We start from the raw sequence: 144179 nt of genomic DNA on the forward strand, positions 1-144179 counted from the left end.
AAACTACTGCTTGGAAACTATGCCAGACTGCTTCCCTATACAGATTAATACAAGGATGCATAATACAATCCTCCACTTTCTTTGTCACTCCTATTCTCTCTCCAGGTCCTTGTTTGTGCTCAATGTGTGTGTACACATAACAATATGAGGGAGGAATAGCCCAGTGTATCTTCTAACATGGAAAGTAATGTCCAGATGCGCACATGATTTCCAAGAATATGTAAAGCTCTGCATGAGTTTTCAGTATGCCTTTCCCAAAGAACAGGAAAGATTTCTCTCTGCTCCCTACATTGGTCAGAAAGATGGCTATTATTCAACATAAGGGCTGTCAGAATCTTTAAAGGAATAAGCAACTCTTAGGTTTCCCTAAATAGTTGATGTAATTAAGCTAAAAGGGAGGGAAGGAAGGCCTCAAAAATAAAATATAATAAGGGAAGCTGAGACTCTCAGGAATGAGCAAATGCCTAAAAGAAACAAGACAGACGGATTTCAAGACATTAAACTTCTAAATGTGAGAATTTCCATTATTTCACTTGGAAAGCGTGATTAGCTAATTTTATTTAGCAAATGGATACCCAGCACCGGAATGACTGGCCAATCTTTATTCTCTCCCAAATTTCCGTAAGCTAGACTCGTGAAGTGGCCTCTGGTCTGCGGAAACTGAGGCCAAAAAACGCTGGCGTCCCAAGACGACTCGTTTTGGGCTGCGGCAGGCCCGCTCCTTTGGACTTCGCGCTCTCCGCTCTTTCCAGAGGAAAAAAGCGCCATCCTAGCGATGGCAACAGGCTCTCCGACCTTCCCTGCTACCCACGCACAACTCACCCAGCGCACCTTTTAAACTTGCAGCAACTTTCCCTTTGCTCCGAGTCTCGACCCCCATCCTCCTCTGACTCCCTGTGATTGGTCCAAAGTCAAGCGCTCCTGGCTCCGCCTACCTCGCTTCGCTTGCGCTTCCAAGCTTTCCGCGCGCCTTCAGAGTGTACCGACGAGAAGTTGGCAAGGTGCTGCTGGGCTCCCTCACGCATTTTTCCTTCTGCGGGATACAGAGTGAGTGACGGCGCCGTGAGGTGGGGAAAGGAGGCCCTGTGCGGCTGGCCCACGGGGGCGGGGGGAAGGAGTAGGAATGCGTTATGTTTGTCTAATGATAGAAGGGGACATGGGGCGCGCGGGGCAAGCGTCTGCCCGGGGAGCCCCCTTTCTTCTGAGTGTGAGGGGGAGCGACTGGATGTCTTCCACTTCAGCGGCGTTGCTTCCTTCTCCGCGTGATTTAGGGCTCGAACTTCGGTTTTGTACCCCTCTAGAGCTGGCTGCTTCTCCTCCGGCGAACCAAGTGTTGGGGGGGGGCGCACGCCACACAATGGGGAGGGGTTCCGTTCGCCGCCAGCCATCGAGGGCGCGCGAGGAAGTCATGGCTGCACCTTGCTGGGGTTGGCAAATCCCTTGAAGGGTAAGGGCAATCGGGTCTAGTGGACAACGAGATTTCTAGGGTGTGAACTTTCAAGAGTCAGAACTCCCTTCTTCGGATACCCAGGAAATCTCGTGGGTCGAATCTTGCTCTTCTAGTGCAGACCAACAGGGCTACCCACCTGAAACTACCTTCAAGGGTATGTAGCGGTCTCGTTTGTGATGGGAGGTGTCCGAGGGGGTGCCAGAGGCAAATGTGACACTCCCAGGCAAGTCATGCCAGGGTTGATCCTGGCGCTTCTTGCAAAAATGTCTTGGTTAACGATAAACTTAAACTGTAGTACATATATGAATATTGTATTGGTCTAAAATCAGTAAGATTTAAGTAAATATTTGTTTTTCTTTACAATGCCCCCAATGATATGTGAGTTGATTTTGTTGTCCCAAAAGGGTATTGCTTTAAGTTGTTAAAAATATAAACAATATAGTTGAGCTAAAAGCAGGAAATGGTACCCACCAGTTCTGGGAGTTGGACAAAAAATCAGTGAATTATTAATGAATTTCCTGAGAGGAGTGAGGATTCCAAGTGAATTGCTGCTATTTAAGTACATAGGATAAAACATAGTTGTGATGTTTGGTGACTCTTGATAGTACTTAACAATAACAGTGTATCTATCATTCAATTGACTTTGAAATTGGGAATATGATGAGGTAATCATGGTGAAGATTTCATGAGCTGTTTCTGAGGTTGAATGAGAAAAATATGGTTTCTGTTATACCAATATCGCATAGAACATTGTTAGCTATTTTGAAAATGCAATATATCTCACTGAAGTTCTTTTGTAATACTTAATCATTAAAACTCATAGACTTTGTAGTTGTTTTGGGATAGGCGACAGAGCAAGTCTAAGCAGTCTATTCTGAAGTTCTGTTTTATAATAATAATAACAACAACATTCGATTTATATATGCAGCACAACTTAACACCCACTCAGAGTGGTTTACAAAGTCTGTTATTATTATCCCCCCAACAATCACCCTGTGAGGTGGGTGAGGCTGGGAGAGCTCTGGAAGAGCTGTGACTGTCCCAAGGTCACCCAGCTGGAGGAGTGGGGAATCAAACCTGGTTCTCCAGATTAGAGTCCCCCTGCTCCTAATCACTACACCAAACTGACTGTGGGACTTACTCCTAGGAAAATGTTCTTAGGACTGCAGCCAGTGTATGCTTAGTAGGTTTGTCCGTCCAATGTTCACCATGTTAAAATAAGACTTGATTTATAAGTCAACAGGAATAACTAGTCATTTTCTCCCCCCCCCCCCCGGTCACTTACAGCAAACATTTGTTTAGTAAACAAACCAAATATGTGTTTGATTGATCTATTTCATGCATATATTTTACAGTGGGGTAGGCATAGTGCATGAAACATAGGACATGTATTGTGATCCTTGCAGTGCATCAGAGTGTCCCATTATGTATGTTCTGGTGCTGAGCTGTCTTTCCTGACATCCTGTATCAAATTCCTGCTCCAGCTTGGATTAAACAAAAATGAAACACACTACATCAGCCTGTTTCCAAAATCATAACTATTCCCTGTATTCAAGGACTCTAAGCAAGGAAGAGGGCACAGTAACTTGGTGTCTACATGTCCGCTATCAGTAGGTCCTCTAAAAAGCAGCCAAAAAAGGTGCTTGTTGCCTACTAGGTGGTCATTTATTATTGGGAGCTAGAAGCATGAATATTACTCCCATTCTGTAGCCACTCCACTGGCTGCCTATCAGCTACTGGGCTTAATTGACTATCCCATACAAAGCTCTTCATGGCCTTAGTCCAGCCTATGGGACCACCTATATTCCCTATATTCCACCATGGCAGCTTTGCTCATCTGAACGGGGCTTTCTGCAGGTGCCACCTTCTACATGGGCAAAATCAGCAGCTGCCCGTTCATGTGCATACTCTATGGAATGGCCTACCTGAAGAGGTCAGGAAAGCTCCTACTCTCCTGACTTTCCACAATGTAAATCTGAATGATTCAAGTGGGGCTTTTTTTACTCAGGAGGGCTGTTCTGTAAGGAAGTGGTCTCAGATGCATCAGTAACAGTATAGGAACTCTGGACTTCTATGTATTGTCTGTTGCTTTAAGTATGAGACTTCAGGATAATTTATATGTTTAATATGTTAGTCTTAGGATTGCTTTTGCTCTGTTTAGCATTTCTTTAACTCTGTTAGATTTTTGCTAGTTTTAAAGCTTTGCAAATTTGCATTTATATTTATATACATTGTATATTTATATACATTGTTTCAGGGTGGATTTGATTTAAATCAAACTGATTTAAATCACGATTTAAATCACTAGTCAGTAAGGCTTGATTTAAATCATAGTTTTCTACATAAAGACTAATTCTTGCTGGTATAACTTTAATATGCAAGTAGATGCCTGCCTTACCGATAGGTAAAGGAACTTCATTAAAGTATTCCCAAACTGGGTCTCTTTTACGGCCTGCTGCCATTATAGGTTTTTTCCTCCAAGGAAAGAATGTGATAAACCTCAGGTCATACACACAAAAGATCCAAAGACTTGTGCAGTATTGTGCTCAAAAAGTTTCACTTTCATTTTGTACTGCTTGCCCCTTCCTCCTCACACTTAGTTTCTTCTTGTGCAGATCTATTCCACTCCAAACAATCAGAAAAATATTGTTTCTATTCGCTGAACTTCTTGAAACTTAGCACTGAAGGGGTTGATTCTGTCTTCATACTTTTGTAGAACAATAGGATTAAGGTCTTTTTCTCAACTCTGTTCATGTTATAACATTTTTGCTGTGAAGAAGAGGCATGTGATCTCTGCTGAGCTGACACAAATTCAGTTTTGAGAACTGCAAAACCAAGCATCTGTGATAATATCTTGTAGGCAGAGAAACTGCCCAATAATCTTACAAAAACCTCTGGAAGAGCATGACATTGTGAATGGATTAATGGAATTTATTTACCAAAAAAATTAAACATATACAGCCTTATTCTACATAATTAAAAACTAATCTTTATTTCATGATGGAATAACCTTTGGATGGTAATATATTTTCCTCAAAAAGCATTTTATTTAAAAAAATCCGATTTAAATAAAAAAAATCTGATTTAAATAAAAAAAATCCGATTTAAATTAAAAAAAATCTGATTTTTTTGATTTTTTAAAAAAAAATCATTGATTTTTATCCACCCTGCATTGTTTATTGAAATGTTTTTGAAACAGACTGTACTAACTGTCATTGTGTAATCCACTTTGAGTCTGAGTGAGAAAGGCGGACTATAAATAACAAATATGTAAATAAAAATTCGCACCTAAAAAAACCTGAATCTTTTGGTTTAGAGAAGGGTATCATTGCTGGTATTCTGGATTATTTGGGTCCTATATGCCATTTCAAAATTTGAGGGTTTTTGTTTTGTTTTTTTGCTGAATTCCAATATTTTTCAGATCCATAGTTCCCTACTGGGGATTCTTTCTGGGAGGGATGAAGCGACTGTTTTTCAATAAAATGACACCAAAATTGCAGGGGAGTTAATGCTGGCTTTTCACCAAAGGCCTCCAAGTTTCCAGTAAATTGTATCAAAGGGGTCCATGCCCCAGCCATCTTACTTGTATCCATTGTTTCCTATACGGGAAAAATATCCCTTGCTTCCTCTAGGACAAAGAAGCCAATAGCCAAATACAAAAGAGCAACCACTTGCCAAAAGTCTCCAAATGCAAACAGAACCAACAAACACAATAGAACCATGGGCTGATGCAGCAAGCCCAACACAACCAATGTCGGACTAGAGATTCCAAGCCGTACCAAGCAATAGTGTATGTCACTGTGTATGTCACTGCTGTGTGTATGTCACTGCTTTAAACCATATGTTTTAACGTTGAACATTTCATTGTAGTTTAAGAGGATGTATGAACATATGGTGTAATATTATATAGCAGCTACAGCAGGAAGGCAGCTATGTTAAACTTATGGGAGCTTTAAGAATTTTGAGAAAGCATACCGGGTGCTGTTACAAAATGGCTGCCCTGAGGGAATTCGAACAGTTCTTTGTTTTTGGAAAGAAACATTTTGTTTCAGTTTCCAAAGGAAAGGTAGTGTTTTCTCTCCACAGGAAGTGACTACCAAGTCCAGAGGCATAAGTGGATTTGGTTGTAACATGCTTCCTACTGTTCAGTTTACTACTAGGAGTGACCTGAATCCCTCTGTTCTTTCTTTACTTAATTCAGCACCCCAATACTCAAGTTGCAAATGGGTGCCAATAAACATTTTGATGAGCTCCTAATTGAAGATCACTTGGTTAGAATTTCATATTACAACTGGGGAGTCCTGGATTCATATCCTTATCAGGACGTGAAGCTCACTGGAAGACCTTGGGCAAGTGATTCTTTCTCCCTCTGAGGCGGAGGACATCTTGGGTGATTCCCACCATCCAATCAGGGAGGCAGGAACTAACTTTCTTCCTCTTCCTGTCTAGCCTGTGGGACCACCCTCTCTTCAGTTCTGTTCCTGCCTCCAGGGAGAGCAGTTCTGCAGCAGACGAGCTCTGCTGCCCTTTTTCTCTCTATCTCTTATTTATCTTTCGTCTTCCTCAACCATTCTTTACCTTACTCCTTACTTACTTCATTACCTTACTCTCCTCCCATTTCCTCTTCTTTTACTCCTCTTGCCAAAGAAAGAAAAGAAGAGGAAGAGATGGTCTCTAGAGAGTCATCGGACTGAGGAAAGCTTCATGGAGAAGAATTTGGGCTGTTCCCACGGAGAGCCATCCTTCCGGTGGCGGGAACAGGCCCAGACAGCACCAGCATGCCTCTGAGGCTGTATGGGTTCCCTGGCAAGGAGAATATGGGCTGTTCCCACGGAGTGCCGTCCTACCGATGGCGGGAACAGGCCCAGCCGGCACCAGCATGCCTCTGAGGCTGTATGGGTCCCCCGGCAAGGAAATGGCCTTGGAAGAGACGCAGGCCTCTCAACAGCTCCGTCTTCCACAGAGGGAGCTTGTTAAAACAGCGTGCCTCAGCCAGCCAGCTGAGAATAGCGCCACCTGCTGGAGCTCAATTTTGGCAGGAAACAACGCAATGCGCTTGCCAATCTCCTGGCAGGAGAAACATGGGTGAAACATAATCCAGACACCCAGAGCTCCAGCCGACAAGCCCAGGAAGGCCACGTAAGTGTTCCCCCGAGCGTGTTATACCTCCAGAATCCCTGTCAGCAATTAGACTGACTGTGAGGGAGGAAATCCTGTTACTTTACTAGTCAGAAGCACCTTGGCCCTATAAAGATTCCAGGAATCTCCTCAGCCCTGGTTCCATGTGAATGTGCCCATGCCAATCTCCTGGCTGGAGATTTTACAGCAGCCCTTTCCCCTTTGGATTTAGCCCTGCTTTTACAACAGGATCTAGCCCTGCCTTTCCCTGTCAGATGGGTAATGTATAAAGGGCGCAATTTTGCCGGTGTCTTTGAACCTTTTAACTCTTAAGACTAACCAGGAGAGAGGAAATAGTGGTATGGTGTCTACCTCCTCCTCCCTCCATGAGTAAGGCTGTAGCTCTGTGGAAGAGCTTCTGCTTTGTATGCAAAAGATCCAGGTTTGTTCCCCATTAACTCCAGTTTAAGAGATTAGGTAGATGAGGAGAAAAACCTCTTTCTGAGACCCTGGTGACCTGCTGCCAGTCTGAGGAGATAACACTGACCGATGGTCTGAGTCAGAATAAGGCAGTTTGTAACGTTTATCAGTCAGGGATCCCCACGGAGCAGGGGGATCGCCCTCAGATAGAGTTTGTAATGACAGGGAGAAGGATGAATTCCTTCAGATGTGGAAAAGGAAGAAATATCCCTACCAGAACAGTCAGTCCAGCTGTCAGAATCTGAGGTCTACCAGAATTTACACCTAAGACATTCTCAGCCTTAGAGCTGTAAAAATTAGCCTTGGGGGAGTAGGACCCTTAGACTGGGAATACCAAATCCAGCCCAGGGAAAAGAGTCACTTCCTTGTGAAGGTTCCTCAGAAAAGGTCCTCCCATTTCCAGAATATTTGTGGAGAAGGTTCAAGGCTGAGTGTTCTACACCATAAGCCAATTACTAATCCCCAAACTTGGTCCCCAAAAAACTGTACTTACTACCTTTCTTTGCTATGAGTTGTTGCAGGTACCTGCGATGGAACCTCCAGTGGCTACTCTTCAGTCATCTGGGCTCTGGTCAGAAGATGGGTAAGGATCAGTCAGAGACCACTTAGAAAAGAAGAGAGAGGCCATGCTAACAAGAATTCACGAGGCCGTGACCATGGCTATTAAGGCTACAGGTATTGTCTCTATTGCCTCAAGAGTGTCAGGAGTATGAATCTGGAAACTGATCCAACTCCTCCTGTACAACAATAGCTGCCCCCATTGTAGGGGCAAACAGAAATGTAAGGGCCAATACCTTCAAGACAGACATCATCCTGGATACATTTACCTTTTTCTTCTAGGATTATGGTCTTGACAGCAGTGACAAGCTGGCACGCTTGAGTAAGAGCATGGCCAGCAGATTTACACTCTAAAAATATCATCTTGGCTTACCTCTTTCAGAGAGACAAGCTATTTGGGGGTACCCTGGGAAAGATCTAGATTGAGACCTAGGACAGAAGAATGTGTTGCCAAAAACACTCAAACAATCTGAGAGGAGATCCATTGGACCTCAGCCTTTTATTCATAACACACACTACTAAGGTCCAGACAAGATTCCAAATGGCCATCCTGAGGTTAATCTAGGCAACCCTTTAATAAGGGGGTCTTTTTAAGACCACACTTGTAGTATAGCGGTTAAATAACTGAACAGTGATGCAGTACTCTGCAGGTTTAATTCTCACTGCTGCCATGAACTTGCCACATGGTCTTGGATAAACCAGTCCTCTCAGTCCCAGCTCTCCAGCTGTATTGTGGGGATAATGCTTACCTTTTCTCAAGATCAAACAGCCTGTTCTCCACACGGGGAAAGAGATCAACCTTAATACCCAGATCTCTAAGACAGAACTTGCTAGCTGTTCCGTGATAGGCCAACTACTCTTTACCATCAAGCTTAGGTTGACAAGCAGGCAGGCCTTACACATAGTCTCACAAGGCTATTCCATACAATTTGAAAGCTGCCCTCCAGAAAGGGGTCTACTCAATCTTCTTCTCAGTCCCTAAAAAGAATAGGGACTGGAGGGCGTTATTAGACCTCAAGTTTTTTGAACAAGTTTATCAAATTATATCACTTCTGGATGGAGACTCTGTGCTCAGTCGCAGTGACTAATCGGTCAGAAGAACACATGACATCTACAGATCTCACAGAGACATACCTCCATGTACCAATTCTGACAGCCCATCAAAATTATCTAAGATTTTATGTTTAAAAAAAAAATTAAATTAAAAATCGGCAGTTCTGAGCCATCCTGTTTTGGCCTGTCTGTCACACCAAGAGTATTTACAAAATTCATGATAAAACCCATCATACGTTTCAGAGACAGGGGGTATTCATGTTCACTTGTACCCAGATGATCTCCTGATCGGTTCAAGAGAAAATCTCACCACAACACTCAATTCACCATTCAGTTCCTACAAGCTTGAACACCTGGGTTAGATCACAGTCACCAAAAGGGGTTTTTCTATCCCTCACCAAAGAAAAGGTCAGGAAGACCAAACTGCTGACTGAGACTGTCATCAGAGTGCAAAATCACTTCTCACAACACTGCTGAAACTGATGGGTTTGCTAGTTGCTACCTACATTGCAATACCTTTGGGGTCGTCTATAGGCAAGACCTCTTCAGACCTTCCTTAGATCTCATTAACAACAGATCATGGAGAAGACAGATCTTCCCATTCAGATACCACTTCAGATCAAAACCCATCTGAGCTAAGGTTACCAACCCAATGCAAAGCAAAAGATTCATGATCCCTCGAGAACAACAAATATTTACAGGTGTAAGAATCAGGTTAGGCATGTTTTCCTATCAATGACGTAGAAAGGGGAGCAATTTGTCTGGCCCTGTTCCAGTTCAGAGCTCTGTATGGACAAGGTTGCAGACAAAATATATATAAACAAGCAGGGGGGATTCAAGACCTTGAAGTGACACAGGTGGCAGCAAGGATACTTACCTGGGAGGATGGTCACCTAGCTTCAATCAGAACTGTACACATCAAAGGCATATCCAATGCCCAGGCAGACTGGCTGAGGGGACAACGGGAATAGTCCCTTAAGAAACATCTCATAACATTGCACTTCACAATACCTCATGAACCTGTGTGCGCCCCAACACAGCCATCAACTACCAGGGTACATGACAAGATTTGTTCTATTCACAAGCAGATGCCCTGACATTGCAGTGGCCATTAGGCCTCCTCTATGTATTACTACCCTTACCAGTAACAGACCATGCCTTTCCACTTTCCAACAGATGGTGATATTTCCACCTTTCACCCTACTGACCTCTTCGGTCAAGTTACAGCAGGGACCAATTTGGCTCCCTCATTTAGATTTACTCTGCTTAACCGTGTGGAAATAGAAAGGAACGCCTTCCTAAGATGGGGATATTTCTGAGAGTGGCCAGCACTCTCCTAGCATTCAGAAAACAGTTTATGCTCAGAATTTACAACTCTTATTGGGAAGCCCTCACTCAGTAGACATTTTACACAGCCCTGACCAAACATCCATTTGAACCGGTCAAGGACGTTCCCCTGAGAAGGCTTAGAATGAAGACTATCTTCTTTATTATGTTCGCGTCTGCCAGAAGATTTAGTCAGACCTGAACTCTGTATCTTTCCCAATGGTAAGGTGATGCCTCGTACTGTCTTCCAAAACCGTATTCCAAACTGCATAGTTTGCAAAGAGATAAGGCTACCATATTTATACCTGTACCCTAAATAGACGAGGGAGAGGCTCTGACACAACCTAGATGTCAGAAGGAGGATTAAGGCCTCTGCTCCGAATTCAAATTAGAAAGTCAGTCTTACTGTTTTTAAATATATCTCATCTCAGTTTAGGGGGAAAAAAATGTCTTCAGCAGCAGTAGGTGCCAATAGCAAAACATACACTATCGAAACTCCTAAAAACTCTTTTCGCACAGGTTCCTTGTGAAATACCAGCTCACTCTTTGAGGAATGTCACTACCAGTACAGCGTTACACAGGAACACTTTTGTAGAAGAAGGCTGCAAGTTTGTCAGTCTTGACCTTATTAAGATGCTACAAATCGAATCTATATGATTCAGCGGACACCGACTGTAGTGGAAAAGTACTGCAGTGCATGATCATGGACGAAGACCACATCCCACCCAGAAACTGGAAACTGCTTTGGGAGCACCCAAGATGTCCTCCGCCTCAGAGGGAGAACGGACCTTTGGACACTTACCGTGAAGGGTCCTTCTCCTCTGAGGAAAGGAGGACATCTTGCCCTCCCCGGGTCTCCGTCCTACTCTACCCTGCTGCCTCATTCTTATACCTCCTCCGGGTTATGCTTTATTTACAGTACATGTTAATGCAACAGGTGTTTTTTCTCTCAGTATTAACAGTTGCTGAATGATAAATTCAATGTTACTGCTTTGTGGAGTCACCTGAACTGAAGAGAGGGTGGTCCCACAGGCTAGACAGGAAGAGGAAGAAAGTTAGTTCCTGCCTCCCTGATTGGATGGTGGGAATCACCCAAGATGTCCTCCTTTCCTCAGAGGAGAAGGACCCTTCACGGTAAGTGTCCAAAGGTCCGTTCTCATCTTCTTTCATTGGAAGCAGTGATCTGAGTACTGAATACCTAGGTTTTGTGTTGAAATTCAGGCAGTAGGGGATTTTGCTAAAGAGTACTTATCTTTGATCAGCAATGGGGAAGGAGTTCAGAGAAGTGTATAGTGTGTCTGAAGTGTATAGTGTGTCTGATGGGGTATTGTTTCTTCCCTACCCCAGTACAACAATCTGTAGTTGGCTTTGATTTTCTTTTATCATTGCTGGTTTGTATCATTGCTGGCTTGTATATGAAATTTTAAAGTTCTAAATATCACTGTTGTAAACTTTTGTTTGTTGGCTTGCAAGCCAATGTTTTGTTTTTACAGGCAAAAGGAATTAGATTTGACATGGCATCTAAATGCAGAAAGGGAGTAATAGTGTAATTTGCATTATAGAAACAGGTGGCAGGCGTTTTGTTTTTGGTATCTGTTTTTCGTATTTCTCCAAGGATAAACAGCTGATTAGATGACAATGCAAATAAGGTTTTCCTTTTATAGCTACCTGTGTAGGTTTGCATAGCAAGTTTTGGAACTAGTTTGGTGGAGTAACTATACTTGTTGGTTAGAATATTGTGAAGACTATTAACTGATCTGCTTACAAGGTAAAATAGTGTAGACGCTTGGTACATAAGGCCACTGTCTAGACTGAAAATCTTGTGACAGTAGCAAAAGCAAATCAAGAAATGAGAAGTTACTGAGATTTTAAGGTTTATTTTTAAGACAATTGACTACACTTTTCAGGAAGAACTAAATTATGGAGAACAATCTCAATATAACTGTGCTTCATCATTAGAAAGAAAGAAGGATCTTCTACAGTAGAGAACACTATAGGCTGCAACAACTTTTCTTTGAATCTAGGAGCCAGCACAAACATTTAGGAGCCAAACTCATTTTTTTCCTCATGCGAAGGAAATTTCTGCCTACCAGCTGAGAATGAAGCATTGCCGTAGCACTCACAGCACCTCACCCAGCTCCAGTTGATATTCCATGTTGGAAGAGGGCTTCTCCTGCAAATTATTCAGGCCTCCCACTGGAGCTGACAGAGACAGGATGGTTGCTGGTGATTGCAGTGCCTAGGCCTCACACCAGCAAGGCAACAATTTTAAGGTGAATTGTCCTCCTACCTCAGTGTCATGGAAAGGAGGCAGGCTCACTAGGTATCACAGTGAAATTTCTAGTCACTATGGTGATCTGGAATCTAGGAGAAAATAAATGCATATATTGATAAATATTCTTAAGACAAAACATTAGCTATGTAACTTCTCCTGTTTTCATTTGGCTGACTGCTGGAGATTCTGGAAAGTAGTTTCTATAGGATTCTAATCTTGCAAATTCAAAAAGTTTTCTAGGAATAATATTACTTAAGAAAACTAACTTGTATGGTGTCGTAGAGTATACGCTATGATGAGTGGTACAGCTGACATAGCTAACTGCCATAACTAGTCACATAAAATGTGTAGCAGGATTAATATCATTTTACTACATTCATTATGTATGAAAGTCTGCACATAAAGGATAGCATATCAAAGCAAACTGGGTCCAAATTAATGTTTCAACAAAAGTGGTTGTAAAAGAAAAACAATTCTGAGTTTCATATATGAAACTTACTTAACCCATGTGTCACACCAACATAAAAATCTTCAATGATTTTGCACATGCACTTCTGTGAGGAGGAAAAGAACAGCAACAGGAAATCTGTAGGCCTCTTGATAGGACAGTTCCCTGTAAAGTATACTCTGCTCCTTGAAGGTGCTACAATTACCTGTTTTAGGCAAAAACAGACACTCCTTAAGATGCATGCTTTGACATGTCCTATATAAAGCAGTGGATCTCTGCCAAGAAACTAAATGGGTAACATGGAATTATGTTTTCACATCTCAGTTCATTTTGAATTTTTCTATAATTTGTACTGCTCTGTTTAGCTTCCTGAAGGTATCAACTCTCTAGTAAACTCTGGTATTTGTGGACCATGGCAATAAACTTGCAGACTCCTGTATTGTCGAAGGCTTTCACGGCCGGAGAACGATGGTTGTTGTGGGTTTTCCGGGCTGTATTGCCGTGGTCTTGGCATTGTAGTTCCTGACGTTTCGCCAGCAGCTGTGGCTGGCATCTTCAGAGGTGTAGCACCAAAAGACAGAGATCTCTCAGTGTCACAGTGTGGAAAAGATGTAGGTCATTTGTATCTACTCAGGAGGGGTGGGGTTGAGCTGAGTCATCCTGTAAGAGTTTCCCAGGGTGTGGAATGCTAATGGCGGGAGGCTTCACTGTATCCTGAGGAAGTTCTTTTGCATATGGATTGGTACTTGATGTGCTAATCTTCTCTGCAGGGCTATTGTCAAGGATAGAATGTTTTGTTAGCCTGGTGTTTTTCAGAACTGGCAACCATGCTCGGTTCATTCTTAAGGTTTCTTCTTTCCTGTTGAAGTTTTGCTTGTGCTTGTGAATTTCAATGGCTTCCCTGTGCAGTCTGACAAAGTAGTTGGAAGTGTTGTCCAGTATTTTGGTGTCCTGGAATAAGATACTGTGCCCTGTTTGAGTTAGGCTATGTTCAGCCACTGCTGATTTTTCAGGTTGTCCAAGTCTGCAGTGTCTTTCATGTTCTTTTATTCTTGTCTGGATGCTACGCTTTGTGGTCCCGATGTAAACTTGTCCACAGCTGCAGGGTATACGGTATACTCCTGCAGAGGTTAGGGGGTCTCTGCTGTCTTTTGCTGATCGTAGCATCTGTTGTATTTTTCGGGTGGGTCTGAATACTGCTTGAAGGTTATGCTTTTTCATAAGCTTTCCCATCTGATCAGTAATTCCTTTGATATATGGCAAAAACACTTTTCCTGTGGGAGACTGTTTTTCTTTGGTTGTTTGCTTCATCCTGGGTTTGATTGCTCTTCGGATTTCATTTCTGGAGTAGCCATTTGCCTGAAGTGCGTGGTTTAAATGATTCATTTCCTCATTGAGAAAGTGCGGCTCACATATCCGTCTTGCACGATCCACTAATGTTTTCATTATGCCTCTTTTCTGTCGGGGATGGTGATTGGAGTTTTTGTGTAGGTACCGATCAGTGTGAGTTGGTTTCCTGTAGACCTTGTGACCTAACTGAAAGTTTGCTTTGCGGATGACCCAGGTATCCAGGAATGGGAGTTTTCCCTCGATTTCTTTCTCCATGGTGAATTGTATGTTCAGGTGGATGTTGTTGAGATGGGGTTTTTGAATCATCTCAACAACATCCACCTGAACATACAATTCACCATGGAGAAAGAAATCGAGGGAAAACTCCCATTCCTGGATACCTGGGTCATCCGCAAAGCAAACTTTCAGTTAGGTCACAAGGTCTACAGGAAACCAACTCACACTGATCGGTACCTACACAAAAACTCCAATCACCATCCCCGACAGAAAAGAGGCATAATGAAAACATTAGTGGATCGTGCAAGACGGATATGTGAGCCGCACTTTCTCAATGAGGAAATGAATCATCTAAACCACGCACTTCAGGCAAATGGCTACTCCAGAAATGAAATCCGAAGAGCAATCAAACCCAGGATGAAGCAAACAACCAAAGAAAAACAGTCTCCCACAGGAAAAGTGTTTTTGCCATATATCAAAGGAATTACTGATCAGATGGGAAAGCTTATGAAAAAGCATAACCTTCAAGCAGTATTCAGACCCACCCGAAAAATACAACAGATGCTACGATCAGCAAAAGACAGCAGAGACCCCCTAACCTCTGCAGGAGTATACCGTATACCCTGCAGCTGTGGACAAGTTTACATCGGGACCACAAAGCGTAGCATCCAGACAAGAATAAAAGAACATGAAAGACACTGCAGACTTGGACAACCTGAAAAATCAGCAGTGGCTGAACATAGCCTAACTCAAACAGGGCACAGTATCTTATTCCAGGACACCAAAATACTGGACAACACTTCCAACTACTTTGTCAGACTGCACAGGGAAGCCATTGAAATTCACAAGCACAAGCAAAACTTCAACAGGAAAGAAGAAACCTTAAGAATGAACCGAGCATGGTTGCCAGTTCTGAAAAACACCAGGCTAACAAAACATTCTATCCTTGACAATAGCCCTGCAGAGAAGATTAGCACATCAAGTACCAATCCATATGCAAAAGAACTTCCTCAGGATACAGTGAAGCCTCCCGCCATTAGCATTCCACACCCTGGGAAACTCTTACAGGATGACTCAGCTCAACCCCACCCCTCCTGAGTAGATACAAATGACCTACATCTTTTCCACACTGTGACACTGAGAGATCTCTGTCTTTTGGTGCTACACCTCTGAAGATGCCAGCCACAGCTGCTGGCGAAACGTCAGGAACTACAATGCCAAGACCACGGCAATACAGCCCGGAAAACCCACAACAACCATTGCAGACTCCTGTTTGTCTGTGGACCTCTGTTTCTATGTCTGGTGAACCCTTGGAGGCTTGGTCCAGAGCCCAATAGTGCTGCTTACTCCCTCCTCCTAACACATCCAACATATACTGTTGCCTTTCTTTGTTTTTCCATTGAGATCAGGGAGAGCAGAAGGCCAGAGGGAGAAAATTAGGGTAACTGATACAGATCTTGTGTGTGTGTGTGTGTGTGTGTGTGAACGAATTGTCATTCTGTCTTTCATTGTGACTACTTGTGGTTTGTTGCTTGTTGACTTTTTTTTAAGGACAGTAGATGGTTCCCTGAGTGGGTTTTTTTTTTGTCCACATTTGTGGAATCTGCAGGAAGTGATTTCAAGAGTTGTGTGAGAGAATGAAAGCTTTAACAGGCAGACGTGGGCTCCTAATGTTTTCTAGCTGGAGTTTCTAAAACAGGGATCCATCCTGTGGGAGAGGGTACACATTGCTTTGTAGGGATTTGATGGTTGTTCAAAATACTTGTAATATCTGCTTTGTTTACAAATATACAAAAAAATGAGTTTCCAGTCCTTTTTTTTTTTAATTCATTTTTTTATTGAATGGGTTAACATACATTCCATTATACTTATACAATTACATTTACCCCTCAAATTGGTATGTATGCCCCCATCCCTTCCCCCTCCCCCTGTTCCCCTTTTTGACTCCCAACAGCACTAGAACCCCTTTATTTCTTATCATTGTCTCTATTCAAAATAACGTCCCTATTACCAAAGGTAAAGTTCATACATATTCTCTGTACTTCTTAATAGTTATCTAAAGTCCACAGTTGTCCTCTCACGTCCCACTTATTTTCAAGATAGTTCTTAAATTTCTCCCAATCGGTTAAGAATTCATTTGGATTTTGTTATTTCAACTTTCTTGTCATTTTGTCCATCTCCGCCATGTACAACAGTTTTTGGATCCACTCTTCAACTTCTGGTATGTCTTCTTGTTTCCAGCATTGTGCATACAGTATTCTTGCTGCCACAGTCATATAAAATAACAGTGTCCTGTCTCCCACATTGACTTTTTGCATATTTAATCCTAACAAGAACATTTCAGGGCTCTTCAACAAATTACATTTCATAATTAACAACATTTCCGCATAAATCTTAGACCAAAATTTTTTGGCCTTATCACAGTTCCACCACATATGATAGAAAGAACCCTCTTGTCTTTTACATTTCCAACATTTGTTTGACATATCACTGTTCGCATTTGCTAATTTTTTAGGCGTTAAATACCATCTGTACATCATCTTATATCCATTCTCTTTCAGATTATTACATGTAGATATCTTCAGTATATTCTTCCATAAGAATTCCCATGTCTCCATTGTAACTTCTTTGTTGAAATTTATTGCCCATTTCACCATTTGTGTTTTAACAACCTCAGTACTCTTTCACCAAAAGGCATTTGGTAGCATTACCTCATCTGGGCGGAAAAGGTAATGTTGGAAGTAACCATGCATTTCTGTCCAGTGTACACTAATACCTTCTGCAACCTCAGACTTAAGAGTTTTTAAGACAAGACACTATGTCCGTAACAGTGAAATATTAAGCATAATTACTTCAGTTTAAGTCCATTTACTTCAGTGGGCTTAGACTGCAGTAACTCTGCTAGGATTTCACTGTAAGACTAGGTACTATTTGCTTAAATATGGGAATTTTGAGGGCAATGCATTCCATATATTCTTGCAGACTATTAGTTAAAAGTCTAAAAGGCAAGTTGAAATTTACAAATAATTATTTTGATAGGAAATGGGCACAAAAAACATTTTTTTAAAAAAACTGCCCCACTAAGCTTTCTGCTGCAATGAATTGATTAAATTGGGGGTGTAGACTCAGAGGAACTGAGCGTGTTCTCCCACTTCCCATGAATGTTTTCACTCTGGTAATGTGTATCTTTATATTTTTATATTTAAAGACAGCCACATGTGTATCAGATTTCTATCTTTAAATAGTTGGCAATTTATGATGTTACCCAGATAGGTCTCCTTAATTGGTTGGGGGAATTAGCATCAGCGAGATGGGGGGACTGAGAATCTCCACCTACGTATATGATTGTTCCCTTAGAGAACTCTGAAATAAATAGACAATGGTTAACAGGAAGGGGTTTTTTTAATTAAAAGAGAAACAAAAGGGAAGCATACTGAAATCACGCACAGTATACACGCAGAGCTAACTAAAGACAGTGACGAAACAGGAAAGCAATTTCAGGGGAAGGGTGATAATTATCAGTCTTGAAGAAGAGGCGGAGGTCTGTAGAGGAGCAGCAAAATGACCAGCATTTCACAGAGTGAAGAGGCTCAAACAAATTGGGGGTGCATGGACAGGGAGCAAGATGTGCTCTCTCTGCGTTTGTGCACATGGTATAGGGCAAAACATACCTGGGGGGAAAATGGATGTCTTTGTCCCAAAACAATGGCTTAATGGCTTGTCCGGAGGTAGGACAATAACTTGGGAGAAGTTTGATATGACTATCTTGGATGGACTATAGGTAAAAATAGTGCTTGATGACCTGGTAAGTACTGGATAGGAAGGCTATCAAATGTGCTGGATAGCTCTGATTAGGTAAGTGGGAGAGGGGGGATGGAGAAAAGCATTGATGGGATTAGGCAGGGAGTTTTTTGAGGAAGCATTGTTATCTCTATTGCTCTCCGGGGCATGGAGGGCCGTCAGTCAGTCATTCTCTCCTATGACTCCTGGCTTGGTAACTTTCCAGTCTCCAGGCCAGTCAGGCAGTGTCTAGGACACAGCAAGGGGTTTATGATATTCCATATTCATAAACTGCCCTTTTAGCATGGGGAAGGGGTCTGACTGCTAATACTTACTGTAGATGGAAATAAAACTAATAGAAAATTCAATTTAAAAATGACAAAGCAAAACATTTTACTTCAGTAACTAAAATGGTAATTTGTGCAATAAGTAACAATACACACAGTTCTAGTTGTTGAGACAAGAGATGTGAATTGAGTGTTAAATGTCTTTTTTTAATGACTACAGAATACAAAATTAAAGGGTAAAATATAAGCTCTTATTTTTGAAAGCAGGAATCTTTGCCTTAAAGTATTGTTAATTTTTTATAAACCAAAGTTATGTTAAACAAGAACTAATTCAACTACTTTACATCCATCACCTCCCCACCCCACACACTTAAAATATATTCACCCCGTTTCAAGGCCTATTATCCAGGCCTAGATTATTAATTTATTTCTGTTGTTGATAGTGTTTTTCCACCACAAGGAGCAGCTGACATAGTGCTGGATAATAGTTTCTATAGAGTGCTAAACTAGGAAATGCAAACAATATAGAGCTTACTTCAGTCTATCTGTGGCTGACGGATGAGCATTATCCATTGATACCAATAGAAATGCAGTAGTTGCATACTTTCCAAATGAGGTCAGAGTGGTAAATCATACTTTCTCTTTTGGATTTTAGTGCTCTATGCACTAAAGCTGTGCTTTGCTGTCTTTGTATAACTGCCAGCTTTTCTCTCCATGCCAGTGACACCCTTTATGTTTAATACAGGGCATTCCCCTTTCTGGCCATATAGTAGTTTTGTTTCTCAGGATGAAATTTCATATAGAGCAAGAGCCACAAAGTGTTTTTTAAAGTTACAGGCAGTTTTAACTTATAAAGTCTGCCTTACTTTGACAGCAGAAAAGTCAAACAGCATCTTTAAAGTGTATTTGGTATGCACTTGAATCCTTAGGATGGGTGTTACTCAGTTTTTGAAATTCATAGTATGGAAATAGAGACTCAACTCTTATAGAATTGCTATGGGCTTGTGAGGCCTGACTGCTGGGTTTGGCAGCATGTTTCCTGGGGGATCAAGTGTCCCAGTACAGCCGGAGAGGTTTAGCCACTCACCCTCAACTGGTTTAGGCTAAAGCACTGGCTATTTGTGACGGACTAAATTTCAAATGCTGGGATTGCCAGGCAGTAAAGAGGGGAGGATGATTGACATGTCCCGTCCCCCCCCCACTTCGTGGCTAGCCTGAAATGGCAGTTGATGATGGAATGTTGAGGTGACAGTTGGTGCTGCCAGAGGGAGTGGTGGACAGTGGGAGTAAACTGAAATGAGAGGAGTTGGAGTCTGGCTTCTGACCAGAGAGGGTCAGCCAGAGAGTCCTCGGTGTGAGGAAGTAAAGGGAAGGCGTACCCTTACAAGAGAAACTATAACGTTTGTGAAGCACTTTTAGTCATTGGACTGTAGTGGGACAGACAGCACTAACTTCTGTGTAGATACAACAGATGTGGGAATTATAGTGGGCCAAAGAAGTGGGTAGAAAGGAGTCTCCCCTTTGGCACCAGGAACAGGGTTATAGCTCGTGCACAACTATAACTCCTGCCCAGTATCTTAAAAAGTTTTGACTCAGTGGAGTACCCTGCCGTCTGCAGAAAAGGGGAAGCCATGCTGTGTAGGTGTTAAACTTGGAGCACCTAACTTGTAAATCTGATAACACCAACAACTCTCATATAAGCCAGCGACTTAAGAACCACACCAAGTGTTTTGTGCCTCACACCAGTGAAGTATTCAGTACAAAAACCTCTATAAATTATTTCAGTTTCAAACACCTGCCTACCTGCCTACTTATTCTACCTACTTGTAAATAAACCTTCTGTTTCATTTTGAACTTTCATAAACCTCGTGTGCAAATTTCTTTATAAGGGAAGTGCAAAGCCCTGATCTTTCCTCTACTTAAACTTGGCTGGTCAACCATACCATTTATATGTTCCTTAAAGGTGGGACAAGAAAGAAAGTTGAAGCTAAACCTCAACCACGCTAGTAAAGGCTTCCCAGCCCAGTATTCAGCTTCATGCTCTTAGTGAGGAGAATTGTTATCTCAGAGTAGAGGAAGGTCAGCCCAAGCCTGAGTTAGATGAGGGTTTGTAACACCATCTTATTCTCCAGTCACAACACAGTTGTGATGAGGGGAGGGGAAGAGATAGGGCCATGAGTTCCTGTCAGTGCTGCATTCCACAGATGCCTCTGGCTCATCTGGGATTTAGGACCTTGGTTGCTTTATGGCAGATATACCAGCTTCCAGGGGGTGAGGGTTAATTCTGTCTGCATTTGGCCAAGGGAGGTAGAAGAAATTGGAAAGGGTTGAAGGCCAGAAGGAGTGGGGGTGATGGTAGTGGAGCAGGAGGACGAATCTGACATAAGATATTCTTTGGCCCTGGATTCTTGTCTGGGAGCAGAGTCAGGCTTCATAGCCTCAAGGAGGAAGCAATGAAACCAATTCTATTCCAGATACAGTAACAAAAAATTATTGCTTTAATTCCATGATCTTCCGACTGGAAGCATAACTAATGGTGCATAACTCATACAATATCCTTCCAAGGGTGATTACAGAGGGAAAAACTTAAATAAAATGAGAGCTTACAGTGAGAAATACATGGAAAATAAATCTTGTTGAGGGTTTGGTTTTTTTTAATGATAGATGGGTTTCCTTCCTGATTTAAATATACACACATAGTCTGGAGGCTGCTTTCTGAGAATGTGATGAACTCTCAAATACGACTGGGCATTTCACAACATCTATCAAATAATTAAGATCTTATTTTGTATTTCTGAAAGCTTGGTATTCAAAACATTTTATTCTCAAAATCAAATAGATCAGTTTAAAGCGTCTGCTTCCCCAACTCAAAAGTCAAGTGAATTTTTGTTCTAATTTATATTTTAGCCAATAATTTTGTCTTCGCTTGACAACCTAAGGAAATACAGTTCAGTTCAGAATACCTTTATTGGCATAACAACGTGAATATGCACAGTCAGCAAGAAGACAATATCACCATTACTTAAGGAAATACATTACCTGAATATTTAAACCAATCTTCTCCTCTTGGATGCACAACAGAGACATTTAGCCACGGACTCAATGGCCTCATGGTTTTGGGCCATAGGAGAAAAGTCTTACTAACATCCGATTGTCCTTCATGATTTTGCAGAAGAGGTTCTAAATACACAGCATGGATGTCACAATAAAATAAACAATACAGAAGAACATGTTCAGTACTTTCTACCTCCCTCAGACCACAGGCACAAAGCCTAGAGGAGTATGGGATTTTCTTAAATCTCCCGTACAATACAGGAGAAGGAAGAACGTTAAACTGAGCTAACATGAATGCTCTCCGAAGGTAAGGGGAAGTCAGACACGAGAAATACTCTGCCAAGGAACCATTGGGAAAGGTTCTCCATCTCAAAGGGGAGCATCTGCCAGAAGCAAGGCTTCTCAGGTCTTGTGTCTCAATATCTATGTTTGATAGAAGCAAATGCGGACCTCTCCGTAAGGTAAACTAGTTCATCCAGACTAAGCCTGATTAGAGTGATTCCCGCCCCCCCCATATCAGCTAGCCAAGTAGATGACTGGTTAGCATGTGTGCAATGAGACTATTGGGGCTGCTCCTAAAGTGCAGCCGCAACCAAAATTTAATTGTTAAGATCCATGCTTTTGTCTCCAAACGTCTTTGGTTGGTCTCCAAGCTTATAGTCACGTAGGGCACACACACTGGCAGCCCTAAAATGAAAATAATAAACTAATAGTATATTACAAATGGGGTACTGCACTTTTCCCTGTATTCCCTACTCCACACTATTTTCTCTTTCCCTCCTCCTGGCAGCCTTCATGTGCTTATTTTTCCTTACAACCTTCTCTCCTTCAAACTCATAAAGCAACTTACCTTTTATCTGCCCCCCCCCCATCTTCATTTATTTACTTCATTTATGTATTGCCTTCCTCCCGACTCGGCCCCAGATGCCCTGGAACATGCATTTGCAGTCATGACTGGTTGGTTGAGACAGAGTTGGCTGAAGCTGAACCCAACAAAGATGGAGGTCCTGTACTTGAGCCAGGGCGGACTAGGTTCGAGATTCCGGCTCCCAGCCCTCGATGGGGCACAGCTTGTGCCAGTTCTATGGGTCAAAAGCCTGGGGGTGATCCTGGATTTTTCCTTAAAAATGGAGGCACAGGTGGCAGGCAGCATTTGTTAGGTCTTCTTTTTTCCATCTGTGGCAGACCAAGCACCTTGTCCCTTACCTGTCAACCTGTGACTTAACTACAGTGATCCAGGCAACTATCATCTCGAGATTGGACTACTGTAACTTGCTTTATGCGGGACTGCCCTTGAGCCTGACCCGGAGATTACAGCTGGTGCAAAATGCAGTGGTGCGTGTTATTATGAGAACGCCAAGTAGAGCGCATATAACACCAATACTATGTGAGCTGCATTGGTTGCCAGTGGAGTACCGGATCAGATTCAAGGTTCTGGTATTGACCTATAAGGCCCTATGTGAACTGGGGCCCGCGTATCTGCAGGACTGTCTCTCCCCATATATTCTCCGGAGGACTCTCTGATCGAGAGAAAAACAGCTATTAGTGGTCCCTGGTCCCAAGGAGGCCCACCTGGCCACGATGAGATCCAGGGCTTTTGTGGTCCTGGCTTCTACCTGGTGGAATGCTCTGTCTATTGAGACCAGGGCCTGGCGGGATTTATTGTCTTTCCACTGGGCCTGCAAGACAGAGTTGTTCCGCCAGGCTCATGACTAAGGTTGGGCCTCTGCTGGCCTGGGGGGGGGAAGGAAATTTAACCCCCCCCCGTGAAAAACTGGCCACCACCACAGTATGCATGCAAAATATTATAAGTCTTCCTGATGCTGCCACTACACAATACAAAATGTCGCTGTTTAAATGGTGTTTTAATATTTATACAGATGTAATGTTTTAAATTGTTTTTAAATATTGTTAGCTGCCCTGAGTCCACTTGCGGGGAGGGTGAGATATAAATATGAAATAATAATAAATAATGGGGACTCAAAGCAGCTTCCATCATTCTCCTTGCCTCCTTAGTATCCTCACAACAACCCTGAGAGGTAGGTAAAGCTGAGAGTGTGTAACTGGATAAAAGTCACTCAGTAATCTTTGACTACAAACTAGTGATTCAAAATTCTAACCAGTACACTACACTGGCTTTGGGGGAGGGCTGCTGTTGAGTAGTAGTATCAAGCAGCTGGGCCTAGGTGAGTCATGCAAGTCATGTGGTATCAGGTTGTCCAGTGGATGCTTCTTCCATTGGTTGCTGAACTGGGCAACTGCACTAGGAATCTACCATACTTTTTCTGGAGATTTCTAGAAAGCCATGATGTTACTTCCAGGTTTTCTCCAGAGGTGACATCATGCTGTCACTGATGCCCCCCCCCCCCCTTCCAATGTTCTTGCCACTCCCAAACTTCCATCATCTGAGCCTGGCAACCCTACCAGATCCATTTCAGAACCGTCAGATTATGAAGGTGTCTGGATTAGGAGGGAGATGGGATCTAGTATATATTTGGCTTTTACTGCTTGTTCACATGGTGCTCTTATGCATTTAAACAGAACGTTTTATATTATTTGGCTGATTTATTTTGTGAACATTGTGACTCGATTACATAATTGAAAAGCAATCCTAAAATACAAACTGTAGGGCTGCTTCCGCTTTGTGGACTTACAAAACTAAATGTCTGAAACTAAATGTCTAAAAGAAAAGGCAAGTGACACCTTTATTCCTCTGTTGACCAAATGTATTCTGTTTGCTGTTGAGGCTTATATTGTCTTTGTTTGCGCTATGAATAAGCTTTGCTACATGAGTGCTGGAATAATCTGGTTTGTTTGAGAGAAAAGTGGACTCCTGAGATATAATGCCTGAAAAATAGCTCTGCTTTTTTGCTGCTGAGACCGTTAAAATTTATGATCTGAGGAATGCATCAAGTCGGGCATTTGGGATGGGGTGTTGTTACTCCTGAGGCACAATTAATTATATAACTATCCTTTTAAAAGTTTGCAAAGTTTGCGAACTACTGGAAGGGCAGTGGTCAGGCTGTGTGACAGGCCTAATGTCAGCCAGTGAGCTTCCATGGCACAGTGGGGATTTGAACCTGGTTCTCCTGAATTGTAGTCTAATACAGAGTGAGTATCACACCAATGTAGGCATTTCAGAATTGGAAACTTTCAAAGACCAAGAGGCGAATCAGGGCTTCCTGGGTTTGGTGATCTTCTGCCAAAGGGTTGTCCCAGATCTAGGGACTTTATGTATGTATGTATGTTTGTCTCATTTATATCTGACTCCCTTCCCTCACTCACCAAGATGTCTCTACCAGACAAAAATAGCCTGGAGTCCTGAATGTCAGACTGCTTGTAATAATAGTGTTCAAAAACAGTTAAACAGAGCTTTCATGTCCCTGCCTGTTCTTAAAGCTCCTGACTTTGAAAAGAGACTCTTTGTTGCAACTGACACTTCAGACCACAGTACTGGGACAGTTCTTCTGCAAGAATGGGAAGAATGGGACATATCAGAGCAGGAAACTTACCCCTGAGGAAAGAAACCTGTCTTCGATGCAAAACGAGTGTTTGGTAGTTGTCTGGGCACTTTACAAACTGAGACCTTAATTGTGAGGACAAGAGTTCACTTAACAGACCACTCATCTTTATAGTGTCTGCAAACCATGAAAATTCAACATCAAACTTAAAAGGTGGTCCTGGAAAATTCAGGAGTTTGGAATGAAAATGGGACACATTGCTAGGCGCAACAATGTGGTTGAAGACTTTTGTCCAGGACTCTTAAAGGGTACTGACTCCTATATGTGATCAAGCTCAGGACAAATTGCATGTCTTCTCTGGTGTATGCTACGTATCTTGTAAATTTCTTGTGAATATTTTGTTTGGATTCATTTCAGAGCCAACTTCTGTAAAAGGGCACTCTTCTGCTTGAATCTTGGGAGGGAGTGATATGGAGAAATATGTTTTACTTTGGAGTTCTCCCTCTGAGGCGGAAGACATCTTGGGTGATTCCCAACGTCCAATCAGGGAGGCAGGAACTAATTTTCTTCCCGTCTAGCATGTGGGACACCCTCTCTTCAGTTCTGTTCCTGCCTCCAGGGGGAGCAGTTCAGCAACTAACTCTGCTACCTTTTTTCTCTCATTTATCTTTCTTCCTCAAACTATTCTTTACCTTACTCCTTAGTCCTTCTCCCATTTCCTCTTCTTTTACTCCTCTTGCCAAAGAAATAAAAGAAGAAGACGATATGGTCTCTAGAGAGTCATCAGACTCTGAGGAAAGCTTCATGGAGGAGAAGATGGGCTGTTCCCACGGAGCCATTCTACCGGCGGCGGGAACAAGCCCAGCCGGCACCAGCATGCCTCTTAGGCTGCACAGTTCCCCAGCGAGGAAATGGCCTTGGAAGAGACGCAGGCCTCTAAACAATCCTATGTTTCACAGAGGGAGCTTGTTATAACAGTGTGCCTCAGCCAGCCAGCTGAGAACAGCTCCACCTGGTGGAGCTCAATTTTGGTGGGAAACAACGCGATGAGTGGCTTCCCGCCTAATCTCAAAGACGTGCTTGCCAATCTCCTGGCAGGAGAGACATGGCTGAAACAATCCAGACACCCAGAGCTCCAGCCGACAAGCCCAGGAGGGCCACGTAAGTGTTCCCCCAAGCGTGTTACCTCCAGAATTCCTGTCAGCAATTAGACTGACTATGAGGGAGGAAATCCTGTCACTTTGCCAGTCAGAAGCACCTTGGCCCTTTAAAGATTCCAGGAATCTCCTCACCTCTGGCACCATGTGAATGTGCCCATGCCAATCTCCTGGCTGGAGATTTTACAGCAGGCTTTTCCCCTTTGGATCTAGCCCTGCCTTTACAACAGGATCTAGCCCTGCCTTTCCCTGTCAGATGGGTAATGTATAAGGGGTGCAAACTTGCCAGTGTCTTTGAACCTTTTAACTTCTTAAGACTTACCAGGAGGAAGGCAATATAAACTCTGCCGGGCTGAAACCTCTGTTAATGGTGGTGTGGTGTCTACCTCCTCCTCCTCCCTCCATGAGTAAGGCTGTAGCTCTGTGGAAGAGCTTCTGCTTTGTATGCAAGGATCCAGGTTTATTCCCCATTAACTCCAGTTAAAAAGATCAGGTAGATGCTGGGAAAAACCTCTTCCTGAGACCCTGGTGACCTGCTGCCAGTCTGAGGAGATAACACTGACCGATGGTCTGAGTCAGAATAAGGCCATTTGTAATGTTTTATCAGTCAGGGATCCCCACGGATCAGGGGGATCGCCCTCAGATAGAGTCTGTAATGATAAGGAGAAGGATGAATTCCTTCAGATGTGGAGGAGGAAGAAATATCCCTACCAGAACAAGTCAGCCCAGCGGTCTGAATCTGAGGTCTACCAGTATTTACTGGGAATACCAAATCCAACCCAGGGAAACGAGTCACTTCCTCGTGAAGGTTCCTCAGAAAAGGTCCTCCCATTTCCAGAATATTTGGGGAGAAGGTTCAAGGCTGAGCGGTCTAAACCATAAGCCAATTAACAATCCCCAAACTTGGTCCCAAAACAAAACAAAACACTGTACTCACTACCTTTCTTTGCTATGAGTTGTTGCAGGTACCTGCGATGGAAACTCCAGTGGCTACACTTCAGTCATCTGGGCTTTTGGTCAGAAGATGAGTAAGGATCAGTCAGAGACCACTTAGACAAGAGGAGAGAGGCCATGCTAACAAGAGCTCATGAGGCCATGGCCATGGCTATTAAGGCTACAGCTATTGCCTCAATTGCCTCCAGAGTGTCAGGAGTATGGATCTGAAAACTGATCCAACTCCTCCTGTACAACAATAGCTGCCCCCATTGAAGGGGCAAACAGAAATGTAAGGGCCAATACCTTCAAGACAGACGGCATCCTGCATACGTTTACCTTTTTCTTCCAGAATTATCGTCTTGACAGCAGTAACAAGCTGGCACTCTTGGCTAAGAGCATGGCCAGCAGATTCACACTGTAAAAATATCATCCTGGCTTACTTCTTTCAGAGAGGCAAGCTATTTGGGGATGCACTGGGAAAGATCTAGATTGAGACCTAGGACAGAAGAATGTGTTGCCAAAAACACTCAAACAATCTGAGAGGCGATCCATTGGCCCTCAGCCTTTTATTCAAAACACACACTACTAAGGTCCAGACAAGATTCCAAATGGCCATCCTGGGGTTAATCTAGGCAGCCTTTTAATAAGGGGGGGTCCTTTCAAGACCCCACTTGCAGTATAGTGGTTAAGTAACTGAACAGTGATGAACTCTGCATGTTCAAATCTCACTGCTGCCATGAACTTGCCACATGGGCTTTGTATAAACCGGTCCTCTCAGTCCCAGCTCTCCAGCTGTATTGTGGGGATAATGCTTACCTTGTCCCAAGATCAAACAGACAGTTCTCCACATGTGGAAAGAGATCCAACCTTAATACCCAGATCTCTAAGACAGGACTTGCTAGCTGTCTCTGTGAGAGGCCAACTACTCTTTACCACCAAGCCTGGGTTGACAAGCAGGCAGACCTTACAAATAGTCTCACAAGGCTATTCCATACAATTTGAAAGCTGCCCACCAGGAACGGGTCTACTCAATCTTCTTCACAATCCCTAAAAAGAACAGGGACTAGAGGGCGTTATTAGACCTCAAGTTTTTTGAACAAGTTTATCAAATTATATCACTTCTGAATGGAGACTCTGCGCTCAGTCGCAGTGACCAATCAATCAGAAGAACACATGACATCTACAGATCTCACAGAAACATACCTCCATATACCAATTCTGACAGCCCATCAACAATACTTAAGATTTTATGTAAAAAAATAAATAAATCAGTGGGCAGTTCTTAGCCATCCTCTTTCAGCCTGTCCACCACACCAAGAGTATTCACAAATTCATGATCAACCCCATCATACGTCTCAGAGACAGGGGGTATTCATGTTCACTTGTACCCAGATGATCTCCTGATCAATTAAAGTTCAAGAGAAAATCTCACCACAACACTCAATTCACCATTCTGTTCCTACAAGCTTGAACACCTGGGTTAGATCACAGTCACCAAAAGGGTGTTTCCTATCCCTCGACAAAGAAAAGGGCAGGAAGACCAAACAGCTGACTGAGACTGTCATCAGAGTGCAAAATCACTTCTCACTACACTACTGAAACTGATGGGTTTGCTAGTAGCCACCTGCCTATAGATGACCTTTGGGGTCGTCTATGGGTAAGACCATTTCAGACCTTTCTTAGATCTCATTAACAACAGATCATGGAGAAGACAGATTTTCCCCTTCATTTACCACTTCAATCTGAGCCAAGGTCACCAACCCTATGCAAAGCAAAAGATTCATGACCCCTCAAGAACAACAAATATTTACAGTTGTAAGAATCACAGGTTAGGCATGTCTTTCTATCAATGCCTTAGAAAGGTGAGCAAATTGTCTGGCCCTGTTCCAGTTCAGAGATCTGTATAGACAAGGTTGCAGACAAAACATATATAAACAAGCAGGGGGAATCCAAGACCTCGAAGCAGCACAAGGCGGCAGCAAGGATACTTACCTGGGAGGAAGGTCACCTAGCTTCGATCAGAACTGTACACATCAAAGGAATATCCAATGTCCAGGCAGACTGGCTGAGCGGACAACAGGGGAACAGTCCCTTAAGAAACATCTCATCCAATGGATAACATTGCACTTCGCAATACCTCATGGTCCTGTTTGCATCCCAACACAGCCATCAACTACTGGGGTACATAACAAGGTTTGTTCCACCCACAAGCAGATGCCCTGACATTGCAGTGGCCATTAGGCCTCCTCTATGTATTGCTACCCTTACCAGTAACAGATCATGCCTTTCCATCCTCTAACAGATGGTGATATTTCCACCTCTCATCCTACTGACCTCTCCGGTCAAGTTACAGCAGGGACCGATTTGGCCCTCTCATTTAGACTTACTCTGCTTAACCGTGTGGAAATAGAAAGGAACACCTTCCTAAGAACGGGATATTCCTGAGAGGTGGCCAACACTCTCCTAGCATTCAAAAAACAGTTTATGCTCAGAATTTACAACTCCTATTGAAAAGCCCTCATTCAGTGGACATTTTACACAGCCCTGACCAAACATCCATTTGAACCAGTCAAGGACGTTCCCGTGAGAAGGCTGAGAATGAAGACTATCTTCCTCATCAAGTTCACGTCTGCCAGAAGAAGTAGTCAGACCTGAACTCTGTATCTTTCACAATGGTAAGGCGATGCCTCGTACTGTCTTCCAAAAGCGTATTCCAAACTGCATAGTTTGCAAAGAGAGCTGCTGCCAAGGGAGCTGCTTCCATCAAGGGCTGGGCTTTCCATCTGCCTGGCCCCGCCCCTTGTTGCTCCAGCCTACAAAGGCTGTTGTAGCCTGCACTGCTGCTGCTGCTGCTGCCAAGGGAGCTGCTTCCATCAAGGGCTGGGCTTTCCATCTGCCTGGCCCCGCCCCTTGTTGCTCCAGCCTACAAAGGCTGTTGTAGCCTGCACTGCTGCTGCTGCTGCTGCCAAGGGAGCTGCTTCCATCAAGGGCTGGGCTTTCCATCTGCCTGGCCCCGCCCCTTGTTGCTCCAGCCTACAAAGGCTGTTGTAGCCTGCACTGCTGCTGCTGCTGCCGCCAAGGGAGCTGCTTCCATCAAGGGCTGGGCTTTCCATCTGCCTGGCCCCGCCCCTTGTTGCTCCAGCCTACAAAGGCTGTTGTAGCCTGCACTGCTGCTGCTGCTGCTGCCAAGGGAGCTGCTTCCATCAAGGGCTGGGCTTTCCATCTGCCTGGCCCCGCCCCTTGTTGCTCCAGCCTACAAAGGCTGTTGTAGCCTGCACTGCTGCTGCTGCTGCTGCCAAGGGAGCTGCTTCCATCAAGGGCTGGGCTTTCCATCTGCCCGGCCCCGCCCTTGTTGCTCCAGCCTACAAAGGTTGTTGTAGCCTGCACTGCTGCTGCTGCTGCTGCCAAGGGAGCTGCTTCCATCAAGGGCTGGGCTTTCCATCTGCCCGGCCCCGCCCCTTGCTGCTCCAGCCTACAAAGGTTGTTGTAGCCTGCACTGCTGCTGCCGCTGCTGCCAAGGGAGCTGCTTCCATCAAGGGCTGGGCTTTCCATCTGCCCGGCCCCGCCCCTTGTTGCTCCAGCCTATAAAACTGCTGCTAGGGGACTGCTCGCCTTGTTACTGTTTATTGTTTTTATACTATGTGTGTTAGTTACTGTAGTCTATGTTGTTAATTTGGTAGGGTATTGGGGTTTTGTGTATGTTTGATAGCTTAGTCTGTGATAGTTGGTGGGCTGTTGATTTTGTGAGGGTGGTGGGTTAGCACTATGTTCATTGGTGAGGAGGCCGGCTTGGGGTCGGGGATCCCAGTGATCCGGGGACGCGGGAGGTATGGTGGTGGGAGCAGATTATGGAAGGGAAGGGCATTGAGACATGGTAGGGCTCGGTGCCCTTCCAATCTGCGTCCCATCCCAAGATATACCTGTTGTGGGGCTAGGATATTAAACCACTCTCCGACACTGGCGCTGTGCAATGCCAGGTCCATAAATAATAAGACCAAAACGCTGCAAGATTATCTTGCAGCATTGAATGTGGACCTGGCTTGCGTGACCGAGACATGGGTGAGGGAGGGCGAGACGGTCGCTTTGAAAGAACTAGCCCCCCCAGGTTATACGGTCCTCCACCAGTCCCGGACAAGTGGTCGGGGGGGAGGCGTGGCTTTGCTCATTCGGGAGTCTTTCTCCTTCAGACCACTCCCCACCCCAAAAATTACTGGCATTGATTGTGTGGGCCTAGTGTTGGACGCCGAGGAGAGGTTGGCAATATGCGTGGTGTACCGACCGCCTACTGCACCTGCATCTTCCCTGTCTGGTCTCTTGGAGGCGGTGGCCAGCTGGGCCTTGGAATTCCCGAAACTTTTGGTTCTCGGGGATTTCAACGTCCATGCTGACGACGATGCCTCCATGCAGGCCATTGACCTGGTGTCCTCCATGGCGGCCCTAGGACTCTCCCAGTTTGTTTCGGCTCCCACACATCAAGCAGGTCACACGCTGGATTTGATTTTTGGGGCAGGGATGATGGTGGTCTTGGATGCCTATGATGCAGTGCCATGGTCAGATCACTTTGTTCTGAAGGCTCGTCTGAGCATGCCGCTCCTTTCCCGGGTGGGCGGTGAGCGGATTTACGCTCGCCCGCGGAGGCTTATGGATCCAATTGGTTTCCAGGCGGCTCTGCGGGATCCGATGCCCCCTGGCAGTACGTTAGATGAGCTGGTGGATGATTGGCATGGCCGTCTTTCCGAAGCCATCGACGCTATTGCCCCCTGCCGTCCTCTCCGAGCCCGCAAACGGGTAGCTCCTTGGTTTACCGAGGAGCTTCGCCAGATGAAGCGGTCTCTGAGACGACTAGAGCGAGTGTGGAGGCGGGGGCGCGACGAAGAGGCAAGAACATCTTATAGGACGTTTATGAAAGCCTATGAGGTGGCAGTGAAAGCAGCAAAGAGGGATTTCTTTGCTGCTTCCATTGCATCCGCTAGCTCACGCCCGGCTCAATTATTTCAAACAGTTCGGTCCTTGGTCTCCCTCTCTCAGGGAGACCACCAAATTCTTAATTCAACTATTGGCTGCGAGGCTTTTGCGAGCTATTTTGCGGGTAAAATCTTGTCCCTTCGCCGTGGCCTGCCACCCACTGTTGATACAGTAAGGGAACTGGAGACCCCTTGGCCGTCTTCTGGGTCCGTATTAGACCATTTCAGCCTGCTCTCTCAGGACGATGTGGACAGGATCCTGCAGGGGATGAGGCCAACCACCTGTCCTCTGGACCCCTGCCCATCCTGGCTGGTGAAGGCCAGCTCGGAGGGGCTACGGGACCATCTGGAGGCCATTGTTAACATCTCCCTGAGCTCTGGGGTTTTTCCAGGAGTGTTAAAGGAGGCGGTAGTGCGGCCCCTCCTGAAAAAACCATCTTTGGACCCCACTGACCCGTCCAGTTACCGCCCAGTGTCGAACCTCCCGTTCCTGGGCAAGGTGATTGAGCGGGCGGTGGCGGTACAACTGCAGGAATTCCTGAATGATGCTCTAGTCCTGGACCCATTCCAGTCTGGCTTCCGTCCTGGCCATGGGACGGAGACAGCCTTGGTTGCCCTCACAGACGACCTTCGCAGGCATCTGGACCGAGGCGGGTCAGCGCTGCTTGTGTTACTTGATCTCACAGCAGCGTTTGACACGGTTGACTATGATTTGTTGGCCAGCCGCCTTGCCGACGTGGGGATTAGGGGGACAGTCTTACAGTGGCTGGTCTCCTTTCTCCAGGGTCGGGGACAGAGGGTGGCGCTCGGGGGAGATCTATCGGCCCGTCACCCTTTGGTGTGCGGGATTCCCCAAGGGGCGATACTCTCCCCAATGTTATTTAACATCTATATGCGCCCCCTCGCCCAGTTGGTGCGGAGGTTTGGGCTGGGTTGTCATCAATACGCGGATGACACCCAACTTTTTCTGTTGATGGACGGCCGGCCAGACACGGCCCCAGACAATCTGGCCAGAGCTTTGGAGGCTGTGACGGCATGGTTGAAACAGTGCAGGCTGAAATTGAACCCAGTGAAGACGGAGGTCCTGCAGCTGGGACGGGGGCTGCCAGATGTTGGGATCCAGCTCCCTGCCCTCGATGGGACACCACTGGCAACTTTGCCAGTGGTAAAGAGTCTGGGTGTGCTCCTGGATGCCTCCCTATCGATGGAGGCCCAGGTCACGGCGGTTGCCAAGTCTGCATTTTTCCATCTTCGTCAGATCAGGCAACTTGCCCCCTACCTGACGCCCCAGGACCTGGCTACAGTGATCCATGCAACGGTCACCTCCAGGCTAGATTACTGTAACTCACTCTACGCTGGGCTACCCCTGGGCCTGATCCGGAAACTACAACTGGTCCAGAATGCGGCGGCACGGGTCCTGACTGGTATACCTTACCAGTCACACATCACACCTGTCCTGCGCCAGCTGCACTGGCTTCCAGTTGAATTCCGAATCAGGTTCAAAGTGTTGGTTCTTACCTTTAAAGCCCTGAGTGGGTTGGGACCGGCATATCTTCGGGACCGCCTCTCCCTGTACGTTCCCCGGAGATCGCTCCGATCAGCGAATAAATATTTACTTGTGGTCCCCGGCCCTAAGGAAGCCCGCCTCGCTTCAACCAGGGCCAGGGCTTTTTCAGTCCTGGCCCCAGCCTGGTGGAACGCTCTGTCAATGGAAACCCGGGCCCAGCGGGACATATTATCGTTCCGCCGGGCCTGTAAGACAGAGCTGTTCCGCCAGGCGTTTGGTGATTGAAGGGGGCGGTGCCATGTCGGCCTCCCACCTTTGGGGTGGGGAAGGTTCTCCCCACCACTGCACCTTGTTAATTTGTTTTATTATTTGTATATTGATTTTAGTTTTGTTTTTATCAATTTTAACTGTTCACCGCCCAGAGCCCCTGGGATGGGCGGTATATAAATTGAATAAATAAATAAAATAAATAAGGCTACCATATTTCTACCTGTACCCTAAATAGACTAGGGGGAAGCTCTGACACAACCTAGACGTCAGAAGGAGGCTCAAGGCCTGTCTGCTCCGGACAAATCAGAAAGTCAGACTTACTATTCTTAAATATATGTCCCCTCAATTTGGGGAAGAAAATGTCTTCGGCAGCGGTAGGTGCCAATAGCAAAACATACACTATCGAAACTCCTAAAAACTCTCTTTGTAGAGGTTCCTTGTGGAATACCAGCTCACTCTTTGAGGAGTGCTACTACCAGTGCAGCATTACACAGGAACACTTCTGTAGAAGAAGTCTGCAATGCAGCAACAAGGTTGTCTGTCTCGACCTTGGTAAGATGTTACAAATCAAATCTATATGATTCAGCGGACACCGACTGTAGTGGAAAAGTACTGCAGTGCATGATCATGGACGAAGACCACATCCCACCCAGAAACTGGAAACTGCTTTGGGAGCACCCAAGATGTCCTCCGCCTCAGAGGGAGAACGGACCTTTGGACACTTACCATGAAGGGTCCTTCTCCTCTGAGGAAAGGAGGACATCTTGCCCTCCCCGGGTCTTCGTCCTCCTCTACCCTGCTGCCTCATTCTTCTACCTCCTCCGAGTTATGCTTTATTTACAGTACATATTAATGCAACAGGTGTTTTTTCTCTCATTATTGACAGTTGCTGAATGATAAATTCAATGTTACTGCTTTGTGGAGTCACCTGAACTGAAGAGAGGGTGTCCCACACGCTAGACAGGAAGAGGAAGAAAATTAGTTCCTGCCTCCCTGATTGGATGGTGGGAATCACCCAAGATGACCTCCTTTCCTCAGAGGAGAAGGACCCTTCACAGTAAGTGTCCAAAGGTCCGGTTTAGACTATACTGAACCTTTACCTTAAATTTTAAAAAAGTTTCCTTTCTCTTAGCAAAGAACAAGTAGGGAGGGAGACTAAGTTGTTCTCCAGCCACACCCAGCAATGCTTTAGAAATGCTAATGGCCTCCCTGGGTTCATCTAGCAGGAAAAAGAGATTTGGAAGACTTACAGTGCACTGAAGTCAATGGGTTTAGACTGGAGAAACTCAGCTTAGGATTGCTCTGTTAAGATGCTAGAAGGTATCTTCCTGGATATTTCAGGAAATGTCTCTTTGACTTAGAGGGGATGGGCAGAGACAGGGCTTATTTCGAGCCGGAACGCTCCCGAACGGTGTTCCGGAAGCTCTTGAAAATGATCACAAGTGGTGTCCCCACCCATCTCCTTCCTTCCCCATGTGCAGTCCCACTAGTTCAGCACCAGCACCAGCGCTGAACTTTAGCAACTCTGTGGGGGAGAAAAAAAAACAGGTCCTGAGCTTCACAGCCTTGATTTTCCCAGGCAGATGGTGAGTGTTCCCTGTTTGCGTTCCCCTTCCTCCCCACCTCCACAGTGGGAAACGCAAAAGTGGGCTCCCTCCCTATGCTGCTCTCCACCCAGCCCACCTGGCCGTTCATCCTTCCCTCTGCCACTGCTTCTTCCACCACTCCTCCTCCACTGTGGCCGGGATGAGGTTCACTGTCCCAAAGGCCAAGGCTCTTGTGCCCTCTCTGCCTTGGCCTGCATGATTAATGCTGAGGCAAATGGCTCAACTAGACCATGCTGAGCTGGGGACTCATGTAGCCGCCATGGCTGGGGTGCATGAGGAGACGGCCTGGCAGCCACCTTCCTGGCTCATGCCACCAAATAACCAGCAAGTGGCCACTTGTCACGGCTCAGGGTGGGTGGCTGTGGCCTTGGAAGGCAGTGCGGCACCGGCCGTGTCCAGCAGACCCCCACACAGCCTTTCCCCCCACACCTGTTGCTCGTTGCGGCTCAGAGTGGGTGGCCACGGGCTTGGAAAGCAGCGTGGTGCCAGCCCTGGCCAGCAGGTGCTTGCACAGGCTTTTCCCCATTCCTGCTGCTCATCATGGCTCAGGGTGGGCAGCCACGGGCTTAGAAAGCAGCTTCCTGCTAAATATAACCAAAGACAAAGGGAAGATTGCAAAATCAATAGAAAACAATTTCGTGATACACACAATTCAAAATGCAAAATGCCAATTTATATATTCTGCAATATTTAAGAATGTTTCAAATGTAGAATGCATAGAACAATCGCATGGGACCCTACAGTAAACCATACAATTCGTGCTGGTTCAGTCCATATATGCTGGTTCAGTCCATATATAGGTTGTTGTGTGCATGCGTTGGTAATCCTCCAAATCAAGCAAGGCAGCAAAACTCCATGTGCAGAGCCTACAAATAGTACATACAATTAAAAAAAAAGCAAAGGAAAATCAATCCACAGATCATGAATACAAATATCCACAGATCTTGAATTCATTTAATCTGAGGCTCAGCTCTACTGCTTCGGTTATCTGCCTAGCATGCCGTTTTCCTTCTTGAGTTGCCTGGAGATGCAGTTGAGATCTGAACTGTGTTAGAAAGCTCTGCGCTGGCCTAGCAAGTGCACATGCTGGCCACTTAGAGAGGATTGTATAGTTAAGAAACTTACAGTGCAATTTTAAGCAGAGCTGGCACAGCCCCATAAACTGGGGTCCCCATAGCCAGCCATCACCCTGCTGCGAAAGAGAAGACTTACCATCCCACACCGGGTCCACAGCCACCGCCAGAGGTTCAACATCAGCCATCCATCCTGTATCGCCACTTGAAGGTTCAAAACTGCCCGCTGTCCTCCTTGTTTTGGTTCTCAGCCACCACAGTGTCTGTTGAAACAGAAGGCCCCTCAAGGGCAGAAAGCCGTTTAAGAACCTCAGCCTGAAAAGCAGCAGCTGACGTCAGCTGAACAGGCCTACCACGCTTTGCATGCTCCAAGGCCGCAATGCGCTCAAAAGAGCCTGGCGACTAGCGCTTTCATCCTTGTCTAAAGATGACCAGGTGGGTGGAGGCCTCTTAGCTGGTTGTTTTCCTTTGGCAGGGGCAGACTCCTCTTTGGGTGGCATGGTTATGTATTTATTTTGTCTTAATAATAATATCAAGAACAAGTATTGTTGTTATTAGTATTATTATTACTATTACTATACTCTTATTATTATTGGTAAGATCACCTATTCAAACCATTAATGCTGCTGCATGTGAGGAAAGGGATCACTCCTTTTGACTGTAGCTTGAGTAACCACATTGCTAAACATGCTACCTAGATTGCTACTTCTGCCAAGTTGCAACCTAGTTATCTGAAAGAGAGAATAACCAGAACATCATTTTGCATTGTCACTTCTAATCAAAGAACACTCTGTGTCTTTCTAGTACCCTCATTATGTCATTTAAGAATGAAGCTGTCACTCTTTTAAAACGCACATTGCTTTAGAGATGCATTATGAAGGAAAGTCATTTTAGCCAAATAACAAATTAATGATGAATTATATTTCTAAAGAGCTGCATCTTACCAACCTGTATTGTTTCATCAAGCCTTTGAATAATGCCACCTTACAAACCATAGCCATAGACACTGATAGCCCAGTATTTCCTTACTCCCTATGGCCACTTCGTCATCCTCAAAGGTTAACTATGCAGGTAGGGCTGCTTTGCAGGATACGTATTGGGTGGCTGTTTGCCCTTAGCAGAGCTGCTAGTCTTTTTTTTTTTTTAATAGTGGCACGATGGAAATGTACAGTAATGTAATGTACTGTAGTAACCCATACCCCCCAAAAGGCAGCCCAAACACTGTGTAAGCTGCAGAGGCCTCTATAAAATGGCTGCCAGTGCTAGGAGGCTAAGCAGGCCACAGGGTGACACACTCAAAATGGCCATCCCAGCAAAGCAGAAGCTGTAAAAGCCCCACCAAAATGGCCTCCACTGCCAGTAAGTAGGAGGCAAATCAGACCTTTTTTTTTTTTTAAGGCAGGGCTGTCCTGTTAAGGCACTTAGCCCCACCCCCTTCCCATGTGACCCTGAGAGGCGGGGGAAACGCTGCCGTTTATCCTCCGTGGCGGCAAATGCGGCCCCCAGCCTCAAGCCCTTGGCTGCCGGCCGGGTGGGGGCCGAATTGCTGCCTATTGGTATGTGAATTTTGTTATGGATGAAATCGAGATAGACAATTCTTTTGCATAGTTCCCACATTTTTAACCAGATCCTGACCCAAGTCAATTGAATTGTGCAGGGATCTGCATAGACTTACTAGTTCACAAGGAAGAAAAGCTTTTGAAGTGGGAAGAGAGTTTAAAAAGCACTTCTTAATATATTAAGGGGAAGGTTCTGTTCTATGAGGGAAAGTTTCCTCTGGATGAAGGAGAGCCCTTAGGCTCTTAGGTGTTTCCCATGATGCTGTATTAATATCCAATTTAGTTTACCTAGTTCATCTTCAGGTTACAGACACAATTTTATTATGTCCTATTTTACATCTGTGAGAAATAGAAGCCAATTAAGTTTTTTCTTTTCAGATCAATGTCTAGGAGCTACCTGGGAATTCATCTTTGACTTGAATAAACCATCCTTTAACAGTAATAGATCACAACCCACAACAGTAGGGACTAGCAACTTAACATAGGTACTGGAAAGTACAACACACAATTATGGTAGAAATTACCAAACACTTTTATGAATAATATCACAAAAGGCCAATAGCCTACTACTTTTCAATTCCAAAAAACTCAAGGAATGCACAACAATAAGTGTTGGTTTATTGTTGTGCATTCCTTGTGTTTTTTGGAATTGAAAAGTAGTAGGCTGTTGGCCTTCTGTGATAAATATTATTCATAAAAGTGTTTGCTAATTTCTACCATAATTGTGTGTTGTACTTTCCAGTACCTATGTTAAGTTGCTAGTCCCTACTGTTGTGGGTTGTGATCTATTACCTCTGTTACCACACAGTGTTTCCTTCTGTAATTAATTCATCCTTTAAAAGTGGCTTGTGTTAATGTCTTAATTACCAAGGGTCTTCTTTGAGTCCTTCAGGGTCCACAGTGTTGCCTGTAGAACTCCTACTACACAGATTATTGAACCATCCTCATAGCCAGGGGTCATTTTGTAGAAAAAGAGCTGCAGGAACTCATTAGCATAACTCATTAGCATATGCAACACACCTTGACATCACCAGAAGTGTGTCATTAGCATAACTGGTTTGCATATGCTATACCCCCTGACATCACCTATCCTAGCTGTTTTGGACCCAATCCTGGCCATTCAGGGCCGAAGTTGGTCCCAAAATGTCAAAAGGGGCTGAAAATGGCTGAAAAGGGGTCCAAAATGGTCAGAATTGGGCCGTTGCTGAGCAGGAGAGTGATCCACCACCCATCAGAGGCCTGTTCCTCGCTGTTTTGGGACCGATCCAGGCCAAAACGGGCCCCAAATGACCAAAAATCAGGCGGGCGGGCCACCTGACATGTGATCTCCTTAGAGAACTACCGGAACTGCGTTCCTCCCATTCCCCCTCAAAGTGAGCTCTGCTCATAGCTATGAAGTTGGCATCTGTAGTAGCTAAAGGGGATGATTTGTCAATGGCTGCTGTGCTATTATGCTGTACTGTATTAGGCTATTTCTACCAATGTCTAAATCAACTGTATTGGATAGCAAAGAGAAAGGAAGAGGCAAGATACACTGCAGTGGAGTCTCTGCTTTGAAGACTGAAACAGTAGAATGAAGGTTGGTCATGTTCAGAAGACAGTCTTATGTTTCATGTCCATTTGAAAGAATCTGAGTTGTGTTTGAAGTTGGCGGTCCTGAAGGCAGAATTAAAAATGATACCATGTTAAGAGTCCCAGTCTGTATGGTATGAACATTACAGTAGACTGTAAACATGCCTATTGCATTACCCATCTTAGGAAAAAAAGGTTGGGAAAATCACAGCCTTAACTTACTAGATGATAAAAGGTGGACAAAATACACAGATGTGAGAAAGTAATTAGGATGAAACTCCTTAGGCAACTCTGTTGTGAAGGCACAAAAGAACAACCAATTTAAATATGTTTTAAACTGGTTTGCAAAATAGTAAAAAGTCCAGTAGCACCTTTAAGACTAACCAACTTTATTGAGGCATAAGTTTTCGAGAACCACAGCTCTGTTCATCAAATGCATGTTAAACTTATTTGTAGAAATAGTAGTGATGGGATATTACATTTTTTGTTTGTTTATGAGTAAAATCTAAATTGAATTTCCGTGGCAACATAGGACCCAACTGAAGTCAATGGGCTCAGAAGAGTTGAGGATTGCACTGTTTAGGATTTGTACTGCAAATGATTCCAAAATGGACATGTTTGTGGACAGCATATTCTATGATAAAGTCTTGAAGAACATTAAGGAATGGTGCTTATCAACGTTAGGTTTTCCACCGTGATTGTATCGTATGATTGAAATGTAGTACAATTTAGGATACAAGAAATGCACCAGCTGTGTCATGAAGTTTTATATTGGCAAAACCACACTGGGTCTTTCCCTCTAGCCTTTTCCTCAAGTCTATCTGTTCAAAAAGGTAGCTAAGTTCAGAAATAGTGTAAATATTTAACTTGAGAAATCTGATACTGTAGGTGACGACGTCTTGTGGGGCATAAAGTACATTTTTATGAGATGACTTAATTTTCCAGTTCTGCTAGTCTTATATTTATTTTTTTATTAATAAACCTTCCAGAGTGAATGGCTGCTTAAACAATCACGGGTGGGCTGCCAGGTTTCCTGCTTCTCCTCCTCCTGCCTCTTAGAGCATGATTCCACCCCCCTCAAAATACACTATAGATTTTTATAATGGCTGTTAGTTTAGCAGCAATGTTTACAGTGATAAGGGATAATCAGGATTATTGTAATCCCCATAATCTGAAACCATAGTTTGAAGTTGTCCACTTGTCCCGAGAAGGAACCCGGCTGCTGGCACTTAAAATCAAAAAGGTGGCAGAGCAGTTTTTAAACTAAATGCTAGGGGAAAGCCGACAAGAAATAAAGTGTCTCTGGTTCAGGATGGTTCATCTCAGAGAGATGAAGGGCTAGGTATAACACTTCTACAGGGAGATAGATTAGAGTTGTCAACTGAGATGGAGACAAACAGTGCAGATGACCTAACTACGTCTCAAGGCAAAGTGTGCCGGGGAAGTTACAGGTGTTTATATACAAATGCTAGAAGTGTCCGAGGTAAAATTGGGGAGCTGGAATGTTTAGTGTTGGGCGAATCCATAGACATTGTGGGCATATCAGAAACTTGGTGGGATGAGGAAAATCAGTGGGACACGGTGATTCCTGGATATAAATTATATCGGAAGGATAGGGAGGGAAGGGTTGGTGGTGGGGTGGCTCTATATGTCAGAGAAGGTATACATTCCAGTAAGATTGAGAAGGTAACTGAATTAGATTCGCTTCTGGAAATGCTATGGGTTGAAATTACGGGCCCAAATGGAAACTTAACTGTGGGAGTTTGTTATCGCCCTCCAGATCAGAAAACAGAGGAGGATTATAAAATGATGACAGGATTAAAGATGGCTGCTAAACAAAAAAAACTGTGTTGTAATGGGTGATTTTAACTACCCACACATTGACTGGGCCAATGGGTGTTCGAATCGGGGGAGAGAAAGTGAGTTTCTAGACTGTCTCAATGACTGTGCTATGGAACAGATGGTTACAGAACCTACTAGGGGAGAGGTGATCCTGGATTTGGTCCTCAGTAATGCTGAAGACCTGGTGAGAGATGTAAATGTGATTGCACCACTTGGGAACAGTGACCATAATGTTATTGAGTACAACATATGTATAAATAGGAAATTGCCTAATAAGACCAACACAGCCATGTTTAACTTCAAAAGGGGTAACTTTTCTGAGATGAGGGGGTACGTGAAGAAGAAACTGAAAGGGAAAGTAAAAAAGGTCAAAACACTTGGGGAATCTTGGAGACTATTTAAAACTACAATCCTGGAAGCTCAAATTAAATATATACCGCTGGTTAGGAAAGGCACAAATAGGTTTAGGAAAAGGCCAGCATGGTTAACAAGCAATGTAATAGAAGCTGTAAAAGGTAAAAAGGATTCTTTTAGGCAGTGGAAAACTAGTCGGAGTGAGGTTGATAAAAAGGAGCAAAAGCTGTGCCAAAAAAAGTGCAAGTCTGTGATCAGACAGGCAAAAAGGGAATATGAGGAGCATATTGCAAAGAACATAAAGAAAAACAATAAACAATTCTTTAAATATATTAGAAGTAGGAAACCAGCTAGGGAGGCAGTGGGGCCCTTGGATGACCAAGGCGTAAAAGGATTACTAAAGGGTGATAGGGAAATGGCCGAGAAGCTGAATGCGTTCTTTGCTTCTGTCTTCACTGTGGAAGATAAGAAGTGCATGCCCACTCCGGAAGCACTGACTTTGGGAGGGGTTTTGAAAGACCTGAGTCACATTGAGGTGACGAGAGAGGAGGTTATGCGACTGCTAGATAATTTAAAAACTGATAAATCACCGGGCCCAGATGGCATACATCCAAGAGTTCTGAAAGAACTCAAGTGTGAACTTGTAGATCTCCTCACAAAAATATGTAATCTGTCATTAAACTCTGCATCTGTTCCTGAGGACTGGAAGGTAGTTAATGTTGTCCCCATCTTTAAAAAAGGTTCCAGGGGAGATCCGGGAAATTACAGGCCAGTCAGCCTGACGTCAATACCGGGTAAGTTGGTGGAAACTATTATCAAAAATAAAATTAGTGGGCACATTGATGACCAAAAGCTGATGAGGAAAACTCAGCATGGGTTCTGTAAGGGAAGATCTTGTCTCACCAATCTGTTAGAGTTCTTTGAGGGAGTGAACAAACAAGTGGACAAGGGAGACCCGATAGATATTGTTTATCTTGACTTCCAGAAAGCTTTTGACAAAGTTCCTCATCAAAGGCTCCTAAGTAAGCTCAGTAGCTATGGGATAAAGGGCCAAGTCCTCTTGTGGATCGAAAACTGGCTAATTAATAGGAAACAGAGAGTGAGTATAAACGGGCACTTCTCACAGTGGAGGGTGGTGAGCAGTGGGGTGCCACAGAGGTCGGTATTGGGTCCAATGCTTTTTAACTTGTTTATTAATGATTTGGAATTGGGATTAAGCAGTGAAGTGGCTAAATTTGCAGATGACACGAAATTGTTCAGGGTGGTGAAAGCCAGAGAGGATTGTGAGGCACTCCAAAGGGATCTGTCGAGGCTAGAAGAGTGGGCATCCATGTGGCAAATGAGGTTCAATGTAGCCAAGTGCAAAGTAATGCACATTGGAACCAAAAATCCAAAATATAAATACAAGTTGATGTGGTCTGAACTGGCGGAGACTGACCAAGAGAGAGATCTTGGAGTCATGATAGATAACTCACTAAAAACGTCAGCACAGTGTGCGACTGCCATAAAAAAAGCTAATGCTATGCTAGGGGTTATTAGGAAAGGGATTGAAAACAAATCATAATGCCTCTGTATAAATCGATGGTGAGGCCTCATTTGGAGTACTGTGTACAGTTCTGGTCGCCACACCTTAAAAAAGATATCATAGCACTGGAAAAAGTACAGAGAAGGGCAACTAAAATGATTAAAGGGTTGGAACACTTTCCCTATGAGGAAAGATTGAGGCGCTTGGGGCTCTTTAGCCTGGAGAAAAGACGACTGAGGGGAGACATGATAGAGGTTTACAAGATAATGCACGGGTTAGAGAAGGTAGAGAAAGATGTGTTTTTCTCCCTTTCTCACAATACAAGAACTCGTGGGCACTCTATGAAATTATTGAGCAGTCGGGTTAGAACAGATAGAAGAAAATACTACTTTACACAAAGGGTGATAAACACATGGAATTTGTTGCCACAGGAGGTGGTGGCAGCTACAAGCATTGCCAGCTTCAAGAGGGGACTGGACAAATATATGGAGCAGAGGTCCATCAGTGGCTATTAGCCACAGGAGATAGATGGTATTCTCTTTGTGGGGAGGTGGTGCTCTGTTGTCTTGGTGCTGGAAGGAAGGCAGTGGGAGGGCTTCTGGTGTCCTGGCCTCACTGACAGTCCTTTAGATGGCACTGGATTTCTAGCCACTGTGTGTGACAGAATGTTGGACTGGATGGGCCACTGGCCTGATCCAACATGGCTTTGCTTATGTTCTTATGTTCTTATGAAGTTGGCTTTTGATCCTGTGTTAAGCAGGAATACTGTGTTAAGTGTGTTATAGCGAATGTCGCTGCCAATATAATGGACTTTCAAAATGTAAAGGCTTTGAGGGATTTGTTGGAATGACACAAATATTCTAAAGTGCAGGCAAATCAGAACGCTGTTGTAAATCAGCCTTGTGTAGCAGTCAATCGATTGCAGAAATGTGATACAAGTATTTTGAAAGCCACCTTTGTTTTTCACGAATATAGCTTAGCAATGGAAACAGCCTGAAAAATGGCACCTACAAATTCAGATTGTCAAAGAACCTCTTTCCAAAGCCTTTAAACAACCAGATACAGTCAGAAGGCATGAAATGGAACATGTTCTTGGAGACATCTTTCAGCTCCTAGCAGTAACAGAGTTGACTGTAGTAGAGTGTAAATCTAAAAAGGTTCCCCAAGGCAAGTAGGAATTTGAACGAAAGGAAAGGTACATTTGAGAGAAGTGGGTCTGTTAATCCTATAACAGTGAATGGTTAACACAACTAACGTGTTGAATCCTGTGTTCTTCACAAAGAAATTATTCTGATGAAAAAAGACCCAGACAATAATAAGTGACAGTAGTAGGCTGATTTCCAAAGTCAAAAACAAAGCTGGAAAACATGGTACAGTATGGTACCTTAATATCCATTATAAGACATAAGAAGCTGAAGACTTAATGGAAATGTTGGATCAAAGATACATCAAACAACAATCATTGTTATAGCTGGATTTATTTACTTATATCCCACATTTCCTTGTGTTTTTCAAATTATAATGGAAACCACCATAGTTTAAAACCGATAAAACCTTAAGTAATTTCACTAATTTCCAAAAGATGTCTGCAGATTATATCCCATTAAAAACCAAGTAAGGTGGCCTTACAGCGCTTCTTGAAAGTTTCTAAAGATGGCAGCCCCTCAGCTTCCCAGTTATCCTGCTCCACAGAGCAAAGGCAAACAATAGTAAAGGAACAGGCTGTGGTTGATGCAGGTGGGCTACCTTCATAGGGGGAACAGCCACTGGTTGGCATCTTGAGGACCATAGCTAGCATATGGGAACATATGGGAGGAAATAGTTTTTTAAATATGCTTTTCGTGGCAGTGAAAGGTGTTAAGGGCCATAATCAGCACCTTGAATTGGACTCGGATACAATCTGGCAGCTAATGTATCTGTTTTAAGATGGGAGATATAACCCTGGAGCACCCTGCATGCTTTAGTAGGTTCTACAAGTCTTTGTTTACAGACAGTTTACTTCCCCCATCCTTAAAACAGTTGTTCATTAGCAACTGAAGACCCAGAGAAGGGACAGTTGGTGGCCCCTACCAGGTGGGCTTGCCGCACAATTGGATTTGCAACACAGTGGGAGTAATGCAGGGGGAGTGGTCCCCAACCTTTTCAAGCCTGTGAACGCCTTTGGAATTGCGGGGGGGGGGGGGCAGGGGAAGCACCATCCCAAAATGGTTGTCACAGAAGGTGAAGCCAAATCCAAAATAGCTTCCACAGGAAGTTGAATCAAAAGAAATACCTCCATCCTTCCTTTGCAAAAGAATTGCTCGGTGACTATGCTAACACATGAAGCTGCCTTATTCAGAGTCTGGCCATTGATCATACTTAATAGTAGTCCACTACTCCATAGTAGTCCACTATGACAAATGCTGCATAAGAAGTATGCAGCTACTGTATGCACCATGGCTACTCTTCTGGAATAGGTTTCTGCCCTTGATCTTCATTCCCTGTTGTTGTTCTGATGGGGTGGCAGGGCGAAATGATAGTCTGTGATGCCGTAAAGTCATTTCTGCCTGTATAACTAGAAGTAATGTCACCACACTGAGGAACCTCTAGGAATCGCTCAAAGTTTTGGATGGATCCTAGAGCATTGTAATCAGTTTCATGTAAGTCTTTCACAAAACCTATTGACACATGTTTTAAAAGGCCTGGGTTTGCAAGGTGGTAATGGTGTTGCTTGCTGTTGGAGGAAACCCAGTATTACAGTCCTGATTCCAGTCTTCAACAACTGTGAATGTTGGAACAATATACTTACGTCATGGTTGGTTAGAAAAAAAATCTCATTGTTCATCCAAGAGTACAACTACTTTGAAGTATTAACATAAGAATAGGCTGGTACAGATCTAACAGTGAAATCCTAAACTAGTCTAAGATAGGCTTAGACTGGAGTAACTCTGCTTAGGATTTCACTGTTAGTCACTGTAGCTGAGATTTCATATTTATTTATTTAAAGTATTTATACACAGTCTTGTCTGTTACACTCATGGAAGCAGGCAACAGTAAAACTTGAGCTTAATAGTTAGTGATGTAGGCATTAAATGTTCAAGATGCAGATAATAGAAATAAAAATTACTTTATTTCACATGCTAGTAAAGAATACAAAGAATATTACTGATAAAAGCTGTATATAATTTGTTTACATCCTCTGCTTCCCCTACCCCTTGAATTATTTTATGTTTTTCTTCTGTATAAATCAGTCTGTTCTCAGTTGCTACAAAGCTAACTTCTAGTAACTGGAAAATACTATTTTTAGGTTTAAAATATGTCAAGCAAGATGAGATGGGCCCATACTGCTTGCCAGCATCCTAATGAGTTGTTAAAACCTTGTAACTTTTTACTGCTGCCTTCAGCCTGAACTGCTTTTCATTTTGAGTTCTCTGCTCTCAACAGGCTGTAACAAGTAAAATTCTACCATTTCCAAGGCTAAAATAAGAGCATATCTGCCAAATGAAATGGGTGCCTCTAAAGGTGTTCCTTCCCCATAGTTGCTTAGATGCCGTTCTGAAAGGGGTGGAATCTTTTAGCACAGCTGAACTACGATTCGTTGATTTCACCAGACTTTTCCTCTTACAGTCCCAACCCCCTCTTTCTCTTTTTTTTTTTGAGAAGTTGACTTGCTTCTTCTCAGACGTGCACGTCAGCTGTAATCTCCAGAGATTTAGTCTGATACCATGAACTCCGAAGCAGACGAATCTAAAGAAGGTATGACTTGAGACATTTTTAAAGACCTTTGCATTTGCAAAAAAGTTAGCACTACTTTCACAGTAGTTCCTAGCAGCAACATGAGATGATGAATAGAAGTTTGTGTTCACTTTTGATTCTGAACTGTTCCTAGGGGAGGGGAGAAAGCAGAGGCATCCAAAGATTGCTGTTCAGATTTCACTGAAAATTCAGCAGCAAAAGGATTGATACCAAGGAGGTTTTGTTGCTTTGTGCAGTAACTAAATATCTTACAAAGTATTAGTAGTATGAACCATTTTCTTGTTCACAAGCAATAATGGCTTGAAAGGGGAAGGCATACATAAAAAAATTAGATGCTCAGTTCCTTTGTAAAAGGAAGTTGTGTAATACAGAGAACTGTAAGATCGTTATTTTAGGAAAGAGCTTTTTGGTGTTAGCAACTTTTTTTCCAGTGGGAGTTCATATTGCTTGATACAGCTTAAGTGAAGATTGTCAAAGGAGGCAACTGTTTAAGTTCTTCTCCTGTTGTGAAGAACATGTGGAAGTTGGAAACACTCGAAGAAAATGTGATTATTTATTAGTGCAAATTTGGGAGAGGGCTATTGTCTGAAATTTTAATAAAAAGGCCATTTGAATCAAAAGTATAGAAAAAAGAGGTAGGAAAAAGTATAGCAAATGTGGATATTTTTAAATGGCTGAAATTTCCTGACTTTAAGAAGCCAAGTTAATAGAAGTTTAAAGGAGATAATAACAAACTAAACTACTTATATTAGCAGTCTAGTAGAAAAACACAAAATGTCTTACACCATTGCAGAAAGCATCATTCACCTGCTGATTGTGTCTGCATCCCAACTATCTGAATGTTTCTAGTATGGATTTAATCCTCCTTTTCTGAGTTGGAGCCTTCAAAACACGGTCTTAATAAACGCTTGTAAAATCCATGTATGGACATTGCTGTTACTAGTGTGATGCTGAAGGCTTCCACATGCTCCCCTTTCCTTTTCAGACAGAGACAAATGTGATCCAAGCCCCACAAACCATTGTTGGTTATACTGAACCTTTCTCCTATGGCAAGCAACTCCTGAGTGCAGCATTCCTCTGGCAGCATGCACATTCCAACCCCTTTTCTATTGTAGATGAGTAAGCAGCATGCATGCCAGGACATGATGACTTATGGGAAACACTTCTTAAATGTGAACAAGTTGACATGCAAAATCTGTTGTTTAAGACAATCTATTACAATTAATATAGCAGCAGGGATCATTGACTTGACAGGAATCGTCCTACTGAAGATCTTGGGATGCCAATGTACACTTATATATTGTGTAAGACCCTGTAGTAGAGACAGTTCTAACTATTGATTTATGAATGAGGGCAAGATGAATGGTTTTCTTTTGAAGGAGGATAATAAAAATGCACATTTTAGTACCTGTTAAAATCATTTATGTTGCATCTGGGTTTATAGTTATGCTATAATATTGTAAAGATTGCATACTCTCTTTTTTTAAGCCAGCTAGGATGCTGGGTCTATAGTTGGGAAGACCTGATTTCAAATCCTCATTTGGCTATTTAATTTCTGAACAGCTTTGGTGCTTGTGTTTTGATCGCTCCTGTGTTTCCTAGATGAATATTGTTAATGTATCCTGTAATAACAGATGCCAAAATACAATATTGTGATGCTACCGAGGTGGTATTACACTGGAACCTGGTAATTGATTTGTAAACCACAGTATATTGACTTCTAGATCAATATAAATGTGCTTTGTTATATTTTGCATCAATTTAACTTCTACTCCACAAACTGTTTATAGCACCAGACAAATATACAGCACAGTTAAATTTTAATCCTTAAAATATAACTTGTGAATGGGAAAACCTTTTATATATATAAAGAAAAATATTCCCAACATTTGCAGGTTAATAACAAACTCTTCAGTATGGGTTGGCATTTGGAGGCAGGTGAGGGTACATGTATGAAAACTGCCCTTCGGGTCATTTATTAGTTGTTGATTAGCATAGATATATTTATACTTCACTTGGTAGGTATTTCTAAGTAATTGGGCAACTGATACAAAAGCACATGCATATGCAGGCAATTGAAAAATATTCTTTTAGCTGACTGAAAGCAGCTATGCGGTTCCTTAACATTTGGATAGTATTTTATCAGGCCATTTCTTAATACAACATCAATTTCTAATAGGAGTGAAGCCAGTCTTCATCAATCTTTGTACTATTTTGAAAAACTATCACTGATTTTTAACATTTCATACTTGTTCTTGAAAAGAGTTACTCCAGTGAAAGCCATTGAAATCAATGGCCTTAGATCCTCTGCGGAGGATTGCAGCCAGTTCTAAATCTGATCATGTGTGTCCCTACTTATTATGCAGTGTTGCAATTTTCCTTCTGTCTCAATTGCACAACTAGTAGGAAGTTCTTACCTAATTTAGTTGTAACGCAAAGATCAGATCTTACAAAAGTGTAATTGTATGAATACTGTCTCTCAAACTAAAAGATGGTAAGCAGCTTTCAAGTTATTGTGGAAAAGCTACTACAGAGACCTCTTGGGGGGAGTGAATGTACATTCCCCCCTAATTTCCTATAATGATTTATGGAGAATGTCTTCTTACTATAACTCAAATGTTGAAAGGAAACAATGCTAGATGGATCTCAGTTGTCTCCAGTATTTTCACTGGCCAATATTTCATTACAATACTCTGCCTTATTGATATTTATAGTGAACAAGATGCTTGATAGTGATATAACTATCTCATACTTTAAAGCAGCTCGGTCTTACTCCAAGGATGATAAAGCTTATAGGTGAACTTCCCCCGCCCCCAACCCTACATGAAGGAGCAGAGAATATTCCAAGTTACTGGAGTCCATAGTAAAACTGCCCATAAAAATCAATTATAGAGCAGCATATGGAAGCAGTCGGCTATCTCTCAATGCCCGCATGCCTCCCTAGTGTCAACTTGCCACCTATGGAACAAAAGAAGGAACAGTGGTGACACAGCATCTTCTGCTGTAGTGACAATTGTCACATCCTGTAACTACCACACTCTTGTGGTAGTTCCACAAATGAGCTCCACAAATGAGGCTAATTATTCCATTTTTTAAAAACATACCCTTTTGACAAACAGAACATGTGAAAGGAAGCATGGCCACTTTTTTAAAAATTATATATGTTATTTATAGCCTGCATTTCTCACTGGGACTCAAGGTGGAGTCAACCATATTACTCAAACACCTCCTTTGGAAGAGGAAAGCACATGGCTTCACCAACACAAGAGAAATAATTCCTTGAGGAGCAGGTTTTTTCAGTACCACTGGGCAGGAGAGATTGAAGAGAAAGGCATAGTGCTCTGAAACAGCACTGGTTTAAGATGCCTTGAAGTCCCTGGTTCAGGTCCTGCATATGGTTAGCTACAGTACAACCCCTGAAGGGGTCCCAGACACTAGAAGCCAGTTGAATTGCAGATTGAACCGTCCCTATTACCACATGCCCATTGTGATCCCACAACTGTTAAGTAGCTTGAAATGGTACAGGAAGCAGTTCAGAACAGCTGTCTCTTAAACCAGCAGTTGGGACCTTCATGCAGGTTCCAAAGCCCCTACTTGATGACTCATGAGCCCCTATACAGCTATAGTTTTTGGCTGCCTTTTGAAACAATCTGCTATGTATAGAGCAAAGGTGCCATGCCTCCTAAACTTCTGTTTGCATGCATACTATTTGTTGGGAAAGAATATTCTTCCCTGGTACTAACCCCGGACTTGTTCCTCAGTATAATATACCACCTGGTGCATGGCTTGTGTTTCCTGAACCCAGTTTATCTGGTCTGCTTCCCATGGTCATGATAGCAGTGAGGTCATAACTCAGTGGGCTTTGATTTTAGTTGACGACCAGACCACCGGTTTAGAACAAGAGTACAGGCAAGCAACCACGCAGCAGTGCACTTAGACGCAAAGAGGTCTTAGCCGTCATTAGTCAGCAGGTTGTTTGCATTGTCCTGAATGGGTTCTTTCTTGGATTCTATGTTGGATGATTTCCAGGAAAGAGCAAAAGAAATAAAAGGACAGCAATTAGTTGTTTTCAGCAATCCCAGCAAACAGAAAGTGCACTCAAGTACTCTGTGCATGGTGTGAGCTACAGATTTGAATGAGTGGCTGTACCAAGGGTTCTCCTGGTACAGATAGCTCCTTCCACCCCTTATAGGCTTCTACACAGTGGGTTTTACTTATTGTGAGTCATGGCACAATCATTAGGCCAGTACATGCTCACCTGTTGTGTTGTGTTTGAACTCTGTTGTTTGGGTCACCCCATGGGGTTCTGATCCTGCAAGGAAAGAGGGATCAGGAGTGTTCAGCCTGAAAGAACAATGGTTGGACTCCATGCTAGCACGTTTTCAGTGGGTCTGAACTGTGTCCCATGTGGGAGGCACTGCTGAGGGAGGAAGGGATGCTGAATCAATACCCAGTAAGTACATGATGCATTGGGGGGGGGGGGGGTGCGATTTGCAGCAACTCAAGTTTGAGACAACAAATCTTCCTCCCTTGTCTACCTGTCTGGAATGCAGCATCTTTGTATCCCAAATGGAGGAACCCATGATGAAGTTTGGTGTTTGTATCCTGAGGTTACCTTTAAGGGTTCCAAGCAAAGGAATGTTAACAATATTCTGAAACAGTATTCTCATCCTTGGCTATTTGTACAAACTGCTCTCCTTATGTGCAAAGTGCCCTTTCTCTGCAGTTCCCATCACCAGAGTCTCCCTGTGCATGTTCCCAATGTGCACAAAACCAGAGAATGCAGCCAAATGCCTTATTTTCTAAGAAACAGATGTCCGAGGTGGAGTTCATGGTAATGGTTAGGTGAGCTGTGACTATCCTAAACTGCTCCATGGCGATGTAGGCATGGCGAGAGGAAGATTGGTGTAGTGGGGGGGGCTTTATTTTAACTTTAATTGAGCTTAGTATTACTTATGGCTGCTCTTTTTATGGTATATTATTTTGTGAGGGGCTAGGGACTCCAATGAAGTCCCACTCCTCACCTGGTGCTATCCATTTCTGCCCCCTTTGTCAGAACAGCACTACTTTGGCTTACATTGTTCTCCTCTCCTCCATTTTATCTTTACACCAGTCCTGTGAAGTAGATTAGGCTGAATGTGTGGGACAAGCCCAAGGTCATCTAGCAAGCTTGCATGACAGATTTGAACCTGGGTCTCCCTGATTCTAATTTGACACTCTAATCACTCTACCATAAATGCACATTTACTCTATTACATTCAGTTGGTTTTCCAGGAAAACATGAGTAGTATCTTTGGTACAGAGAACATTATTAAAAATTACCCAAATAAATATAGTCAGGGATTGAATATCCTCTTCCAAGCCATTAAACTGAAGATGTAGTATGCTATAAAGATAAAGTGGCAGTTTGTGTCTTTGATTTTGAAGTTTTTTTCAAAACAAAATTCCAAACTCAGTTATTATAATAGGGATATCACGTGGGGTTGCTATAATCAAAAGACAGAAACTGCTCTAATCCAGAGGAGTCAGCCATGTTAGTCTGTAGTAACAAAATAGGAAAGAGTCCAGTAGCACCTTTAAGACAAACCAACTTTACTGTAGCGTAAGCTTTCGAGAACCACAGATGCATCCAGGGTGGATTTGATTTAAATCAAACTGATTTAAATCACGATTTAAATCACGATTTAAATCACTAGTCAGTAAGGCTTGATTTAAATCATAGTTTTCTACATAAAGACTAATTCTTGCTGGTATAACTTTAATATGCAAGTAGATGCCTGCCTTACCGATAGGTATTCCCAAACTGGGTCTCTTTTACAGCCTGCTGCCATTATAGGTTTTTTCCTCCAAGGAAAGAATGTGATAAACCTCAGGTCATACACACAAAAGATCCAAAGACTTGTGCAGTATTGTGCTCAAAAAGTTTCACTTTCATTTTGTACTGCTTGCCCCTCCCTCCTCACACTTAGTTTCTTCTTGTGCAGATCTATTCCACTCCAAACAATCAGAAAAATATTGTTTCTATTCACTGAACTTCTTGAAACTTAGCACTGGAGGGGTTGATTCTGTCTTCATAGGTTTGTAGAACAATAGGATTAAGGTCTTTTTCTCAACTCTGTTCATGTTATAACATTTTTGCTGTGAAGAAGAGGCATGTGATCTCTGCTGAGCTGACACAAATTCAGTTTTGAGAACTGCAAAACCAAGCATATAATATCTTGTAGGCAGTATCTTGATTGGGCCAGCACTGCCAGTTGAAAGTGATTTAAAAGGGCCGTGAGGGCCTGACCTTGATTGGGCCCATACTGCAGCAGGCTGAAGGGCTCTTGCCCCCACTCCACTGTGTCTTAAATGCCAAAACAGCCACCCTCCTATTCTTATTTTTATAAGAACTCTTGAGCAGACTTTGCAAAAGTTACAGCATTGAGCTTTTGAGCTGACTAGCAGCAATTGAGCTCCATTTTAATCAAACACATACTATAAGATACGGAGATCCAGAATTAGTCTATCGTTGCTTCTACATGGATGCTTATTTCTACCTTTGCTTCTCAACTAGGGCACTGTTTGGGGGAGCATAAGCCCCTACTCTGCCACCGTGGAGAAAAACACTCTGAAAATGGCAGCTGATGGAAGGAGCACACATCACCTGTGCATTCACAGTGGCAGTGAATGTCAGATGGAGAATCTTCACCACATAAAAGCAGTGTATATTATAATATGTGTTTCTTAAAAAGAAGAAAATGGAAATGTAGCTGTGTATTCTGTTCTAACAGGGAAAACCTTCATGACCCAGATGCCAATCTACATAAAAAGTGAGATTGGAAGGCCATTTCGCTGGGATCTCTTGAACTGAACTGCAGTATTTGTGGTTCAGTTCCTGTACGGTGCGTGGAACATTAGGTACTAACTATTCTCTTTAAGACTGACCAGGAAGAGAAGTACAGAGCAATAAAATCAACCTAAGTCATTCATGGTTCCATCCTAAGCAGAGTAGCATCTTTTAAAGTTCATTGAAGTCAGTGCTATTTGAAATGTATAACTGCTTAGGATAAGACTGTTGGGGAGCAAGCCTAAGCAGATTTACTCAGAAGTAAATAATATTTTATTTATTGGGGCTTACTTCTAGGGAAGTGTTCTGAGGATTGCAGCTTTAGAACTCTGAAGTTGCTAACAAGGTAGCATGGTTCATTGTGAAGACACTAACAATTTTGTTCAGATCTCTGTGTGCTTATGGTGGTGGTAATGCTATGCTCTCTCTAGGGTTGCCAGCTCCAAGTTGGGAAATTCCTGGAGATCTAGGGGGTGAAACCTGGAGAAACAGGGGTTTGGGGAGGGAAAGGATCTTGGCATGGCATAATTCCATAGAGTCCACTCCCCAAAGTAGCCATTTTCTCCAGGTGAACTGGTCTCGGTGGCCTGGAGACCAGTTGTAATTCCGGGAGATCTTCAGCCACTACCTGGAGGCTGGCAACCCTAGTTCTCTCTGTTTCAGCAAGCTACTGTTTAACATACCAAACTGTTAGGACCAAGTGATCTAAGCAATTAATGGGAAATGGAACCAAACCCAGTTTGTTAGCTTGAAATCTATTTAATAACATCATTAAACTCCTCCAACTTGATTTTCTAAAAATGGCTGATACACATTGGTGAAGCCAAGTTCTGGAAAACAGTAGCAAAAGTAGGGTTACCAGTCAGCTGCTGGGGGTGGGGGATCCCCCACTCCCACCCTTTGCTCCCTGCTTCTGCTTATCTGGCCAGTGGCGGGGGGGGGGGGGAGGCAGGAGATGCGCCTCTCTGGACACACTCATGAGTTTAAAAATCTTTCAGTGCTTTGGACAGAGGTGATATGTAAGCATAATTAATCACTCTGCTATCTCTGTGTATATTTATGATACTACTTTACACTTATTTGTGTGAGCGTAGGTATGTACATTTGCTTGTTTGCCTGCTTTTTCTTTTTAAGTGGAAGATACTTAATGTATTTATTTATTAAAATAATTCTATGCCACCTCTTCGGAGTCCTCCTCAAGGCAGCTTACAATTAAAAACCACAGTATAAAACACAAGCCATTAGACATAAGTACTGCAGCGTAAAAAGTGTCCATAAACAGAGCAGATCATTAAAAATCTGACAAGATAAAGCCCCTAATTAAAAGCCTAATTAAAAATATGTGGTTTAGCCTGTCACCTAAAATAAAGTAAAGTAGGCACCAGGCAAGCCTGAAGAGGGGGAGGGTGCTCCAAAGGCAAGGTGCCACCACAGAAAATGCCTTGTCTAGTTGTCACATACCTCACTTCTGAAGGTGGGGGCATAGAGAGCAGAGCTTCAGGGGTGGGTTTTAACTGGCAGTCTAGATAGTATGGGAGGAAATAGTCATTCAGGTACCCTGGCCCCAAGCCATTTAGCACCTTAAAGGTAAGAACCAGCACTTTGAATTGTTCCTGGAGACAGATGGGTAGCCATTTAGAAGCAGTTTATTTTGAATTGTAAGCTTATATGCTGTTTTTGTGAACTAGTTACCCTGGACGTCTCAGTGCACAGGGGAAGGGCCAGAAGGAAAAAACATGTTTTAAAGTACTGCTTGCATTGTGTGTGGCCTGATCCTGAGTGGACATATAATCCTTGTATGTTATGTGATGTCAAGTCGACTCCGACCAATGGCAACCCTATGAGGAAAGGCCACCAAAATCTCCTATCATTAACAGACTTGCTCAGATCCTGCAAACTGGAGGACGTGGCTTTTATTGAGTCACGCCGTCTCGTTTTAGGTCTTCCTCTTTTCCTACTGCCTTCCGCTTTTCCTAACCTTATTGACTTTTCCAGAGAATGTCTTCTCAGTTTTGTCATTTTAGCTTCTTGGGACAGGTCAGGCTTGACTTGATCTATTACCCACTTATTTGTCTTTTTGGCTGTCCATGGTTTCTGCAAAATTATTGTCCAGCACCACATATAATCCTTAAAAGTAAAATATTTCTAGGTTGTTTGTATAGACTACAGCCAGCCTTTCTATGGAATGTATCAGACTTTCTGCTAATACACTGTTATATGTGTGTATTTGTGTGTGTGAGGGAGTGTGTGTGTATGGCGACAGCATAGGTAACCATGTTTTGTGGTCTGGAAAGCTTTATCTAATTGTTTGCAAACTTAAGCTAGTACAAATACCTGTCAACTGTATCAGGTAGATTTGGTGACTTGAGCAAATATAAAACTGGCAAACATTAACTTTTTAATTTTATTTTACTATCAACTTCATCTGTATCTCTGTGTTAAGTTCTGTTCAGTAGTCTAGAGAACTGGTACAGCAAAAAGCTCACTTAGAACCAGTTTGAAGTGAGAATTTTTGTAGACTCTTAGTTTAACAATAAAATATAAATATCTGTACTTCAGATATTGTTCCAAGAGTTTATCTGTTTTGCTATCTGTAGATTTCTTCAAAATGGCAAAGGGTACAACAGTGATATTCATGAACACATAAAGCTGCCAGAGAGGCTTGCCATCCCCCCACCTCCCCACCTGCTGTCCCCAGCCCCGCTCACTTGGCCCCTGCAGTAAGAAGCACCGGGGGGGGGGGGAGAGTATGAGCACATGATACCCTGGTCCCTGTCAACGCTACTGCCAGATCATTAATCTATGTTTTAAATAAATTCAGAACTTTGGCTCATGCTTTTGAATGAAGTATTCATGAACCCATGAAGCTGCCTTCTCCTGACTCAGACATTTGGCCTAGCAAGGACATTATTGTCTACTCTCACTACCAGCAGCTTTCCAGGGTTTCAGGTATACTTTTCAATCCAGTATTTAAAGAACTACAAAACTATTTGAGCATGTCTTTAGACTACTTTGCATTTGTATTACTGTAAGAGCAGCCCTTCCACTACTTGGCAGGGGTATTTTGAAAGCAACCTGCAATATGGCATGGTAGTGTGTTCAAACAAAAAAGTGAAAAATGTGACTGGGCCAGTCCCAAAGTTTTGGGTGCCACTGGATAGGCTTACCAACTCCAAGTGGGGAAATTCCTAGAGATCTGGTGTGGAGCCTGGGGAGGATGAGGTTTGGAGAGTGGAGGAACCTCAGCAGTGAGCAACTGAAACTCCAGAAGTCCTCTAGACTAGAGATGGGCACGATCCACATTACGAACGAAAAAACCCCACGATAATGGCGATCGCGCAATCGTGACCTGGTGGATCGTGATCGGCCACGGCCAACGATGCAGCAATCGAAAGGGGCCTGGATCGGAGCGTCCGGGCTCAGATCGGGGATCCAGACACTCAGGCGCCAGCAATCTATTCCCCTGGCAATGGAGCCAGGAGAATGCCTGAGCTCTGTTTGCCTTCATTCTGTCGCCCTGGAAACCCGAACGGAAGCCCAGCTTTCCTTGATCAGCAGGGCTTCCTTCCAACCATGGAGCAGCAAAGCAGTCACAAGTTGGGAGAAGACACCCAGGGGAGGGAGGGGGAAGGGAGTGTTCTGTAGCCATGGGCACTCCAATCTCATCCCTGCAAACCCTGATAGGCAGCTCTGACAGCCAAACACAGACAGCCAAACACAAACACAGATGCCGCCGGCATCACCCACCGTTCCTGTATCTCTGGGAACAGCGGGGTGCCCCTCCGCTTTTGCATCCACGATCCACGGATTGGGAACGGAAGATGCTCGGTGTGGGTCGTTAATTCGGGATCATCGCTGGCGCCGATCCACGATCAGCTTGATCATTAATATTTTTTGGATCGTGCTCATCTCTACTCCAGACCCCACCTAAAGGTTGGCAACCCTAACACCAAAGTAGTCTGCCGAAAGCTTCCATCTTTAACTTTCAAAAAGCCAATGGTAGAGCAAATAGGCTCTGTGTCACAGAAGTGTGTAAGAGAGGTGTCTGCAAAAATATTTAACACTAAGTCACTGTACACAGAAAAATAATCATGCAGGAGTTTGTAAAGGTGAAGTAATTTATCTAGAGATGTTAAAATGTTTCAGGGAACTGGTTCAAATTTAAATAATTAAATTTTACTGAGCATTATAAAAAGATAACTATTTTCTGCATCATACAAGCATTCATGTCTCTTATGACCTTTCATAAAGGTCTCCTGCTTTGCTTGTAGAAAGAAGGATAGCAATGGTGAGGAAATGAATCCTACACTTGAAGGTTGTCCTCTTCAACAGCTTGGGAACTAATGGGGCCTGGCTGAGAACAGAAGCCAGTTTTTGTGCATGAATTGAATGGAAACTTGAAAACAGGTGTCTGGAACATCATATAACGTATGGCTTAATATACTCTGGATGCCATTGTGCTACAACATTTCTACTCACATGTCTGAAATGGATATTGAACAGGCCGTTTGAAACAAGAACATGGTCTTGTTCTCTTTTGATCACTTGAGTTGTGTTTGCTTTTGGTGGAAAGAGTTTCACAGTCGTTTGTAGGCTATTTAATATTTGGGTTTTTTTTTCTTTGCTTTGCCTAGCTGACTGAGAGGGCAAGACAGAACCTGCGTATGCAGGAGAACAGAGAAAATTCTGAGATAGGTTAGTTTAGTGATCAGGAGTTAACTATATAAACTAGCTAGAGAACAGGAAAGAGTTCAAGCTGCCTTTCATTGGTCTGTCTTACTTTGAGGATTTGGTTTTGTTACGAAGTCATTTCTGCACCGGAAGCTTGAGGTTGCAAATACTACACAAAATCTTTAGCCATTTCTACTAATATATATAAGGGTTTTTAAATCTCTGAACTACTGGAGCTGGTGATTCTGTATGTGTCTGTATGTGGGGTCATTATGCAGTAGAAACTCTGGGAGAGAAATCTTGCAGTTAAGTACCTCATCAGCTTCCTGGGCTCCAAAATCCAGCTCTAAGCCCTCAGAGTAGTTGCGTGGGGAAAGTAAAGAATGATCGTGACATCTGTGGGCACGTCATCCCTGGGATGCCCCAAAGCAGCTTAATAATTAAACATTGGCAAGGACTCTTCATTTGTATGGTACTTTTATCTGAATATCTTTTATCTGCAGCTTGGGAGATTTTATAAGATGCAGTTGTTATGCCTGCAACCTGAAATATGGACGCTGTATATTTACCCCCCCACACACAAACCAGCATTTATTTCTGCATTGAAGACCAAATAGTGGCTTATAGTTGCTCAACCCATAGTTTGAAATGGTTTCACTTAAAAAGAGAATAAAATAACATTCCTAACTGTGTATCCACAAGTAAGTAGCAATGCTGCAACTCACATGAGTTGCTTCATAATCACTAAGTGCAAATATGTCACTGATTTATCCACTGATTGCAGTAACTGATCAGGGAGCCATTCATTGTAGTTTGCTGGTGGGGGATGGCTGCACATCAGCACTTACACAGTTTTCAGGCATGCATGCTGTTTCTTACATCGTGATGTCGCTATTACACAAACATCATTATTTTCTTTTCACTCATGTTTAAATCTGTTGTCCAAAATGAATTAGTTTTAAAGTAGTTTCAATTTTTCATTATTTTCGTTAATGAATTCTGCCAGCATTAATGAGTTCACCAGCAGGATTTTATTGCTTACCACTTAGCTGTTTTGCAAAGGAATTCAGCAGAGCAGTCACAGTAACCCTGAAAACCAGGAATGGATTTAAAAGAATAGAGAGATGAGTTTAATATGGTCTCTGCAAGTAGAATGAGATTGGGTCTTTCAACTGAATAGTTCTGCTTATAGGCGGACCAGAAGGCCAAAACACTCCTGGAAAAATCCCAGCCACGATCCCATCTTCCTTGGTTGGAAAAAGGGCAATAAGACACTAACCCTCCACCTACTAGGTCATATCAACTAGTTAGTTTTCTCTCTCTGTGTTGTACTTTTCTACATGTAATATTTATTTATTTATTTACATTATTTATAGTCTGCCCTTTTCACTGAGATTCAAGGTAGATTACACAGTATGGAGGTAGGGGATCCCCCACTTCCACCCTCTGCTTCCACCACCACTCACCTGGCAGGGAGTGTGGAATCGCAGGGGAATAGGCCTCCCGGGTGTGCTCCCGCTGTGGTGTGACAACATAGTGTGTAGTATTTGCAACCACAACCTTTCTGCACAGAAATGACTTCCTAACAGAACCAAATCCTCAAAGTAAGACAGGCTGATCATTCCGGAAAGACAGCTTGAACTCCATTCTGATCGCTAGCTAGTTTATATACTTAGCCCCTGATTAGTAAACTAACCTATTCTAGAACTTCCTCAGTTTTCCTGCATACGCAAATTCTGTCTTGCTGCCCTCTCAATCCGCCAGGCAAAGCAAAGAAGCAAAAAAGACAAATATTAAATAGCCTACAAAGGATTGTGAAACTGTTTCCATAAAAAGCAAATGTAACTCAAGTGATCAAAAGAGAATATTCCTGTTTCAAACAGCCTGATCAATACCCATTTCAGACATAATGACATATAACACAGAAATGTTATAGTATAATGGCTATAACGTTTGGGGCCCAAATCAGCCCACTGCAAAGTGTGCTTGCACTCCTAGCCCCTGTTCGATGACATCACTTCCCAGAAGTGACATCATTGTGTCATCCTGTGAACACGTACGCATGCAGTCATTGAAAAAGGTGAGTGCCAGGCATGCCCCTCCCCCTTGCTGGAAGGGTAAGAGGACCTGGCAATCCTACGGGGGGAGGCAATCTCCCGGGGATTTGCCCTGCTGTCTGCTGATTGGTAGGAGGTGACAACCCGGGAAAGTGTGCACTGGGCATGCTCCTGGTAGAATGTGATGACATCACTTCCTGCAATGAGGTCATTGCGCCAGCTGTAGGCATGTTCCCACTCTTGGTTGGGGCCAAATTTTGCTAAATTTGCCCCATGCAAAGCAAGGGGGCACTCCTGTGGCCACCATGATGCCATTGCTTTCTGGAAGTGATGTTATCATGCAAACGCTGGGAGTGTGTGAAAGGGTCCCCCCGCTCCTGCTGTGCCTGGCAACCATAGTGGCAGCATGTGGAAGGCTTGTGAGGGGGTGATCGCCATAAAGTGTTGAAGGAGCAGTGGAATTCAAAGGTGTTCTTGAGGTAAACACTTGAGGTAAATACCTTGGTGTGTGTGTGAGTACACAGTTGGTCTAAAGAACTCATAACTAATAAGAGTGAACGTCTAAAGATGTCATAGGGCCAACTGCCTGATTTGTAGTGGCTTTCCTGAGTTTGAGGGAAATTGCGCAACCTGGCAATTGGAGATGGAACTGGGACTGAACCTGGATCCTTCTCCACTCAAAACATGCGCTCTGCTACCAAGGTATGACCCTTCCCTAAGAATGATGTTTCTCTTAATTAACAGAAATGTAGCTTGTGCAGAGGCCTGTGAAAAATACAAGTACAGAAAAACTGGAACAACTTGTTGGTGCAGGTTTTTCATGTGTTATAAAGCTCTTCAAGTGCTGCCTTGCACAATTTTTTAGAAAATATGTTCCATTCTTATTCACACCAGTATTCCCAGAAACCCACCTGGTAGAAATTAACATCATGGGCTGCAGCTGAAATGCAGATGTTTTTGAGCTCAGTTCCTTTAGTCTCTAGAATTGCATGAGCAAGTTCATTCTTAAGCAATAATTGCTAATGGCTAACATGGGGCTGCTGCTCAGTAGAAGAGCATGTGCATCCTTTGCATACAGAAAGTTCCAGATTCAGTTGATGATATGGCTGCCACATCCCCCGGTGGGGGCAGGGGATCCCCTGCTCCCAGCCTCTGCCCCGGCTGCCACTCATCTGGCTGTCGGGGAGGGTGTGTGTGCAAAAGGCCTTGGGGAACAGGCCTGGGAAGCAAAAAAACCTCCTAGGCCAGCGACCACAATGGCATCAACATCATTGCACCCAGCGGTGGGCATGCTCCTGGGCTTCACAGGGGCAAAGTTGCCAGGAGTGGGCACACAGGAGGAACAGAAAGGTAAGTGCCAAGTCAACCTCCCCTCCTGCTGGGAGGGTAAGGGGACCTGGCAACCCTAGTTGCTGCCAGCTATTATTAACTTTTTGCATTTATGCAGTACCTCAGTGAAATACAGCTTTAAAAACTAATATTAATAATTATCGGCTTGGTCTTCAAACAGGATTTTGTTGCAGTTTGTGGCCTTGTTGCTGTGGGACAGCAAAAACTCTGCACCTGTAGGCAGTAGCTTCAGAGATGCCAATTTTTGTGTGCGGGACAAATCATGACCACCTCAAAGGAAGAACATGTCCTCAGGATATTTTATAGTCCACTGAATTAGCCTCCATTGTAACTTTTTATGGCGGCTTCACCTATTTACATGCATCACTCCTTTGAAAACAGTTGTTTTGAAGTGAAGGAAAATAGTAATTTTTGTGTGTAGCACTGTGTGCTTGGTACTTTAGTGACTAGAAGACTGGTGCTTGACTTTAGGATTTTTCAATCTAAAAATTGACATAAAGGAGACATCAAAGAGAGGGATAAATGGAGGCAGGGATAAACAGGAGATTAAATTTTAATTCCAATTGCATTGCACAGACTTAAATTCGAGGGGGGGGACTAAGCGGTAAGGTTGCCAACCTCCAGGTGGTGGCTGGAGGTCTCACAGAATTATAACATCTTCAGGCCACAGAGATCACCTGGAGAAAATGGGAAAGTTGGAGGGTGAACTCTATGGCATTGTATCCTACTGAGGTCCCTCCCCTCCTCAAATCCTGCCCTCTCCAGGCTCCTTCCCCCAAATCTCCAGGAATTTTCCAAATTGGTGCTGGCAACTCTACTAAGGGGTTGTCAAACACGTTTCATGAAAAGGAGGAATTTGAAGGTGAGAGAGAGGATTAGGATTGCCATGCACCCCACCTGAAATGCAGGAGTTGGGAGTGCCAGGTGGGGATGGAGCACAGATCCTCTTCTGCACATGAGAGTTCCGCAGGCCCCTGAAGATGTCACTTCTGGTTAAAACAAAGCTATAACATCTCAGCAGGCCCAGAATAGTGTTTTGCTGTGTTTTAGGTCAATTTTTAGAGAACCAGTTCCGCTGAGATGCCATAACTTCCTGTTTAAACAAGGAGTGAAATCATCAGGACTGGTGGAGCATGCACATAACACACTTCAGCCTCCCACCTTCCCTCCTGCTAGCCAGGTGAGCATTAATAGGCAGTGGAGGGGCAGCAGGGGATTCCCTGGCAGTCCTAGAGAGGATGCATCACACATATATTCTGGAAGGCAGTTCAAGGCATAAGGGCCACCAAGAGAGATGGAACTGCTTAAGTGGCCAAGAGAACTACAGATAGATAAAAAGGTGGAGCTGGAAGACTGAAGATTATGGGCAAGGATCAGAGATGTGAAGATTGGGAAATTGAAAGAAAAGAAGGGGTGGGGACAACTAGAGTTACCAACTCCACATTGGGAAGTTCCTGGTGGTCTCAAGGTGGGGCTTGTAGGGAGGAGAGAGACCTCAGCAGGGAATAGTGCCAGGGAGTCCACCCTCCAGAGCAGCTATTTTCTCCAGAGGAATTGATCTCTGTATTATGGAGATCAGCTGAAATTCCAGAAGATCTTCAGGCCCCACCTAGAAGTTGGCAACACTGGGTACACATTTCCTATTTGAAGAGTTGGAAAAAATGGGAACATTGAAAAAAATTGCTGTTTTGGAATGACTGTTTTTTAAATAGAAGATTGTACTCAAAAGGTATGTTGTTGTTGTTGTTGTTATTAATGACGACATTTCTAACCTGCCCTTCCCACAAGCGGGCTCAGGGTGAGGTACAACAATTATAAAATACTTTTTCAATAAATATTGGGAAAGATTAAGTTTTTGTGCACTCTCTATTCTAAGAACTCTTGTAGCGAAACTCTGATTAAGATATGTTTTGCTTACTCTGTATTTTAGTAACTTCTGTAGTGGAAAATCTTACTGTTCCTTTGACCCTGTTATCCCCCCCTCTTCTTTCTGTACCCCTCTTTATTCTGAAAAAAACCCAATTATAAAATACAATATAAAACAACAATTCACATCAAAATCAGTACTTAAATAACATTTAACTGTATCAAGACGGGGTCAGCTCTAATTTCCTGCCCATCCACATACAAATACAAAAGGAGGGAGGAGGATGGATAGATTACTGCAACCCATATATGGGTTAGTCAACAAGTGGGCACTGCATAGCCCCATGCTATGTGGGAGGCTCAGTAAGGATCTAATACTGGCCTTGACCATATGCCTGGTGGAACATCTCCATCTTACAGGCCCGTCGAAATGATATAAAATCCTGATGGGCCTGGGTGTCCTCAGACAGAGAGTTCCACCAGGTTGGAGCCAAGACCAAAAAGGCCCTAGTTCTGGTTGAGGCCAACCAAGCCTCCCTGGGACCAGGGACCTCCAGCAGATGTTTTCCAGCTGATCAAAGCATTCTCCGGGGTACGTATAGGGAGAGGCGGTCCCTCAGGTATGCTGGACCCGGTCCATTTAGGGCTTTATAGGTCAAAACCAGCACCTTGAGCTGGACCCAGAATTCCACGGGAAGCCAGTGAAGCTGCTGCAGGATTGGTGTAATATATGATCGTCGTCGTCCTTCTGTGCAGCCCCACATTGGGACTGCGCAGGCGCAGGCCAGCCGCGGAGAAGATTCTTTTAGCTTCTAGAAATGTGACGGGGACGTTCGGGCCCACCGCGCATGCGCGCCGGTGTTCCCACCAATTTTGAAGTACAAGTACCCGAACGTCCCCGGCATTCCCTCAGTTCCTTTTTCGCCGCCGTTCGAAAAGGTTCTTTAGCTGTCGCTCGTGTCTTCGGACTGTTCGTCGCTTGTGAGTTATCGCTTCATTTTCTGGGACACGCCTCCACCATGTCCCATTCCTCTCTATTTAAAAAATGCCAGCAATGTGGCACTAAAATGACCCACTCAGACGGTCATGACCTGTGCCTTATCTGTTTGGGCGAGGGGCACGTCGTGGAGCGCTGTAAGTTCTGCATGGCCTTCACCCCGAAGGCGCGGAACGACCGCAAGGCCAGGCTCCGAGCCTTCCTTTGGGACGCCAACCTTCTGCCGCCCAAACCGTCTAGATCGTCCGGGAGCAAGCCCAGCTCTGTCGCTCCCTCGCCGGCTCCGCGTAAGTCGCCGGAACCGCTCCCCTCGGATCCGACGGGGCCGCCCGTTCCGGAGGGCTCGACTGCCTCCGGTTCCGTGAGTGTTCCGTCCAGTCGGAAGGCGAAGAAACGCGCTTCGTCGAAGCCTTCTTCGAAGCCCTTGGCCACTGCGGCTTCTTCGGAGCCCCCGCCAAAAAAGGCAAAGGCCAAGTCGAAAGCCAAGAGCCGTGCTTTATCGCCGGCCCCGACATCGTTGGCTGGTTCGCCTCCCAGATCGGCCCCTCCTGCTGAGGACGTCAGGAGTCTCCTGCACACCCCTTCGCCTCCTCGTACGCCTCCTCCGGTGGTTCCGGACGACTATGAATCGTTCCCTTGTTTTTCGGAACCGTTCCAGGAGTTTGAACGCTCCCTGCCATCTGCTCCGGTCCCGTCGGAGGTCTCCGTTCCGGCGCAGCCAGTCTTGTCGGTTCCGGCGCCGTTTCACCGATCCGTTCCGGTGCCTGCTGCTCTACCTCCTTGGCAGCCTGTCCCGGGCTTTGGGAACGTGGCCTCCTGGCAAGATTTCGTGGCTTGGATCCAGCAGTCCGCCCCCTTCCTGCCTGGCCCTGTTCCGGCGCCGTCGACTCTGCCACTTGCTCCGCCTGCTGCTCGGCCGCATCGCCATCTTTCGGCTCCCGAGCCTTGTACCTCGGTTCCGACGGAGCGCCCTTCGGTTCCGACGCAAACCCCGGCGGTTTTCTCCGACTCCGAGGATGAAGAGGGCCTGGCGTCTCCATCAGAGTACTCCTCGGACGCGGCTTCCGACCCTTCCCCTGATGATGCTGTGGGGGAGCTCCGTTCGTCGTCTCCTAATGACGACTACAGAGTGTTCGCGGAGCAGCTGGTCCGGATGGCCGCGGCACTGGAGCTGGATGTCGCCTCTTCCACCTCAAAGCCCAAGAGCAAGCTGCTGGAGCCGCTGTACTCTGGCTCTCCTGCCTCTGTGGCGTTCCCCCCTGTCGAGGATCTCGTCGACAATGCCCTCGCGCTCTGGCAGACCCCTGCTTCCGTTCCGCCTACGGCCAAGAAGGTCGAGAAATATTATCGGCTCAAGCAGGAGGATTGCCCTTACCTCTTCACCCATCCGAAACCCTCTTCCATCGTGGCCGAGGAGGGTCAAGCTCGGTTCCGACGCGGTTCCTCTTCGGCTCCGTCGGATCGGGAGGGCAGAAAGCTAGATGGCATTGGTCGGAAGGTGTATTCTTCGGCTTCCCTGGGGTTCCGTATCGCCAATTTCCAAGTGATAATGGGCTCCTACAATCTCTTCTTGTGGAAGCGACTATCCTCCTACCTCTCTGACCTTCCCGACGATCGCCGTGCCTTGGTCAAGGCTCTCCAGGCTGAGGCTTTCCGGTTGTCAAAGCAACAGATGACACTGAGAGATCTCTGTCTTTTGGTGCTACACCTCTGAAGATGCCAGCCACAGCTGCTGGCGAAACGTCAGGAACTACAATGCCAAGACCACGGCAATACAGCCCGGAAAACCCCCAACAACCATCGTTCTCCGGCCGTGAAAGCCTTCGACAATACATCAACAGATGACAGCTGGCAAGGACGCCGCCGACTCTGCTGCACGTGCGATGGCATCCTCCGTGCTCTTGCGTCGGCACGCCTGGCTTCGATCTACGGCCCTGCCCCCCGAGAAGAAGGCCAAGGTCGAGGATTTCCCGTTTGAGGGTCCCCAGCTCTTCTCAGAGAAAACGGATGAGTCCCTTTCCCTCATGAAGAAGAACCAGCAGATGGCCAAGTCCCTCGGGGTTGCGCCTTTGGTTCCGCAGACGGGTCTGAGATATCGGTACGGCAGGTTCCGGTCCTATCAGTCACCCTACCAGCAGTTCCAACAGCGCCAAGGAAGGTTCTCCTCTGGTCAATCCTATGGCCACCGTTCCTACTCTGGCCAGCAGCGCCACTCTTCGAGACGCTCCGGCCGGTCCAAGGGACGACAGCAGCCTCCCTCGCCCAAGCCCTCGACTTCGGCGCAAAAGCCCACGGTCTTCTGACTAGACCAGGACGCTTCCCAGTTGGCCTGCAAGGACACTGTTAATATCTTGTTCTTGGACAGGCTACGGCCTTTCTTGCCCCGTTGGCGACTCATTACTACTGATAACTGGGTCCTCTCTATTGTGGCCCGTGGTTATAAGTTATCGTTTACCACTGCACCCCCTCTTTCGCACCCCCCTCGTTGTGCTTCTTGTTGTAATGTTGTGTTACAAAATAATGTTTTGGAGTTGGTTAACAAAGGTGCTGTCCGGGTGGTCGATGTCTCTGCTTCCCCTTGGGGATTTTATTCAAGATACTTTCTTGTGGATAAGAAAGATGGGGAGTCTCGTCCCATTTTGGACCTTCGGGCCCTTAATACTTACTTGAGGGTGGAAAAGTTTAGGATGCTTACTCTGTCACGAGTATTGGAACTCTTGGAGTCAGGCGTCTGGATGGCCATTTTGGATCTCAAAGACGCCTACTTCCACATTTCCATCTTTGAGGGCCACAGAAAATATCTCTGTTTTACCTGTGGAGGCGCTGTCTATGAGTACACAGCCTTGCCCTTTGGCCTGGCCTCGGCGCCCAGGGTGTTCACTAAATGTATGGCCACCGTGGTGGCACATTTACGGTCTAGTGGCTGTTTTGTCTATCCATATTTGGATGATTGGCTCCTGGTGGGTCCCTCCTCTGATTCCCTCCGGGCCTCTATCGCCCTCACCTTTTCCGTGCTAGACGGCCTGGGGCTAGTGGTCAATTTGGGGAAGTCTGTGTTGTCCCCAGGTACGAGCATTAGGTTCATCGGGGTCCACTTTGACTCTCTGCTGGGCCGGGCTTATCTACCCCCGGACCGCTTGAGCAGGCTGTCCTGCCTGGCCCGCCACTTCGTGCATAACCGGTTCCAAACTGCCCTCCTGATTCAAACCTTGTTGGGCCTCATGGCCTCCTCCACAGGGGTGGTGTGTTTTGCACGCCTGCACATGCGGCCTCTGCAAAACTGGTTTGTTCGGGTTTTCAACCCTCTCGCTATGAGTCAACACCGTGGGTTTTCCATCCCGAGGGTGATACAGCGGTCCTTGGTGTGGTGGACTGCCCCTGAGAATTTGTCCAAGGGTTGTCCTTTTGGTCCCTTCCTGCCGGAGGTCACCGTCTTTACGGACGCTTCCAATCTAGGCTGGGGAGGGCGTTGTGGGCGCCTGTCTGCTCAGGGTGTTTGGTCCTCCCTTGAGGTAAACATGCACATTAACCTCTTAGAGCTTAGAGCGATCCGTTACTCCCTTGCTTCTTTTGCAGATGTCATTCGGAACAAGAGGGTGCAGGTCCTGTCGGACAATACCACAGCCTGTTACTATCTCAACAAGCAGGGAGGAACGGTCTCGCTCAAGCTCTGCAGGGAAGCGACTACGCTCTGGAACTGGGCCATTACCAACAACGTCCTGCCCAAGGCCGTTCATATTGCGGGGGAGAGCAACACAGCAGCAGACGCGCTGAGCAGAGTGTTTTTGCCCCAACACGAGTGGTCCCTCAACAGGGCTTACCTCCATGTGGTTTTCCGCATGTGGGGCACCCCGCTCATCGACCTCTTCGCCACAGCCCACAACACACAGGTTCCCCTGTTCTGCTCCCGGGCCAGGATTGGCCATCGTTCACTGGGGGATGCCTTCCAGATACCCTGGTCTCCAGGGCTCTTTTATGCCTTCCCGCCCTTCCCACTCCTTCACAAGGTCCTGTCCAGGATCAGAGCCTTCCGGACCCATTGTATCCTGATTGCCCCTCGGTGGCCTCGCCAGGATTGGTTCCCCCTTTTACTCTCCCTGTCACAGGGGCGGTGTCTCCCGCTTCCACACGCCCCAGACCTGCTACTCAGGGACGGGGTGTGGCATCACGATGTGGCAGTGCTAAATCTGACTGCCTGGCTCCTCTGCGCCCCAGACTAGGCCTCTCTGCTAGGGTGCTTAACGTGATCTTGAATGCCCGAAAACCGTCTACCAGGTTGTCCTACCAGAGGAAGTGGTCACGTTTCTCTAGGTGGTTAGCCCCCAAAGGGGTTTCCCCTTTCACTTGCCCGCTGCCTGTCATTCTGGACTACCTCCTGGACCTGTGCTCCCAAGGCCTGGCGTTCTCCAGTGTTAAGGTGCACATGGCTGCTATCTCTGCCTTCCATGAGCAGATTGATGGGAGGACTGTGTTTGCACATTGGCTGTCCAAACAGTTCCTGAAGGGCCTACTAAAGTCCTTTCCTCCTAGGGCCCATCCTATTCCTCAGTGGAGCCTGACCCTGGTGCTCTCCCGTCTGATGCTCTCCCCTTTTGAGCCCCTGTCTACCTGTCCCTTGCCTCTGCTCACGCAGAAGGTGGCCTTTTTGGTTGCAGTCACTTCCTCCAGGCGGGTTGGGGAGTTGTCTGCTCTGAGGTGTGACCCCCCCTTCCTGCAGTTCTTCCCCGGTACGGTCATGCTCCACACTAGTATGCAGTTCCTGCCCAAGGTGGTTTCCAAATTTCACCTGCGTCAAAAGGTGGTCCTTCCTTCCTTTTTTCCTACACCCTCTTCCCCAGAGGAACGTACTCTACATACATTGGATGTGAAACGTGCTTTATTGTTTTATTTACATCGCACCAAGTGTTTCAGGAAGTCTCCTGCCCTGTTCTTGTGTTACTCTGGCCCTCGCAAGGGCTCGCCAGCTTCTGCCCAGTCCATCTCTCGCTGGATTGTGTCTGCAATTAAACTTTGTTATCAGCAAGCTGGAGTCCGGTGCCCGTTGTTGATTACTGCTCATTCTACTCGAGCACAAGCTGCCTCTGCTGCCTTCCTGCGAGGAGTGCCACTCCAGGACGTATGCCAAGCTGCAACGTGGTCTACCGCTGACACTTTCATTAAACATTATTCTATAGACGTGAATGCACGCCGTGAATCCGCTGTTGGCACGGCTGTTCTGCATTCTTCGTTCACATAGACACTCACACCCGCCCCCATTGGTGAGATGCTAGCTATTCTCCCAATGTGGGGCTGCACAGAAGGACGACGACGATAAACAGGGTTTCTCACCTGTAACTGTTGATCGTCGAGTCTCTTTTGTGCACAGAAGGACGACGATGATAAACAGGGTTTCTCACCTGTAACTGTTGATCGTCGAGTCTCTTCTGTGCAGACACACATTCCCTCCCGCCTGCCCCGCTGTGAGTGCTTGGTTTACTCCATTGTTTCTCCGGCGGCTCAGGTGAACTGAGGGAATGCCGGGGACGTTCGGGTACTTGTACTTCAAAATTGGCGGGAACACCGGCGCGCATGCGCGGTGGGCCCGAACGTCCCCATCACATTTCTAGAAGCTAAAAGAATCTTCTCCGCGGCTGGCCTGCACCTGCGCAGTCCCAATGTGTGTCTGCACAGAAGAGACTCGACGATCAACAGTTACAGGTGAGAAACCCTGTTTTTCTGTAAGGAACACCCATCAGAACACATGCAGCAGCATTCTGGACCCACTGTAGTCTCCGGATCATGCTCAAGGGCATCCCTGCATAAAGCAAGTTACAGTAATCCAACCTGGAGGTAACCATTGCTTGGATCACTGTCGTTAGGTCCTGGGCCGAGAGATAAGGGATTTGCTGCCTGGCCTGCTGAAAAAAGCAGCCCAGGCAACTGCCGTGATCTGGGCCTCCATAGATAGGGAGGAATCCAAGATCACGCTCAGACTCCTGACCGATGGTATGGGCACAAGTGGTGCCCCCCCCAAAGGCTGGGAGAGGGATCCCCGCCTCTGACAGCCTACTGCTCAAGTACAGGACCTCTATCTTCACGGGATTCAACTTCAGCCTGCTCTGTGCCACCCATCCAGAAACGGCCTCCAAGGCTCTCAATAGGGCATCGGGCAGAGTCAGGTCGATCACCCATTAACAGATACAACTGGGTATCATCCACATATTGATGGCAACCCAGTCCAAATCTCTGCACCAACTTGGTGAGGGGGTGCATATAAAGATTAAACATTTTTGTGCATGTGTGTAAAGAAATTGGCAGCATTCGATAATTCCTATGTATGGACATATTCTATGTTCAAGGATATGTCTGTGACCTATTTTTATCCATATATAATATGAGCTACTGTGTGTAGGATTATGATACACTGTTGAAGTTAATGTTTTCAGTGGCCTGTTAAGTTTATTTCCATATCTAAATCTGCTGCTATGACTATATTAAGTTTGTTTGAGTCTCAATAATAAACCTTATTATGTTCACTGTAAAGAGTTTATAATTTACATTTTCAACTTCTTTTTTCCTACTTCTATGATGGCAAAAACTTTTCTCTGTGTGTGTACACACCATCTTTCCACCCAAATAGGTCTCTAAGGCAGTGAATAAGACATTATAACATTAGAAACAGTATTTAAAATGTATATATAAGTTCATCTTCGTTCTTCTGTGCCTCCACACATGGGGACTGCGCAGGCGCAGGCCAGCCGCCGGAGAATTTTCTAGAGCTTCCATGGCTCCGAAGGGGCCGTTTGTCGCGCGCCTCAGCGACCGTTTTCCCGCCCAAACGGTCACGTGCTCTTCCAGCGACCAACGGCCCCTTCCCTCAGTTCTCTTCTTGCCGCCGCTTGGAGAGAACGTGAGCTTCGTTGCTCTGTGCTTTTGTGCTTCGTGCCTTTCTCTAACTGATTGCTTGGCTTTTGACTTCGGACTTCGTGACCTCGACTATTCTTCGGATCTCGCTTTGGACTTTGACGTGGACTCAGTAATTTGACTCGGACTGTTTTTTGACCCTTCTTTCGCGTGCCCCTGAAGATGGCCTCAACGGCTCTCTTCAAGCATTGTCTCCAATGCCACACCAAGATGGCCAAAACCGATGGCCATGAGCTGTGCCTCTTTTGTTTGGGGGAGACCCACAACGTGTCGGCCTGCAAGATCTGCCAGGGCTTCACCAACAAGGCCCGGCAGGATCGGAGGGCCTGACTGAATTCGTCACTGTGGCAGTCGGTCATGTCCGAGGGGACCCCGTTACCTAAGGCCGGCCCTAGCCCCTCTGCCGAAAGGCGCTCAAGAGCTGGCTCTGTGGCCTCCGCGAGGTCGGGGTCGAAACCGCGTCCCCCAAGTGCCTCGGCGTCGAGAGCGGCCTCCCCAGCGCAGGGTCCGGCGCGGCCGCCCCGCAGCGCGTCATCCACCAGGTCGGATCCGAGACCGACGTCGGAACCGAGGATCCTGGTGCCGAGTCCCCGGTCGGAACCGACGACCGGTTCGATCCCTATAAAATCTAAGAGGTCGAAACCGAGGTCCCCTTCGAAGGCGAGGAGCGCGTCGGTTCCGAGGTCTTCTTAGGAACCGGCAAAAAAGAAGAAGAAGACCAAACATCATCGGTCGCCGCATCCCGCTCCCCAGGAGGAGGTCATCGTGCTTCCTCATACGCCTTCCCCTCATCTGGGTTCCCCCGAACCAGAGGAAATCGCCGTGCCGGTGCCGGATCCGATGGCCTTCGAAACGGTGCCCGCAGAGTTTTCGTCGGGGCCGGAGCCGAGCCCGCGCCGTCGGAGCCGACCATCTCCTGCCCTTCGGTCGCCGAGGTTGGAACCGAGCCCATCTCCTCATCGGGGCCGTCCATCTCCTGCCCGTCCATCTCCGCCTGCTGTCGGTCGTGAGCGACGCCGGTCCGGGGACAGCATTCGATCTGCCCGATCCACTGCATCCCGGCATCGTCAAGCCTCCTACCTTCCCTCGCCATACCGTTGCCAGTGGGAAGGGGCACCTGCTGGGTTCACTGAGTCGGAGCCGGGGCCATCGACGTCGAGGTGAACGTGGTTTCCCCCTCCAGTCAAGGGTGAGGACTCCCAGCACGGTTCCGAGGAAGGAGAAGTGGAGAGCCTGGCCGAGTACCAGTCGGAATCCTGGTCTGAACCATCGCCGGCTGATGATCTGGTGCCATCTACGGGCTCCCCGTACGAGGACCTCCGCATCTACGCCGACCAGATGGCGAGGATGGCCCAGGCCCTCGAGATGGACATCTCCTCGGCAACCCCACAGACCAAAGACAAGCTGCTCAAGCGGATATACGGTGACAACCCGGCGTCCATTGGCTTCCCCATGCTCGAGGGTATTGAGGAGATCGTGGAGAAAGTGTGGAAGGTGCCCTGTGACCAGCCTCCAACATCTAAGAGGATCGAGCAGCTTTATAAGATCAAGCAGGGCACCTGGCCGGCGTTGGTGAAGCACCCTCCACCTTCCTCCTTGGTCACGGAGGAATTCAACCCCCGACGGTCGGGTCACTCCTCGGTGCCTGCCGATAAAGAGGGCAGAAAGCTTGATGCCATGGGCAGGCGCCAGTACATCGTCGCTTCGCTGCGTCTGAGGATTGCCAACTACCAGACCATCATGGCAGGGTACCAGCTGTACCTCTGGGAGAAGTTGGCGTCCTATACCCGGGACCTCCCACCTGAGCAGAAGGCTGTGGTGTCCCTGCTGCAAACAGAGGCTGTCCGGCTGTCTAAACAGCAAATGAATGCTGGGAGCCACGCTGCTGACACTGCTGCTAGAGGGATGGCTTCGGCGGTGGTCCTCAGGCGCCACTCCTGGTTGCGGTCGACCGCCCTGTCTCAGGAGGTGCGTTCCAGGGTGGAGAGCATGCCCTTTGAGGGGGACTCGCTGTTCTCCAAGTCCACCGACGAGACCCTGAAAAAGAAAAAGGAGGACAGACAGACGGCACGGTCCTTGGGTCTGGCTCCTTCGGACAAACCCGCCTCCAGGCCACGGTACGCTCCCCGGTCCGGCCCTTACCACTTCCAGGGCAGGTACCAGCAGCAGCGGCCGGGTTTCCACCAGTATCCTGCCTACCAGCAACGGTCCTACCCTCCCACACAACAGCAGAGGAGGCGTAGGCCCTTCAAGCCTCGTCCGTCACAGCAACCGGCCCAGCAGAGAGATCAGCAGGGCGCCGGGAGGCAGTACTGACGGGTCGCGCCAGCCGTATCCCCGAACTTTTCGGACAGACTGAGTCCACTCCTCTCTGAGTGGGAGTCAATAACATCTGACTCATGGGTCTTAACGATTGTTGAACTGGGATACGGGCTGGAGTTCGTTGAGCTGCCTAGATGCAGTTCACCCCTGACTGCTGTCAATAACACTATGGCCGAGCTGGATGCGGAGATCGTGTCGCTCTTGGCCAAGGGTGCTGTGGAAGAATTGCCCTATGAGGACTCTGTAAGGGGGTTCTTGTGTCCATTTTTAAAAGGAACCGATTCCAGTCCGTGCGCACTATCCAGTGCTTACTAGGGCATATGGCAGCGGCCACCTCTGTGGTGCCCTTTGCTAGGCTGCGTATGCGCCCTCTCCAGAACTGGTTTGTGCGGAGGTACGATGCTCTGCTGCACCCTCCGTCCCTCAAATTCTCTATCCCGAGGGTCATCCTCTCCTCCTTGGACTGGTGGCTGTCTGATGACAACTTGTTTAAAGGGACTCCCTTTGGGTATCAGCACCATGACGTCACGGTTACCACTGATGCCTCTCTGTTGGGATGGGGGGCTTACTGTGGTGATGTGTCTGTGCAAGATGTCTGGTCTGAGAGGGAAAAGACCCTCCATATTAATGTGCTGGAACTAAGGGCCATTTGTTTCGCACTTGTGTCTCTTACAGCACTGCTGAGAAATCGTCAGGTGTTGGTGCAGACGGACAACACGACTGCCATGTACTACGTGAATCAGCAGGGGGGCACAGTGTCCATGGCCCTGTGCTGGGAAGCCACGCTCACTTGGCAGTGGGCTATCGGGAACGACGTGTCGCTCCGTGCTATACACGTGGCTGGGTCAGACAATGCCCGAGCAGATGCCCTCAGCAGGGTCCCCTTGCTGGACCACGAGTGGGAACTGAACGTAGAGTGCGTTGGGCCGATCTTCCAGATGTGGGGTCATCCAGTGATAGACGTGTTCGCCACTGCGGCAACCACCAAGGCCCACACGTTCTGTTCCAGGGCGGGAAGCGACCCCCTCTCTATTGGGGATGCCTTCCAGTTTACGTGGACGCAGGGCTTGCACTACATGTTTCCTCCATTCCCCTTGATTCCCAGGGTCCTGTGCAAGATAGAGGAGGACAGGACGGACTGCATCCTGGTGGCCCCCTTTTGGCCACGGCAGGTTTGGTTCCCGAAGCTCCTGCGGATGTCCCAACGGACATATGTCAGTCTGCCCCCTCAGCAGGACCTTCTCCTGAACGGGAGCCTGGTCCACCACGATCCCAGGAAGCTGCACCTGACGGCTTGGCGGATCGTTCCTCCCCTGTAGGCTTTACTGACGAGGTACAGCGAGTCCTCCTGAATGCTCGTCGGCCATCCACTAGGCGCGCTTATGCGGCCAAGTGGCGCAGGTTTGAACTTTGGGCACTTGCTAAAGGAGTGGTGCCTGACAGCAGTCCCTTGGGGGTTGTATTCGAGTATTTGTGCCACTTGCGTGGCCTGGGCTTGAAGGTTTCCTCCCTCAAGGTCCACCTGGCAGCGATATCAGCTGCTCACACCCGAGTTGAGGGTGCTACAGTGTTTTCTCACCCACAATCCCGCCAGTTCCTTAAGGGCATGTACAATCTTTACCCACCTGTGTCGGCGCCGGTGCCTCAGTGGTCGCTGTCCCTGGTACTCTCACGTCTCATGTTGCCTCCATTTGAACCTATGGCTACCTGCCCCTTGGATATGCTATCTTACAAGGTGGCATTCTTGGTGGCTGTGACATCGGCCAGAAGGGTCAGTGAGCTGTCTGCACTGCGGTCTGACCCTCCCTTTCTTGTGTTTCATCCCAACAAGGTGATCCTGCGTCCCTGCCTCGGTTTTCTGCCCAAGGTGGTGTCCGCTTTCCACCTCTCACAGGATATTTCATTGCCTGCGTTTTTTCCTCACCCTTCCTCTAAAGGGGAGAAGGCCCTCCATTCCTTAGACTTGAAGAGGGCCATAGCCTATTACCTGGATAGGACGAAGGGATTCCGCTCCAGTCCTCACCTGTTTGTATGTTTTGGGGCCAAGGACAAGGGTAACAGGGCTTCCTCACAGACCCTGTCTAGGTGGATTGTGACGGCCATTAGCAGGGCCTATTCCCTGGCAGGGGTAGCTTGCCCGCTTCATGTCAGAGCCCACTCCACGCAGTCCCAAGCATCCTCTTCGGCACTCCTTAGGGGGGTGCCCCTGGTTAACATTTGTAAAGCAGCCACATGGTCCTCTGCAGACACCTTTGTCAGGCATTACGCCATTGATGTCAATGCAGAGCAGGATGTATCTGTGGCCAAGGCTGTCCTACACTCCCTTTTTTCCTGAGGGAGTCTTGGAAAGACTGTTTGGGCGTACCTGCTAGGTACCCTTGAGTGAAGAGTGTATATATGTATATTTGGGTGTATATATGTGTAAATGTTGGGTACTAATGTATCACTGCACAGTTTACATAGATGTATATATGCATATCTATTTGTTGTTGTTCTTGTTTGTTCAATAAAATTGTGTTGGACTTCACCCCACCTTCCTTATTGTGTGAAGCTTGGTACACTCCCATGTGTGGAGGCACAGAAGAACAAAGATGAAAACAGGGTTAACATACCTGTAACTTATGTTCATCGAGTTCTTCTGTGCTGACACACAACCCTCCCTCCTACCCCGCTGTGAATTCCAATGCACAATGATGTGGTGGCTGTAGCTGAATCTGATGTGTTTTAAGGTGTTACGGCTAAGTGTGTTGGTCAAGCGGCGGCAAAGGAGAACTGAGGGAAGGGGCCGTTGGTCGCTGGAAGAGCACGTGACCGTTTGGGCGGGAAAACGGTCGCTGAGGCGCGCGACAAACGGCCCCTTCGGAGCCATGGAAGCTCTAGAAAATTCTCCGGCGGCTGGCCTGCGCCTGCGCAGTCCCCATGTGTGTCAGCACAGAAGAACTCGATGAACATAAGTTACAGGTATGTTAACCCTGTTTATTTAATAATGAAATAAAAAACATACAGACACAACTATAGAGGAGAGCCAATAAGAGTTTACTCGGAAATGAAACAGAAAGTCTTCACCCACTGATGGACATCAATGAAAGATGGTGGGGGCATCCAAGGCACATACATACCATGAACATGAAATGTAGCATAGTGTATGAATAGAGCTGAGCAGGCGAGAATGATTACACTATATCAAATACATCAAGAAGGTCAAAGATGAGGATGAATTTGGCACTGAGGAGGTCAGCTGTTAGGTTAGTTTCAGTGGACTGAAAAAAGGCAGAAACAAGATTGTTTTCTAACTTCTTGAAAACAAGAAACTAATCAGCACACTCTAGGTGGTTGGCTCAAAGGACAGAAGGAAAACTGCTTGGAAAAGAGGGATAGGGAAAACAACAGTGTATGAATTTATTTAATTTTTTATTTATGTTATTTATAGTCTGCCTTTCTCACTGAGACTCAAGGCAGATTATGCAGTGTGAGTCAGTACAGTCAATTTCAAAGATATTTCAAGGATTTGGCAGACAGGAATGTAAAAGAATGGGTATGTAATGACAACCAGAAGTCTAGAAGGAATATGATCAAGGGATACATTTGGAGGGACTGGTCAACAAAATAATCAACTTGTCAAGTAAGATGGGTAAAATGGGAAAAGTGGACAAAGCCGCTATAGGAAGAGAAAATACTGAAAGAAGAGGAAGTGGTGGGGGGGAAAGATAGAGAAAAGAAATAATAGTTTGAGAGAACTAATTATAAAATAGATAGAGCTAGCCATTGCTGGGAATGACTGGAGCAGATTAATTTGTTGGTAGATTAGGGCAGAGATGGACTGAAGGCATTAGCACCAGAAAGGCCAGAGATGAAGCAGTTCATGAGGAGGACAAGATCAAGAGTGTTTGTGGGAGACAGTGTTTGTGGGAATCAACCAAGAAAAAGCTTTGGGAAAAGAGTCAAGAATTAGATGAGTTAGATGGATTATGAGCATGAGGAGACATGAAAATTTTATCCGATTACTCATTCAAAATTGCAGGCCCATCTAAAAAGCAATGAACTTACATGCCATCCTAAGCGGAGTGGACTGAAGTGAGTGGGCCAAGAAGGATATAACTCTTCTTAGGATGGCGCTGTAAATTTATTTATTTTAGGATTTTTTTCTGAACTTGGGTAGAATTTGACTTTTCACAGCTACTGCTGACCTAATTGCCTCTGAATTACTTCACTGCTGAAAGTGTCAGCTTCTGAACATTGCTTATTTAGCAAGGTGTTTCATCTCTCCAAAGAAGTGAAACTTCTGTATTCAAAATGGGGGAAATATTAGGAATACTAACTGTAATACCAGTCTTCATTTGTGTCAGGGTCCATCAGAACTCAGCCCCAACTTCTGTTGTATACCAGGCTAAGTCCTGAAACATAACTAGTGAGGATAGAGGAAAGTTTTTCCTGAGTTGATGCAGAGTCTAATTTCCCTCACCACTGAGTAACTTTCAACTTCAATCTCGGGGATTGGCGGAAAGGGCTTCCAAATCAGAGGCTTCAGTTCTTGACAAATACAAAGATAAATGTTTCTGTCTACAAATGAAGCACTGCAAAGTTGTGAAGGCTGATAAAATAATATTTTGATGTGTTATAAGATTTTGGATAACATGATCTGGGTGGGATCTTGATGCTCCTCGTAGTACAACGAACAGTAATTGTAGAGAAACAATTTATTTTCAAGCAAAAGTGTTACTTCTTGAGCTAATTTTACTTTATAGTTCTTTCTAAATATTTTTCCTGCATTTCCTCTTTAACATTCTAATATTTTAAGCATCTGTTTTGGTGTAATGAGGGTTCCCATTGAAAAAGTGAGGACAGGAAAAGGATCATTAGTGTCTTTTTTTTCATGAGGGTGCCAACATTAGTAACATGTGATTCTCAAAAAATGACAATCTGGAAGTTGGGGATACTGAAAAAGATACAAATTGAAACAAATCTGAGTGACCCTTGAATGCCGATTTGTCTGATTACATTATACAATAAACTTTTTTGTTTAGATACTATTCTTACTCTTTCTTAGCTGCATATGGTTAAAAAAAAGTCATATATTTCAGTTGCTGCTCTCAAAATAGATCCCAATGTTTTCTTTGGCATGTGAGTAGTCTCATTTGTGAAAAAGACACGCTCAAATGATCCGCACTATATAAAATAAACTATTTATACCATCCTAATAGCAGAGGCTTTGTTGTGAGCATCAGTATTCTTGGACACATTCCAGATTCCAGAATCTGAATTGTTTTCCAGATGTGGCTAGCAAAATGGGAATACAGTCTTATAGTTCATCATTCATATGAGGTAGACGTACATAAAGACTGATGGAAATCCATATCCATGTAGTTGGTTGAAAATGACAGAAGTATTTGTCTTAACTGTTGCAGAATCCATATCTTTCTGAAGGTTAGACTAGGCATACTCTAGTATGCTCCTCAAGTGTGTTTTACCCTATTTTCAGGTGGGAAATGTTTGTCTAAAATTAGCCCTAATGCATCATTAATAACTTGTAATCTCATCAAAGAGTAGTTCTCAGTTCTTCTCTCTAGGGTAATAAAATATGTTTAGTTCTTTACAGTGAGGGGATTTTTAGACAAACTCATATGTATGTGAAATATGGGACATTTCCTAAAAGTAGACTGCGGCGTCTCAGAAACACATGCATGAATCAACCCTGAATTAAATCTTTTATAGCCCAAAGACCAAACAATAGTTTTAACTATCAGTTTGAGTCAGAATACGTTTCTGGGTGAGTTCACAATGTAATTATATACGGCCATGAATACAGGACAAATGTTCTCAAGCCGAAGCAAATATATGAATGAATGTTATGTGTCCTACACCCATGTAAAGCTTGGTTCAAACATAATATTTCTGCCATGGGAAGTTCCCATGATTGTTGTGAAAAGCTTCTGTTTTGCTACTGATTTCTAACAGACATGAGTATGCTGAACTTATTCACCTTTGAACTGATTATAGCTTTGGTTATTTAGTATTTTTAAATACTAAATATTGGTTTTAAATATACTTCCATTAAAATCACATTTCATATCAAGATAAATTTTCTGAAAAGTGTATTGCTGATTCAATATAAAATACCATGAGTTAAAGACTGATTTATCCAGTATAAAGACTGAACACTGAAAAAAATGTAGTTTTTAAAAAAAAGGATTTAAAATTAAATATCCTATACATTATAGGCTTGATACAATCTAGTATTTCATGGTGTTGATCCTTTATTTAATGCCTTTTAACTACCTAAACACTGGAATTTACTTTCTCAGATTATGGATATTATCTCATGGCAAAACATTGTTGTTCCGAGTAACTATCAACCCTTACTTCTTGAAGTTGTAGTGTCATCCTAAAGAGAGATTATACTCTTCTAAGCCCATGACTTCAGTGGACTTAGAGTGGTGTAGCTCTGCTTAGGATGCCACTTTTTGCCTGAGAAATAAATGGTCTTGCTTAGCACTACAATTTTCAAACAAGAAATGGAAACAAATATTTTGTGATTGCACTGTGGTGGTAATGCAATACATCACTGTACTCACGGAGCTGCTGAATGTAACACTGCTTTATTTCAACCAACAATGAACTACACTCAGAAAACAAAAGGAAGTAAGAGAACAGTCTAGAGGGTGGAGTTTCCCTCCATCCCATAATAAGGTTCCAGTTAACTCATTACTATTCATTTTACTACATCCCTCCCCCTTCAAGTGTTTTAAAATGTATTTTCCTTCTTTAATAATCACCCGAATTTAGTCTTTCAAATATGCAGATAGTGGTGTGTTTCTGTTGCACCATTATCCCGGAGTCTGGAAAAGTCAGTTTCTTCAGAAGCTTTCCTAATGAGTGATCTGGAAGGGGGCATCAAATTACAGTGGGCATATGTATCTGAAATGCCACAGGGACTCTGGTTTTCCAGGGATTCCTGTTCCTATCCCCCTTTTACCGACTCTTGCACATCAGTTCTCTTACAGATGTGGTCTTAATGCTACCTGATGACTCAACCATCAGGTAAACCAATCTTAAAAGACAGAGGCCCCATCTGTGCTTGATTTCTTCCTGGAATCCAGATAGGTTGGGAGATACTAATACTCTTGGTATAGACATAATCCTGTACTCCAAAGTCTTTATCTTTAGCATGGTAATCAGTACCTTTTTGAAGAGTCTGTTTCCTTTGCACTTCCTCATCTATTTTGGGACACAAAATCCAGGTGAGTCCGTACTTGCCTTCCCATTAACCGCTGGATTCACCCGCATAGTGGTTTGGGGGATGATTCTATATCTCAAGAGATATTGAACCAGCCTGGTCTCCAAAGTCCCAGAAGTCTTCTTTTTCATTCCTTTGAAAGTTCTAACGGCTCTCTCTCCTAAGCCATTTGAAGTTGGATCATAGGGGGCTGTTTGGATGTGTTTAATTCCATTCTTCTGCAGGAACTCCCTGAATTCCTTGCTAGTAAAATTTGGTCCATTATCTGCGACCAGTACTACTAGACATCCATGACAAGCAAAGGTCTGTCGAAATGTGTCACATGTTAGAGCTGAGGTTTTGGAGTCCATTGAGTGAATCTTCATCCACTTGAAATTGATATCTACTATAATCAAGAACATCTTCCCAAGGAAAGGTCATGCAAAATCTAGATGTATCTGAAACCAAGGTTTTCCAGGCCACTCCCATGAATGTAAAGGTGTCAGTGCTGATGCACACTAGTGTTGTTGACATTGGAAACATTGCTTGCACTTCTGTTCTAAATCTTCATTTAAATGTGGCCACCAGAAATAGCTGCAAGCCCAGGATGAGCTTCATGCAGTTCTTGTAGAACCTGCTGTCTTCCTTGGAGGGGGGTGGGATCACAGTCCTAATACCCCATAATACGCACCCATTTTCCACACTTAATTCAGCCTTCATGCTCCAATAGAGACAAATTGTTTTTCCTGGGTTCTGTGAGGGCCAACCGTGCAGAATGAATTGTGTTACTTACTTGAGACAGAATTGGATCCTGCTGGGTCCCAACTTTGATCAGAGAAGCTTTTATTGGTGTTTGATTAAGATGCTCCAATAATAGTACTACTTCCTCAGGGGTATCTTTAGTCCCTGGTGCCTCTGGTATTGGTAATCTGCTTAGGGCATCTGCATTTCCATGTTGCTTACCAGTTCTGTAGATTATCTTACATGGGTACGCTGCTAGTGTCAGGACCCAACGTTGTAACTGGGTGGCCCCCATAGTAGGCACCACTTTATTTTCATTAAAGAGTCCAATTAATGGTTTATGGTCTGTGACAATCGTGAACTATTTCCTGTAAAGATACTGATGGAATTTTTTTACACCAAAGATAATGGCTAGGCCATCTTTCTCTACTTGTGAATAACCCTGCTTTGCTTTATTGAGTGACCTTGAAGCATATGTTAGGGGCCATCTCTCTCTCTCTCTCTCTCTCTCTCTCTCTCTCGCTCTCTCGCTCTCTGGGCCTTGTTGCACTCTCTGATAACTACTTCTAAAAAGGTCCTGGCTAAATTCCCCCTTTTAAGCATTTATGGCACCGGAATCTTTTATGTCGACAAACCAAGGCCGAGTGACTTCCTCCTTACCTGAAACATCCCTCTAAGATTGAAGTCATTTGCTTCTGGCTTTGTATTTTATTTAAAGAATTCACCTAAATGTCCTTGCTGTTTAGGTGTAAATCCTTAACATTTTTCATTGCTGCCTCAATGACTGTCGCAGTTCTACAGTGTTGGCCTAATTCAGGTTCCATTCTGACAATAACTGCCTTTGAATTTTTTCATCTTGCACTCCACACACAAATCTGTCTCTCAAAATAGCCTCAAAACATTTCCAAATAAGCAGTGTTCTGTAAGTTTTTTGAGTTCTGCTAAGATAGATTCCCCTTCTTTCTTCATTATATTATGGAATGTAAAATGTTCTGCAATGACATTAGATTTAGGAGAGTAAGGTTCACTCAAAACCCTTTGGAAATCTGTTAAACTTTTGTCTCCAGGCTTCTCAAGATGTAATATGCCTTTGTGAGCCCCTCCCCTTCCCGCTGCGCCGGCTCCGCCTTCTGCCGTGACTGTCACCCCCTAGGAGCCTCTCTTTCAGCCTCAGATGGGGGTAGGGGCGGGGCTTTAGGCACCCCAACTCTGCCTTCTACCCTGCTGGGCTCTGGCTTACTCGCTCTTGGTCTCTCTGTGCCTTCCCAGTCGCCTCAGCCGTCTTCTCCCTGGCTTCATCAGGAAAGGCCCCTTTTATCCTGTCCCCCCCCACCTCCACCAATCATGCCAACCTCCCCCTCCTGTCTCTCTGTTGGGAAGGCAGCTGCAAGGGGTGGCCGGGCTGCGGGTGCTAGCAATGGGGCCACTTTTGTCTGCTTCTGGCTCTGCCGCCAAGAGGGTGCCGGTGCCAGCCCACTCGCTAGCTGATCGGCGAGAGGCGGTTCCTCCTGGGCTGACATTGCAGGGCCGGGCTGCTGAGCGGCTCCGGGGGTCTTCACCAGGTCCCCCAGCCAGGTAAGTGAGCCGCTGGGGTCGGGGGCTGGGCGGGCGGGCTGCTCCCAGCAGGAGGATGCTGCCGGCCGTCCCGGGGTTGAGTCCGGCCAGGCTGGACAGCCTTGCAAGTGTGCATAGGTTTTGCTACCACAGAAACTGAGAAATATTGCTTCCTGTTTAGCAGCATCTGTGATCTCATTTGCCTCAAAATAACGGCCCAGTCTCTCAATATATTGTTGCCAATCCTCCTCTTCTAGATTAAATTCCCCAATTTTTCCATACAAGGCCATGCTTATAATCCCACCTGTGTTACCAATTTTGTGACTGTGTGTGTTATATGCTGTCAAGTTGCCGCCGACCCTATGAATGAAAGACCTCCAAAATGTCCCATCATTTACAGACTTGCTCAGAATTTTGTGATTGCACTGTGGTAATGCAATAAATCGCTGTACTCACAAAGCTGTTGAATTTAACACACTGCTTTATTTCATCCAACAACAAACTGAACTCAGAAAACAAAAGTAAGTAAGAGAACACTCTGGGGGTGGAGTTTCCCTCCATCCCATAATAAGGTTCTAGTTACTATCCATTTTACTACAATATATTTTAAGATAAATACATTTGAATGTGGTATTTATGATATAATTTATTTTTAACCATCCAAATACAAGTCATGAACAAAGAATGGTATCTTAAATAGCAATTTATTGAATACTATTTTCTAAAATATTGAAAATACCAATACATATTTACAAATCGTACATAGTTAATGTGTGCTGTGTAGTATAAAGGGTCTGTTTAATCAACAGTTTTAATGGCTACAACAAGTGACCATTTATTTTTTAAAATGATTTCAATAGGTAATTTAAAATGTATTTTTCTTTGTCATTTAAATTAGCTTATTTAGATCATACTGATGTCACTAATACTTAATACATTTCTTTCTTTCAGTGGCAACAGATGTCTTCAATTCCAAAGGTTTGGCCATTCAGGCCCAGAAGAAAATTCTTGGCAAAATGGCATCCAAATCAATAGCAACTGCTCTGATAGATGACACTAGCAGTAATGTGTTAGATGAACTCTATAGAGTAACAAAGGAATACACACAAAACAAGAAAGAGGCAGAGAAAATAATTAAAAATCTCATCAAAACTGTTATCAAGTTAGCAATCCTTTACAGAAATAATCAGTTCAATCAAGAAGAGATTATTCTTATGGAGAAGTTCAAGAAGAAGGTTCACCAGCTGGCTAAAACGGTGGTTAGCTTCCATCAAGTGGATTATACCTTTGACAGAATTTTTTTGTCAAAACTGTTGAATGACTGTAGAGATCTTCTTCATCAAATCATCCAGCGTCACCTAACTTCTAAATCACATGGACGTGTCAACAACGTCTTTGATCACTTCTCAGATTGTGAATTTCTGGCTGCCTTGTACAATCCATTTGGACCCTACAAGTCTCACTTGCAGAAGCTTTGTGATGGTGTCAACAAAATGCTAGATGATGGAAATATATAAATAACTGCATCAGACTGATCATATATTCACAGGCTCAGGACTACTTATGTCTCATTGATTTCATGAAGGAGGAAGGCATAGAAAAAAGTTAGGCAAATGTTTAAAATACCAAACAAACAATTACAAAATTCCTTACCATTTGACTCATTTATTTGAAGTCTTCCATTGCTGTTTCATGTGATTTTTTTGCAGTGCTTTGCTTTCAGATGTGGAGTAATAAAGACATGTAATAGGACTGCTCAAATGAAATTGGGCTTTTGTATAATAGGCAAAAATATTGTATAGCTAGATAATCCAAATGCATATTTCTTCTTGTAGACAAATATAATCTATCAAAAGATCAATATTTTTATATATAAGATTCATGACAGTGGCACATAACTGGATTTACGTTTACAGAAACTGTTTTAATCTATTTAAATTCTCATACGCTAGACAGATTCTTAGGTCACTGTCTTTGGTTTCTTAGGAATGGTTTATGTATAAGATAGCTGGGGACAACCCAATCCCTTCTGAACTGTGCAGGCTGCTGCCGAACTTGAATGACAGCACATTGGTGTAAATGAACATCTCTGCTTGGTTGTGTTTACAGTGTTTCCATGCTTGTGGTATTAATTCTTCAAGCTCCTGCCATGAGGCTATTGTGTAAAGATGCTGTTTCACAAGAAGTGTTTAACAGGAAGTCCGAATTTAGTAATGACAATGATCGACATGTGACTTTAATCTAAAACTTAGTTTTATTAATCTGTAGTAAAATAGTTCTTCATTATCGTCAAGTGATTGAAGTGGATTTAGAATTACCAGCCCTGGACTGAAAACCCCAGAGTTTTTGTGGGAAGGTGAATAGGGAGGGACAGCATTGCTGAAGCAGCAGTGAAAGTTCTAGTTAGTGATGGAAGTGCCATCACTGCATCAACGAGGCTCTAGGAATTCCCCCAGTCTCTATGGTAAAGAGCATAGAGATTGGGAAATTCTTCAAGTGTTACAGACGCAGCAACTGGAAGTGATGTTGCTGTATCTATGATGTCATCCCCCTCTTTTTTCCTGCTGCTCAATTGCCCAAGAGCGTGACAGGGAGAAACAGCTCTAGATAAACTTGACTGATTCTGGATTATTGTTGTTTTTAACTGTCGACAGTAATAGCCAGAAAACTTGCATGCTAGTGGTATTATTGTCAAAGAAAGCAACTCTGTATGTGTTTTCTTTTTTCCGCTGCAAATAATATAGGTCTTCATGAAAAAAAAGCTTAAGCCAAAATTACTGCCACTGCTTGAAAGGTTTGCAATTAAATAACAACTAGTTATTTACATGTATTCCCAACATGTATATGGAATTCTTCAAGCTACAAAAACCACCTGCTCATTTCTATAGAGAAAGTCCTAATTGATTGCATCTCTACATTGCAGTGAGTGAGATTGCCTGTGTACATGAGTTATCCATGTGTGTATCTGATTGCTCAGTGAATCTCGACTGGAGTAACGAAAAATAACAATCTTCATGAGAAGCGGTGGGTGATAATATGAATTTAGAAACTGTAAGTAGCTGAATCAAATACTAAATGGAATTTTGCACATTATTCGTAAAAACAGAAATCAGTGCATACTACCTAGGATAATTGTATAATACATATACAAAAAAGAACCATCTATCATAGCTTTTGAAATCAGATTTTATATATTTCAAAAGTGGAATATGCTGAAAATGTAAAACATATACACTTCAAGCAACTAAGAATAATTGGCCAGGTGCTGTTCGCTTAAATGCTGGTATTTTTTTTGCTGTTTTTATGAGTAAAAAAAGAGTTTGCAGTCTAACTTTTGTGCATGAATTTGTATAGCAGTTCCTAAAGTTTATCTTTAGGGACAACATAATTCAGTTCAAAAAACCCCCCAAAAAGTTAAAACAAAATGATATCCCAGCCATGTAAACCAAGGCAGCGGGTTCCACACAGAGAAGAGACACGCTACTGCTCTTCAGTTGTGGTGCCGATCCTGAATTAAAAAAACAACTCACCCTCCTGAATCCTAAAAAACCCAAAGAGGATAGTATCAGAGAAAAACAACAAGTTTACACACAGTGAGAAGTGACATTGCATTCTAGGTCCCTCCTTCCAAAGAGGTTAGAATTTCAGCTGTCCTACCAGGCCAAAGGGTTCACACCTCAAGCAAAGCTTTCCCAAACCACAGAGAGGCTGTTCCCTTCCCTTCTTGTCAACCATCCACCCTCCCTTACCCATGGCCGTGGCAGTCATTGTGATGCAAGATTCACACTTCCTATGAGTTAAGCAAGCTCCATGTGCTGGAGCTGCCCCCTTCATTCTCCTTGAACTCTACCGGAATTGGCCTGCTCAAATGCCCCCTCAACCAGGGCTAGCAAGAGAAGAGAGTGGAGGGGGAGGACACACAAGAAGGGGGCAGCTTCTGGTTGTCCATAACTGTCTCTGTGGCAAGGAGTAGGAAATCCATCTTGTGGACTGAATTCTGGACATACTCTGCTGCAGTGACTAGCCGATCAAGGGAAAGAAAGAAAAAGTGAAGGGTCCAGGGGGTGGGGAGGGCCAGAATTGGCACCAGAGGATCCCAAACTGTACAACCAGCTCTTCTTTTGCATCCACCCAGATCTGGGAAAGGGCACTGAAAGCATACACAGCTATCCGAGACACCTGCTGCAAGTCTGCAAAGGGAACCAGGTCACTGGCAAGCACTTGGTGTGACTGGTTGGTCAGCGACGGGAGGGGAGAGAGCTTCTTCCAGTGCATCAGGCTACTCAGCATTGCCAGCTGCATGCTGTATTGCTGGGCCCTGTCCATGTATTCGTGTTGTTCCATGCCCTGCAAATCCACCACTGAAGTGTCAGTGATGTTGATGGCTGTCTTGGCAAGAATGGACGATAGCAGAACTTGCTTCTCTGTCCGGGCTGAAGGCATACTGTAGCAGTTGGACTCTGTTCCATTTAAGAACTTGTTGGGTGAGGTGGTGGCAAGTTGCAGAAGGGGGCTTCGACTCCTCCCCCTCATTCAATGCCTTGTTCTCGCTGCTGTAGCAACACTCCATGGCTGGCGCGGCGGCGGTGGGTCTCCCTCAGCAGCATCTGGCAAGGGCCGTTCCAGTCACATGGGGCGGTGACCGAGGTCTGCAAGCCCCTTCCTATCCTTGCTCTGGCATGTTTTCCTCTTAATTCAGTCCAAACTGTGGTGGTATTGCAACTTAACTATTGACTAGTGGCCAAGAACTGTTTTAATTTCTGCATTGTATGGTTGCCTTGTCCCCTGTTTTTCAACATAACTGTTTTTAGAACTGAGGGGGGTGCGTAAATCTCTCCTTGGATTTTCGTGTGCTCAATGTTTGAATGCAATGATACCTTAGATACAAACACTGGATTGAAGTGAACACATAAATCCGGGTGCTGGAAAGAGTGATATTTTTTATCATGTAGGCAGGAAATAATATTCAAATTGGTATTTCTTCAAGCCCAAAACAACAGCAAACCTGTACTCTGACATTTTATGTTCAGCACAAAGTGTTGGATCCTAGGACTCCCTCTTACTAAATGAGATTTTCTCCAGGGGGGAGGAGGACTCCATCCAGAGGCAAAGATCATATAATAACTTAGGCAGGCCAAAATATCACATGTGCTTGAGGTTTCCAGAACTTTCTATAAGTCTGGATGTTAAAGAGGTGCAAGATTCTAACTATGTTACAGAATTAAATAGATTAAGTAGTCTTGGCTATAACTGTTCTAAAGTTGCACTAAAGCCTTGGAAAAAGAAGGAAACATGACAGTCTCTATTTGAGACTATAAAAGAATAGGAGATGTCTGTTTAATATATTGTTTAACTTCTACTCCGGACACTGCTTCCTCTATCCTTATCCTCTCAGATGCTCCCTGTAGATTATCCATTGCCATTTTTCAAGTCTTCTGAATTCTTTATTATTGAGAAATTAGGACAAATCCAGTCATGCTTGTCTGTTTGGTTCCCTCTTGTTTCATAAATTCTCTGAACCACCTCTGGCAATTATTGATTAACATATAAGAATTTACTGCTGGGTTAGATCCAGTAGATCCATTTAGAGTATAATGCTGTCTTTGATTGTGGCCAAACAGATGTATCAGAGAAGCTGACAATATCTATTCTTCATTCCCACAATTTGGCAGTCTCAGGTATGCTATTTTCTGAAAATGAAAGTTTTATTTTTGGCTAGAGTCTGCAAACAGATTCTCCTTGGCGAACCCTTTGTTTTTTTAAATGTTGATGCCAATAGCTGTTGTAGCATATCACTTCATTTCCACACAATAAATTTATCAAGCCACATGTGACCCATTTTGTCAGTTCTTAACACATGATTGACCTATTCCACTGTTTTACCCAATCAAGAGCTCTGCCGCCCTAAATTTAGCCAATCTAATATATGGCATCATCTTACTAATTTTTTGTTTGTTTTTCTCAGAGATCAACCTAGCTAGCAAACGTTACCACAATGTGATGCTGTTGCCCTACACACAACTCTGTCAGCAAAACCAAATGTTTGTGCGCTACAGATACAAAGCTTGCTTCTAGCTACTGAACAGAAAAAAAACCATCCCAAGGAACATAAACTGCTGTCTCAGTGTATGCATTTGGTAACCTGTTTTAAGAACTTCCCACTGCTGTTTTGATACTTGTCATCAAATCCAGGAAGCAGCTTTTCTCCAGTGGTCCTAGGAATGGGGCAGTGCATACTTTGGGGATATAACTCCTTCTCTCCAAAGGCAGGGTCAGTCAGCTGATTTTGATCCCAAAGGAGAGGGTCTTGTCCTTGGAATTGGCAGTCAGTTTTTCTGACCCTGCCATCTGAGCAGGACGTCTTCAGCAACGCTCTGCAGAGTGCAGAGAACCCAGTGAAGAAACTGCCAGAGATGAGCTGGGCATGGTGGTACGTGCCTGTAATCCCAGCACTCAGGGAGGCCAAGGCCACAGGCAGTGTGGAGCTCGCACAGGAAGGGAAAGGCCCTACTTCCCTACCCCACCTCTGTTTTGCTCAGAGCGACAGCAAGCGTTAGAGCTGGAGGCCCCTAGGTTCATAGTCCGTCTTCTGTGCAGCCCCACATGGGACTGCGCACGCGCAGGCCTGCCGACCAGATTCTTTTTTCTAGTAATATGTCCACCAGGGGGCTCTCGTCCGCCGGCCACTCATGCGCGGTATTTTCCGCCCAGATGACACCCGGCGACGGTGCCCCCTCACCCTCAGTTTCTCTTTTGCCACCGACCGGTTAAGTCCTAGTTCGTCCGCTGCAAAAAAGAAGAACTGCGTCATTGGTGAGAAACCTTCAGAATGTCAGACAAGGCCCTTTTCAAATTATGTTCGACCTGTTCTACTAAGATGACTAAGACCGATGGCCATTCGGTCTGTTTAGAGTGCCTGGGGGAGGCTCATAATGTGCTGAAGTGTGAACATTGTCAGCACTTCACACCTAAGGCTAGGGCGGAGAGAGCGAACAGACTCCAAGCTCTTTTATGGAAACGAGCCATGAGAGCCACTGGCATTACCTCTGCTCCCCCCAAACCACCATCGGTTAGTGGTGGATCGGTCCGTAGTACTGCTTCTACTTCCAGGTCCTGCTCCCCTGATCAGAACCGTGCCGTTGCTCCTGCTTCGAAGGGTTCCTCGGATGCTCCTGACCACCCTGTAGACCTGGATCTGACCCGGGTGCATAAGCATCGGACCAAGTCTCCCTCATGCTCGGAACCGACTAACACCCCGTTTCCGAAGGCCAAGAGAGCAGCGTCAGATCCAGCCCTGACTGCACTATCGGAATCAAGAGTATCGGAGTCGAGGCTTCCGTCGGATCCGAATATGTCGGTCTCGAAGTCTAGGGAGATTGATCTTATTGAGCGCCCTTCAGTTGATTCCGGCTCGGATCCGAAGGGATCGGATCCGACCATCCCTGACAAGGTGGAGCGGAAGAGTCGGAAGCATGAGAGTGGATCAGTGGAGGATGCGCCTGTGTTGAAAAAGGCTAAAAAGAAGACCAAGCAGAGAAGCTCGACTGCTGTACAAACTGAGCAAATTCTGTGGGACAGGCCTAAGACTCCCTCTCCGCGTGCTAGGTCTCCTTCCTGTCAATCATCTGGAGAAGAAGGCGAGTTGCCTGACACTCGTAGAGATTATTCTCTTTGTGGGGATCTGTCTCTCCGCTTTGATAATCGAGACTATGTTGATATGGGATCTGACTATACGAGATCTCACCGTTCGTATTCCCCATTCTCGGGCAGAGAGGACTGGGGAGGTGGCCGTAGTGACTATTCACGTTATTGTTCTCCAGAGCGAGTCTTTACACGTCACTCTTCGAATCCAATTCAGGATCAGAGTCCTAGCCCTCCATCGGATCCTTCCCCGGAGGATATTATTATCGGGACGGGACATGTCACCTACTGAGGATTACAGGCTCTACGCCGAGCAGATGCATTGCATGGCTCGCTGCCTAGAGATTGAGGTATCTGCTTTTAACCCCAAACCTAAGGACAAGATTCTCCAATATGTCCATTCTGGGAGCCCTGCCACCATTGCATTCCCTATGACTGAGGGACTAGTGGAAGTCATCACTTCAACTTGTGAAAAACCGGCCTCCATTTACCCGACCTCTCGCAAGCTTGAGGCCCTATATAAGACTAGGGATAATATCTATCCTTACCTCTTCTCTCATCCGCCTCCTTCTTCTCTGGTCACCGAGGCGATGCAGGCCCGTCACCACCAGAGTTCTCATGCTGTCCCTGCGGACAAAGAAAGCAGGAAGCTTGATGCTTTAGGGAAGAAGATATATTCTTCAGCAGCATTAAACCTGAAAATTGCCAATTATTCAGCCATTATGGGGGCTTACCAGATTTTTCTGTGGAATCGCATCGTGATTTTCCTATAGAAACTTCCTGAGGATCAGAGACCCCTGGCCAAGGTCATCATGGACGAGGCTTTGCGTCTGTCTAGACAACAGATTAATACGGGATGCGATTCTGTGGATACAGCGGCCTGCTCATTGGCTTCGGCTATTGTCCTGCACAGACATTCCTGGCTCCGCACTACTGCCTTACCTGTGGAAACACGTAATAAGGTGGAGAATTTACCATTTGAGGGTCAAACGTTATTTTCTTGCAAGACAGATGAATGCCTCTCACAGAAGCGCAAGGATCGTCTTACGGCTAGATCTTACGGAATTCTGCCATCCAGACAACCCCCTGATCAGCGTTTTCATTATTGCAGCAGTCAGGGCTATCGTGGTAGATCTCAGAGGTTCCACCCATATCCTCACTATGGGTCCTACAAGCCTTTCCAACCTGCTCCAGCTCCTTACCAGCGTAGGAGGTCCAATAATCGACCCCGCCGCAACCAGCAGAGCCCGGCTGCTAAGGAATCTTCCAGTCAAACCAAGCAGTTTTGACTATGTGAAGAACAGTCTGTTGTATTTGCGGACAGGACTAGCTAGTTTTCCCTTGGCCTGGGCCGAGATTACACAGGATAGTTGGGTTTTGAGCATCGTTGCAAATGGTTATAAAGTGCAGTTTGAAACTTATCCTGAATTGTCTCTGCCTGATTTTTCACATCAGACCTCCTCCAACAGTTTACAAGTGGAGGTTCTGGCATTGCAACAGAAAGGGGCTATCCAACCACTCCCTCCGCAGGCTTCTCATTTGGGTTTTTATTCCAGGATGTTCCTGGTAGATAAAAAAGACGGAGGTGTCCATCCTATTTTAGACTTGAGGAGATTGAATAAATTTGTTAGAGTCCAAAAGTTTAGGATGCTCACACTCAACACTGTACTTCAATTGATGCCAGACGATATGTGGTTTGCTGTCCTGGACCTTAAGGATGCTTATTTCCGTATCTCTATTCACCCTGATCATAGGAAATTCCTCAGATTCCTCTGTAAGGATAAGATTTTCCAATATCAGGTTTTACCCTTTGGCCTATCTACCGCTCCCAGGGTGTAGTGGCTTTTCTTAGAGAGCAGGGATGTACAATCTACCCTTATCTAGATGACTGGCTACTAGCGGAGGCATCGGCTGAGGCTCTTCAGGAACAAATTGGGAAGGTTATACTTACCTGTTCCCATCTAGGGCTCCTGATTAATTATAGCAAATCGGCCCTTCTTCCATCTAGAAGACTTCTCTTTATAGGCATGGTACTAGATGGCATAGTTAATAAGGGATTCTTACCTAGTGTCCAGGCACGGAAAATTTGTACAATGGTTAATCTCTTTAGGAGGTGCAGGTTCCAACCTGCTGCATCTATCCAGAGGTTATTGGGGCTTATGGCTTCCTCCATGGCGGTCACCCCCTTTGTCCGTTTGCATATGCGGCCTCTCCAGTTATGGTTTCTATCTGTCCGTGATTTTGAGGTTTCGTCTCAGAGAAAGAAATATTCAATCCCTAGGGGTGTTCTCCGCTCGCTAGAGTGGTGGCTTAAGGAGAATAACCTTCTGCAGGGTGTAGCTTTTGGTCCAGTAAAACCTGATATTTCCATCTCTACTAATACGTCTACTATTGGCTGGGGTGCCCAGTATGGGGCCCTTAAGGCTCATGGCACCTGGACCGCTCAAGAAAGAGAATGTCATATTAACCTGTTAGAATTAAAGGCCATTCGTTACGCCCTTATCACTTTTACAGATACGTTGCAACAGAAATCAGTCCAGGTCCTTACAGAAAACAGTACCGCAATGTTCTATCTGAACAGGCAGGGAGGCACCACATCCAAGGACCTCTGCGAAGAAGCGGTTCGTATCTGGGAGTGGGCCTTGACCAAACACATCCACATTCAAGCGGTACACATTCCTGGAACCGCAAACGTAGTTGCAGACAAGCTGAGTCGCATGGTGTACGACAACTATGAGTGGACTTTGACAGACACTTACCTGAACAGAGTGTTTGCTATGTGGGGAGTTCCGGACATAGACTTATTCGCAACAGAGAGGAACAGAAAGGCCCCACAATTCTGTTCCAGGGGAGGAATAGGCCGTCATTCCCTTGGTGACGCTTTTCAGATAGTTTGGAGGAGACATCTGTTTTATGCGTTCCCTCCGTTTCCATTGATAACCAGAACCATCGGCAAGATTCAATGGGACGGTTCCCATGTGATTCTAGTAACCCCGTTCAGGCCTTGACAGCCCTGGTTCCAGCATGTAATGCTGCTGTCTTGGGGGTCGTTCTATCGATTCGAACTGAATCCAGATCTGTTGTCAGACAGGGGGACTTGGTATCACGACCTACCCAGACTGAACCTCACAGTGTGGCATATCCTAGGCAGGAGGGGATGTCGGACAGAGTGACTGAGATTCTGCTTAATGCCAGAAGAGACACTACTAGAAGGTCTTTCGCTGCTAAATGGAAGCGTTTTGAGACTTGGGCGGCCCCCAAGGGATTAGATGTCTGGGATTGTCAGTTAGCATCTGTTTCTGAATTTTTACTGTCTTTAAAAGATGAAGGACTATCTAATTCATCTGTTAAAGTATATTTGGCTGCCATTTCAGCCTTTCACCCCAAGATAGATGGGAAAACAGTATTTTCTCACAGTTTATCTAAATCTTTTTTGAAGGGTTTACATAACGTTTTTCCTCAGGTTAAGTTAATTGTGCCACGGTGGTCTCTTACATTGGTATTGGCGGAGCTTATGAAGGCTCCATTTGAGCCGTTAGTGACGTGTGAGTTGAAATGGTTATCTCTTAAAGTCGCTTTTCTAGTGGCTATCACTTCAACGTGAAGGGTCACTGAATTAGCGGCCTTGAGGTTTGACCCTCCGTTCCTTAAGTTTCATCAGAATAAGGTGGTGTTGAGACCCAATGTTCGGTTTAGGCCAAAGGTAGCTACACGGTTTCATACTTCCCAAGATACTGTTCTGCCTGTGTTCTTCCCATCTCCATCAGATAATTCAGAGAGGGCCCTACATTCTCTAGATGTACGGAGAGCAGTATTATTTTATTTACACCGTACAGCTCATTTTACAAAGGACAAGCAATTATTTGTCTGTTATTTTTGCCCCAGAAAGGGTAAGACTGCCACCTCTCAGTCCATATCTAGGTAGGTAACACAAGCTATTAAATCTTGATATTCTCATGCTGATTTGCCTTGCCCCCGGAGATCAAGGTTCATTCTACTAGGGCCCAATCGACTTTGGCTGCGTTTATGAAGGGGATTCTGCTGCGTGACATCTGTAGAGCTGCTACGTGGTCCTCTTCGAAGACGTTCGTTAAGCATTACGCGATGGATGTCATGGAAAGGAAAGATGCCTCAGTGGGACAGGCTGTTCTCCATTCTCTTTTTCTATAGAGACACACCCACCACCAGAAGGTAAGCAGCTTGTTAGTCTCCCACGTGGGGCTGCACAGAAGACGGGACTATAAAAACAGAGTTTCGCTTACCATAACTGCTGTTCATTGACGTCTTCTGTGCAGACACACAAACCCTCCCTCCTGCCCCGCTGTGTTCTTCCAGAAATGGGAGTTGGGCGGCGGCATTGGAGAAACTGAGGGTGAGCGGGCTCCATCGCCGGATGTCGTCTGGGCAGGAAATACCGCGCATGTGTGGCCGGCGGACGAACGCCCCCTGGTGGACATTTTACTAGAAAAAAGAATCCGGTCGGCAGGCCTGCACGTGCGCAGTCCCATGTGTGTCTGCACAGAAGACGTCAATGAACAGCAGTTACGGTAAGTGAAACTCTGTTTTCTCCTACATTCCACGGCCACAACTACAAAACTCCACTCAGTTCCCCATCTTTGGGCTGGGAGGAACCTCCCTCAGACAGCCAGAGGGTGCAGTATTTGAGTCTGCGGTAGCCTAAAATAATCCACCCTAAAGAAAGTGAAGATCATAACAGCCACCCTCACCCTTCCCCCTGTGTTCCCTTTTTTCGATTGACCGGTCCTGCCCCTCACACTGGCATCCCCTCGGGGCAGTAGCCAATGACTGGATTGCTCCCTTGCACCCTGGGCCTCACCTCCCCAGTCAGCCCCACCCTCTGCCCTGCCTGGGCGCATCACATTGGCGTCTGCACCAGCTCCAGCCTCGCCTCCTCTTCCCCCACCTTCGCCTGGCCCTGCGATGCCGCGATGCTCAGTTGTTGAGCGGGCTTCCCACCCCACCATTGCCTCCCAGGACTTCGCCCCCACTCTCCCCCCGCCCAGCTAGTAAGGGGGTTGGGGCCTCGGGAGGGTGTTTTGGGCCGTGGGTCCTTGTGGCTGGGGGAGGGGGCTCTGCTCTCCAGTCTGGAGCTGCCATCGGCAGCTCTGGACACTTGGAAGGAGCAGACTTCAGCAGCGGCAGAGGAGCTGCTCCAATCCTGGCAGCCCTGACTGAACTGTGATAAGACTAATCCAGCAGGAAACAGGGACCATGAAAGGAAGGAGGGAGGAGAAAAGAGTAGCAGAAACCTCGGAGTCAACTCGCCCCAAATAAAAGGGAGCCCTTTTTTATTTCTCTTTCCTTTTGGCCAGGACTTAGGAGATACACTTTCACTTTCATTTTCTCCATTTGGCAGGAAAATTTCTGTTGGCGGGAATGTCAGTAATGGCACGCCTCAGCCGCCTCCCAGGCCTCAGAAGGTGCAAAGCTGCAGCCTAGCAGTGCCAGACTCCCAGGCCTCAGCCTCCTCCTGGACCTCTCAACAGGCCAGCGAAAGAGAAAAGGTCCAAAGGCCTGAACCTTTCAGGCAAGAATGCCTGAAAAATGTCTCCTGGTGGTATGTCAGCAAAGGCAGGGCTAGCCACCTCCAAGGCCTCAGAGAGCGCAAGCCTGTGGCCTAGATTTGTCCATCTCCTAGGTCTCGGCCTACTCATGGGCCTCTCAACAGACTAGTGAAAGGGAGAAGGTCTAGGGCCTGGATCCATCAGGCGAGGATGCCTGAAGTGAGTTGCTGTAACGTGGTTAACTGACTGGGCCACAAATCAATATCCTGCTGGTTCAAGTCCCATAACTGCTTGAGCTCAGTAGCTGACCTTGAGTAAACCAGTCTCAATTACCCAAAAGTTATGGGGGAATAATGGTAATTCAGATCTTATCACATCCCCTGACCTGGTTAATCCAGGCAAGCCAGATCTCATCAGATCTTAGCAGCTCAGCCAGGTGGGTCTTGGTTAGCAATTGGATGGGAGACCTCCAAAAAAGACCACTGTTGCAGAGGCAACTATGACTGGATGGCACTTTCCACCACTAAGGGAAAGAAGTTAAATGCCCTCTATATACATAGTTGCAGCCATAGTTATTATTTAACAAATGCACTGGCATGGCCCAGGACAGAAATAAGAAGGAATTCAAAGGGGTCCTGAAGGCACACCAACAAATAGCCTAGCAGCTAGACCCTCAGATGGGCAAGAGAGGCATCCCAGTGTGTGTGTACGGGGGGGGGGGGTGTCTGACTCCAGAAAAGTAAAGGGGTGCCCCCACAGATTAAGAGGAGGCAAGGGACATTAAAAGCACAGATCTCGGTTAAGCCTCCAACTTGAGTTTTCTCCCTCAGCCAAGAAGAAAGAATTGTTAAAAGAACGGGAAATTCCCTAGTATACATTGTCACTGATACAAACAGGTCTTCCTCAGGTGCTGTCTCCTAGAAGGCTCCCTAAGGTGATGAGGGTCCTGGAGTCTTCTTCCTTAAGGACCAAGGGGAAGAAGGACAACAGAGTTGGAAAGAATCCTCCCTAAAGCCAGGAATAACCCCATCAGGGATTCCCTTCCAGTAGCCCTTCATACCCATAGAAGTCTAAGAGGGAAGCTCTGGCAAAACTAACCACTCTTATTTCTTTTTTTCCAAGTCTTATACATTGATTCCAGGGGCTACTAAGAGAATCAAGTTTCCATTGGTGGATGATCTGGTAACCAGCCTGCCGCCTAATCCTGTGCTGCCCATTGACAAGGATGGACTACCTAAGGATTCCAGCCTCAGGCAGTTCAAACTGGCTATGTGCAGAAAATTGGAAGCTTCTGCTTTTTCCTTCAGAGCATTGGCAACAGCTCTGCTCCTTCCTATAGTCACATTCTCTCGGATCTCAGACCTGGCTGCACTGAGCAGCAAAGTCCTTTAAAAAGCAGAAGGGAAAACTAAGAAAATAGCCCTGGCAATATGCTATACTGTGGTCAACAAGAAAAACAGTGTTGCACTTACCTGTAACTGTTGTTCATTGAGGTCTTCTGTGCAGGCACACATGGGAATGCGCATGTGCAGGCCTGCCGGAGATTTCTTAGCTATATTTTTAAAACCACTAGAGGGCACCCTCACCTCCCAAGCGCTTGTGCGGCTTTTTTTTCCCGCCAAAACAGCTCCTTAGGGAGACAGGGTGCTCTGTGCTACCCTCAGTCCTCTTTTGCCGCCATACTCTTGAAGAATATAAGAGCCTTAGTGGAGAAGGAGGGAGGGTACATGTGCCTGCACAGAAAAACTCAATGAACAACAGTTACAGGCAAGTGCAACACTGTTTTTCATTTTTGATCTTCTTGTGCAGTCCCACATGGGAGTTTAACAAGCTGTTTACCTGAGTGGTGGATCTTGTTTTACTCACAGGAAGAGAGACTGGAGTACCGCCATGCTCACCCCTGCTTCTTTCCTGTCGAGGATGTCCAGAGCATAGTGTCTGGCAAAAGTGTCAGCAGTCAAGCATGTCACGGCTCTACAGATGTCCTGGATCCGCACTCCCTTCAGTAGTGCTGCGGAAGATGCTTGCAATCTCGTAGAGTGCACATGAACTTCCAAAGGGGCAAGGTATGTCTGCATTTTTATAACATAGTTATATGGCCTGCACCACCTACCTTGCAATGGTCTATGTACTCGCTCTTTTGTTAGGCCCTGAGAAACACACTAAAAGGTGGGAATCTACTCTAAATTGTTTTGTACAGTCTAAATAAAATAGAATTGCCCATCTTATATCCAGGGTGTGTAACACATTTTCTGCTTCCCTTGATTGTCCTTGGAAAAAAGTGGGTAATATCTCTTGTGGCATGTGGAATTTTGATGCCACCTTAGGAAGGAATTCCAATTTGGTTCTCAGCACCACTTTCTCAGGGTGAAGTTTCAAGAAAGGGGGTTCTATACTCAAGGCTGCCAATTCACTTACTTGCCTTGCCAAGGTTATAGCCACCAAGAACACTACTTTGAACAAAAATGTCCTCAAGTAGCAAGTCGCCATAGGTTCAAAAGGCTTCTTTATAAGTTTAGCAGGAACTAACTGTAACAACCATTGTGGTACAACTCTCCTAGAAGATGGGAACATAGTGTTTAAACCCTTCAGGAACATCTCGGAGGTATAGTGTGAAAACACTGTTCTCCCTCTGAGGCGGAGGACATCTTGGGTGATTCCCACCGTCCAATCGGGGAGGCAGTAAGTTGAAACTTCTTCCTCTTCCTTCGGTAGGTGGGACCACCCTCTGATCTCCAGTTCTTTTCCTGCCTCAGGGAAGAGCAGTTATCTGTAGGTTAGCTCTGCTACCTTCAACTTTCAAGCTCAAATCCTAATTTCTTCCCAGCTTCTTCCCAACTTTCTTTTACCCTCCTTACTGTCTAGGCTGTCCCCCTTCTCCTTCTTCTTTTCCTCTTTGGAGAGAATCCCTCTCCTCCTAAAAGGAGATCGGATGGCCACAAGGGAGTCATTGGACTCTGAAGATTCTTTCATGGAAAGAGCTGAAGGCTGCCTCCCAGGAGCCGTCCTTCCGACGGTGGGAGCAAGCCTGGCCAGCTCCGACTTGCCGCGTAGGTCTGATCGGACCCCGGCGAAGGAGTGCCTCCAGAGGAAGATCAGCCCGCCAAAAAACGGCCCCAAACAACATAGAGGGAGCCAGAAAGAGCCGCGCGCCACAACAAGAAGAAAGGAAGCGGCGCGGCAGCGCAGGACTCAATTTCGGCGGGAAAAGCCGCAGACGGCGGCTTCCTGCCAAATCGCGATGACGTGCTTGCCAATCTCTCAGCGGGAGATCGGCAGAAGAATCCCTCACCTACAGTGCTGAGTCCCGGCGCAGGAACTCTAGATGGGCAAGTAAGTGCTTCCTCTTCATCTATATCCCCAGAAATCCTGGTGGCTATTAGAAACTCCATAAGAGCCGAACTGCTGTCTCTGTGTCACACAGAACAACCTGGGCCCTCCTCTCCGAGTGTTGCTTCTGTGCCCCAAGCCATGCAGAAAAATATTCATGGGAGTTCCTGGCCCACCAAGGCGGCTAGAAAACAACCCCAGGGTAATTTTCCACACCCTTCTCCGAGATGGCTGGAGGAGGAACAGTCCATCAGTGAGGAGTCTGAGGGGGGAGAGTTCCTATCAGAGGACGAACAGGAGTTAGACAATGATGTCCCTGATCAGTCTAATAGACTTTTTCAGATGGAGGACTTTCAGTATTTACTGACAAAGACCCTTTCATGCTGAAAAAGGGGAGGAGGAGGAGGAAGCCAAACTAGAGGGACATAAGGCTAGGCCCAAAGGGAACAAGGAATTTTTTCCCAGGTCAGAGAACAGGGCCAGGGTGTTCCCGTTCCCTGAATACATTGAACGTCAATTAAAAGCGGAATGGTCTATGCCAGCGGCATGCAAGCAAGTGCCAAATGCCCTTAGAAAACTGTATGTAGTTAATAACCTTGCTGATGAGCTGTTACAGGTGCCCATCATCGATGCTCCAGTAGCAGCACTGCAAACTCAAGGCCTGCTCTCGGAGGATAGCCAGGGTAACATCAAGGATGAATTGGACAAGAAAGGTGAGGCCATTCTGAAGCGGGCCCACGAAGTGCTGGCTGTCTCCATCAAAGCATCGGCTATTGCCTCTACAGTGTCTCAAGCATTGGTGGTGTGGGTGCGGAGATTGATCCAACTACTCCCCCCTAACAACAGGCGTCTCTTAGAAGGAGCCAACAGGATTCTCAAGGCCTGCACATTTACAGCTGACGCTACGCTAGATACGCTGTCTCTTACATCAAGAGCCATGGCCTCCACCACAGCGGTCAGACGCCTACTATGGCTTCGGGCTTGGCCAGTGGACCTTCAAGCCAAACTAATTCTGCTGGCCTACCCTTCGGAGACCCATTGGAGAAGATTCTGGTGGAAACAAAGGACAAAAAGAAAACACTTCCAAGGTCCCTAAAATACACTCCAAGGCATTCCTACTCGTACCAACCTTTCAGGTCTCACCATACGTTACCCCGGAGCAGACAGGATCATAAACGCAGCTGGAACCCTCCTAGAGGACAGCAGAGATGAGGAAACTTCCATGCAAAATTTGGCAAACAGCAGGGACATCACGGGAACAGACAGGATGCTGAAGGCAAGGGGCAGTGGCCCTGACTCACAGGGCATTCCGGTGGGGGGACGGCAACTACTATTTCAACAGGCGTGGACAAACTCCAAGGCGGACGCTTGGGTATCAGAGATTGTCTCCAAAGGATACTTAATAGAGTTCTCCTCTCTTCCACCGGAACGATTCATCCGCTCCCCTCTCAAGAAAGATCCACACAAACACGTGATAACTATACAAGCAGTCCAGCATCTGATAGACATAAAAGCTGTCGAACCCGTTCCTCCAGAAGACAGGGGCCAGGGCGTTTACTCGATCTCCTTTACAGTTCCCAAGAGGAACGGAGATTGGCAATCCATTTTGGACCTGAAATATGTAAACAGATTCATAAAGCTGAGACATGTCCGGATGGAACCCCTCCAGTCCATCGCAGAGGCTCTACAACAGGGAGAGTTCTTAACCTCCATAGATCTAACGGAGGCTTATCTACATGTGCCCATTGCTCCCACTCACTGCAGTTTCCTCAGATTTTGCATAGGGAACATCCACCTTCAGTTCAGGGCAATGCCCTTTGGCCTCGCAACAGCCCCGAGAGTTTTCACCAAGCTCCTCGTGGTACCGATAGTGAAACTCAGAGAGATGGGCATCCATGTGCATCCCTACCTGGACGACATTCTCCTAAGATCTGCATCGGAAATCAACTCTCACAGAGAGACAGAGTTTACCATTCGTTTTCTAGAAGAGCACGGATTCCTGATCAACTGGGCCAAATGCTCGCTAGTACCATCACAGCGGCTAGAGCATTTGGGACTGACGATAGACACAAAACAAGGCTGTTTCTTCCAGAGGAGAAGAAATCCAGAACAAAGGCCTTAGTGTTGGAGGTGATCAAACTACCATCATCTATGATTATGAATCTCTCCGAACTTGTGGGACTTCTGGTGGCGAACTCAGAAGCCATTTATTGGGGACACTTTCACCTAAGACCTCTGCAGTCCTTGTTAAGACCATTTCAGTTTCACATTGCGCAGAGAGCAAATATCAAAATTCAAGTGCCTCATTCAGTCAAAGTCTACTGTGGTGGAAAAAAGACTCCAACCTCGGGCAAGGCAAGAGTTTCTTATCAGTTCACCCAGATATTCACGGACGCCAGCCTGAAGGGCTGGGGTGCGACTCTAAACGGCATTCCAGCCCAAGGACAATGGTCCGAGAGGGAGAGGATGTTTCCCATAAACATCCTGGAGATGAAGGCTGTCCTACTAGCTCTACAACACTTCGACAAACGGGTCTCTCGCAGCCACATTTTGATCTGGACAGACAATATCGCAACAAAGGCGTATATAAACAAGCAAGGGGGGACCAGGTCATCGAATCTTCAGAGAGAAGCCAACAAAATCCTTCTCTGGGCGGAGAACAACCTCTCATCAATTCAGGCGGAACACATCAGGGGGATCCACAACATCCACGCAGACTGGCTAAGCAGAGAGTCCCTGCATCCAGGGGAATGGTCTCTCAAGAAAGAAGCGTTTCTACTAGTAACAGAACACTTCGGAACTCCGGAAGTGGATCTATTTGCGTCCCATCAGAACAATCAGGTACCAAGATTTTACTTGAGATTCTTCCATCCACAAGCGGAGGGCATAGATGCGCTCACATCTCCATGGCTGAGGACTCTACTATATGCATTCCCGCCGTTACCGACAATTCCCAAACTCCTGAGAAGAATAAGGGAACAGGGGGCAACCATAATCCTAATAGCACCATGGTGGCCCAGAAGACCCTGGTTTTCTACTCTTCAGTTAATCTCAGTGGCAACTCCACTGCGGATTCCCGTGCAGCCGGACCTACTACATCAGGGTCCCATCTGGCATTTCCGGCCGGAGTGGTGGTCGCTGACAGGATGGAAATTGAGAGGCAGCGTCTCCAACGCGAAGGTTACCTTCCAAAGATCATAGATACCCTGCTGGCTTCTAGGAAGAAATCCACCATTAAAATATATAATTGTGCCTGGAAAGCCACAGGTGGTGCAGACGCAAGAGAGTGGACGCGCTAGAACCTTCATTGAATTCAATTCTGGGATTTCTACAAGAGGGTCTTGACAAAGGTCTGCGACCTGCAACACTAAGGAAACAGATAGCAGCCATCGGTACCGTCGTTCAGGAGGTAGACGGCATTCCTCTTACATCTCACCACCATGTGAAGAGATTTCTCAGAGGGGCCACCTTGCTCAACCCTCCCACGGTGCACAGATTCCGGACTTGGCGACTGAACGTGGTGCTATCAGCATTGATGAAGCCACCATTCGAGCCTATCAAAGACATCCCCCTGAGATGGCTAAAACTCAAGACCATATTTCTAGTGGCCATAACATCGGCGCGCAGAATTTCGGAACTGAGTGCACTGTCAACTAGACCCGACCTGTGCATTTTTCACAAGGAGAAGGTGGTGTTAAGGACAGACCCTTCTTTGCTACCTAAAGCCTATTCCACCTTCCATCGCGCACAGGAAATTAACCTTCCTTCCTTTTGTCCAGCTCCCTGTCATCTTAGGGAGCGGGAGTGGCACAATCTGGATGTCCAGCGGGTCCTCAAGACATATATCATCAGGACTGAGAAGATCCGCCAAACAGACTCACTTTTCATTAATGTATCTCAGCCAAAGATGGGACAGCGCATGTCCTCGTCATCTATTGCCTACAGCATTAAATCTTGTATTCGTGAAGCCTACAAGGCCCTCAAATTAGAAATTCCTCAGGGAATTACAGCACATTCAGCGAGGAGCGCAGCCACCAACGCGGCCCTCAGGCGGAACGCATCAGTCGAAGACATCTGTAAAGCTGCCACCTGGTCGCCAATATCCACATTCACTAAACATTATCAGCTGCATACATACGCATCGGCAGATGCAGCCTTCGGCAGGAGAGTGCTTCAACACGTAGTCGGAGACGAAGATGCAATCCCACCCGGAAGATGAAGGACTGCTTTGGGAGCACCCAAGATGTCCTCCGCCTCAGAGGGAGAACAGACCTTTGGACACTCACCGTGAAGGGTCCTTCTCCTCTGAGGACAGGAGGACATCTTGCCTTCCCTTGATCTTCGTCTACGATCAAGACTGAGCCGCAGCACATAGTTTCTTTTTTCCGACTACAACTCTCCTATGCCTCCTGTACAACTATCCTGTTCTGTGGTTTGAGTGTTGCTAGTTGCTGTGTTCTTGGCACGTTGTTTTTTCCTTTTTGTTTCTTCTCTTAGAAAGTTATGACAGTTACTTTCTTTAGCTCTAGCAAGGGAATTGGTATTGCTGAGGGGAGTCACCCGAACTGAAGATCAGAGGGTGGTCCCACCTACCGAAGGAAGAGGAAGAAGTTTCAACTTCCTGCCTCCCCGATTGGAGGGTGGGAATCACCCAAGATGTCCTCCTGTCCTCAGAGGAGAAGGACACTTCACGGTGAGTGTCCAAAGGTCCGTTTTATTGTCAATCGGTGAATGAAAAACCAAGATGGCTGCCAGGTAGACTTTAATTAAAGAGTTTGACAATCCTTGTCTTTTGAGTTCTAGCAAAAACTCTTAAGATATTATCTAATGTACATTCAATAGCATTAATGTCTCTTTTTTCTGTCCAAGTAGTAAACCTTCCCCACTTTAAGCCATATGACTGGTGGATAGACTCCTGTCATTCAGTAGCACCTCAGCCACATCCGTGGGGAAACCACTTATGGTGTTATTAACCAAACTGAAACTGGAGCCTGTCCACATTGTGATGCAGTGTCCCTTTTCAGGACACTAGTTCCAATACGTTGGGTATGTAATGAATCTTGCTGTTGGCCAGTTTCAATAGGCTGTGGAACCATGGCTGCCTGGGCCAATATGGGGCTAACAGTATTATCTTGGTGTTCTCTTGCTAGCAGGGGAATAGGTGGTAAAGCTTAATACAGATGTCCTGACCAGCTTAGCTGGAACACGTCTCCCAAAGAACCCTTTCCCTGATCACCTCTTGAGCAAAACAATTTGGCCTTCCAATTTTCTTTTGTCGCAAATAAATCTACATCTGGGAATCCCCATTGTTGAAAAACAGGGATTATGTACTTGTCTCGAATAGTCCATTCATGTGGGTTTATATCTAACCTGCTATGTCTGTCTGCAATAGTATTGTCTGTTCCCGGTATATGTACCGCACTGATGCTAACATTTTGACCTACGACCCAATTCCACAGTGATATGGCCTCTTTGCAGAGCATCCTGGAGGTAGTGGCTCCCTGCTTGTTTAAGTAAAACATTGCAGTGGAGTTATCTGTGAGAATCTGCACGTTTCTTCCTTTCACTATATTTGTAAATGAAACTAAGGCATAATAGATAGTTCTTAATTCTAATAAATTTATGTGGAAACACCTTTCATTGGGTTACCATGTCCCATGGACATAGAGTCCCTCACAGTGTGCACCCCACTGTTTGATGCATCTGGGATGATAGAAACTTCTGCTAAGGTGTGTCCAAAATGTGTCCCTTTGAACAAATGTTCATCTAATGAACCACCATTGAAGGGATTTCAGAATTGTTTTGGGAATGTTAAACTTCCTCTCTTGCAAGACTGATTTCCCATGAAACACCGAAATAAACTATAATTGCAGTTCCCTTATTCGTAACCTTGCAAAGGGAACTACTGCCATGGTGGACGCCATAAGCCCTAATAGGGTCTGAATTCTCCCTGCTGATTGGAAATGGCATTTCTGAAAGAAGTACACGTAGCAGACCAGGACAACTCTTCGGTGGACTAACTAAGCCAGAGAGTAATGGACTAAGCAGAATGGATGCTGTCTAGAGAGATTACCCAACTGGTCTACCACAGTTTTCGGCAAAGCGCAAGAAGAAACCCTCAAACTATAGGAATAGACATTGTAAGTGGCAAGCTGCCTTCACACATCCTGTACGCTTTCCACAGTACAGCTATTACACAGAGCTGTTCAGAATATCACACAGTAAAGTGCGGAAGTGATACTAATAGCAACCTTTGGATCCAGAAAGACATGGTCTCAAAACCTGAAGAATCTTTCAAGCATGGATCCCTGACACCTCCAGTGAAGGAGGGCCCATTGATGCAGGGAACAATACCATATCCTTGACCAGCTCTGACAAGCCTCACAGCATGGAGGTCAAACACAAACAACTAACAGGGTTGGACTAAGCAGAAGGCATAATTGGTACTATGCTAGCCTCCAGGAAGAGTTCCACAGAGTCTATAAAAATTCCTGCCAAATTCCCAGAAGAGTGCATGGATAGAGGCATGTAACCTTTGGGGGCCAATTAGGGAGTTACTATCCTTCCTTCAAGAAGGGTTGAAGAAAAGTCTTAACACCAGCACCCTTAGACAACAGGTAGCTACCATCTCAACAATTAGGGGTTCTGGGAAGGGATATTCCCTTATACATCCCCTCCTGGCAACAGATTCTAAAAGGGGACCTCATTGTCGAATTCTCCAAGGATTTGCCAGTTTTTCCCATGTGAAATCTTAATCTGGTATCGAGAGCATTATCCAAAAGATGCTTTGAGCCTACATCCGCATGTCTGCTAAAGGAATTGACCTTTAAAGCCATCTTTCAGATGGGAATAAAATCAGCTAGACAAGTGTCAGAATGGCAGGCACTAGCAGTAGATAGAGATCCATGCTCTTTCCTGCAAGATGATAGAGCAAATTTTGAACGGAACCAACTTTTTTCTGAAGGTGAATTCCACATTTTCATAGGATAGAAGAGATAGTACTTCTTCTAACTTAATCCAAAGCACAAGAAAGAAAGAAAAAGAATCTCACTACTTTGATTGATATACATAGAGACGTGAGATTCCACTTGGGCAGGACTAAACAGTTTTTCACAAGTCTTGTGTGTTTTCAGGAGGTCCTCCTTGGGATAGTGAGTGTCCTTTTCTGGACTAAGGAGGTAAAGCAGAGGGTACATAATTCTGGCATGTCAAGCCAGAGGTCTGGAGATGTCCCTAGATGTCAGGGCGCACTCACTAAGGGAAGCAGCGACATAGGCAGCCTATAAATCCTTTAGTTGTTAGAAATGATTGAAAAGGTGGCCACATGGAAATCAGTATATTCTGTCATCAAGAAATAGGATAGATAAGTTGTCCTCCCCTGAGACAATCTCAGCAGGAGGCTGAAGCCAGACTACCCACCCTGGAGCACACTGCTCTTGTATGTCCCAAAAGTATGGACTGCCTCACTCCTAGGACCACCGGAGAATGGAAGATTTGTATTCACAAAATCAGCTGACTGACCCTGCCTTCGGAGAGGAGGAGCTATATCCCAAAAATATGGACTGCCCCACTTCTAGACCACTGAGAAAGGAAGCTTCACGGTAAATGATTACAAATCTTCCATTCAGCTCATGATAGTGACAAACCCATGTCTGCAATCTTTGTCTTCCTGGAGTATGTAGACTTTTGAAACAAGAAAGTAAGTTTTATAGTTTATCTGTATGGACACGGTACAATGGTAACACAGTGGACTTACTGCAGTATTAACTAGGTCAGTCATTTCAGAAAATCATAACAAATTGTTCCAATGTCGTGGGGAGGATCAAAATGATAGTTTAATCACTTGCCTTTTTTATACAAGGTTGTGCTAATCTGTGGTGATACTGCAAACACACATGATCCAGGTGCCATCACAGAACATCTACTACAGCTAGATAATTTGTTCACTTTTTTCTCCATAAAGGAAGTTTTCTCTTTAACATGTCAGAAAATGGATGCCATTTTCTCCCTTCGCCACCTAACCAGTTATTAACTATTCCTAATTACAGACTAGAGCACAAGCTCTAGCTGCTATTTTTGCCATGATTAGCTTCAGGCACAAAGCTGCAAAGCTTTCAAATTGCAATGACAAAACAAGGCCCTTTGTTTCCCAAGAGCAAAGACTAGTATCAATTTTGTGGGCAAATAAAGAACTCTTTGGACGGATGTCCATTGAAATATCTCGTCCTAGCGCACTCACATAAATCAAATGTCACTGGGATATTTTGAAACCATTTCTATTATTGAAGCCAGGGCCTTGGGACATGATCTGAATGCCTCTGATAATGAGCACAGTTGTTTTTCTTGGCAAACACATGTATATTTACCTGTCTTGTGTTGTCACATTAAATCCAATCCTAGAGCCTAAGGAGTCCTAACATCAAATAGTTTCCCCTCAGCATGCGCTACTTCAAGTAAGGATGGAAGAACAGACTTCATCTGATTTGTACTCCTAAGGATTCCTGCACCATGGGACCGTTGAAGGTGGAACTGGAGAAGGGGGTTGTTTTTTTGTTTTGTAATCGGTGGTGGATGACTTTTATTGAAAACAACAACCAGAAGCCTATTTTATTTTAGCTAAAATAATACAGCATTTTCTGATGTTTGATATGCTCAAATCTATATACAGTACTACCTGCTTGAATCAAGCCCAGGCTACTTTAAATTAAAGTGTATGATAAGCTAAATTGCCATGGGAGTTGTTTACATATACATAAGTATTTGCTTCCAACATGTAATGCCTTTTCTCTGAAGCTTATAATTTCTGCATGGGCTATGCATCTTCTATAGAACTTGATCTGATCTCAGTAGGCCTCTCAGGGTATGGTCAATCAGCAGCATGGGGATATATACCACCTTTAAATTCTGACAAGTGAGTTCTTCTTTTTACACTAATAAAATAGACTCATGTCTGTGAGGTCAAGTATTTACCACCTTAAGACAGTTAACACCAGGGCTTTTTTTCAGCTGGAACACGGTGGAACGGAGTTCCAGAACCTCTTGAAAATGGTCACATGGCTGGTGGCCCCGCCCCCTGATCTCCAGACAGAGGGGAGTTTAGAGTTCCCTCCACACTGCCGAGTGGCGCGGAGGGCAATCTAAACTCCCCTCTGTCTGGAGATCGGGGGCTGGGGCCACCAGCCATGTGACCATTTTCTCCAAGGGCAACCCACTGAGTTCCACCACATCTTTTCCCAGGAAAAAATCCCTGGTTAACACAGTCAACTTTATACTTTCCCCTTGCATAGAATATATTCACAGGTCCTATAGCTGAAAATATCAAATCTGTTGCCACGTTTTTCTGCTTGGGCTTGGATATATTGCATTGCAACTGTTCTAGAATGATTTTAGTTATTTATTCTGCTGCAGCAGGATAGGAGTATGCAACAAAAAACTGCAAAATAGCTGTCCCTTGTTCTTGAACTATGTTCCTGTGATAACAGAGAGCCCACCTCTTTAATTTTGCAAGAGTTAAGTAGAAATACGAACCCTTCTTAATGTATTTTTCAGGGTCCTGAGAGTCGTTCCCTCTCTGTGTGGATATATATGCTTGATATTTCAGAGCCTGAAAGCTTTCTCCTCGATAAAACATATTCTCTAAATATTAAGATAAAAGGTGAAATGGTGGCATAGCTGATGCTTTAACAAGAAGTCTGAACAAGGGCCCTGAGAAACAGCTTTTATGCAAAGAACATTTTGTAGTATGATACTCCCTCTAGTGGGGAAAATAACAAATTTTTATAGAGTGCTTTTAGTTTGGTAAATTCTGTATGAATCAATGTTGGGGATGTCATTTATAATCCTCCAGTGATGCAACTATGTAGAATTCCAAAACAGATGCATTCTGAAGACAGCCATATTAATCCATAAAGCAAAATTCAAAAGCCATAGATGATCTGGGAAAGTCAAAAAATTGGACACTTAATAAAAGGTATGTTTTTGAATTACGACAGCACGCAATCCTAATGGCACCTTATTGACAGTAAGCCCCACTGAAGGAGACAGGACTTGCTTCTGATTAGTCCATCTCTGACCTGGATAGTCTTGGAAGCTAAGAAGGATCAAAGGATCATAATCAAAGTCCAAGGTTGCTATATAGTGGCAGACAATGGCAAACCCTACATTGTCACCATACATTGGCTGTGATTTGATGGCATTTTCCTCCACCACCAAACCATCCCATAAGGTCCTTCCTCTGCAGAATGAATCTGAAAGACGTGGTCCCCTTTCTTAGGTACTATCAAACCATAGAAGAATAATAGCAACCAGCATCACAATTCTCCTTGAGATACTTGTGATTCCCTCTGCTCTCTGGTGCTTTATGTATACCTGTTACCCACAACTATGTGATCTCAGGATCACTTTGGAGGAAAAAATGTAGGCATTTCTCTGGGTCTCTTCTCAAACAGATCTCTTTATGAGATGTTTGACACTTTCAAAAAGTCTTCTTAGAAAGGAGTTTAAGATTGGGCATTCCTTCCCTTGGCTGTTTACTACAAAATAGGGATGAGTAGGCCTCCTTGAGGAACCAGAATGCTTATTTTGCTTCTGCTTCCTTTTGACAGAATCTGTCTACAGTAACAAATCTTGGTACGTTGTATGCTTAAATTTTACATTAAGAACAATAAATGTGACATAGGAGAGTGTGACCACTGATTTAAATACATTTGCAAATCTAATCTACTGTGACTCATTAGAACAATGGGATGAAGAAGGCACTGTGATTAATTAGAACAATATATTGTCGAAGGCTTTCACGGCCGGAGAATGATGGTTGTTGTGGATTTTCCAGGCTGTATAGCCGTGGTCTTGGCATTGTAGTTCCTGACGTTTCTCCAGCAGCTGTGACTGGCATCTTCAGAGGTGTAGCACCAAACCATGCACTTCAAGCAAATGGCTACTCCAGAAATGAAATCAGAAGAACGATTAAACCAAGGATAAATCAAACAACTAAGGAAAAACAGTCTCCCACAGGAAAAGTGTTTTTGCCATATATCAAAAGAATCACTGATCAGATGGGAAAGCTTATGAAAAAGCACAACTTCCAAACAGTATTCAGACCCACCAGAAAAATACAACAGATGCTACGATCAGCAAAAGACAGTAGAGACCTCCTCACCTCTGCAGGAGTATACCGCATACCCTGCAGCTGTGGACAAGTTTACATCGGGATCACACAGCATAGCATCCAGACAAGAATAAAAGAACATGAAAGACACTGCAGACTTAGCCATCCGGAAAATTCAGCAGTGGCTGAACATAGCCTAACTCAAACAGGACACAGTATCCTATTCCAGGACACTAAAATACTGGACAACACTTCCAACTACTTCGTCAGTTTGCACAGGGAAGCCATTGAAATTCATAAGCATAAGCACAATTTCAACAGGAAAGAAGAGACTTTAAGAATGACTAGAGCATGGTTTCCAGTCCTGAAAAACACCAGGCTAACAAAATACTCTACATTCTACAATAGCCCTGCAGAGAAGATTAGCATATCAAGCACCAATCCATATGCAAAAGAACCTCCTCAGGATACAGTGAGGCCTCCCTCCATTAGCATTCCACACTCTAGGAAACTCTTACAGGATGACTCAGCCCAAACCCACCTTCCTGAGTAGATATAAATACCTGCCAATACCTGCTAACATCTTCTCCACACTGTGACACTGAGAGATCTGTCTTTTGGTGCTACATCTCTGAAGATGCCAGTCACAGCTGCTGGCGAAACATCAGGAACTACAATGCCAAGACCACGGCTATACAGCCCGGAAAATCCACAACAACCAATTAGAACAGTGTTTCCCAAAAAATTTTTTATATGGAGGAACCACTAAATTAATTTTACAAATACCAAGGAACCCATACCTATGAAAACATTTACAGGACAGAAAGGTAGATAGTGGAGAGTGCAATTCAATTAATTGGAAATTATTGTCAAGAAGCTTTTATTTGTAAAGACCTGCTATATTATATACATACACATATATAGCAGCTTATAAAAGAGAATATGTATGCCAGCTTTTAAAAAAAGGAAAGTATTTTCCCCATCTTTTTGTATTATCTAATGTTTTTTTCAAATAAAAGAATGTCAAATCAAAATACAGTTTACTGTATTTAAAGTTACAATATAAAGTCAATACAAGGTTTACTTTCCATGTGATATTTGGGCTTGTGCATTTGTGCACAAATGCTGAATTCTTGGCCGACTTCTCATAAAACCCTGACTATGTTCAGGAGGGCAGTGCACTGGTCTAAAGCTCTGTGCTAGGACACTGCTGATTTGAGTGGTCTGGCAGAGTAGGAAGCATATGGAGCCTACTTTAAAGTCACCGCTGCTTTTATTCATCTAAGGTACTTATAACCTAGATATAGGGTTTGAGATGTGGTTACAGTAATTCTAAAGGTACACTAAAACAAGTATCAATAACACTCATTACACAACAAAACCCACCTACAAAATGGCAGCAGCAGATTCATTTGCAGATTTTTTTTAAAGCCCATAAACGATCAAAGGGCAAGATAATACAAATTTACAGTTAACTTTTAAAATTCAGCAGCACGGGTGCCAAGAGAGCAAACTGAGGTGCTCCAAGAGAAAATACCCTGTCTCTGATAGCTACCTCAGAAAGTGGAGCATTGCAGAACAGACCACCTGAGGATCATAATTGGGCAAGTTTGCATGAAAGCATGAGGTCATTCGGCTTCCCTGCTTCAAGACCACTTCAGATTTTAAATATAAGAAAGCGCCCATCATAATATGCTCTGAAACCAATTGACAGGCTGTGGAACTCTTTAAGCAGCGACATAAGAACAGCCCCCAAATAAGCAAAGGACCACACCCCAAATCATACATCCCCAGACTCTGGAGACTGTCACCTACAATATATATTTTTTCTGTGATCTGCTCTGAGCCTGGCTCCCAGGGAGACTGGAATACAAATGTAATATAATAAATAAAAATAAATAAATATGCACTGATGTTTCTGGACCAAGCGCTGGTTCCAGCACTAACAGCTTCTATTTGGGATGCTCTCAAGAGGCCTCTATTATTATGTTGGAAAGATGCCTGAATAAGTGTCTGGGGCAGCTGCATCCCCTCTCCTCCCACCCAAATAAGTTCTGAGCCATCCCAAATCACACATCCAGAGCTTGGGGATGCTCTTGATGCCAGAACCAAACTGTCCTTGCAGGGAATAGTCTTCAGAGTCTGGAGATGTGGTTTTTGTAGGCGCTCATATATATTGGGAATGATCTTGAGTCTGATTAAGAAGTGAATGAAGAGAGTTTATTCAGGAACTACAACTTTGACAGAAAGCAGAGAAACAGAATAGATACTAATTACTTCACTGAACTGGGACAGAGGGAATTCCGGGAAGAAGCAGAAAGTAGCCTAAGAATACCAATCTGGAGACATACAAGGAGGACAGAGGAAAGGCAGAAAGAAGGATCTTTCTGACCATTAGCTATCTAATGGTCAGATTTTCTGCCCCCTGCAGGTATTGTGTGTCTTCTGCCTTCTCTGTACACAAGACATTGTATTTCCAACAGTTTTGAGGGTTGTCCAAAGTCCAACTATGGTGTAGAAGGCATGCTGCTGCTCCAGTTCCTGCTCCAATAGTCATAGAGGCTTCTTGGGGGGATCCCAAACAGGAACTCTTGTTGCCAGAACCAGTGTTTGGACTGGGCACCAATACATGTCTCTTGAGGGGTATAGTCCCCAGTGTATGATTTTGGGTGGTCCAAAGTTAATTTGTGGTACAACTACTCCCATATTCTTAAACTACATTTCTCCTGATTTGGGTCCAGCAGCACCTTAGAGACAAACTAAATTTCCAGGGGATGAAACTTTGGACGGTGCTACTGGACTGGAATCTTGCTCTTCTACTATTTATTTGTATTTTAATTATTTATTTATGCAAGGCATCCAATGCCTATATACCAATACCCTAAGCTTGGACAATAAGAAGGAAGAACCTTATCAAGTAATGCAGACAGAAATATATGACTGAGTAGGCATTACAGAGACTTGGTGGGATGATTCCCATAACTGGAATACAGTAATGGATGGGTATGAGTTATTCAAGAAGAACAGGAAGTGTGTCTGGAGCTGAGCCCTCAACCCCCGCCCCCAACATACCTGCGAAGCCCCAGAAGGTTGCAGGAGTGGAAGTGGGAATTGAGGAGGCAGCCGGTGCAACAGCCCGGCTCACGGCTGCCTCTGAAGCCACGGAGCAGCAGCAGGTTCTGGGGAGACGGCCAGTGCAACAACCTGGCTTGCGGCTGCCTCCAGAGCTGCTGCTGCAGCAGCAGTGGGAGCCGGCTCAATGGCCCGGCTTGTGGCTGCCCCCAGAGCCACAGGAGCAGTGGGCCGAGCCTGGAAGGTCGCTGAAGCAGAGGTTCAACTTGGGGGGTCTCAGGAGCTGCAAGCATGGCAGAAGAAGCCCAGGAGACCCCCCAATGCCCCCATTTGCCCCACAGCAACTCAAAAGGTGGCAGGGAATGCCGGCAGGGCACATCAGCCTCCAGGAGGCAGGCAGGCGGTGCCAGGGCTTCCGAGAGTCTCCCTGAGATGGGCAGAGCCGAGGCAGACCCTCCCTGTCCAAGACCCAGCCAGCCCCACCCTTCCAGAGGGAGGAAAATGCTGGGGGTGGGGCAAAGGCTTAGAAGAAACCAGGAGGAATGCGGGGATAGGCCAGCTCAGCTGGGGAGGGGGACATCAAAGACAGGCCAGTGCCTGGAGGGGACGGCCCCATAAAAGCGGGCAGGAAAGGGAAGCCGATGAGTGTTGGGAGACAGAGTGGGTGAGAGAGAGGGAAGCGAGGCCAGCTAGAGAGAGAGCAGGGGGAATCCTGTCTACCTAATGGAGGGAGAGAGGGATGTGGGTGCTATAAACCCCCCTCCTCCCTCCTATTCTGAGGCACCTTGTCCTGGGGAAAGACGAATGGCGCAGGCGGCCTCCCAGCCACCCGTGCTGCCTTTTGCCTTTCTCCAGGACAAGGGGCAGCCGGCTTGCCCGCGCACCCCTTGTCCTGGGGAAAGACATACGGCGCAGGCGGCCTCCCAGCCACCCACGCTGCCTTTTGCCTTTCCCCAGGACAAGGGGCGGACAGCATGCCGCGCGCCCCTTGTCCTAGGGAAAGGCGAACGGCAGCGCAGGTGGCTGGGAGGCTGCCCGCACCGTTCGCCTTTCCCCAGGTGCGCTCCCGGGGCTGGCAACTGCGCCCGGCGCCCTCTCTTTGGCCCCCCCTGTCGATCCGGCCCTGCCTTGCACATACGCAAAACCAACAGCTGCCCATATATGTGCATTCTCTGGAAGGGGTCTTACAGACTATCTAGTCCAACTCCCTGCCTAATGCAGGAACAGCCTAAAGCATCCCCAACAAGTATTCATCCAGTCGCTTCTTGAAGACTGTAATGAGGGTACATCCCTAGGCAGCCGATTCCGCTGCTGGATTACTCTTAATGTGAAAAAGTTTTTCCTAACATCCAGCCAGGACCTTCCCTCTTGTAGTTAAAACGTTTCAAGTCCTATCTTCTGTTGCCAACAGGAACAGATTCCTTTCCTCATCTAAGTGGCAGCCTTTTAAATACTCTTGTCTCCTCTATGACACTTTGTCAGTCTCTGCTCCGTGGACATCAGTGCCTGGGGGGTGGTTGGCCTCGCTGGTGTTCTGGATAAAGGGGGTGCCTCCAATTCTATGATTCTATTTATGTTATTTATAACCCAACCATTCTCACTGAGACCCAAGGTGAATTACACAGTGTGAGTCAGTACAGTCAGTATCAATGACAATATCAATGACAGAACTGAAGAAATGTTGAATATGGCTGATATATTAAACAACATAGGACTACCGATTAGGATCATACTTATAACAATAGTAGTGAAGTCTATGGTCCCTTAATATTTATAGCAGTAGTAGTAAAGTCTGTGGTCCTTCCTTATCCCTTTACTAATGGATGTCTTGCAACCACTTCCTTACAGTTCAGCTCTCCTATGTGAGTAAAAATCGCTCTTGAATAATTCAGTTTTACATTTTTGTAAACTGTTTTGTAGCAGGTGACAAAATGCAGGAGAGTGGGAATTTTCCTAACCCCCTCAGGTAGACCATAAAGTGGGGGCTGCCACAGAGAATGGCCCCAGCGCCGCCAAAGAGAGGGCGCCGGGCGCAGTTGCCAGCCCTGGGAGCACGCTGCCAGCCCCGGGAGCGCGCCTGCAGAAAGGCGAACGGTGCGGACAGCCTCCCAGCCACACGTGCTGCCTTTCGTCTTTCCCCAGGACAAGGGGCGCGCGGCAAGCCGGCTGCCCCTTGTCCTGGGGAAAGGCAACAGGCAGCGCGGGTGGCTGGGAGGCCGCTCGTGCCATTTGTCTTTCCCCAGGGCAAGAGGCGCGCGGGCAAGCCAGCCGCCCCTTGTCCTGGGGAAAGGCAAAAGGCAGCGCACCTTTCATCTTTTGCCAGGACAAGGGGCGTGCTGCAAGACAGCTGCCCCTTGTCCTGCGGGGCAGGTGAACAGCACGGGCAGCCTCCAAGCCACTCGTGCTGCCGCCAGCTGTGCGGCGCACTGGGACAGCCGGCTTGCCGTGGGGGCAAGGTGGGGAGCGTGCGCATAGAGCCTAACTACAGTTGCCCTGGGCGCTAGCAACAATAGATGCGCCCCCTGGTGCAAGGTGGCACTTGCAGAAGGTCCTGTCCAAAGGAAGTAAGTTGCTGTGATGGAATATAGGTAGAGAAGCAAGCCAATAGATATGATGGACCAAGGCCATGAAGAGTTTTGTAGGTGATAGCCAGTACCTTTAATCGCGCTCTGTAACTGATAGGTAGCCAATGGAGTGACTGCAGAATGGGAGTAATGTTCATGGTCCTCCTAGCTTCTGATAATAACTGAGCTACAGACCAACATGGCAATCCACCTGAAACATTTCTCCTGATGTGTCCCATTTTGGAGCAATTAAGTGTAAAAACTAGGTCATACTTCCCTGAATGTGGGGGGTGTAAGATTTGTGGTGGCCCAAAGCTTATTTTGGGGTGGGGTGCCTTTTAAGTGTTGTCAATATTTGTGATTGGATTTGGAAATAAAGAACCAGGAAGTGCAAATAAGGAATTGGGAACAAGCTTTAGCCTCCTGTCACTGAACCTGCCTCCTGAATTTACAAAACTCAGCCATTAAGTTTTCCATTAGCAGAGTGGCAGAGTGGAGTACACTTAATTGAACATGCACTCAACCACTGCTGCATGCTGTCCATTTAAAAGATGCTCCTGCAGTGGTTTGAATATCTGCGCACCTTGATGGGAGTCAGCAAGTCAACGGTCCTTTTTTTAGTGCTCCAAATATTTAGTTGTGCTTGTCAGTCCACCCGCCACATGAGCTCTTTGCGGATGAATCTCAACCATGTATGATGCTAAACAAAAGCCTCAACAGTTTCCACCACTTCCTTTCTGCAGAAACAAACAGATCTCCAGATGAGAAGCTGGGGCCTCAAAAGAGCTGGAGTTTTCTACTCTGCTTACTGTCGTGGCATAGTCCGCGCACGCCTTGTCTTCTTATTCCCTTGCTCTCCGCTTTCCGCACTCGGCTTTCTCAGCCGCACACGGAGCCCAAGGGGTGCCGATACAAAACTACATTTCCCAGGCTGCATTGAGCCCGGCTGCGCACATGCACTGCCTGTGCCCTTTGACTGGCTTCTTTCCCATTTGCCCTTTACGCTGCTTGCTGGCTTGGCGAGCTACTTAGGCAGAGAGTGTGCGGGTTGCTTGTGTGGGATGGCTGCTCCGTTGAGGTTTGACGGGCGGGTGGTCCTGGTGACTGGTGCTGGAGGAGGTAAGCACAGTGACCTTGGTTGTTTGGGAGCAATTTCTCAGGCTGTAGAACGGGAAGGGGGGTGTCAGCCTGCAGGGTCCTTGATTGCAGATAGCCGCCGGGCAAACGAAGGACACGATCCTGCACACACATCTGTCATGGGAAAGCACTGCCGTTAATCAGTGCCGGATCGAGGGGGGGAGGGGGTAGTCTGCCCCCAGCGCCGCCAAAGAGAGGGTGCCGGGCACAGTTGTCAGCCCCGGGAGCACGCTGCCAGCCCTCGGAGCGCGCCTATGGAAAGGCGAACGGTGCAGGCAGCCTCCCAGCCACCCGCGCTGCCGTTCGCCTTTCCCCAGGACAGGGGCACGGGGCAAGCCGGCCGCCCCTTATCCTGGGGAAAGGCAAAAGGCAGCGCAGGTGGCTGAGAGGCCACCCGCACCGTTTGTCTTTCCCCAGGACAAGGGGCACACGGCAAGGGGATGTACTAAAACGAATGACAGGATTGCCCATTGAAAATAATAGGAGAGGCTTGAATGCCCATTGGAAATAATGGGAACCTGGAATACCCATTGAAAATAATAGGAGAGGCTTGAATGCCCATTGGAAATAATGGGAACCTGGAATACCCATTGACGTGCATGGCCTGCATTGAAACACATTAGAGCAAAAAAAAGAGGTGCAATAAAAACATGGAATGGATTTTGAAGGAATGTCTCTGGGCCCAGATAGACTGTTCTGGGACAGGATTGACAGAACCCTAAGTGCAATGACAGCCCCTGGGTGTGACAGAAGGGATCTGGGACTGGAATGACAGGCCCCTGACTGGAATGATGGCCCGTGGGTGTGCCAGCAGGGCTCGGGTACTGGAATGACAGGCCCCTGACTGGAATAACGGCCCCTGGGTGTGACAGAAGGGGTCTGGGACTGGAATGATAGGCCCTTGACTGGAATGACGCCCCCTGGGTGTGCCAGAAGGGCTCGGCGAGTGGAATGACTGGCTCCTGACTGGAATGACGGCCCCTGGGTGAGCCAGAAGGGCTCGGAGATTGGAATGACAGGCCCCTGACTGGAATGACGGCCCCTGGGTGTGCTAGAAGGGCTCTGGGACTGGAATGACAGGCCCCTGACTGGAATGACGGCCCCTGGCTGTGCCAGAAGGGCTCTGGGACTGGAATGACAGGCCCCTGACTGGAATGGCAAGCCCCTGGGTGTGCCAGAAAAGCTTGGGGACTGGAATGACATGCCCCAGACTGGAATGACGGCCCCTGGGTGTGCCAGAGGGTCTCTGGAACTGGAATGACAGGCCCCTGACTGGAATGATGGCCCCTGGGTGTGACTGAAGGGCTCAAGGACTGGAATGGCGGCCCCTGGGTGTGCCAATAGGGCTCGGGGACTGGAATTACAGGCCCCTGATTGGAAAGACGGGCCCTGGGTGTGCCAGAAGGGATCTGGGACTGGAATGACAGGCCCCTGACTGGAATCATGGCCCCTTGGTGTGACAGAAGGGCTCGGGGACTGTAATGACAGGCCCCTGACTGGAATGACAGCCCCTGGGTGTGCCAGAAGTGCTCCGGGACTGGAATGACAGGCCCCTGACTAGAATGATGGCCCCTGAGTGCAATGACGGCCCCTTGGTGTGCCAGAAGGGCTGTGGGACTGGAATGATAGGCCCTTGACTGGAATGACGCCCCCTGGGTGTGCCAGAAGGGCTCGGCGAGTGGAATGACTGGCTCCTGACTGGAATGACGGCCCCTGGGTGAGCCAGAAGGGCTCGGAGATTGGAATTACAGGCCCCTGATTGGAATGACGGGCCCTGGGTGTGCCAGAAGGGATCTGGGACTGGAATGATAGCCCCTGACTGGAATGACGGCTCCTGGGTGTGCCAGAAGGGCTTGGGGACTGGAATGACAGGCCCCTGTCTGGAATGATGCCCCCTGGGTGTGCCAGAAGGGGTCTGGGACTGGAATGACAGGCCCCTGACTGGAATGACGGCCCCTGGCTGTGCCAGAAGGGCTCTGGGACTGGAATGACAGTCGTCTGACTGGAATGACAGGCCCCTGACTGGAATGACAAGCCCCTGGGTGTGCCAGAAAAGCTTGGGGACTGGAATGACATGCCCCAGACTGGAATGACAGCCCCTGGGTGTGCCAGAGGGTCTCTGGAACTGGAATGACAGGCCCCTGACTGGAATGATGGCCCCTGGGTCTGACAGAAGGGCTCAAGGACTGGAATGACGGCCCCTGGGTGTGCCAATAGGGCTCGGGGACTGGAATTACAGGCCCCTGATTGGAATGACGGGCCCTGGGTGTGCCAGAAGGGATCTGGGACTGGAATGACAGGCCCCTGACTGGAATGACGGCCCCTGGGTGTGCCTGAAGGGGTCTGGGACTGGAATGACAGTCCCCTGACTGGAATGACAGCCCCTGGGTGTGCCAGAAGTGCTCCGGGACTGGAATGACAGGCCCCTGACTAGAATGATGGCCCCTGAGTGCAATGACGGCCCCTTGGTGTGCCAGAAGGGCTGTGGGACTGGAATGATAGGCCCTTGACTGGAATGACGCCCCCTGGGTGTGCCAGAAGGGCTCTGGGACTGGAATGACAGGCCCCTGACTGGAATGACGGCCCCTGGCTGTGCCAGAAGGGCTCTGGGACTGGAATGACAGTCCTCTGACTGGAATGACAGGCCCCTGACTGGAATGGCAAGCCCCTGGGTGTGCCAGAAAAGCTTGGGGACTGGAATGACATGCCCCAGACTGGAATGACGGCCCCTGGGTGTGCCAGAGGGTCTCTGGAACTGGAATGACAGGCCCCTGACTGGAATGATGGCCCCTGGGTGTGACTGAAGGGCTCAAGGACTGGAATGGCGGCCCCTGGGTGTGCCAATAGGGCTCGGGGACTGGAATTACAGGCCCCTGATTGGAATGACGGGCCCTGGGTGTGCCAGAAGGGATCTGGGACTGGAATGACAGGCCCCTGACTGGAATGACGGCCCCTGGGTGTGCCTGAAGAGGTCTGGGACTGGAATGACAGGCCCCTGACTGGAATCATGGCCCCTTGGTGTGACAGAAGGGCTCGGGGACTGTAATGACAGGCCCCTGACTGGAATGACAGCCCCTGGGTGTGCCAGAAGAGCTCCGGGACTGGAATGACAGGCCCCTGACTAGAATGATGGCCCCTGAGTGCAATGACGGCCCCTTGGTGTGCCAGAAGGGCTGTGGGACTGGAATGATAGGCCCTTGACTGGAATGACGCCCCCTGGGTGTGCCAGAAGGGCTCGGCGAGTGGAATGACTGGCTCCTGACTGGAATGACGGCCCCTGGGTGAGCCAGAAGGGCTCGGAGATTGGAATTACAGGCCCCTGATTGGAATGACGGGCCCTGGGTGTGCCAGAAGGGATCTGGGACTGGAATGATAGCCCCTGACTGGAATAACGGCTCCTGGGTGTGCCAGAAGGGCTTGGGGACTGGAATGACAGGCCCCTGTCTGGAATGATGCCCCCTGGGTGTGCCAGAAGGGGTCTGGGACTGGAATGACAGGCCCCTGACTGGAATGACGGCCCCTGGCTGTGCCAGAAGGGCTCTGGGACTGGAATGACAGTCGTCTGACTGGAATGACAGGCCCCTGACTGGAATGACAAGCCCCTGGGTGTGCCAGAAAAGCTTGGGGACTGGAATGACATGCCCCAGACTGGAATGACAGCCCCTGGGTGTGCCAGAGGGTCTCTGGAACTGGAATGACAGGCCCCTGACTGGAATGATGGCCCCTGGGTCTGACAGAAGGGCTCAAGGACTGGAATGACGGCCCCTGGGTGTGCCAATAAGGCTCGGGGACTGGAATTACAGGCCCCTGATTGGAATGACGGGCCCTGGGTGTGCCAGAAGGGATCTGGGACTGGAATTACAGGCCCCTGACTGGAATGACGGCCCCTGGGTGTGCCTGAAGGGGTCTGGGACTGGAATGACAGGCCCCTGACTGGAATCATGGCCCCTTGGTGTGACAGAAGGGCTCGGGGACTGTAATGACAGGCCCCTGACTGGAATGACAGCCCCTGGGTGTGCCAGAAGTGCTCCGGGACTGGAATGACAGGCCCCTGACTAGAATGATGGCCCCTGACTGGAATGACGGCTCCTGGGTGTGCCAGAAGGGCTTGGGGACTGGAATGACAGGCCCCTGTCTGGAATGATGCCCCCTGGGTGTGCCAGAAGGGGTCTGGGACTGGAATGACAGGCCCCTGACTGGAATGACGGCCCCTGGCTGTGCCAGAAGGGCTCTGGGACTGGAATGACAGTCCTCTGACTGGAATGACAGGCCCCTGACTGGAATGACAAGCCCCTGGGTGTGCCAGAAAAGCTTGGGGACTGGAATGACATGCCCCAGACTGGAATGACAGCCCCTGGGTGTGCCAGAGGGTCTCTGGAACTGGAATGACAGGCCCCTGACTGGAATGATGGCCCCTGGGTCTGACAGAAGGGCTCAAGGACTGGAATGACGGCCCCTGGGTGTGCCAATAGGGCTCGGGGACTGGAATTACAGGCCCCTGATTGGAATGACGGGCCCTGGGTGTGCCAGAAGGGATCTGGGACTGGAATGACAGGCCCCTGACTGGAATGACGGCCCCTGGGTGTGCCTGAAGGGGTCTGGGACTGGAATGACAGGCCCCTGACTGGAATCATGGCCCCTTGGTGTGACAGAAGGGCTCGGGGACTGTAATGACAGGCCCCTGACTGGAATGACAGCCCCTGGGTGTGCCAGAAGTGCTCCGGGACTGGAATGACAGGCCCCTGACTAGAATGATGGCCCCTGAGTGCAATGACGGCCCCTTGGTGTGCCAGAAGGGCTGTGGGACTGGAATGATAGGCCCTTGACTGGAATGACGCCCCCTGGGTGTGCCAGAAGGGCTCGGCGAGTGGAATGACTGGCTCCTGACTGGAATGACGGCCCCTGGGTGAGCCAGAAGGGCTCGGAGATTGGAATTACAGGCCCCTGATTGGAATGACGGGCCCTGGGTGTGCCAGAAGGGATCTGGGACTGGAATGATAGCCCCTGACTGGAATGACGGCTCCTGGGTGTGCCAGAAGGGCTTGGGGACTGGAATGACAGGCCCCTGTCTGGAATGATGCCCCCTGGGTGTGCCAGAAGGGGTCTGGGACTGGAATGACAGGCCCCTGACTGGAATGACGGCCCCTGGCTGTGCCAGAAGGGCTCTGGGACTGGAATGACAGTCCTCTGACTGGAATGACAGGCCCCTGACTGGAATGACAAGCCCCTGGGTGTGCCAGAAAAGCTTGGGGACTGGAATGACATGCCCCAGACTGGAATGACAGCCCCTGGGTGTGCCAGAGGGTCTCTGGAACTGGAATGACAGGCCCCTGACTGGAATGATGGCCCCTGAGTGCAATGACGGCCCCTTGGTGTGCCAGAAGGGCTGTGGGACTGGAATGATAGGCCCTTGACTGGAATGACGCCCCCTGGGTGTGCCAGAAGGGCTCGGCGAGTGGAATGACTGGCTCCTGACTGGAATGACGGCCCCTGGGTGAGCCAGAAGGGCTCGGAGATTGGAATTACAGGCCCCTGATTGGAATGACGGGCCCTGGGTGTGCCAGAAGGGATCTGGGACTGGAATGATAGCCCCTGACTGGAATAACGGCTCCTGGGTGTGCCAGAAGGGCTTGGGGACTGGAATGACAGGCCCCTGTCTGGAATGATGCCCCCTGGGTGTGCCAGAAGGGGTCTGGGACTGGAATGACAGGCCCCTGACTGGAATGACGGCCCCTGGCTGTGCCAGAAGGGCTCTGGGACTGGAATGACAGTCGTCTGACTGGAATGACAGGCCCCTGACTGGAATGACAAGCCCCTGGGTGTGCCAGAAAAGCTTGGGGACTGGAATGACATGCCCCAGACTGGAATGACAGCCCCTGGGTGTGCCAGAGGGTCTCTGGAACTGGAATGACAGGCCCCTGACTGGAATGATGGCCCCTGGGTCTGACAGAAGGGCTCAAGGACTGGAATGACGGCCCCTGGGTGTGCCAATAAGGCTCGGGGACTGGAATTACAGGCCCCTGATTGGAATGACGGGCCCTGGGTGTGCCAGAAGGGATCTGGGACTGGAATTACAGGCCCCTGACTGGAATGACGGCCCCTGGGTGTGCCTGAAGGGGTCTGGGACTGGAATGACAGGCCCCTGACTGGAATCATGGCCCCTTGGTGTGACAGAAGGGCTCGGGGACTGTAATGACAGGCCCCTGACTGGAATGACAGCCCCTGGGTGTGCCAGAAGTGCTCCGGGACTGGAATGACAGGCCCCTGACTGGAATGACGGCTCCTGGGTGTGCCAGAAGGGCTTGGGGACTGGAATGACAGGCCCCTGTCTGGAATGATGCCCCCTGGGTGTGCCAGAAGGGGTCTGGGACTGGAATGACAGGCCCCTGACTGGAATGACGGCCCCTGGCTGTGCCAGAAGGGCTCTGGGACTGGAATGACAGTCCTCTGACTGGAATGACAGGCCCCTGACTGGAATGACAAGCCCCTGGGTGTGCCAGAAAAGCTTGGGGACTGGAATGACATGCCCCAGACTGGAATGACAGCCCCTGGGTGTGCCAGAGGGTCTCTGGAACTGGAATGACAGGCCCCTGACTGGAATGATGGCCCCTGGGTCTGACAGAAGGGCTCAAGGACTGGAATGACGGCCCCTGGGTGTGCCAATAGGGCTCGGGGACTGGAATTACAGGCCCCTGATTGGAATGACGGGCCCTGGGTGTGCCAGAAGGGATCTGGGACTGGAATGACAGGCCCCTGACTGGAATGACGGCCCCTGGGTGTGCCTGAAGGGGTCTGGGACTGGAATGACAGGCCCCTGACTGGAATCATGGTCCCTTGGTGTGACAGAAGGGCTCGGGGACTGTAATGACAGGCCCCTGACTGGAATGACAGCCCCTGGGTGTGCCAGAAGTGCTCCGGGACTGGAATGACAGGCCCCTGACTAGAATGATGGCCCCTGAGTGCAATGACGGCCCCTTGGTGTGCCAGAAGGGCTGTGGGACTGGAATGATAGGCCCTTGACTGGAATGACGCCCCCTGGGTGTGCCAGAAGGGCTCGGCGAGTGGAATGACTGGCTCCTGACTGGAATGACGGCCCCTGGGTGAGCCAGAAGGGCTCGGAGATTGGAATTACAGGCCCCTGATTGGAATGACGGGCCCTGGGTGTGCCAGAAGGGATCTGGGACTGGAATGATAGCCCCTGACTGGAATGACGGCTCCTGGGTGTGCCAGAAGGGCTTGGGGACTGGAATGACAGGCCCCTGTCTGGAATGATGCCCCCTGGGTGTGCCAGAAGGGGTCTGGGACTGGAATGACAGGCCCCTGACTGGAATGACGGCCCCTGGCTGTGCCAGAAGGGCTCTGGGACTGGAATGACAGTCCTCTGACTGGAATGACAGGCCCCTGACTGGAATGACAAGCCCCTGGGTGTGCCAGAAAAGCTTGGGGACTGGAATGACATGCCCCAGACTGGAATGACAGCCCCTGGGTGTGCCAGAGGGTCTCTGGAACTGGAATGACAGGCCCCTGACTGGAATGATGGCCCCTGGGTCTGACAGAAGGGCTCAAGGACTGGAATGACGGCCCCTGGGTGTGCCAATAGGGCTCGGGGACTGGAATGACAGGCCCCTGACTGGAATGACGGGCCCTGGGTGTGCCTGAAGGGGTCTGGGACTGGAATGACAAGCCACTGACTGGAATGATGGTCTCTCGGTGTGACAGAAGGGCTCGGGGATTGGAATGACAGGCCCCAGACTGGAATGACGGCCCCTGGGTGTGCCGGAAGGGGTCTGGGACTGGAATGACAGATCCCTGGGTGTGCCAGAAGGGCTCTGGGACTGAAATGACAGGCCCCTGACTGGAATGACGGCCCCTGGGTGTGCCGGAAGGGGTCTGCGACTGGAATGACAGGCCACTGACTGAAATGACGGCTCCCCGGGTGTGCCAGAAGGGTTCGGGGACTGGAATGACAGGCCCCTGACTGGAATGACAGCCCCTGGGTGTTCCAGAAGAGCTCTGGAACTGGAATGACAGGCCCCTGACTGGAATGATGGCCCCTTGGTGTGACAGAAGGGCTCGGGGACTGTAATGACAGGCCCCTGACTGGAATGACAGGCCCCTGAGTGCAATGACGGCCCCTTGGTGTGCCAGAAGGGCTGTGGGACTGGTATGACAGGCCCTTGACTGGAATAACGGCCCCTGGGTGTGACAGAAGGGGTCTGGGACTGGAATGATAGCCCCTGACTGGAATGACGGCCCCTGGGTGTGCCAGAAGGGCTTGGGGACTGGAATGACAGGCCCCTGACTAGAATGATGGCCCCTGAGTGCAATGACGGCCCCTTGGTGTGCCAGAAGGGCTGTGGGACTGGTATGACAGGCCCCTGACTGGAATGCCAGCACCTGGGTGTGACAGAAGGGCTCAGGGACTGGAATGATAGGCCCCTGACTGGAATGACGTCCCCCGGGTGTGACAGACTATGTCTTGGATCCTTGGTAATGCTATGTCTTTAAACTTGAAAATATTTACCGTATGGTACTGTATCGAATCAGGACAAACTTTACTGCATAAACTCAACATTACCTCCACTGACCTATCAAAATCTGCACAAAAAAGATAACTCTTTCAGCCACCTACTCCTCATAAAGGAACCAATATTCCAGTAAGAAACAACTGAGCAACAAAATTGAAAGCATTCCAGAGTCATGAAATTATCCCCCCCCCCGTTTCCTTGAAAACCGTATACGTGGGGAAGGGGGGACCAATCCAAACTTCGAAAAAACAGTTTAATATGTCACTAGCAGTTTGTGGTACCCGGCAGTATTGAGGTTGGGGGGGGGGCATTTTCTCTTGCTCCCAATAATGACAGGCCCTCGATGTTGCATTTTTTGTTCAACAGGCCCCAATGAGGTCACTTTCCACAGGGTTCTCAGAGGCTGTACATATATCATGTTTTTTGATTTAGCATTTGGTATGAAAATCACTTGCTTGTTAATTTGAGTTCTATAGTTGTTGTGGGGTCCAAAGGGGATGAGGGTATAAACATATCGTTATCAATATTGTATTGCCTTTTCAATGGGTGGTGGGTAGGGGGTGAAGTTTTAACTGTTATTTTATATGTTTTGATTTAGATATAGATTTCCTTTTTTTAGGGTTTTTGTAAGAATGTGGAAAATTCATTTTTTATGGGAGTACTAATTAAAGAGAGACAGTCACAATTTCATGAGCCCTACGAAGTGTTGCACTGTTGCAAACTGTTATACTCAGTTGTTTAATCTGGCTTCTTGTATCTTTTTGAAAACTAAGCTATCTTTATACTGCTAGTGTGATTAATCTATCAAGTTTTATAGGAACTGATCACCAATATTGTGCTATCAGGAAATTACTAATCTGTGGTTTTGCCTACATTCATGGTTTAACCATGTGATGCTTGTATATGAAAAATAAATAAAAATGATTTCAAGAAAATGTTGAATTGGAAGACCTGCCGAACTACCACAGCAGTAGGTCAAAGTTTCCACATTCACTTCTCCCCCTATGGGCTAAACCAATTAGGGAAAGTGAAACTGAAAGTAAACTGAAAGAAAGCTCTCTCTGAGGCCTGCTAAAAGGTTCTGGGTCATCTATTGGATAGTCTGTCATAGTAAACATTGGTGCCCAGCGTTTGCTGCACTTCTGTCCTGCTGAAATGGCCACCCAGAAATGCAGGGGTGTGCACGTTGAATGCAAGCCATACATTACTCATCAGAGGACCCAACTTACCCAAGGCATGTGTACAGGAACAACCTCTGCTACGGTATCTTCTGTCATTAGTCGATAAAGAATCCAGCAGATGGTCAACTTGTCCAGAAGAGTCATGCCAGGGCAACTTCACCCCAGAAGACTGCATGGTGTTCTGCTGCAGCTGCAGAAGATGGTATCATGCAGTTTGCCTTCCTCCAGCCACAATCAAACTGCCAATGTACTTTGTCTGCAAGCAGTGTGTGCACTACACATAATATCAAACAAGTCTTGTTCAACAGTTACAACGGTATGATCAAATTTTGAATTCTGATTGCATCTTGTTATTGTCATAATGAGTAGAGAGCAAGAGATTGTTTTGAGAGGTGGAGGTCGGGGTGTCAAAAGGCAAGCTGGATGCAAAGAACTGTTCGCTTGTTCCTGAAATATAGCCAAGCCTTTGGCAGTCACAATTCATATCTATATAACCTGTGGGAGGTGATCGATGTAGCCCAGTCTAAGGATGCCAGGCAACTCTCGGGTGACTTCACTTCATGAGTAAAAGTTCTTTATTGATAAGATGCCAGTGTCATACACTTATGCCATACTGGCTAGGACTTGCAGCCACAGACAAGTATCAAGCAGATATAGGTTCCCTGAAGGCCGCTGCAAATTTCTGCCCCTTTCTCCTAACTGCCCTCTATTTCTGTAGCCAGGAAAACAGGCTGTGTGATTCATGGACTTCTCAAGGTCAAGCAGGACCCCAGACATGGGACAGATTACAACAGGAACAAACACCTTTTGTTCTCAGTTTCCAACCCTGGGTTCAACTAACAGAAGCACTCATCAGCATCAGCTTCAGTTGTGAGGGGTGTAGAATTTGAGAGGCAATCTGGAGCATCCAATGCCCAGCAGAGGGGAGTCAGTAGCTAGAGCTAGGCAGATGAGGATGAGGCTGGTTGCTGGGTGGCTGAATAAAACTTAATATGCTCTTATCACCTTGAACAAGGTAATCATATGTTTTATGCCCACAAAGTTTTTCCGTTCGGTGTTACCGGGATTTTATTTTTCCAGGGCTGCGATTCCTCAGGAAAAGGATAGGAGCCTGGGCTGCAGTCGCCTCGAAATGGAAGGATAGTAAAAAAGGAGTTGGTGGAATCAGACTAGTTGGACTGTTTACTCTTTTCAAAGACATTATTTGTTTGAAGTTTCTGCACGGTGCCACTTATGAGTTTAGTGAAAGAAAAACATAGTTGTATTGTATTAACTGTTTAAAGGTTTTTTAAAATTTTCTTCCTGACTTAAGAATGTGTGAAAGTTTGCTTCCCTAGACCAATAGTTACATCTAGATGGGTAAATGGTGTGATGTGCTAAAAAGAGATGAGATACTGAGTCTGCAAACATTACAGAACACATCTTCTAAGGCAGGAGTTCCCAAGGTGGGTGTTTTCCGCACAGTCATTTAACAGTGTTTCAGAATCTATTCTTTTCCCCATGTTCTCCAGAGTGCCGCACATGAAATGGAGTCATGGGAGGCAGAAACATTTTTAGTCTGTCTTTTCCCTGTTTTTCCCTTTGTGTATATTCGGGACGGGTGGGTTGGAATCCACTGCCCAGTCATCGCTGTAATGTATCACATCCATGAAGAATCAAATACTCCCCCTCTGCATCTCACTGCTCCCTTGTCCTTTCCCTTGTAGCTGATTGGTATGTCTGCTGGTAACCGCGACCACCCGCCAAGGCTCTCTGTAATCCTGTACCACCATCATTATCAGTAAAACAAATTGTGGACTCGTTCCTGGCTTTTTCCAAGCCAGGAATTAGTCCTAATGTATTGTCGCAGGCTTTCACGGCCGGAGAACGATGGTTGTTGTGGGTTTTCCGGGCTGTATTGCCGTGGTCTTGGCATTGTAGTTCCTGACGTTTCGCCAGCAGCTGTGGCTGGCATCTTCAGAGGTGTAGCACCAAAAGACAGAGATCCCTCAGTGTCTAAAATTAGTCCTAATGTTTGTCTTCATTCCTATGGGCTTTAAAAGCCAGGAAAGGTTGGAACTGCCACTTCGTTTTCTGCCCCTCCCATCCTGACGCACAGCCCTTTATGATGCGAAGTGGCAGGGAGCTGCCGGGATGGAATGAAGCACCAGCACTGTTAATCCTTTCCCAGTTTTGCTCAAAAAAACCAACTGAAAGTAGAACAAGCTTAAAAGGTACATGTCTTTATCCAGAATGCCGCCACAAATTGCCTCTTCAGTAGCTACAGATCAGTCTAATCTGCAAATTTGGTGAGGGGAGGGGCTCCAACATGGCTATCTTGCAATACCTGTGAAATTTGCATAAATAAATATTGATGTCAGCTCTAGCCCCCACAAAATTCTGCTCCAGACACATGTAAATGCATCAGCAGACACCAAATTGCCTAGACGTTGTGCTGGGTCGAACAATGGGACCCGAAGACATTTTGGCGCCAATCAATGTGAATGCTCAGTGTAGCCTGCCAAGTGTGCAGTGCAGATTAGGCCACAGTTTTCCTCATGCCCAGCAAGTTTTTTGAGAAAGGTGGGGAATATGTGGCACCTGCCTAGCAAGTATACTGCTGCTCTGAGCAAATTTTGAAAAATAGTCCTTTGGCATCAGCTGACACCTCATTACAGGAGATCTTCATCGTGTGACCAAAGGAACACTGCACCCAGTCTTTCCTTGCTCAAACACCTGCTGCAGCAGTCATTTTGTGTCTGCACCCACCATGGTGTGTCAGAATCACAAACATGCCTGCAGGCTCCAAAGGGTCGCAAGTTTGGGGACCCCTTTTTTCTGTTGGATCTATAGTCCATTATCACTGCAACCTGACCAAAAGTGGATAATAACAAACTAAGTAAATAGATAAAACAGCAAGAGCATGTAACAAGATAAGACCATGAGTTTGTCAACTGTTAACCTAAGGTTATGAAATGGGTTTTTTCACAGAGAGAATATGGAGGCGTGCTCTGGGCCAGTGGTCAACAGAATGAACTAAATTGAGCAAGGAATTTGAGTTGGGTGACACTTGAGGGGGACATGGAAGTCTGGATGGCTGTGGAATAGGCAGTGGGAGCAGGAAGGGAGAGAAAAGAAGGATTTATGCCTGAAAATAGAAGAGGTGGCTGATAGAGACTTCATGAAATTATGATGAAACTGACCAGGCGAGAGGAAGGATAAAGATACAGGAGGATCTGAAATGATGATAAACAACTCCCAGAAATATAAATTGAAATGTTAAGTGTTTGATTTCAGTCTTGGTGAATCCAGTTGCAGACTACTATCTTGATAAGAGACCATAATTCCCCTCATGGGCATGTCATTCCAGCCACAGAACAATTCTACAAATTTTAGAGAGTATCAATCCATTGAAGGATGACTCATTTAGCTCCTAGAAAGCTTCCGCCACACCAGGGGCTTTCACTGCATTCATGGGACTGAAATTCTACTGCGAGACCACATCTCTCACACCCAGAGGCCGCTATCCCAGTCAGCGGCCTGTCATTCCAGTCCCAGAGCCCTGGCACACCCAGGGGCCCTCACTCCAGTCAGGGGCCTGTCATTCCAGTCGGGGCTGTCATTCCACTCCCCGAGCCCTTCTGGCACACCCAGGGGCCGTCATTCCAGTCAGGGGCCTGTCATTCCAATCCCAGAGCCCTTCTGTCACACCCAGGGGCTGTCATTGCACTCAGGGGCCAGTCATTCCAGTCCCACAGCCCTTCTGGCACACCCAGGGGTCGTCATTCCAGTCAGTGGCCTGTCAGTCCAGTCCCCAAGCCCTTCTGTCACACCCAGGGGCTGTCAGTGCACTCAGGGGCCTGTCATTCCAGTCCCAGACCCCTTCTGTCACATCGAGGGGCCGTCATTGCACTCAGGGTCCTGTCAATCCAGTCCCAGAACAGTCTATCTGGGCCCAGAGATTTTCCTTAAAAATCCATTCCATGTTTTCGTTGCACCTCTTTTTTTGCTCTAATGTGTTTCAATGGATCCCATGCAAGTCAATGGGCATTCCAGGTTCTGATTATTTCCAATGGGCATTCAAGCCTCTCCCATTATTTTCAATGGGCAATCCTGTCCTGCGGGGCAGGTGAACGGCACGGGCAGCCTCCAAGCCACTTGCGCTGCCGCCAGCTCTGCGGCGCACTGGGACAGCTGGCTTGCCGTGGGGGTGGGGGGAGGGCACGCCCCAGCGTGATGACGTCATGGGAGCGACGTCATCACGCAGCGCCAGGAGCGCGCACGCTGTGCGCGTGTAGAGCCTAACTATGATTGCCCTGGGCGCTAGCAACAATAGATGCGCCCCCTGGTGCAAGGTGGCACTTGCTGAAGGTCCTGTCCAAAGGAAGTAAGTTGCTGTGATGGAATATAGGTAGAGAAGCAAGCCAATAGATATGATGGACCAAGGCCATGAAGAGTTTTGTAGGTGATAGCCAGTACCTTTAATCGCGCTCTGTAACTGATAGGTAGCCAATGGAGTGACTGCAGAATGGGAGTAATGTTCATGGTCCTCCTAGCTTCTGATAATAACTGAGCTACAGACCAACATGGCAATCCACCTGAAACATTTCTCCTGATGTGTCCCATTTTGGAGCAATTAAGTGTAAAAACTAGGTCATACTTCCCTGAATGTGGGGGGTGTAAGATTTGTGGTGGCCCAAAGCTTATTTTGGGGTGGGGTGCCTTTTAAGTGTTGTCAATATTTGTGATTGGATTTGGAAATAAAGAACCAGGAAGTGCAAATAAGGAATTGGGAACAAGCTTTAGCCTCCTGTCACTGAACCTGCCTCCTGAATTTACAAAACTCAGCCATTAAGTTTTCCATTAGCAGAGTGGAGTACACTTAATTGAACATGCTCTCAACCACTGCTGCATGCTGTTTTGTAGCAGGTGACAAAATGCAGTTAAATATTAAGTAATCATAATTGTATAACGCTGGGGTAATTAAATCACCTCACGCTGTGACAGAACAATCAAAATCAGGATCCTTTCCCAGGCACCTGTCCATTTAAAAGATGCTCCTGCACTGGTTTGAATATCTGCGCACCTTGATGGGAGTCAGCAAGTCAAACATCCTTTTTTTAGTTCTCCAAATATTTAGTTGTGCTTGTCAGCCCACCCACCGCATGAGCTCTTTGTGGATGAATCTCAACCGTGTATGATGCTAAACAAAAACCTTAACAGTTTTCACCACTTCCTTTCCGCAGAAACAAACAGATCTCCAGATGAGAAGCTGGGGCCTCAAAAGAGCTGGAGTTTTCTACTCTGCTTACTGTTGTGGCATAGTCCGTGCGCGCCTTGTCTTCTTATTCCCTTGCTCTCCGCTTTCCGCACTCGGCTTTCTCAGCCACACAGGGAGCCCAAGGGGTGCCGATACTAAACTACATTTCCCAGGCTGCATTGAGCCCGGCTGCGCACGTGCACTGCCTGTGCCCTTTGACCGGCTTCTTTCCCATTTGCCCTTTGCGCTGCTTGCTGGCTTAGCGAGCTACTTAGGCAGAGAGTGTGCGGGTTGCTTGTGCGGGATGGCTGCTCCGTTGAGGTTTGACGGGCGGGTGGTCCTGGTGACTGGTGCTGGAGGAGGTAAGCACAGTGACCTTGGTTGTTTGGGAGCAATTTCTCAGGCTGTAGAACGGGAAGGGGGGTGTCAGCCTGCAGGGTCCTTGATTGCAGATAGCCGCCGGGCAAATGAAGGACACGATCCTGCATGCACATCTGTCATGGGAAAGCACTGCCATTAATTTGAAATCAGGGCCACCAAAGAGAGGGCGCTGGGCACAGTTGCCAGCCCCGGGAGCATGCCTAGGGAAAGGCGAACGGTGCGGGCAGCCTCCCAGCCACCCACGCTGCTGTTCGCCTTTCCCCAGGACAAGGGGCACGGGGCAAGTCAGCCACCCCTTGTCTTGGAAAAAGGCAATAGGTAGCATGGGTGGCTGGGAGGCTGCCTGTGCCGTTTGTCTTTCCCCCAGAACAAGGGTCGCGCGGGTAAGCCAGCTGCCCCTTGTCCTGGGGAAAGGCAAAAGGCAGCGCTGGTGGCTGCGAGGTGGCCTGTGCCATTTGTCTTTCCCCAGGGCAAGAGGCGCGTGGGCAAGCCAGCTGCCCCTTGTCCTGGGGAAAGGCAAAAGGCAGCGCGGGTGGCTGGGAGGCCTTTAGTCTTTTGCCAGGACAAGGGGCGTGTGGCAAGACGGCTGCCCCTTGTCCTGCGGGGCAGGTGAACGGCGCGGGCAGCCTCCAAGCCACTTGCGCTGCCGCCAGCTCCGCGGTGCGCTGGGACAGCTGGCTTGCCGTGGGGGTGGGGGGAGGGCACGCCCCAGCGTGATGACGTCATGGGAGTGACGTCATCATGCAGCACCAGGAGCGCGCACGCTGTGCGCGTGTAGAGCCTAACTACGGTTGCCCTGGGCGCTAGTAACAATAGATGCGCCCCCTGGTGCAAGGTGGCACTTGCAGAAGGTCCTGTCCAAAGGAAGTAAGTTGCTGTGATGGAATATAGGTAGAGAAGCAAGCCAATAGATATGATGGACCAAGGCCATGAAGAGTTTTGTAGGTGATAGCCAGTACCTTTAATCGCGCTCTGTAACTGATAGGTAGCCAATGGAGTGACTGCAGAATGGGAGTAATGTTCATGGTCCTCCTAGCTTCTGATAATAACTGAGCTACAGACCAACATGGCAATCCACCTGAAACATTTCTCCTGATGTGTCCCATTTTGGAGCAATTAAGTGTAAAAACTAGGTCATACTTCTCTGAATGTGGGGGGTGTAAGATTTGTGGTGGCCCAAAGCTTATTTTGGGGTGGGTGCCTTTTAAGTGTTGTCAATATTTGTGATTGGATTTGGAAATAAAGAACCAGGAAGTGCAAATAAGGAATTGGGAACAAGCTTTAGCCTCCTGTCACTGAACCTGCCTCCTGAATTTACAAAACTCAGCCCTTAACCAAAATCAGGATCCTTTCCCAGGCACCTGTCCATTTAAAAGATGCTCCTGCACTAGTTTGAATATCTGTGCACCTTGATGGGAGTAAGCAAGTCAAATGGTCCTTTTTTTAGTGGTCCAAATATTTAGTTGTGCTTGTCAGTCCACCCGCCACATGAGCTCTTTGCGGATGAATCTCAACCGTGTATGATACTAAACAAAAGCTTCAACAGTTTTCACCACTTCCTTTCCGCAGAAACAAACAGATCTCCAGATGAGAAGCTGGGGCCTCAAAAGAGCTGGAGTGTTATGACCTTTACTTTCTTTGGGGTAGATTTTTCTTTTAATCTTTCCCTTAATCTTTCCCTCTGGGTAGTTTGCTGCCACCAGGAATATTACATTCCAAAATATTTTATTTAAGTTTTCCTTTTGGTAACGTTCCCAAGCGTCAGGCTCCTTCGTGGTTCTATGTGGCCCTGAGGATAAGAATGGGATATAGCAATGATAGCTACTCTGGGATATAACAAAACAAAATAAACTTTTATTTAGTCAAGAAGCACATCGGTTTCATAAAAGTAGTTCTTGGTTCTTAACGTTACTTCATTTACTCTCATTCACACAGATCTCTTCTAAGGCTTCACACACAGTTAGCCTCTTTCTCTAACTCAATCTTTCTCTCACAGAAATGCTTTAAACTCCCCAGGCAGCACACAGCTAGCCTCTCTTTCTCTGACTCTCATTCACAGAAATATTAAACCTGCTCAGGCAGCACACAGCTGGCCTCTCTTTCCCTGACTTGAGTGTTCTTTCACAAACATGCTCAGTTCCGGTTCCACACAGGTTATATTTCTCTCAGAAATACTTCAATATACTCAGGCAGCACACAGCTTTCCTGCTTTCTTCTGACTGAAACTTTATCTCTGCACTCACAGTCTAAACTGCATCCACTCCGCCTACACTCTGTCATCAATCATATTGCTCACTCATCCCTCTCTTTCACCCCCACTCTCCTCCTATCTCACCAAGCAGTTAAAGATACATGCACACATTTACTTGAAATCATTACAAATCCCGCCCCCCTTGTCCTTAAGTGGAACACATCTCTTTTCCAGAAGAGTTGTGTGCAGCTTCCTCTGGCTTAGGGAATGTTTCATTGTTTCTGCAGTTCCAGTTAAGTCAATTTCTCACTCTTCTATGGTTTTTGTTTTAAAGTTTTGGGTTTCTTTATCTTGCATTCCTCCTCTGCTGGGGTGTCATCTTACTCTCTGGGATGTTCCACTGCTGGGTTGAGGTCATCTTGGCTTTGGCCTTCTCTACTGGGTCGTTGTTTGTTTCTTCTGGTTGTTTCTCTATCAATATTCTGTTCTTTTCTAAGCAGTCTATTTCTTACTTGCGAACAGAGTTTGAGCTGCTCAGTTCTTTACATGCTCTCTTCATGTTTGATGCACTGGGTGACTCAGAGCAGAACCACAAGTGACAAAAGGCACAGATTGGACACTTGTCTGCTTCCCTCAAGTTTTGATGGGGAATCTAGGCAGCTTGGCAGAATGTTGGACAAGTGACAGTTGAAAAGTCCATTGGACAGCAGTCAGAGAGCGAAGCTGCGAGACCAGGATGCCTACATTTCCCATCAAAACTTGAGGGAAGCAGACAAGTGTCCAATCTGTGCCTTTTGTCACTTGTGGTTCTGCTCTCATTTAGAAGGCTAGCATCCTTTAAGGAGTTTTGTAACTCTTTATATTGTTTTTTGCACATGCTGAGCTTTTCTAGTACTTTACATTTGTCTTCAACCAGTTCAGCAACATTGCTAGCAAGTTTCTTCTCTCCTCCAACATAAAGTCTATTTCTAATTGACTGATAGCTTCTGTACATTAGTAGAAAAACAATTAAAAAGGCAACAACAGCAAAATAAATCACCATTTCTAAATGCTGCATCTTTTTGTTGCTGTTTTCTAGGGCTTTTTGTAGCCTTTGGTTTTCCGTATCCAAACCTTGGTAACCGACTTCTAAACGTTCAGCCTTCTTAAAAGATGTTTTCATAAGCTTTAGACTTTTCTGAAGCTGTAGGTTCTCACTTTCCAGTTCCTTGTTTTCTAATTGTAGCTGAGCCATCTTGATGTTTATACTCTTCAAAGATTCAACCGTTCTGAGTTCTAAATTCTCTTCTTCAATTTGTGTATTCTGTTTCTCTAAGGACTAGCTGAAATCTGGGGTTTGTCTGGCTATCTAAAGTCTTTTTCAACTTTATATTTTCCATATCCAGGTTGGAGTTTTCTTGCTCTAAAGTATTTATTTTTCCACAAGTTATCTTTAGGTTAGTAACCTTTTTCTGTAACAGCTCATTTTCCCATGCAAAAATGTTTGTTTCTGCATTCATCTCATTCTGCCTGGCCTCCTCTCTTATGTTCTTTAACTCGGGATCCTTCATAATTTCTTTTTTAAACTCCTCAGAGTTTTTATTTATGTCTCCTGCTTTTTCTTGGGACATTTCAGCAGTACTACTAACAGGAGTTTCTCTCTCTCTCTTTCCCTCCTGCAATGTATCAATTGTGTCTGTTGCTAGGATACCTAGGGGCTTGTCTTCTGCTCCCCTAGCTTCAGCTTGTAGCAAATCATTGCAGTCAGTGCATATTTGAATTCTTGCCTTTGCTCTCATTACATCTCTTCCCAATACTACTGGTATTTTCTGTTCTTTAATAACTGCTACAGGAAAATAGTCTTCCTTTCCTCTCCAGTTAATTTTAGCCGTGCTAGTGGCACTCTTTTAGAATTTCCCCACACACCTTGCAAGGATATTTGCTTATCTGGAATCAGGTTTTTCTTATCAACAAAATCCTCCCTGACCAGTGTTACTGAGGCTCCTGTGTCTAGAATGGCTCAAGTATCTCTCCCATTTATTTGTACCACCTCTCTCAGTTCAGTACCCTGAGCAACCTTATCTGTGTATTGTCGAAGGCTTTCACGGCCGGAGAACGATGGTTGTTGTGGGTTTTCCGGGCTGTATTGCCATGGTCTTGGCATTGTAGTTCCTGACGTTTCACCAGCAGCTGTGGCTGGCATCTTCAGAGGTGTAGCACCAAAAGACAGAGACACTGAGAGATGCCAAGACCACGGCAATACAGCCCGGAAAACCCACAACAACCAACCTTATCTGTCTTTACCCCACACAAGTAGACTGTTTCTTCAGTGTTTATGGGTAAGGCAGTGTTCTTACTGGGTGTTTCATTTGTGTTTGTTGAGCTTTTGGAGTTTCTATCATCTTCATCACTCTGATCATCTAAGTCAGTTCTAGTGACCCTCCTTACATGCTCAAGCGTTGTTTGCTTGGGTTGTTTCTTTAGACATTTGTAAGCTAAATGCCCTTTCAGACCACATACAAAACATCTTTTATCATTCCAGTATCCATCTTGGTTTCTTTCTATATTTTTATCCTGACTTTTTATAATCTCAGCTCTCTCATATGTTCCTTTCCTTTCTCCCTCTTGTCCTTTACTTGATTTAAACTCTGGTTTATAAGAATAGTCTTTCTTTTCACGGCAATCCCATCCTCCTCTATTAAGTGTTAATCTATCTGCCCACTCTGATGCTTGGTCGATATTCTCTGGAAGTTTATCTTTAGCCAGAAGTCTGATCTCTGAAGGAAGTTGAAATAAAAACTGATCCAAAATCATTAGATCCCTTATTCCCTCTTTAGCTTTGGCAGATGAAATCCATTTATCAAAATAGTCTGTCAGTTTGGCACTAAAAGACTTAAATGACTTCTCTTTCTGAGGCACTAGGCTTCTAAACTTCTTTCTGAAGCAATCAGCACCTAGCCTAAATCTGTCATATACTGCCTCTTTGTACTCGGCATAAACAACAGGCTTATCTGAGGGAAATGTGTTGTAGATCTCAGCCAATTCCCCTCTAATTAAGCTGGGTAAATACTTAATATATTGTGTCTCTGGTATTTCCCAGTTTTCAGCAGATCTTTAAAAAGTGGACAGGAAAATTTGTGGATCTTCTCCTGACACATAGACCATAAAATCTTTTGGAGTAACTAGAGGTAAATCAGCTCTGGGTTCAGAGTTTCCCTCCTTTTTGTCCCCATTCTTTCTAATTGTAATCTTTCTGCTTCCAAACTGGTGTGTCTTTCCATCTCTTGAACTCTAAATTCCATTTCAGCTTTCCACTCAATCTGTTTTTGTTCTATTTCTCGAGTTCTGAGTTCTGCTTCAACCTTCAATTTTTCCCTTTCAAGCTGCTTTTGTTCATTCCACTTTTCCATCTCAAACTGTTTTTGTTCTATTTCAGCTTCCCTTTCAAACTGTTTTGTTCTGCTTCAACTTTCAGCTTTTCCCTCAGAAATCCTAAATATTCTGGACTAGGGTTGTACATTCCCTCAGGGTTTCTCTCCTCTGCAATTCTACAAGGCTCCACGCTGCTTTGTGTCAGTATAACTCTCAGTTCTTCTACACTTTTCCCCTCATGAGGTAAATTTAACTCTTTGCACTTCTGAATCAGAGCCTCCTTTTTCATCCCTATAAACTCTGCCATTTCTCTTTCTTTTACTTGTATTTCCTTCTACAATTTTACTAAACTTCACCAGATTATGTTCTCTCTTATAAATCCTACTAGTTCTTTGTGTCTCTTTATAACAGTTCTATATTCCTCATAGGATTTAACTGAACACTCTTGTCTCCTTGGCTATCTGTCCCTTCAGAATGCCTTTCTCTCAGAATGTTCCTTCCTCCCAGGCTATTATATCCCACTTAAAATATTTTCTTCTCCTCAGGATGTTTGAGATCCCACTGCTAAGCCTCCACTTGTTATGACCTTTACTTTCTTTGGGGTAGATTTTTCTTTTAATCTTTCCCTTAACACCCTCTGGGTAGTTTGCTGCCACCAGGAATATTACATTCCAATATATTTTATTTAAGTTTTCCTTTTGGTAACGTTCCCAAGCATCAGGCTCCTTCGTGGTTCTATGTGGCCCTGAGGATAAGAATGGGATATAGCAATGACAGCTACTCTGGGATATAACAAAACAAAATAAACTTTTATTTAGTCAAGAAGCGTATTGGTTTCATAAAAGTAGTTCTTGGTTCTTAAAGTTACTTCATTTACTCTCATTCACACAGATCTTTTCTAAGGCTTCACACACAGTTAGCCTCTTTCTCTAACTCAATCTTTCTCTCACAGAAATGCTTTAAACTCCCCAGGCAGCACACAGCTAGCCTCTCTTTCTCTGACTCTCATTCACAGAAATATTAAACCTGCTCAGGCAGCACACAGCTGGCCTATCTTTCCCTGACTTGAGTGTTCTTTCACAAACATGCTCAGTTCCGGTTCCACACAGGTTATATTTCTCTCAGAAATACTTCAATATACTCAGGCAGCACACAGCTAGCCTGCTTTCTTCTGACTGAAACTTTATCTCTGCACTCACAGTCTAAACTGCATTCACTCCGCCCACACTCTCAGTCATCAACCAATCATATTGCTCACTCATCCCTCTCTTTCACCCCCACTCTCCTCCTATCTCACCAAGCAGTTAAAGATACATGCACACATTTACTTGAAATCATTACATGGAGTTTTCTACTCTGCTTACTGTCGTGGCATAGTCCACGCATGCCTCGCACTCAGCTTTCTCAGCCGCACAGGGAGCCCAAGAGGTGCCGATACTAAACTACATTTCCCAGGCTGCATTGAGCCCGGCTGCGCACGTGCGCTGCCTGTGCCCTTTGACTGGCTTCTTTCCCATTTGCCCTTTACGCTGCTTGCTGGCTTGGCGAGCTACTTAGGCAGAGAGTGTGCGGGTTGCTTGTGCGGGATGGCTGCTCCGTTGAGGTTTGACGGGCGGGTGGTCCTGGTGACTGGTGCTGGAGGAGGTAAGCACAGTGACCTTGGTTGTTTGGGAGCAATTTCTCAGGCTGTAGAACGGGAAGGGGGGTGTCAGCCTGCAGGGTCCTTGATTGCAGATAGCCGCCGGGCAAATGAAGGACACGATCCTGCACGCACATCTGTCATGGGAAAGCACTGCCATTAATTTGAAATCAGGGCCGGATCGATGAGGGGGAGGGGGGTAATCTGCCCCCAGTGCCGCCAAAGAGAAGGCGCCGGGCACAGTTGCCAGCCCTGGGAGCACGCTGCCAGCCGCGGGAGCGTGCCTGGGGAAAGGCAAACGGTGCGGGCAGCCTCCCAGCCACCCGCGCTGCCGTTCGCCTTTCCCCAGGACAAGGGGCCCTTTCCCCAGGAAAGCCAGTTGCCCCTTGTCCTGGGGAAAGGCAAAAGGCAGCGCGGGTGGCTGGGAGGCCGCCCGTGCAGTTCATCTTTCCCCAGGACAAGGGGCCCTGGGGAAAGGCAAAAGGCAGCGTGGGTGGCTGGGAGGCCGCCCGTGCCGTTTGTCTTTCCCCAGGACAAGGGTCACGCGGGCAAGCCAGCCACCCCTTCTCCTGGGGAAAGGCAAAAGGCAGCGCGGGTGGCTGGGAGGCTACCCGCACTGTTTGTCTTTCGCCAGGATAAGGGAAGCGCAGCAAGACGGCTGCCCCTTGTCCTGCGGGGCAGGTGAACGGCGCGGGCAGCCTCCAAGCCAGTCGCGCTGCCGCCAGCTCCGTGGCGCGCCAGGACAGCCAGCTTGCCGTGGGGGCGGGGGGGAGGGCACGCCCCAGCGTGATGACATCATGGGAGTGACGTCATCACGCAGCGCCAGGAGCGCGCGTGTAAAGCCTAACTACGGTTGCCCTGGGCGCTAGCAACCGTAGATCAGCCCCTGTTTGAAATGCTGTCGAAGAAAAGCAATATGCTTTTCTGAACCAAGCTGGAAAAGGCCATCTTGTCCAGTTGGTTAATGCTTCTGAGCGTTCCCAAACACATTCAAGTGATTTATTGTCCTCTCTGGTTGAATGTATCCAGTTTTTCTTCAAAGCTGCTTAAGGTAGTTGATCTCTGTGTGTCGTTGTAGTGAAAGTCAAGTTAAGTTTTATGAAGTTTCTTTTCAACATGTTCTAACATGAGTAAATTATGGATACTTTTATTCTCCTCCCTGCCTTCTTTTAAATAACCTACAAATCAAAGGGAATAACAACTTGGAAGCCAGAAATAAGAGACCTGAAGATTTAGTCTTCATCTCTTGAATGCGTTTTGCTTTTTTGAAAGGTCTTGGAAATGTTCTTGCTGTCAATGTCACAAGACAGTCACATAATAGCTGATGGGGAAGGTAGAGTTAAATCATACCTCAAGGATGAAGCAATTGCTAAGGAAGATATCAAATGTAGATAACAAATCAAGGCTATGTTTCTGTGTCTAGTTTAGCAGAATCACTTATATTAGGCAGTTGTGGGCCCTGGATGCAAGGTGCCTGTGCAGAAAAGAGAGAAAGGAGTGACTAGATAACAAGTACACATGAAGTGTTTTAAACAAGAAAAATGGAATCCTAAAATAACTGCGTATTTACTCTGCCTGTTACTACTATTTTTGTGCTTGCTTTAAATATTTACTTACTTATAGTCCACTGTTCTCACTGAGACCCAAGGCAGATTACACAGTGCAAATTAGTATGAACAACAGCTAGGACGTTCAATGAACAAACACAATAAGGTATGGATTGCAAAAATTTGAAAACAAGCATCAATCCCAACACAAAGATGAAAATTGCTAACATGTTTCCAGAGACTTAAAAAACTGGGCCAAAATTATTTGGATGCTATTTTGATGAAATAGTGTTGTTCTTCACAATTTTTTTACCTGTTCCTGGTATCCATTACTGGCAAGTTGCTTTAATTTGTTTGCATATCATAATATCTACCAAGTCTAATCTTTGAGGGTTACTTTTGTTAGTAGCTCAAAATATACATTCCTAGGAAGTCTCTCTCCAGGTATTGTTTACTCCTGTTTGACAGTATCATCAGTTTGAAAAAGCACTATGGATTATACCATGGCTTATTCTAATTCAACAGTTTACAAATTAAATGTATGAAGACCCTATCCATTCATATCCATTCAGTTTTATTTTTAAACTTCCATGTACAGCTCAGCTAGGCAGGCGTTCAGGTGTTATTGCTGAGTATCACTGGGAGCAAGTGAAAATTAAATAAAATGTATATTCAGTGCAGTAATATCTTGAAATACAGTGTGCTGGTTTTTCTTTCTTTGAAAGTGGGATATTCCTACTGTGCTCCCTGGTCAGGGAAATTTTGAATGTGAAATGTTCTGATTCCAGTATTCACTGCTACCTGGCAAGAGGGATATAAGCATGAAATCCCTCAGGTAGTCTAGAAATCTTGTAAATTAATTAAAACGCATCTGAAATCTAACTCTGATTTCTTCCAAGATATAAATCTGGGAAGGAATGTAGTAGGCCCAGAATCTCCTGCTTGTATTGCCTACTCTTACCACACACTAAAAATGTTTCTTGGTATTGGAAAGGCAGGTTGTATATTTCAGTATAATTAACAACTTCTATTTGCATAATGGTGTTTCTGAAGAAATAGTTTCTGACATGCTATCACTTGTGTATGGTAAGTTCTGTTCTGCCTTAATGATGGGATGTGTGAAAACTATTTTTCTCAAGGCTGTTATGACAGAACCCCCCCCCCTTCCACTCTTTCTACTGTGTGGCTGATTTTCCCACCAAAATTCAGTTCCCCTGCTTTGACTGAGGAGCCCCAAGTAGCATATTAACATTTGTGATTTTGAAAGTCTGTCTGTACAACCCTGGCACACCGATATAATTTTGGCTTTTTAGCCCAGCCCAGGAACTTGATAGGGGAAAACAGGAGCCCTCTTCCTCTGTGTGTGTGTGTGTGTGTGTGTGTGTGTGTGTGTGTGTGTGTAAATGGCACTAGAAACTATATAACATTAATATATTCTTGGTTCTTAACAGTGAGAGGTGTTTTACTTCGTAATTTAGGCACAGCAATAATGTTTCTTCAGGAAGTTTCCTACGACAGTTCAGGTTTTCCGGAGTTTTGTCACTTTCTTTGTGCACCTAACTTGCTTTCTTGAAACTAGAGGGTATTTCTTTCTCCTGAGTAGTCTAAAACTGTTTCCCCTTCACTACAGATGTGGGGTCCTCAGAGATAAACAACCTTTGAAACTGGGCTGAAATTAAATCTTCTTCTCAGAAGATATAATCCCTCTTCTTTTTGGCTTGAGAGGGAGTCTCAACCCGTAATCACTCTCGCCAAAACACACTCCCAGTTCTCTGGTGTCTGTGTAAAGCGTACTTCAGCCTATGCTGACACTAGGACTTTGAGTTCTTAGATAGAATTCTTCCTTAGGACAGTAGTGCTACAGTTAAGGCAAAGGAATCTTCTTTCATCACTTTAAAAGTGAACCTGTCTGACTTTTCTTGTCGGACTCCTTGACTCCAAATCCTGGCAGAAATCAACTAACTACCTTCAGACTGGTTCTAACTGACCAATCAGAGAAGAGTGAGCAGCCTGTCACTCTAGGTCTTCATTCTAGGGAATAGTTAACCCTTCCTTCTCAGTTCTCTGATTTTGCTGTACTTCAGAAACCTGCTGTTAAGTGCCATCCCACAGCTATACATGAGCATTTATCTTGTTCAAAGACATATGGGCATAAGAAACTGCTTTTCTCTGTATAGGCTAGTATTATTTACACTGATTGACTGTGATACTGAAAGCTGTGTTCTCCTGTTTGAAATCTGTAACTAGAGATTCTGGGGATTGAAACTGGGATCTCTCGATATAAAT

At 46.2% G+C, this 144179-nt stretch overlaps 2 protein-coding genes and 1 pseudogene across 3 annotated transcripts in view; 2 read left to right on the forward strand and 1 right to left on the reverse strand.

Annotated features, from left to right (window-relative positions):
• Positions 1-992: 992 nt before the first annotated feature.
• TNFAIP8 (TNF alpha induced protein 8) lies at positions 993-86738 on the forward strand. Of its 2 annotated transcripts, none has more exons than XM_054987476.1 (2): positions 993-1047; positions 84412-86738. In XM_054987476.1, coding segments are annotated over exons 1-2 (567 nt in total). In that variant the 5' UTR covers positions 993-1046; the 3' UTR covers positions 84978-86738. The 2 variants fall into 2 exon arrangements, with proteins under 2 accessions (XP_054843451.1, XP_054843450.1); XM_054987475.1 differs by lacking the exon at positions 993-1047 and adding an exon at positions 46865-46957.
• Positions 86739-87336: 598 nt separating this feature from the next.
• LOC129335120 (ragulator complex protein LAMTOR1-like) lies at positions 87337-88108 on the reverse strand (annotated as a pseudogene).
• Positions 88109-140203: 52095 nt separating this feature from the next.
• The window catches only part of HSD17B4 (hydroxysteroid 17-beta dehydrogenase 4), a 103038-nt gene continuing 99062 nt past the window's right edge, over positions 140204-144179 (forward strand). Inside the window, exon 1 of the mRNA XM_054986590.1 lies at positions 140204-140351. Coding sequence (XP_054842565.1) covers positions 140294-140351 — 58 coding nt within the window. The 5' untranslated portion in view covers positions 140204-140293. The remainder of the gene's footprint in view (positions 140352-144179) is intronic.

Source organism: Eublepharis macularius, chromosome 8 (assembly GCF_028583425.1).
Source record: "Eublepharis macularius isolate TG4126 chromosome 8, MPM_Emac_v1.0, whole genome shotgun sequence".
Classification (NCBI taxonomy): domain Eukaryota; kingdom Metazoa; phylum Chordata; class Lepidosauria; order Squamata; family Eublepharidae; genus Eublepharis; species Eublepharis macularius.

Coding starts and splice junctions, on each gene's coding strand:
- TNFAIP8 (XM_054987475.1), top strand. CDS start 46,927: ATGAACTCCGAAGCAGACGAATCTAAAGAAG. Junction 46,958..84,411: donor AGCAGACGAATCTAAAGAAG/GTATGACTTGAG, acceptor TCTTTCTTTCAG/TGGCAACAGATGTCTTCAAT.